Genomic DNA, 117446 nt, shown 5'->3' on the forward strand with positions numbered 1-117446 from the left:
ATAGGCGAAGCCATTGCTTTGGAGCAATTTTGTCATTTGGTCATTGACAAGACCAAAGCCTGGATATGGCGCGACAACCAGGTCACCCTGGAAGCCGAGATCCGACTGACAGAGGACTTTGAGGACTCCGTGATCTCCTCTCTGATCAGCCTACGGACCCCTCTCTCACCACCGAGCAGCAGGGGACTGGCTCCACCTCCACCATCACCCCTCATCACACTGTAATCCAGACCTCCCAGATCACCAACCGCAATGGGCAGCCCAACCTCCCTACCATGGAGGCGACGACTGGCCCCCAGGTAGGGTAGATTCAATGCCTTATCAGCAGCGGGACAGATATGTAACCCCAGTGCCTTCTGCCCCTCCTCCTACTACCCATGCATTAGTGGACTCAGGGTGTGGGCAGACCTTAATTCGGATAGCTCTCTTAGGCGGTGTGTCATGGCAGCCACAAGGCAAGGTGGCGATCTCCTGTATCCATGGAGACACAGCAGCATACCCACACTAAAAACATACATATCGGTAGAACCGATACAGCACCACCTCATAGTGGACCGGACCCCATAATTCTGGGCTGGGACTGGCCAAACTTCAAACAATTAATTAAAAAGGCAGTCCCAACTGCATATGTAACTGTGGCAGACACAGCAGGGGAAATGATTGGTGAGATTTTCCCCCTACAGGTCCGGTCTATTGAAGGTAAGGATGTTGGGGTGCTGGTATATCTGCACTTCATTATCAAGGTGTAATTACTGTATAGGGTGAACCCTGCCCTGGGCACAGGACAGCCTGTGACACAATTGATGGTTCCCCCGTCTTGTCGGCCCGAGGTCACGAGGCTGGCGCATGATATCCCTTTTGCGGGGCACCTTGGAGCTGATAAAACAAGGGAACGCATATTGGCTCGATTTTATTGGGTAGGGCTTCATAATGAAGTGTCAAAATATATAGCCACATGCCCAGACTGCCAGCGAGTAGTGCTGGGTCGAGTTTGCCATGCCCCTTTGGTCCTACTGCCAATCATTTCCACTACCTTTGAGAGCAAGGCAGTTCCATTGAGGTCCACTAGTGCCGCTGCAATATCCAAGGAACTATTGCAGATTATGTCGAGAGTAGGGATTCCCAAAGAGATGATCACAGAACTAACTTTTTGTCTCAAACTTTACAGCAGGTGTATAAAATATAAAAAATACATCCCATCCAGAAATCTGTTTATCATCCACAGAAGGACGGTTTGTTGGAACTTTTTAATCAGACATTAATGCAGATGCTGAGACGGTTTGTGAACCAAGAGCAGAAACATTGGGCAATGCTCCTCCCCTACCTCCTTTTTGCAGTGAGAGAGGTGCCACAGAGTTCGACAGGGTTCTCCCCCTTCAAGCTCTTGTACGGCCAACAGCCTCACGGCTTCCTCGATCTGTTGAGAGAGGGGTGGGAAGAGCACAAAGGCTCGTCCAAAAATGTAGTGCAGCATGTGCTCCTACTCTGTGATCGCCTAGATTTGGTCAGTCGTTCGGCCCAGGACAGTCTAAAATTGGCTCAGCAGTAGCAACAGCTGCATTACACCCAAAATGCATGTATTTGGACCTTTTGACCACAAGACAAGGTTTGAGCATTGCATCACCTCTACACCTGTGCACTGCAAACCACTTTGCCACAGTCATTCAAAGAAATATTCACTTTAAATGAAATTTTTAATGATTTGGGCCTACGCAGTTTCCAAGACTTAAAGGACACCTATTCTCTCCCTGGATCATCATATTTGATGTACTTATGGCTCCATTCAGCTATGTATGCTTGTAGAATACCCCTGGACACTGTCTTACCTTCACATTCAATGCAGACTGGTTTTCTTTGTCCAAAGGGTTAGTGTCTTCTCTTTATGATCTTTTCATCAATAATACTTTAAAACATTTGACAGTCTCAACTATTTGGGACAGAGAACTGGGGCATAGGGTGGGAAAATACTTTTATCTCCGCAAACAATTTAGCACACCAACTCATTCATTTTAAGCTTATACATAGAGCTTACACCACTCCACTCAAGTGTTTTCAAATGAAAATATCAACCGACCCTTTTTGTACCATTTGTCAAAAAGGTTAAAATTGGCACTACATTACATATGTTCTGGGAGTGCTCAGTTGTATGTAATTTTTGCCTCTGCTGTGAGAGACTTACTTTAATTTTGTCTCATTTTTTTCATTTTCCCAGCCAGCCTGTAAATAGTTTGCTGGTTTATTCGATTGGTAATATTATTCTTCTGTAAGAAGGCATGTGGGAGACTCTGAGACCAAGTGGAAGAAGATTCTATGGTCTGAAGAGACCAAAATAGAGCTTTTTGGCCTCAACGCTAAGCGCTATGTTTGGCGAAAGCATGATGCTGCCACCACCATGCTTCACGGTAGGAATGGTGTTCTCAGGATGATGTTAGGCTATATATATATATATATATATGGTGGATATAATAAACGAGAACCAAAATGGTGCGTTTTTTTTCCTCTTCACTTTACAACGCCATTTCCACGTTTGTTTTATTGGAAGTGTTTAAAATTCATTTTCAGTTTTCGTTTAGTTATTCAGCTAGAAAAAGGAACAAGTAAACCTTGTGTTATTACCTTGTGTCTATGGCCACTGTTTACTGTGATGAAATGGCAAGCAAAGAATGAAAAAAAGTAAAAAAATAAAATAAAATACGGTTTCAACTTTATGTGTTATTTATTTTGTGAATAAACAAAACAACATTTAATTTGAACTGCTATTTCACATCCTTTGTTTTGCAGTTAATCCACTGGGGTACAGTAAGGCCAGCACAATGTATTCTTTACTCCTGGGATATTTTTTTTTACTATATGTTACATATTGTAACGTCTTGCTGTATAATAAAGACACACACACACAGGGGCCACGATGATGCCTTTATTGAGGCTGTGTGGTCCAGTGGTTAAAGAAAAGGGCTTGTAACCAGGAGGTCCCTGGTTCAAATCCCACCTCAGCCACTGACTCCTTGTGTGACCCTGAGCAAGTCACTTCACCTCCTTGTGCTCCTTCTTTTGGGTGAGACGTAGTTGTAAGTGACTCTGCAGCTGATGCATAGTTCACACACCCTAGTCTCTGTAAGTCACCTTGAATAAAGGTGTATTTTTTTTTTTTTGAAAACAAATGAATAACTGAACGAATATTTCAATTATAAGTGAATATCCAAACATGAAAATCCTGTGTTCGTCCCAGCACTATGTTGAATATATAATTAGATATTCATGTTGAATCACGATTTGAAAGCTGGTTCTCTGATATATGCAAAAATAAAATATGACATGCAGATGGATGGATGTACAGACCGACAGACACCCCCATATATCCCCAGCATCTGATGCTAAATAATGTTAATGCCAAGTTTCATGGCAATTGGATAAGGTCTTCTCCATGAATAATACATATTTCTCAGTAGCTCAGTAGGGCCACAAAACTTATTATGTTATACAGTCTCACATTAAAGACCAAATACTGCACCCACCCACACACACACACACACACACTGCACCTTCAGACTTGTATTTGAGCAATAACAGGAAGTGAACTTCCCCGTATTGCTGCAGGTTTTTATCTAAAAGAGAAAGGATGTGGTCTGAGACTGAGAACAGTGCGAGCAAGCAAGCGAGAGAGAGAGAGAGAGAGAGAGAGAGAGAGAGAGAGAGAGAGAGAGAGAGAGAGAGAGAGAGAGAGAGAAATATTTGAAAAGTAGTTGAAAAGGAGTCCTCTCTTGTTTTTCTTTCTGTGTATTTTGAGAGAGATTTCAAGAATTTAAGTTGCTTTGGAAAGCCGGTTGCCGTAGCAACGTGGAGGATGTTTTGATATTAGAGAAACAGAAGGCGATGGAGGAAGAGGAGAGCGAGACTACTTCCTGGTAAGATATGGAAATGCGTGCTGAGCAACCGTTTATTTTCAGCCTATTCACACTAAAGTTCATTCAGACTGTTTGAAGCCAATAGGAACAGTCTAAACTGAATCTCTTTCAGAGTTTATTTTAATCAAATCTTGAGAGATTTGCAGTTCAAATTGATATCAGTTCAGTGCAAAGCAAAATCTGTTTTGAAAAACAAGTTCACTACCTGGTCATTCATCTTGCTAAATTCAAAAGTAAAACTAGAAGACGTCTCATAGCTTTAGTCATCCTGTTCAGTTGTGTAATAGGAGTGTGATGCTCATTCAAAAAAGAGTCCAAACAAACTGAACTGGATTCATTAAAAGCGTCACGGCGAAAAGGCCTTTCATTTTGCTGCAATAGGACTGAGTCATAATGTGACTTGAGTACATCTGACTCAGGAGTAACTGGACCTGAAGCTACGTTTCCATCTGTCATTGGTATTGACTTGAAAGCGATCTGAAACCAGGCTCGGTCATTTCCATTAGATCATATTGATTCCAAGCAGGGCTGGCAGAACTCCCCACACTGCTGGTGGAAGTGACCTTATTAGCCTCTAATGTGAAGGAAGGAAGGAAGGAAAAAGCTATGTAAGCCTTAACATGAAGGCTGTGAATTAACTGCCAGGAATAGACTGAAGGTAACTTAAATAGCAAATGAATACACAGGGGACTGTTTGTTTGTCTGGTTGCAGATGGAACTGATGAGGGTTAATGGTGGTATAATTTGACACAGACATCCTCAGATACAATGTACATGCAATTGAACAGAAGGGCCAGAAATGAGAGGCTAGTGTATTAGCTTGCTGTCCATCTGTGCCACCTAGACCCCCAAGATTGTAACCCAGACCTCCAGTGAAAGGTGAAGGGCAGGAAATAGCAGCTAGAGAATTAGCCCGCTGTCTGTCTGCATCACTTGGCTTTGAGCTTGTTGGAAAATTCGAAGTGCTGGGAGCGAACAATCTTATTCATTCCATTTACTATATAATGTCATTAATAGGCATATGGGCTTTTTGTCCTTTGAATTTATATATAAGCCCATGTGCCTCCAGGTCACAGTACAGAAGCCCCCATGGTTGAAGATGAGTCCAAATGCAAGGCATGGGGGAGGAGAGGTTTATAAGTAACACATTAAAACGCTTTCAAACAGTCCTGAAAGTTTTGTGAATTTTAAAAAAGTGTAACACACAACAAACTTTACAATGCATTAGTAAGACCTCATCTAGAATATTGTGTTCAGTTCTGGTCACCTCGTTACAAAAAGGATATTGCTGCTCTAGAAAGAGTGCAAAGAAGAGCGACCAGAATTACCCCAGGTTTAAAAGGCATGTCGTATGCAGACAGGCTAAAATAATTGAATTTATTCAGTCTTGAACAAAGAAGACTACGCTGCGATCTTATTCAAACATTCAAAATTCTAAAAAGTTATTGACAATGTCTACCCAGGGGACTTTTTGAGCTGAAAAAAGAAACAAGGACCAGGGGTCACAAATGGAGATTAGATAAAGGGGCATTCAGAACAGAAAATAGGAGGCACTTTTCTACACAGAGAATTGTGAGGGTCTGGAATCAACTCCCCAGTAATGCTGTTGAAGCTGACACCCTGGGAGCCTTCAAGAAGCTGCTTGATGAGATTCTAGGATCAATGAGCTACTAACAACCAAACAAGCAAGATGGGCCGAAAGGCCTCCTCTCGTTTGTAAACTTTCTTATGTTCTTATGTTCTTAACTGTAATACATTTCAACAGTCCATAGAGCTTTGTGAATTTAAAAAAGTGTAACACAATTGCACTGCCCTCTTTTTCTCTCTCAGGTCTCCAGTGCAGAGAGAGAGGCTCTTCACTTTTACAAGCATCTCCGATATCTCAGGGGTAAGTGACCCCTCTTATTGACTCATTTAAAAGCCTGCTGTGGTTTCGGGTGACAATGCAAGTGAACGTAACTAACAAAATGTTGTAGTAAATATGCATTTTTATTTTAAAACCTGATATTACTACACTACATTAAGGAAATCCTTGTTTGCAATCCACTCTTTCACAATGTTGCACTTGCTTGGTCACCTTGGTGATTAACCAACCATCTGTGTCTCCAATTGACTGCCATTCTTCAGCCAGTAACATGACCCATCACACTGCTGAGGTGAAATGACCTATGAGATGCAAGCGTAACAGATTTCCTGTGCGTAAAGTTTGGAAACTGATAACTTTATTTAAACTAGTGTAGTACTAGACATGTTTATAATGCAAATAAATGCTTGCTGTAACGTGTTTCTTTCAAAACTGCACAATTGAGACCGGTGTAGCAAATCGAAGCACAAAGAGGGTGAGAATTACAGAGCTATTCTGATAGATACAAAACTGCTTTCAGTTCACTTCAAGCAGTGCACTGTTTCTAAAAAGAAAACCTATTTCCAGGAGTTGACCTGGTTTCTTTTTCGAGATACAGTTTGGTCAAGTCTTTGGTCTTTGACTTGCATGACAATGTCAGCTTCTAATATTGCTATGCCGCATTTCTAAAGAATGTTTATGTCAGGAGAAAGTGTGTTTGAAAACAAACAGTGGTGGTAGGCTTTTGATGGCATGATTAGTACACTCATTTCTATTGTAATCTATTACTGTGTTTGTGGTGTGATTTACTACATAGTTAAGGATGCAACAATCTACTATTCCTTTCTATTTAAATACACCACTATAGCAGGTGTAGATAGATTGGGTTGTATTATTATTGCAAAGCCATTCAGTTTGCTAATCAGTCTGGAAGGATTGATCATTAATACCACTCCCTTTCATATCTTAGCCGCTGAATACAAACATGTTGCTTAAATACATTTATAATATACTACAAATGTATTTTGTAAATCAACATATTGACATTTATACATTTTATTTTTCTAAATTATATTCAAAATACATTGTAAAATATGTTATAAATAAATGTATTCACATTAATATATTTAAAAGTGTATGCAGTGTTTTCAAACAATATATTTATATATTGCATATAATGGGAGACTGCGACGGTCAGGCAGCACTAAATTTAAAACAAGAAGGCTTCATAAGTTTATCCATGTACAGCAGATAAAAACACAGACACCGTGATTTTAATTCGGTAAATAAGTTTATTCTTGACGGAACAAATATGGTCGTTAATCAATCTTTCTGTAGATACCGAAGTGTTACAGATACCTCATAAAAAATAACTGGGTTAAGCCTAGTATTTAGAAGAAAAAAAAGAGAGGTCAGTAACAATCAAGGACACAATAGGCTGTTCATATTTTAAGTCACCTTATATTTAAACTGTATGCCCACCAATATGAAAAAAGAATGATATTGTAAAAATGTATTTCCAGTTTAGTAGTGTTTTTTTTTTACTTTCATAGCTCTATTTTCAGCAACAATTCCATAGCTTTTTAATTGGAAGCAGCAGTTTTTTGTAACGTCTCATAGTTTCAGAAGAACAATGTTAGCAGGTCTACAGAGAAGCAGCCCAAACACCTGTTGTAATGCAAACAGCCTTGTAGCATATGTTGAAAGCTTTTCATTTTTGTGCTTGAGTGTTTTATATACACTGAATTTTTACAAAATGCTGATATATTCCGTTATGTTTAAAGATAGTAGTTATTTTTAAATGAAATTGCGGAATTCCATTCCTTTCTTATTTATTTGCTTCATATCTGTTTGGTGGAACACATGCAAAATACGGTGTGTGTCCAGGCACTTTACATTATGTAATATATTGTGAATACATTATATAATACATATTTAGTAGATATATTGAATAATACATTTCTAAAACATACATGGACAATATAATTGATATATTGTTACCTGAAATTATATTTTAAATATATTTACAATATGTTTAAGCAAATACATTGTAAATATATTTTCCATATGATGAAAACGGGCCAATTTTGTAATTATTATTATTTATTTCTTAGCAGACGCCCTTATCCAGGGCAACTTACAATCGTAAGCAAATACATTTCAAGTGTTACAGTACAAGTAATACAATAAGAGCAAGATAAATACAATGACAATGTTAAATATATTTTATATAACTTTACATACATAATACATATATTTTTCCATATATTTTATCATTCCCAAAGACTATGAGTTTTATATGAATAAAATGTTTACAAAAATATATTTAATATATATAGATTTTTAGTATGGGATGTTGGGACTTATTTAACACAAGGCCAGCACCTATTTAGAAGGCTCTCTCAGTCTTCTATAATAATAGGAGCGTGCTATAGACCACCAAATTCAGACGCTGAGCAAAATAATCTGTTATACAATGACATTTGAAATGCGTGTAGCAAAGGAGAAGCCATACTAATGGGGGATTTCAACTTCCACCGTATAAAATGGGAGAACCTGGTGTGGAGCATGACGGACGAAATTGAAATGGTGGAAATGACAAATGACTGCTTCCTAATGCAATTTGTCAAGGCACCGACTAGAGGGGAGGCATGCCTTGATTTAGTCTTTTCAAATAGCGAAGACAGAATAACTAAAAGAGGTCAGAGAGCCATTTGCAAACTCAGACCACAAAATGGTCTAATTTGAAGTATTTTTTAAAACCTCAAAAGTAATAACTAAAGCTAAGGTTTACAATTTTAGAAAAGCAAACTATGAAGGTATGAAACAGAGACTAACAGAAGAAGATTGGAGTAAAATAGAGAAAACATCCACAGAAAAAGGATGGCTGTTTTTTTTTTAAATGTAGTACTAGAGGCGCAAAACAATTACATTCCAAAAGTAGACAAATCTAAATCTAAAACAAAATGGCCAAATGGTTTAAAAAATATTCAGTGAAAAAAGGCACTTTTCAGAGCGTTTAAAAGGGACCAAAAACAAAGTACACAGAAAGAGTACTTGGACCTGCAAACGCAAGTCAAAAAGGAACTTAGAAAGGCCAAGAGAGAGATAGAAATCAATATTGCTAAGGGGGCTGAAACCAATTCCAAAATGTTTTTCCAATATTATAACAGCAAGAGAACATTTAAAGAGGAGGTTAAATGTCTAAGAGACACAGAAGACTACGTGGTGATCTGATTGAAGGATTCAAATCCTAAAAGGTATAGACAATGTCGACCCATTGGACTTTTTTTACTTGAAAAAAGAAACAAGGACCAGGGGTCACAAATGGAGATTAGATAAAGGGGCATTCAGAACAGAAAATAGGAAGCAATTTTTTACACAGAAAATTGTGAGGGTCTGGAACCAACTCCCCAGTAATGTTGTTGAAGCTGACATCCTGGGATCCTTCAAGAAGCTGCTTGATGAGATTCTGGGATCAATAAGCTACTAACAGCCAAACGAGCAAGATGGGCTGAATGGCCTCCTCTCGTTTGTAACCTTTCTTATGTTCTTATGTTCTTATGTTCTATATCCTGTCTACCCACAAGCTCAGCTGTAGTCTTTATATATCTTTCTATGGTTTGGGTTTTCCACACAGGAAGTGACCTGTTTCCTATCCAGGAGGGCAGTCACTCGTGCTCCTTTAGTCTAAAAGAGTCTGAACTGCTCTTGAAACTGGTTAAAACTGAAATGTGACTGTCATTGACAAGTTTGTACATACAGGGTACATATAAGTACATCGAGTGGAATTGTTCATACTGCTACCTATAGATAATGCATACAACAACAGATACATAGTGATTATTGCATTGCCTTGCAGAAAAGTGATCAGATATAGATGTTAAAAATAACAAAAAATAAAGAGTGCATACTTATGGCATTGCAAGTACTCAAATGCTATGTTTTATTGTATTCTTTTATTTAAGTCAGTGTTCGGGTGTTTTCACCTGATTTTAGGAGCTGCTCTTCAGTTCTATTTGCCAGTCATAGACGTCAGGCTCGATCATCCATATCTAGTACACAACAGCTGTGGCTCCGGTTTCCTTTTGTACAGCAATACAAAGCAGGTTTTCACTGTCTGGCCCTGCCTCTTACTAATAGAAACCCACTGTGGCTGATCAATGTTACCTGTGTCTCTGGCAGGAACTAGAACTAAACAGCATCTCTGGAACTAATACAGTCATATCTGAACACAAACTGAACAAAACACATGTAATCACAACAACAACCACTCAGAATGACTGCAAATGTAACGGGACCGGTTTGCAATCACTGTATGTGGTGCTTATTACAATACTGGAGTCACCTGTTTGCAATCACTGCATGTGGTGCTTATTACAATACTGGAGTCACCTGTTTGCAATCACTGCATGTGGTGCTTATTACAATACTGGAGTCACTGAATCTAGCCAATAGGGGATATTAAAATGAAAACTAAAAATGACATTTTTGTTTTTAAGATGACAGTTTTACTTGGTGTTTTAGTAGATCTTAATACAAGTTATCCGCTGTGCCTTCTGCTTCAGCAAAAAGTTAGCAAAACAGATTGTGATTTACACATGAAGAAATTGTACTGATTGAAAGATAAGTATAAAAAATACTTTTATTTTGCTAAGGCATTGTGTATTGTATTATGTTTCTGCCCTTTAAAAACAATGTATAACTAACCACTATTTTATATATATATAAATATTACAAAAAACTATGCATAAAACATTAAATACAGTGAAAAACAATGCATAATACATTAAATACAAGGCTTGGATGTGAAAATTCTAAAACATTGTGGATGCGTATGTCATATAGAATAATAAAAAGATACAGTGAAAAATACATAAAAATATGTGTATGTCATATATAATCATGAGAATAAGATACAGTGAAAAATCAGAAGTAGCAAAGACACAACAGCTGATAACAGATATCAGGCTTAAAGAGCATGGAAAGCAAGAGAGAACAAGTGGGTCTTGAGAGTTGAATTAAAGCGATCTACGGTGGGAGCATCACGCACCAAAGCTGGGACAGAGTTCCAGAGGATCGGGGCCCACGAAGCTAAACGAGCGTTCTCCAAGTATGGTGCACTTTTGCTTGGGGATAACAAGCAGGCCAGAGTCGGAGGACTTCAGCTTGCGGGCAGGGACATAGCGGGTTGAAGAGCTACTCAGGACCTGTGTGATGAAGGGCATTGTAGGTGAGCAGGAGAATTTTGAAAGTAATCCTGAACTTTACATCTGTTAAGGATCCTGATGACGGCATTCTGAACTAGCTGCAGTTGGTTGATGTTGCGTTATGGAAGACCACCATAGAGAGAGTTGCAGTACTCGAGTCGAGAGGAGACAAATGCATGACAGAGTATCTCTGCATCAGGGAGAGAAAAGTAGGGACGGACTTTGGAGAAGTTTCAAAGGTGGTAGAAGGAAGATTTGGGTTAGGGTTAGGGTTAGGGTTAGAGGAGATGTGTGCATCAAAGGAGAGGTGCTGTCCAGAAGTACACCAAGGCTTCGTACAGTGGGGGAAGACAGCAGCAGACAGTTTCCGAGGTTCAGGGTAGCTATATTGAGATTCTTAAGTTGAGTTTTATATCCTACTAGGAGTTAAGATTTGCTAGTGTTGAGATGAAGAAAATTGGCAGATATCCAGGACTCAATGTCTTGAATGCAAGCCGAGATCCGGGCCATGGCAGAGGGACATTCAGGGTCAAGTTTTAAGTAGAGCTGGGTTTCATCAGCATAAGAGTGAAACATGAGGCTATGTTGGCGGATGAGGTGACCCAAGGGAAGCATGTAGATGTTGAAGAGAAGAGGCCCGAGAACAGATCCTTGAGGGACACCACTTGCATCAGCACTGCTTCCATCATAGAAAACAGACTGCATACATCCAGATAGGTAAGAGGACAGCCAGAAGACACAGGTTCCAGAGATCCCAGCATACTTCTGAAGGTGGTCAAGAAGAATGCTATGATCTATGGTATCAAAAGCAGTAGTTAGGTCAAGGAGGACAAGGACATAGGGAGCAGCAGCATTAGCATTAAGCAGAAGATAATTTACAATCTGGTGCAGAGCAGTTTCGGTACTATGATGCAGCCAGAAGACAGGCTGCAGAGATTCAAGCAGATTTGTTAGATGTTTCATCAGCTGGCTGGCTACAGCCCTTTCAAGAGTTTTGGAGAGAAAAGTTAGATTGGATATAGGATGGAATTTAGATAAGACAGCCAGGTCAAGGGAGGGTTTTTTGAGCATTTGTGTTACTTGGGCATTCTTGAGGGCAGCAGGAACCAGGCCTGAAACCAGGGACAAGTTGAGAGTGTGCATAATGGAAGGAGCAAGGTCAGAGGTACAGAGATGGACGAGATTTGTTAGCCAGAGGTCCAAGGGGCAGATGGCAGTAGTTCATTTCAGCAATAGGCTGGAGACATCAGTAATGGAGAGAGAAGGATGAGAGAGCAGGAGGGACAATCGGAGGGGAGTCAAGGTGGTCAAGTACTATACTGGATTTGTGGCAGGACAGCGTAGAATAAATGGTGTTGATTTTGTTCTGAAAGAGGAGAAATCATGGCAGGTAAGAGAGGATGAATGGGAGGTGGATTTATCGGTCGCTGGATACAGGATTTGATCAATGGTCTTGAAGAGAATATTTGGTTTACCGTGTCCTATAGATATTATTTCTGAGAAGCACTTCACCCTGGCAGCAGCGAGCACACGCCTGTAGCTACTGAGGCCCATATCAAACAACCTCCATTTGCGCTCAGAATGTGGCAGGCAGACTTAAGCAGTCGAAGTTTGAGGGTATACCATGGACAGTTGCGATGTTTCTTCACTGTTCTGGTTGTAAGCAGGGCAACTGTGGCTCTGATCTGAGTAAGGGTGGCGTTGTAGAGGGACACCAGTCAGAGGGGAAGAATAAACACATTTTGAGAGTATTACAGGATTTAGCAGATTTTTGGCATGGAAGGAAATCACAGTATCAGTAGTAGCTGAAGGTGCAGGAAGATTAATATTGGCAGTGATTAAGAAATGGTCAGAGAGAGAGAGATCTCTGAGACTGAGAGATTGGAGATATCAAGACCCCTGGTGATGAGCAGATGCGGGGTGTGTCCATGGGTTTGAGTGGGGACATTGACAGATTGAGACAGCCCAAGACAGTCCAGGAGCATGACAAAGTCGGTCACTAGAGGGGAAGAAGGCAAATCGACATGGATGTTGAAATCACCTAGGAGTAGAATTTTGTCAGTTGAAGTGCAGATTAGGGAGAGGAATTGTGAGAACTCCGCAATAAAATGGCAGAGAACGGCAATTTAAGAATCAGAATTTACAGTTTGTAGCAGACAGTACAGGGGGAGTTAGTAACGGTATCTGAAGCAGGTACTTACCAATGTTCATTCTAGGAGGGGAGAAAGAGTGAGCACGCTTTGTCCAGGGGATCCAGACGTTTGGTGTCAGAATTTGAATGAGGCCTCTAGTAGCCATTGGGAAAGGTTAGGAAAAAGTCGCTCCTGGGGGAGCATTCCACTGAAAATTGTTTGGTCCTTAAAGGGTTAACCACATTGTATATAATTATAAGATATGCATACAGTCTGCACTTTCCCTCTTTATCTGTTTTCCTTTATTACGGATGTGCAATAGTTATTGGTGACTCAGTGAGTGCAATACATTGTGTTAGAAATGGATACATTAATTTGAAACACCAGTGCGGGGTCCAGCACTGGTATTTACATTTACTGGATCTGGGGATGACCCAAGCGCCAGTGCATTATTTGTCAGGAGGTTTTGTCAAACAAAACTCTTAATGCTGGAAAATTGAGACATGGATAGATTCATTTGCTGCACAAGGTAACGGTTGGGGGCACCAGCACTGGCATTCATAAGAAGAACATAAGAACATAAGAAAGTTTACAAACGAGAGGAGGCCATTCAGCCCATCTTGCTCGTTTAGTTGTTAGTAGCTTATTGATCCCAGAATCTCATCAAGCAGCTTCTTGAAGAATCCTAGGGTGTCAGCTTCAACAACATTACAACTTCAACTTCACATTTACTGGATCTGGGGATTACCCAAGCCCCAGTGCATTATTTGTCAGGAGGTTTTGTCAAACAAAACTCTTAAAGCTGGAAAAGTGAGACACCATTTATCTACAAAGCATTCAGAATGTGAAAAAAAATACCTTTTTAAACAAAAGAAACAGGAACTTTGCCATCAGCAACCTTCAAAAACATAAACGACCACATTCCTTGATGAACTGGCAGGGCCACCGAGAGCTGTCATGGGCCCCGGGGAAGGATTGATATGTCCCGCTGCCACTCCCGCAACTTTAGGGTTCTTTTAAAGTTTTTAAAGTCTTTAAAAAAATACACAAAATTGCTATGCATTTTTTTCAGCTTTTTGGTGTAATAAAATATTAAATGCGAAAGTTCAAATCATTGTCTGAAAGGAAGTGTTTGACAGCGCCTGGATATACAAACATTACACAACAAAAGGATAGTTGTTTTAAAATATTATATATATATATATATATAAGAAAAGTTCCCCCTTCATCAGGACCCCCCTTCGGGGCGTTGGGCCCCCTTCAAGGCGTTGGGCCCCGGGGAAATTTCCCCGTCCTGCCCGCCCTCTCGGTGGGCCTGTGAACTGGTAGCGAAGATGCAAGCCTAGGAATCTTATTCAGTTAGGTACGTTATATAAATACTTTACTTTCTACATGCACCTATACATATACACATACAAATTAGTTTCAAAATGCTGTTGTGAAAAAATGTGTGACAAGTGGTGCATGGGAAAAATCCAAACACCAAGGTGGTCCCTACATTGAAAAAGGTTGGGAACCACTGGTTCAGGGTAAGTTACCATAAGCTTTGCTTTTTCTTGTGAGTGTTATTGCTTTTCAGCGCCGCAGGGATAATTCTGCTTCATTTTTCTTTTTCATGCTCCTACACTTTGGGAATTAAAGAATAAGCAACGGTCCGCGCGAGGAGATGGGTTAATTTACGTATGGGTGTTGATTTTTAGACTGTACAATTAAATGCACTATGAAATTGAATAGTCCTATTCTATTACAAAACGAATCACACAATGTAAACGGTCTATGTAATCATGTGTATAAAAGCTATACCTTATTTCTTTTTTTATTTTTTATTTGTTAACCTTAACCACATTTACAATCTCCAGCATAACCCCCCTCTGTTTTTTCGTAATAGTCTTGTCTAGTCAGGTCACGCGGCTGTCAGTATGGGTAATGTAATTTTTTCCCCTAATAGTCATGTGTGTTTTGCACTAGTCGGCAGCATTAGGCAGCGGCAGAAAAGCAATGCTCTTCTCGATGCTCTGCGCTTTGGCTTTCCCTAGTATCCAGTGACACGTAACTGTCACCTTTGTTGTCTTGTCATGTTTTGAATTTGTGCACATTGTTAATAAAATATAAAAAAAAAAAAAAAACTGTCACCATGGTCAAAAACCCCCGTGCCGACTGACCCTGACGTGATGACAATGAGAGGATCATCTGGGAAATGCAAGACTACCGCTGCCTCAACGCTGTTACCAGACGAGACTCATACCCACTGCCCCGCATTGATGAGTCCTTGTACCTCATTGCTGGGTCCTCCTGGTTCTGGTCCCTTGACCTGCGCTGTGGATACTGGCAAGTACAGCTGACCCAAGCCGCTAAACCCAAGACTGCTCTCTCCACGGGGCACGGTCTCTGGCATTTCAATGTCATGCCGTTCGGGTTATGCAATGCCCCCGCCACACTTGAGCGACTAATGGAGAGAGTGCTGGACAGCATCCCAAGACAAACGTGTATTGCATACCTCGATGACCCATTGGCGCATGCCCCAACCTTCTCGGAGGCGCTGACCCGCGCTCCTGTCCTTGTTGTCCCTGTCACCACCACCCCCTTCGTCTTGGACAGTGCATCGGCGCTGTACTGGTTCAAGAGACCCGACTTCGGTGAGGGAATGGTGGCATATTACAGTCGGGCCCTCAGCAAAGACTATTGGCAGTAGTGGAAGCTATCAAGCACTTTCGCCCCTAACACTCCAGCCACCTGTTAGAGCTCTGCACCGACTATGCAGCGCTACAGTGGTTGCTACGGTTCTGGGAGCCAGAAGGACAAGTGGCGCGTTGGCTCGAAACGCTCGAGACTTTCGACTTGAACAGTCATCATCGATCTGGGGCAAAGCACAGCAACACAGTCTTGCACCGGGATCTCCGTGCCCCTTACCACTGGTCAGGGCTGAAAACCAGCCCCACCTCTCCAGCTGTCTCGTCACTGCTTTCGCCATCCGGACGGGATCCTCTGTTGCTTTTCACCCCTTCATCAGGTCCAGCCTCCCCGCCTGCGGGGGCCCCCTTCTCCCCCTACCATCAGGACCCTGCAGTCAACTCTCCCCCAGTGCTGTACAAAGTTAAAAACAAAACAAGTGTGTGGGTTATATCAGCACTCCCAGCGTGTACAGACCTCCGTTCACTGCGACTCATGTTGATTTTACCCACATAAACAGACGCTTGCCATCCTTTAACCCTATAAAATATATTTCATCCAAAACTACTGTAGTTTTGCGGCGTGTATGAGTTAAATAACAAACCAGGATTCAGTACGGGTAAATATTATTCTGTGATTTATTTTGTCTTTTATTTTCATGTTCTCAGACCAGGCTGTAACTGCCAGCTAAAAGCATAAGATGGTACATTCTAAACATACACGAGAAAAGAAAACACAAACAAATGAACTCATAAAAATAAATAAAATACAAAATAAAATACAGCTTGTATATTTCTGAACTTATTGCGAGTAAACACTATAGTAAACCACGCTCACTTTTTAATCACATTTTGTATTCATTTTTAAAACATTGTTGTCTTTTCCAGCTATCCTTCACTGGTTGGAGGTATACTCTGAAATAAAAGCAATTCCAATTATAATACAGTGGCGGAGAAACAGGTATGGGGCCCCCAAAGAATATTGCCGCTTAGGGCCCCGATTCTTGTTTCTCGGTTTCTATTTTTTATTACCGCATCCTTTAAGTTTTAATTTATTGCTATCAAGCTGACTCCGATTCTTATTTAAAAAGTTGATAAACCTGTCAATTGAGAAATTAGTTCAGCTAATACAGTAACAGGGTGATTGTCAAAGCTTTTTGCTCCAACGTAACTGCAGACGTTTAAAGGTGCAAATCTAGCAAAAGGAACATAGGTTTTTTTCACTTAAACAGTTTTGGAAAATTCGTTGGAGTTTATTTGCAATTAGAGAAAGTGAAGCAAATTTTGCACTCAAGCAAAAAGCTTTGTAAGTTGTCCTGTAAACGTTTCTCTACTTCATAACATCACTCTGGGTGTGTTCTTATACAGAGCAGAACAGCACAACGCTTGCTTTTTTAATTTCAATAATCTTTTATTAGAACGCTCGCTGTGCCCTCTGGAGAGTCTGATGCCCCATGTCAAAATATTTATATACAGAAATAACATCATATGTTTTTAATTTAAAAGTTCCACATTTGAAGTTTGGAGATAGGTTATATTACTGTACTGGAATTCCAACTTACAAGGTGGCTGGGCCCTTATAACAACGTTCAGAAACCTGACAACTGACTGACCCATTTTTTTTGGCCCTTGACGGGTAAGGTCTTTTCAACTGCATTGCCTGGCTGCACAGTTCCACTATACAAATCTTGCATACTGCGCATGTAGTACTGTCCTGTGAATACCCCACTGTCACACATCCTGCACACAAGCAGTACATTTGTTTACCAGTCAACCTTATTACCTCGTGTGAACTCATAATCACACCCTTTTTTCATAAATAAACTTGTACTTTGCGAGAGCTAAAAACAAGGGGTCAAATATTCAAAGGTCTTGCAAATTTTCTCATCTTTCTCGCAACTGCTTGCGTTGCAAATGTTTTCCAAGCTTCAGTATGAAAGATACACATTAATTTCAATAAACAACACGTTTTTAATGAAAACAAATATTTTAACCTAATTCACTAAAGTGAAAACTGGCTTCTGTTATTTTTAAATACCACTGCTTCCGATTATACTACTGCTTAATAACAGGAACAATATTTTATTTAGGGTTAGTGTTGAAACCCTACCCCCGCGCAGGAACACTGCCTTCTAAATTCCCCTGTTCAAAAAATATATAAATACAATAACAACAGTCTGGTTCCCTCTTTCCTATTTTCAATAAATATAATTTAATTAATAGAGAATAAAAATAAACCAAGCTAACAACTATCTAGCCCAGGGGGGTTTGGGGTACGCGTACCACTGGGGGTACTTCTAAGGGTCATAGGGGATACGCAGGACGACTCAGTCATGCACAATGAAAGTAAGGGAAAAGAATACTCTTGAATTGTGTTTTTTAAACGGTATTATATATCATCTAAACCACTGTATTTAATCTTGGTTTAGCATCTCAAAATGAACCGCAGATTAAAAAAAAAAAAAAAGAATCTACCGCGTCCACATTTTCCACCTGTACGCATGCGTGATTTCGATTGAGTGGCTTTACATATTTGTCCTGCATTTGCCTTGAATTTATTTTTCTGCACATACTCTGCGTTGCATGTATGATGCAGAATACATGATTATAAAATCTAACACTAGTACGTTCAATACCCTTGAAAGTAAACGTGTTATGATCTTGAATGTGCGCGTTGTAAGAACGGTGTTATTGTCATTGCTTACGTCCCGGCACCTCTTTCTTTACAAATTAAGCACTGGTAATTAGTATTGTTTAAAATAAACCACAAATAAAGTAAATGTTTGATTTGTAAATAAACCAAAATGTTATTATGTTTAATTAATGTATACACTGACTAAAGACTTCTTTAGTAGGCAAGTCAAGGAATGCTATACGTCGTTAGACCACTTTGTGCTTTAATTATGCATCTTAATCAACATATAAAAGGTATCGTGCATTTTAACCATTTGCGGCTATGTGTTCCTTTTCTCTTACTATTTTAAATGAACTGCATGTGTGGCCTATTGTTGAAAACATCAATTAAATCAGACAATCACTAATTTGCCTATTTTCTGTTACAGTGGTTTGATTTAATATGCACAACAAATCAAAACTGCAGAAGCAATGGGGTGTTCAGAAAATCTATTTGTCACACCTACACCTTTTATAATTCTTGTATCTGTTAAATGATTTTTGTATTCACAGAAAAAACGGAAGCAAGGGACAGTGACTGGCAATGCCTCTAGTGTCCAGCTCCCCGAAGACAAGGTTTGTAACTGTACTAAGTTCAACTCGAAGTTTGTTCATTCTCAGTTATTCTCAAGCTGTGTTTGTTTATTCTACACGCCAGTGAAGCTACACTTAGCATAAGACTTACGCATAGGTGAAAGTAACTTTAATTTCTTACTGGTACTGTATTATTGTTTAGTCGTCGTCCGTCTGGTTTTTTGGGTCCTTTTCAAATTTTTTTTCAGACTTGGTTCATTTATATGGTCTGTGAAAGTTGATTCAATTGAAAAACAGGGACAATTGAACAATTTTACTGTTTCTGACCTGGACAAAAAAAAAAATAAGGCTGTTTTTGCTCTACTTGTTGCATCAGAATATGAACTAAACTACACGCGAAATGTTAACTTCCGAGTGGTGTTACCTGGTATAGTTCGTTTTGATTGTGAAGCATCTTATGGTTGTGTTTGTATTGTGATATTTTAAAGCAATTACAATGAGCAGCGGATCACAGTCTGTCATTCTACCAAATAATAAAGTGGAACAGTTGTATACCTTTGTCTTGTGTAGGCATTCACTTGAATTCAGGCCGCTGAGATTTCAGATTACATAAACTCACTTATTTTGAAATCACAATGTTGACAGGTGTGTTGAACCCCCTTTCGCAGTCAGCGTTGCTCGCTGAAGAGTTTCCGCTGCAAAGAGAAGTTCTTTTAGTTTTTCAGGAATGCTTCTTGAATGTAGCTGTGACGGTTACCATGGCGACCACCCACTCTGTCATCCTAAATCACATGAAAGGGACCCGAGTAACTGCAAGTTCTTTTGCTTAAACATCAAACTGTGGCTTTAGCTGGTTCCATCTGTAGTCTGCAATCTAACAATCCAATCTGCAACCGGACATTACACAAATTTCAGTGATCACCTTTGTGGTTCCTGAATGGCTCCATTAGTAAATGCACAAATGTGTGATGTGCAGGGGGAGTCATGCAGTCAGGGGAGTTCAGGGGTCCCGAGTCTCCTCTGGTAAAGGCATGGCTGTGTGGTGTGCAGGGGGAGTCATGCAGTCAGGGGAGCACAGAGGTCCTGAGGGTCTCCTCACCGCGCTATTCCTACTGGCCAGGTGCCTGATGGTCTCAAGCAGACACCTGCAGGGCTGGCTTTCATCCTCCAGGGGCCAGAAGCTCTCCCATCTTTTGCAGCGGCTGGGGATCCAGGACGCCCATTGACTTTCTGTTGTGGGGAATAGCTGCCGTCAGTGTAATCAATCTAGGGTTAGGGGTTCCCAGCCTTTTTCACTGTAGGGACCACCTTGGTTTTTTGATTTTTCTAAAGGACCACTTGCCACACATTTTTTCACATCAGCATTTTGAAACTAATTTTTATGTGCAAAAGTACATGTAGAAAGTAAAGTATTTATATAAGGTACCTAAAAGGGTGCATAAGGACCTTTTTATTTTATTGTGTTACATGTTCCCGCGTGTTGTATTGTGTTCATTTTTTTTTTTTTTTACATTTTGACCACTTTTTTAAACTTTTAAATTGCATTCCCTGCCTCAAGATGGTTTCCCATGTACCCGCATGGACCTCTCAGAACTACACTTCCCATCATCCTCCTGCTCACATATGTAACTGAGACGGATTTACCAGTGAGCAGCAGGATGATGGGCAATGTAGTTCTGAAGGGTCTATGTGGGTACATGGTAAGCCATCTTGAGGCAGGAAATGCAAGTAAAAGTTTAAAAAAGTGGTCAAAATGTAAAAAAAAAACAATACACACACCTTACGTAAACAGTTGTAGCAACACATGGGAACATGTAACATGCAACACATCAGAACAGAAAATAGGAGGCACTTTTTTACACAGAGAATTGTGAGGGTCTGGAACCAACTCCCCAGTAATGTTGTTGAAGCTGACACCCTGGGATCCTTCAAGAAGCTGCTTGATGAGATTCTGGGATCAATAAGCTACAAACAACCAAACGAGCAAGATGGGCTGAATGGCCTCCTCTCGTTTGTAAACTTTCTTATCTTCTTATAAAAAGGTCCTTATGTACCCTTTAAGTGGTCAAAATGTAAAAAAAATATATAAAAAAAAATTAAAAAATCTTCACACACCTTACATAAACAGTTGTAGCAACACATGGGAACATGTAACACAATCAAATAAAAAGGTTCTTCTGGGCCCTTTAACGACATTTCTGGGCTTGCATCTTCACTACCAGGTCAGCGAGGAATGTTGTCATTTCTGGGCTTGCATCTTCACTACCAGGTCAGCGAGGAATGTTGTCATTTCTGGGCTTGCATCTTCACTACCAGGTCAGCGAGGAATGTTGTCATTTCTGGGCTTGCATCTTCACTACCAGGTCAGCGAGGAATGTTGTCATTTTGTGCGTTCAAAGTTGCTGATGGCAAAGTTCCTGGTTTTTTCTGAATGCTTTGTAGATAAGTGGCGTCTTGATTTTGCAGGTTTCAGAGTTTTGTTTGACAAAACCTCTTGACAAATAATTCACTGGGGCTTGGGTCATTCTCGGATCCAGTAAATGTAAATACCAGTGCTGATCCCCGCAACCGTTACCTCGTGTAGCAAATGAATCTATCCTTTTTTAAAGCAACTTCTTATTCGCCAGCTTCACTCAATGTACATGAAAAAAACACTGGCATATGAAGACGAGGTGGATGGGAAGCAATTTAAAAAATAAAAAATGATTGGAGAGTGTACAGGATGCTACTTACCACTTCTGGTGGGCTGTGTAAATTAAATGTGACTGGTGGCACACAGTCGATAGGATTTATAGCATTTTGGTTAAATATGACAGCGTCAAGAAACAGACTGTACACATTATTTACAGAGTAGTGTTAATAGAATTTAATTTTGGCATATAGTATGATATATTAAACCTGGCTGAATAAACCCGTTTAATAACATGGAGCTGAAATCGATCATTCAACTACGGTACAATTCATAAGTCAAGCTACAAATAAAGCCTTTTTTTGTTTCACATTAACTTCTATTACCATATGCAGCTAAACTCTCCAAAAACTTATGGAAATAATAGGGCTATTCCTATATCCCTGGCAACACTGTAGCACATATTTTATATTGTTGAAAAAGAAAAGTACTAAAACTGTGGTTATAGTGTTTTTTAAAGTTGTATTGTAGTCATTCCAACCGAGTTTGGAATATCCAATGCAGTGCGCTATTTTTATGCAGAGTGAAAAGGCTGGGAGAGCCAGATTACGTTTTTTTCCCCCTGAACAGTGACCACAAGCAGTGGAATGAGCACAGATTACAAAGACGTGCATTTACGTGAGGCTAGATGTAGATTTTTTTTTTTTTTTTTAATAATGCTGGCTAAAAAAAAAAGATGTCAATAATTTGGGAGAGACAAATGTGCTTCATAATGTGTAAGTTATTTAGTTAGTATTTGTTTCACATTAGAAAGCTGTTTCAGTTAATGGCAGTTTTGAAAGCTTTTTAAAGCTTTGTGTTGCGTTGCTCAGTAGTATCACAACGTGTGATTGTGTAGAAATCGGTTTAAGCAAGAACTACATAACCACATTTTGGGAGTTGTTTGAGGACACAGGTTGGGAACCACTGGTCTAGGTGTATAAATGAATAGATTTTAAAAAGAAGTATTGTAGATTCAGGGACAACTGTTTTATTTAAAAGTCTTTCAATGTTGAAATGAGTTTTAATTCACAGTTGTATATCACTGGGTGATGGATCTCTTAATGGTTCTGTTATGAAGAATGTGTGTGAGGTGACCAAAACCTAGATGTGGTCCAACTAGAGCTGTACATACATTGGGCTGACTTCCCTAATCCACACTTTTGGCAACATAACATTGTATTTGCCTTTTGAATTGCCTGGCGAGATTAGAAATGAGTCCACTATAAGTCCTCAGCAAAGTCTTCTATTTTCATCCATATTCTACAGACAGCTCTCTGGCTCTGTCAGTCTGTGCACCTATCTGTCTATCTGACTTGAGATAGAAACTGAAGCTTTTGTGAAAAGTCACCGGCTCTCGAAATTACTTTGAATCTATGAAACCGCAGAATGCAGCCACCCTATCATTTCCTGTCACAGTGCAGCCAAATATGGAAGCGAATGAAGCAGAGTGAGTATGAGTGGGGCTGACACAGGAAGCTGTCTGTACCTGCGAGGCTTCATGAGAGCCACTCTGTACAAGCAGCAAAACACATCCGAACAATGGCAATTCAAATATAACAAAACTGAAGGGGATTTCCAATGAAAAGGCCATAACCGAAGCTTTCAGACAAAGGATCATACACGTGAACTCAAGCATTTTTAAAAGCTAACAAAATAATTACCTGTTTTTCACTTCCATTCACTACACAGGTCTCAATTTTGCATTTTTGAAAGAAACACCGTTATGTATTAAAACATGATGTCTGGTGTACTTAAAATGAAGCTCTCCGTTTCTAAGCCTTATCCCTGTGTTATTTCTTTATTTATTTCTGGGTCACCTGGCAGTGTCTTCTGTCTGTTACAGGCTGATCACAGGCCAGTCAGTGTAAATTCTGGCCTGTGATTGGTTAAAACCTCCTCATCGGGCAATAGTCTCCATCTGTCATGTGATTGGTTCACATCACTGTCAGTCCCGCCCCTTTTCAAAGGAACGTCCTCCACCTCCATAATCTAAACATAAGAAAGTTTACAAACGAGAAGAGGCCATTCAGCCCATCTTGCTCGTTTGGTTGTTAGTAGCTTATTGATCCCAGAATCTCATCAAGCAGCTTCTTGAAGGATCCCAGGGTGTCAGCTTCAACAACATTACTGGGGAGTTGGTTCCAGACCCTAACAATTCTCTGTGTAAAAAAGTGCCTCCTATTTTCTGTTCTGAATGCCCCTTTATCTAATCTCCATTTGTTAACCCTGGTCCTTGTTTTTAAAAGTCTTTAAAAAAATACATAAAATTACACTGCCTTTTTTTCAGCTTTTTGGTGTAGTAAAATATGAGATGCGAAAGTTCAAATCATTGTGTGAAAGGAAGTGTTTGACAGCGCCTGGATACACAATCATTACACCACAGAAGCACATCAGCTCGGTGTGCAGTACGGCAGTTTTTCTTTTTAATGTGGTGGTGGGAACGCAAAGGGTCTTGTGCAGGGCTAGTTGTTTTGAAATATTTTATATATATTAAACAAAACAAAAAAAAATGTCCCCCTTCATCAGGGCCCCCCTTCGGGGCGTTGGGCCCCCTTCGAGGCGTTGGGCCCCGGGGAAATTTCCCTGTCCTCCCCGCTCTCTCGGTGGGCTTGCTTGTTCTTGTTTGCCCAGAGAAATACAAACATACAGAATTTATTTGGAAAGTTTGGCATTTAACCTGCTATTGGGGTGAGTGTTTTCGCTTTCATTCCATTCCAAAATATCCATGTATTGTAAACATCTGCAAGATATATATTTTTTAAATTTCCTATTTAAAATAATTGTAGTTATATTAAAAATTTCAGTACGTTATTTATTGCTTCCCTCACATTAAGTGGCGCTCCGCAGCCTGTGTGTACAGTATATATTTAAATATTCATTCACCTTACTGACTGACACGTTTGTTATTATTTTTTACTGACTAGTAAAATTGGATGCGCTGCTGCGTTTCCCAAAGTATTAACAACACTTTTCAAGCCATTTGGTGTGCATTCTGGGAGCTGTAGTTCAAACCGGAGAGCGTGTCTGCGTGATTGCATTGTTTACAGGCACCCCAGAACTACATATCCCAGAGTGGCCTAACGTGCAGGGGCAGGATTCCTTGCTAAAAGGATTTAACAAATGCTAGGCGGTTATCTGTTTATTATTAATAACTCAGGAACCGTTTCATATTTTTTGACCAAACCTTCGAAAGGCCCTGCCTCAGCACAGATCACGTGTGCCTTACTCGGCGGGTGCAGAAATTCAGTACCGTGTAGCCTGTACATGAGAGCGAAAAACACACACACACACACACACAAAAATAGATATAGGGGAAAAAGAGGGAACTTTTACTACAAAAAAGGGTATCCAGATCTCAGAAACCGCACAAGGTGGCGCCATGAAACTGTCCACGCTTTCACAACATTGCAGGTCAATGAAACATGCAAATCTGTGGGCAATTCTGACAAACCCTGCCAAAGTTATTAAAGTGCAAAGTTAGAGGTTTAACACTGAGCACCCAACTCAACCCTAAATATAGTGGTGCTAAATATATATGTCTTAGTGCTGTCACTCGATTCAAATGTTTGATTGGTTAATTTATGGGCATTAGTTGATTAACCGGATTCATCCGTGCACATTTTTAATAAAGGTAACGCCCTTATAGCGGCTGTCCTGCATGTAATACTAAAAAATCAATAGAATCTAAAAAAATAAAAATAAGCCCAATGGGAATTTGGTCTTTTTAAAAGCCGTTTTATTCTTTTTTTTATTTTAGTAAAAGATAAATTCTCAAATTGAACGCTGTAGGGATTCAAGGAAATGCATGCACATGGATTAGGGAGTGGTTAACATGTAGAAAACAGAAAGTACTGATTAGAGGAGAAACCTCAAAATGGAGCGAGGTAACCAGTGGTGTACCACAGGGATCAGTATTAGGTCCTCTGCTATTCCTAATCTACATTAATGACTTCGATTCTGGTATAGCAAGCAAACTTGTTAAATTTGCAGATGACACAAAAATAGGAGGAGTGGCAAACACTGTTGCAGCAGCAAAGGTCATTCAAAATGATCTAGACAGCATTCAGAACTGGGCAGACACATGGCAAATGACATTTAATAGAGAAAAGTGTAAGGTACTGCACGCATACAATAAAAATGTGCATTAAATATATCATATGGGAGATACTGAAACTGAAGAAGGGTACTATGAAAAAGACCTAGGAGTTTATATTGACTCAGAAATGTCTTCATCTAGACAATGTGGGGAAGCTATAAAAATGGCCAACAAGATGCTCGGATATATTGTGAGAAGTGTTGAACTTAAATCAAGGGAAGTAATGTTAAAACTTTACAATGCATTAGTAAGACCTCACCTAGAATATTGTGTTCAGTTCTGGTCACCTCACTACAAAAAGTATATTGCTGCTCTAGAAAGAGTGCAAAGAACAGTGACCAGAATTATTTCAGATTTAAAAGGCATGTCGTATGCAGACAGGCTTAAAGAATTGAATCTAGTAAGTCTTGAACAAAGAAGACTACGCGGCGATCTGATTCAAACATTCAGAATTCTAAAAGGTATTGTCGACCCAAGGGACTTTTTCAACCTGAAAAAAGAAACAAGGACCAGGGGTCACAAATGGAGATTAAAGGGCAGCAGTGTGGAGTAGTGGTAGGGCTCTGGACTCTTGACTGGAGGGTCGTGGGTTCAATCCCAGGTGGGGGACACTGCTGCTGTACCCTTGAGCAAGGTACTTTACCTAGATTGCTCCAGTAAAAACACACCTGTATACATGGGTAATTGTATGTAAAAATAATGTGATATCTTGTAACAATTTTAAGTCGCCCTGGATAAGGGCATCTGCTAAGAAATAAATAATATATATATACTGTATATATATATACTGTATATATATATATATATATATATATAATAACTAGGGCTGTTTTTATTCACAGTAACAAATGGCTTATTTCATGGCATTTCACTGTTTAAAAATAGCAAGATATTTCACAATTAAACATAATATTTATTGAAGCAGAAAAAAAACAGTGGTCACATTCAAACTTGAAAATCTTCCCATTCTTGTACTGGACAGAGTGATCTTTAGGAGAAACATTTCTGATCTTTGATGCAGCTGGTGTCTTTGAAGACATTTTCAAAAAATCATTCAGCTCTATGCAGTGTTCAATCATTTACCTGAAGCAAACTAAACAGTCTTCCAGGTTCTGAATGCAGTGCAACAGGCAGTGCGTCAATAAGGCAAACGTCTGCTGTGTGATAAAAAAAAGATGTATATTTACACTATTCTTTCAGAAATGGAAATTCACAGGGAACTACATATTACACGGCAATGAGTACATTTCTTGGAAATCGTGAAATGTGCTAACCGTAAAATAAGTAATAAGCTCTTGTTCCATGTAGTAATAAATCTTTGTTTCACGACATGAATCATTAGATTAATTTATTTGCTGTTAGATTAATTTTAGTGGTTTTAAACCACTGAAATTAATCCCTCCCTCCCTCTCTCCCTCTCTCCCTCTGTGTGTCTATACCCAAAGCATAAAACAAGAAGCAACACTGAGAGATGCAGAGATTGAGAGAGAGGGGGGAGCATCAATGCCAGTGTGATCAGGTGTAACTGTGGGGTATTAGAGAGAGAGAGGGGAGCATCAATGCCAGTGTGCAGATCAGGTGTAACTGTGGGGTATTAGAGAGGGGGGAGCATCAATGCCAGTGTGATCAGGTGTAACTGTGAGGTATTAGAGAGAGAGGGGAGCATCAATGCCAGTGTGATCAGGTGTAACTGTGGGGTATTAGAGAGAGAGGGGAGCATCAATGCCAGTGTGATCAGGTGTAACTGTGGGGTATTAGAGATAGAAAGGAGCATCAATGCCAGTGTGATCAGGTGTAACTGTGGGGTAGAGAGAGAAGGGAGCATCAATGCCAGTGTGATCAGGTGTAACTGTGGGGTATTAGAGAGAGAAGGGAGCATCAATGCCAGTGTGATCAGGTGTAACTGTGGGGTATTAGAGAGAGAGGGGAGCATTGATGCCAGTGTGATCAGGTGTAACTGTGGGGTATTAGAGAGAGGGGAGCATCAATGCCAGTGTGATCAGGTGTAACTGTGGGGTATTAGAGAGAGAGGGGAGCATCAATGCCAGTGTGATCAGGTGTAACTGTGGGGTATTAGAGAGAGGGGAGCATCTATGCCAGTGTGATCAGGTGTAACTGTGGGGTATTCGAGATAGAAAGGGGAGCATCAATGCCAGTGTGATCAGGTGTAACTGTGGGGTATTAGAGAGAGGGGAGCATCAATGCCAGTGTGATCAGGTGTAACTGTGGGGTATTAGAGAGAGAAGGGAGCATCAATGCCAGTGTGATCAGGTGTAACTGTGGGGTATTAGAGAGAGAGGGGAGAGCATCAATGCCAGTGTGATCAGGTGTAACTGTGGGTTATTCGAGATAGAAAGGGGAGCATCAATGCCAGTGTGATCAGGTGTAACTGTGGGGTATTAGAGAGAGAGGGGAGCATCAATGCCAGTGTGATCAGGTGTAACTGTGGGGTATTAGAGAGAGAGGGGAGAGCATCAATGCCAGTGTGATCAGGTGTAACTGTGGGTTATTCGAGATAGAAAGGGGAGCATCAATGCCAGTGTGATCAGGTGTAACTGTGGGGTATTAGAGAGAGAGGGGAGCATCAATGCCAATGTGATCAGGTGTAACTGTGTGGTATTAGAGATAGAAAGGGGAGCATCAATGCCAGTGTGATCAGGTGTAACTCTGGGGTATTAGAGAGAGAGAGGGGAGCATCAATGCCAGTGTGATCAGGTGTAACTGTGGGGTATTAGAGATAGAAAGGAGAGCATCAATGCCAGTGTGCAGATCAGGTGTAACTGTGGGGTATTAGAGAGAGAAGGGAGCATCTATGCCAGTGTGATCAGGTGTAATTGTGGGGTATTAGAGAGAAAGGGGAAAGCATCAATGCCAGTGTGATCAGGTGTAACTGTGGGGTATTAGAGAGAGGGGAGCATCAATGCCAGTGTGATCAGGTGTAACTGTGGGGTATTAGAGAGAGAGAGGGGAGCATCAATGCCAGTGTGATCAGGTGTAACTGTGGGGTATTAGAGAGAGGGGAGCATCTATGCCAGTGTGATCAGGTGTAACTGTGGGGTATTAGAGATAGAAAGGGGAGCATCAATGCCAGTGTGATCAGGTGTAACTGTGGGGTATTAGAGAGAAAGGGGAAAGCATCAATGCCAGTGTGATCAGGTGTAACTGTGGGGTATTAGAGAGAGGGGAGCATCAATGCCAGTGTGATCAGGTGTAACTGTGGGGTATTAGAGAGAAAGGGGAAAGCATCAATGCCAGTGTGATCAGGTGTAACTGTGGGGTATTAGAGAGAAAGGGGAAAGCATCAATGCCAGTGTGTAGAGATCAGGTTCTATTGAAGGCTCTTTTCATCTCAGCAGGTGGATGAAGCCATTGCCGATTCTGGAACAGGAAAAGATGCAGAGGTGAGTCTGTCTGTCTGTCCTACATGAGCCATTGGCCCATCTAAGCCTGTCCTGTTCCTAGCAGCTGATTGATTTCAAAACGTTGTCAAGTTGGGTCTTAAAGGATCCCAGTGATTCTGCCCCAACAAGATGACTAGATAACTAATTCCATACCTTCACCACTCTCTGTATAAAGAAGTGTCTCCTTCCTTTGCACAAGCACAATTCTTTGACAAAGAGAAAATTCAAGTTTTACAGAGCTTTATGAAGTTTGAACTGTACCCTCATCCCATAAGAGAAAGGGTGCTCCCTTCAGTCCAAGGCAAGCTTGAGGCATGGAGACTGAACTGAACTCTCTTAATTAATGCTTTCTGTTTTGTTTTGATGCAGGAACCCAGCAACAAGAGGGTTAAACCGGTTTCCAAGGGAACGGGCCTGGCTAGTCTCATGGGCCCTGTCAAATCGACCTCGCTGAAGCGGATTGGACAGTCTATTTCAGTAACCATTCACACTACTACCGACATCTTATAACATTCCAGAGCCCCTCTACATACTCCACCCTGTAACGTTCCAGAACCCCCTTTATTTTTGCTATATCCCATGTTGTCCGTATCGCAGCAATGTATTTTTCAACATAATCCCCATTGGTTTTATTCACATATCATAGTTAAATCAAATAGGGAATTCCTTTTTTCAGCATTTACTCTGGAACATCAGGAGAAAGATCATTTTTCTTCTAAACTTCACAGAGTATCTAGTTCATTCTCCCTCCTGTAAAATTACTTTTGCCCAGAATAAATTTCGATTTTTCTTTTCAATATTCAGAAATGTTTTTAAATAGAATTCAGACACATATTTTAAAATATGTGTAATATATATTTTAAATAAATGGAGATTGAAATATATTAAAATATGTTCCATAATATATTCCAAAACAGTATTTAAGTATACATTGCAATATATTTCAATGAAATTCCAAAATATATGTTACATACTGAAAATTAGGACATTTTCAAAGGATGCTGAAATATATGGGAATATATACAGAAATACATTGCACGAAATAACATTATTTTGAAAAAGGAATATGATACATTACATATATTTTTAGTGCTTTGAAATACTGCAGTATATATTTCATAGGAAAGGGAAAGATGACAAATACAGCCATTGTTAGCTGCTTGATTTCTCTCTTCTTTCTCTCTTAGAGGTCAATAAGTTTCAAGACAGAGGCTCGTCCGTTCCCTGCAGCCCCACTGCGTCCGAGAGTGAAGAACACGCCCTCAAAGCGCAGAAACAGCCTTCTGTGGAGCGACACGGTCGAAAGCATCAGCGAAGAGCTCTCCGCCAAGGAGATCAAACGACAGGAGGTACGAACAGCAAGGATTACAGCGTTCGAAGAAACACATGACCTGGGCTGCCCCACCTTGTCCGTATCACAGCATTATATTTTTAAACACGTTGCCGACTCTTTGAAATGTGTAATCACGAGTCATGGGTATAAATCAGCTAGGGAACTGTAAACATTTACTCAGGAGCGTTCGCCAGGAGAAGGCATGTCTCTTTTAAGGGTTGTGTTCAGTTCACTCTCTCCTGCAGCCATGCTGGTTCTCTGTTCACACAGCACGTATTTCAGTCAGGAGGGAGCATGATCTGGATACACTGCTAGAAAGAAAAATGTCTTTCTTCTGGTGAAAGTTCCTGAGTAAAAGTTGAAAAAAGTAATTTCCTAGTTGGTTTACCTGTGAGGAATAAAAATATCAAAACAATCAGGATTATGTTGAAAAACATTTTGCCATGCCCTTTATAAAAATACAATAAGATACAACAAAAATAATATATATTTACACTGCCCTACTATTGTGGGGCTGTCATAATAACTGCACATACAGCAATCTCAATCCCAGTGCACTGAAGCAGTGCTCCAGTACACAAGCTTCTTAGTATTTAAACACAGAGCAAAGCAGATTCATTCTTTCAAATTCATTCAGATCCAAAACAGCATTTGCTCCCGTGCAAAGTTTACACCACTTGAAATAAAACAAAGAATTATCATACTAATGCAAAATACAAGCAAACAAGCCATATTTTCCCCAAAAGGAATAAACTGCTAATGCTTAACGACAAGATCTTTTGACTCCCACTCCAGCCAACAGTTGCAAAACCTGCACTTTGTTATTTTGTCACCATCAGCTTACACGCCCTCATGCTCAAATTCGTTGCAGCGTTGTTTAATTGTTATGCGCGGTTTAGGCATTTTAGAAACAAACATCTCTTCCATCACAATTTTAATTCTCAAACGACTCCCTTCAAATTATACATCTGCGCAAGTGCTAGTCAGAGCTTCCGTTTCCCTTCAGACCGTGTCTATGGTAACGGCTATAGTAAAATCTTGACAACTACGATTGCATGAATTTATTTAAAGCATTTTTTGTATAAAATCCCCAATTAAAAAATGTCATTCTATGTTTGCTTTTTTTTTTTTATTTTTCATTTTATTTTGTTTAATATTTATTTTGTGCTGTTTCGTATTTGCGAAAAACAACTATAAGCTATAAGCAGAATCATGGGAAACAGCACCCCCAATAGGCCACATTAAAGCACATCAAGCAGGAGCCACAGCTGTCTATAGCAGTCTCGATATTCTGAACCAGCAGCCATTCGGCCCATCTAACTCATTCTAGTCCTAATAACAGATCGATCCAGGTGATTGTGCCTCAACTACATAACTAGGTAACCAATACCATACCTTTGCCACTCTCTGTGTAAAGAAGTGTCTCCTACACTGTCCTTTCTATCAACTTTTTCATACTGATGTCTCTAATTTTAAATGTAGCTCCGTGGCGAGTGATGCATGTTACTGGCATACTGGTTTAATACAGGAGTCCCCCCACTTTCACCTTTATTTGTGTCAAATAGGGTTTCATGGCTTTCTTTAAGGTAATTCTCTCTCCCTCTCCCTCATTCTTTCAGGTAATATTTGAACTCACTCAGGGGGAGCAGCAGCTGGTCGATGATCTCAGTTTAGCCAAGAAGGTTTGCTTGTTTTATTGATGTTAACTTGTGTAACCAACAAAATAATTCCATACACTTTCCATCCATTCACTTTAAAGGTCTCAGAAAAAAAATTCTATTAGTTTTATAACCTGGTACTAGACCAGCTTGTAAAGGCACAGCTGTGTGGTGTGCAGGGGGGAGTCACACAGTCAGGGGAGCGCAGGGCGAGTCACACAGTCAGGGGAGTGCAGGGGTCCCAGAGGTCTCCCTTGGTAAAGACATTCTCGGGCTTGAGAAATAAAAAAAAAAAAATACATACACACACATATATTCTGAAAATATGATAGTAAACGTACTTGGAGTGTGTGCATATCCTTAACAGAAATGCAAAGCTGTCCACAGTTTTTAGTATACTATGTTTTTTTTAGTTAAGTCCAATTTTGTTTCTCTCTCTATCAGGCCTATTATGAACCAATGCTGAAACTGGACATCATGACAGAGAATGAATTGATGCAGATATTTGGGACGCTGGACTCTCTGATCCCAATACACGAAGGTGGGGGTGTTTTGATGTACCAGCAACGAGATACCTTGACATGCCTTACATGAATCAAAATAAAACTGGTAGCTGGGGGGCTCCTGAGTAGCGCATCCGGTAACCCTATAGCCTGGAGGTCACCGGTTCGAGTCCAGGCTATTCCACTGCCGACCATGGACGAGAGTTCCCAAGTGGAGGGCATAGGTCATCCAGGGTGTCCTCGGCTCACCGCGCACCAGCAACCTCTGTAGTCTGGCCGGGCGCCTGCGGGCTTGCCTGTAAGCTGCCCTAGAGCTGCGTTGTCCTCCGACTCTGTAGCTCTGGGTTGGCTGCATGGCGGGCCTGCAGTGTGAAAAGAAGCGGTCGGCTGACGGCACACGCTTCGGAGGACAGCATGTGTTCATCTTCGCCGCTCCCAAGTCAGTGCAGGCGTGGTAGCGGTGAGCTGAGCCTAAAATACAATTGGATATTTTAAATTGAGAGAAAAATGGGGTAAAAATCAATTGCCGACTACTAAATTAAAAAAAAAAAAAAAAAAAAGAGGCTGAAATATGTGGTATATACAGTCGATGGAACAGCCCTGTGAATCTATTGTATACCACATTATTATTAAGAAAAATCCAGTTTTAATTGTTTTCTATTCATGACCAACCTTTATTTAGTCATTGTCAATGTCATTGAGGGAAAGGCTGATGAAGAGAATCCTGTTAAGTGGCTGAGGTAAGCAGCTGATTGGATTGTTCTGAGTTGCAGTTGAATTCTAAGAGGTGATGAAAAGTTAATAACACTGACATCAGTATAAGACACACACTTGTCTCTCGACTACAGAATCATGGCAAAACTGCAAACATGCTGTGCAAATTTACTGTAATAAACTTTTCTAAGGGTAATGATAACTAATATAAAAACACTTGTCTAAGCGTAATGTTAACTAATATAAAGAAACTTTTCTGAACCAGCCTTCAGTACATGTCTGTGGCAGGCAGCTAAAACTGACGAGCAGCTCCTGAACACTCATCTGGTTTTAATCTACAGAATATATATAGTAAATGTAATAAGAACCACAAGAATTAAGGCACAGTGAAAAGAAGTTAAGTTATTAGAAGCTTGTTCAAGCCGTGGTTTCCTCTTCTTGCAGACTTGTGGAACAGGCTACAGACCCTGCGGGGTTCCGAAGGCACAGTCCATGAAGTTGGGCCGACACTGATGGAATGGGTGAGCTTTGAATAAATCCCACTGTAACCCCAGTCTGTTCCTCTGAAGAATGCTGTACCAGAACCATTAGCAGAACCACAATACAACACACTTGAGTTCAAGCAAATATTGTGTCCTGATTTCTGTGCTAGGCTGGGGTTAGTCACTTTCTTTTAAGATTTCTTAAATCTCATCCTCCCTAATTGTTTTATATTCTTGGCTAAATAGATTCCCTCAGTCTTCATAGCTCATTCTTTTAAAGTAGCACACCTGATAAAAGTGGCATGTGACTTGATCGCAGGTCAAGTCATATGATCAGGCAGTCCCTGCTCCTCCAACGCAATATGGCTTGGTCAAACAGACCTGTTGTTCCGATCCATACAGTCATACATATATATATTGGGGCCCCTCAGAATCGGAGGACCTGGGCTGCAGCCCCTAAAGCCCTTGCGTTAAGCCAGCCCTGGGTGTTGTGGTAATAAGGATTGTGGCCGTTGTGACCCCACTGTGTGTAAATGCTTACCCCACGATGCTGGCTGTAACCCCCCCTCTCTGCACAGTTCCCCTGCCTGGACTCCTACATCACGTACTGCTGTAACCTGGTGGCAGCCAAGGCCCTGCTGGATCACAAGAAGCAGGAGCGCCGGGTTGACGAGTTCCTCCGGCTCTGCCAGGAGTCTTCCTTCAGCCGCAAGCTGGACCTGTGGAACTTTCTGGACTTGCCTCGCAGTCGGCTCGTCAAGTATCCCCTGCTGCTGAAAGAGATCCTCCGACACACCAGCAGTGAGCACCCGGACCTGCCCCATCTGGAGGAGGCTGTGAGTACTGCATCCTCGATACACTTGACTACACTGTACTACAGTGACACACTGACACCTAGAGGAGGCTGTGAGGACTGCACCACACTGACACCTGGAGGAGGCACTGTACCACACTGACACACTGACACCTAGAAGATGCTGTGAGTACTGCACCCTCAATAGGTTTAAAAGGCATGTCGTATGCAGACAGGCTAAAAGAACTGAATCTATTCAGTCTTGAACAAAGAAGACTACGCGGCGATCTGATTCAAACATTCAAAATCCTAAAAGGCATAGACAATGTCAACCCGGGGGACTTCTTTGACTTGAAAAAAGAAAAAAGGACCAGGGGTCATAAATGGAGATTAGATAAAGGGGCATTCAGAACAGAAAATAGGAGGCACTTTTTTACACAGAGAATTATGAGGGTCTGGAACCAACTCCCCAGTAATGTTGTTGAAGCTGACACCCTGGGATCCTTCAAGAAGCTGCTTGATGAGATTCTGGGATCAATAAGCTACTAACAACCAAACGAGCAAGATGGGCTGAATGGCCTCCTCTCGTTTGTAAACTTTCTTATGTTCTTAATACACTACACTGTACCAGTTCCTTGGAAACATGTAATTATTGAATTAATCTCCAGCTGTGTCACGCTGTGAGGTTGTGATATTCCTGGCTTGTTTATGTGTCTCAGATGGAGCTGATTCAGAGGATCGTTGGGCAGGTAAACAGTAAGACCGGGGAGGCTGAGAGCCAGTACTATCAGAGCAGTCTCTGCTTCCAGGACGACAATCAGAGGCTCCCTGAAATCCAGCGCTCCCGCCTGCTGCACTGCCACGGGGAGCTGAAAAACAGCAAGGGACAGGTAGGCTGTAAATCCTTCTGCTCTTTTGCTCTTCTGCTCTTCCTACCACCTCAGAGCAGAAATACACAACTTCAGTATTACCGGAAGTGCTGTTTGAAATGCTTTTACATTCCCTACTGCTGGGGTTTGCGTTCATTCTGAGTGGTTGAATATTGAGTTGCTATCATTGCTCTCTGACAGAGATCCAGAATAAATATTATCATCAACAAGCACTGTACCCTTTATACCAAGGGTCGCCAACCCTGGTCCTGGAGAGCCCCTATCCAGCAGGTTTTATAGGTGTCTTTACATCATCAGTGGCTAAAGATCTGGAACACTTGTTAATCTTGACTAATTAAGACAATAATTGGTTCAGTTAAGTAACTGATAGATTCACGGGGCGGAGCTATGCCACCTGATAGTGTTAATTGACAGAGTTAGTAAACATATACACATGGAGAGAGTGGCTCCACCTCTTCAAGGGCCAACATTTACTTGATCGATAGACACGATAAACAGGAGGGGGGCCACCGTCTTTGAGATGACCTGACATACGAGAGGGGCACTGTCTCTGAGGTTACCCGACATACGAAGAGGCTTGCGAACCAGAAAGAAAACATGAATTAGTATTGATAACACAAAAGAGGTTCCGGCTTTTCCTGACCCAACATATACAGTAGGGGGGTTCCGTCGCTGAGGAGACCCGACAAACAGGAGGGGGGCCATCATCTTTGAGGTGACCCGACATACCAAGAGGGGCACCATCTCTGAGGTTACCCGACATACAAAGAGGCTCGCGAACCGGAAAGAAAACATAAAGTTAGTATTTGTTAAAACATATAATGCGTGGTGTTCCACCTCTTCAAAGCCCAAACATAATAGAAGGGGGCTTCCGTCTGAGGAGACCCGACAAACAGGAGAGGGGCCACTTACTTTGAGGAGACCCGACAAACACGAGGGATGCCACAGCTTGGGGACCATCACATAGAAGCATCAGGCCTGAAAGAAGAATCCCAAAAGAAACATACATGCAGATGGAAGGGTTTGGCCAGGGGTCCCCTCTGACTCATGGAGAACCCTCCTCTATGAGGTAAATGAAGCGGAGCTTAACAAAGGGTTGGAGAAAGTGGAATCACTAACCCCCCAGAGGAGACCGATGCAAAGGCGGTTGAGATGCTAGAGGAGGAGGAGGGAGGAGGAGGAAACGAAAAAAAACAAGACAGCTAGGTAGAGGTGACTAATGTTTAAATAAGGTGGATTTAATTGATGACAGCAGATGATAGGTTGTTGGTGCCTAGCTCCGCCCCCTGAACCCCACATATAGGTTAACATTTAGTTGAAACGAAAACCAGAAGCCCCAGTAGCTCTCCAAGATCAGGGTTGGAGACCCCTGCTCTATACACTACACTGTACCACATTGACACCTAGAGGAGGCTGTGAGTACTGCACCCTCTATACACTACACTGTACCACATTGACACCTAGAGGAGCCTGTGAGTACTGCACACTCTATACAGTACACTGTACCACATTGACACCTAGAGGAGCCTGTGAGTACTGCACACTCTATACACTACACTGTACCACATTGACACCTAGAGGAGCCTGTGAGTACTGCACACTCTATACACTACACTGTACCACATTGACACCTAGAGGAGCCTGTGAGTACTGCACACTCTATACACTACACTGTACCACATTGACACCTAGAGGAGCCTGTGAGTACTGCACACTCTATACACTACACTGTACCACATTGACACCTAGAGGAGCCTGTGAGTACTGCACACTCTATACAGTACACTGTACCACATTGACACCTAGAGGAGCCTGTGAGTACTGCACACTCTATACAGTACACTGTACCACATTGACACCTAGAGGAGCCTGTGAGTACTGCACACTCTATACACTACACTGTACCACATTGACACCTAGAGGAGCCTGTGAGTACTGCACACTCTATACACTACACTGTACCACATTGACACCTAGAGGAGCCTGTGAGTACTGCACACTCTATACAGTACACTGTACCACATTGACACCTAGAGGAGCCTGTGAGTACTGCACACTCTATACAGTACACTACTACCAGTGATGCGCAAACTTTTTAAATGCCACCTCCCTGTTTTAGCATACATTCTGTTCCGCCCCGCCCCCCCGACACACATATTAAAACTTAACTTTATATTTTAACAGGGTTTTTTCCCCCCGATTTCATGTAAATCAAGTTTTTTCCTTAACCACAAAAAGTCCAGGTTTAGCTAAATACATAAGTGTATCACAAATTCAACATTTAAAATCAGTCTATAAACCTTTTTTTCTACTCTTAGCGAGTGAACATTTAGCCAACATTTCTAACAAATAAATCTGTGAAAAAATACATGTAACTTAAATCTTTTTTTTTTTTTAAACTTGTCGATTTCAACATTTACCTTAACAGATAAATCTGAAAAAAAACATTATCATTCAGCAATTAAAAAAACGACAACTGTAGCTAGTCATGAAAAGAAAAGACAAAAATAAATAAAACACAAAGAAATAGAGTCTGGGTGCACCACACACTAAACAAAGGAAACCGTTCTGGGAATATCACCAGCTTGTTAAAGAGTTCATGTGATTATTATTATTGGCCAACATTATTAAAACCGAGAAGATCACTTTACCGCTGGGATGGCTGCTTGCTGATAGAGCTTCTGTCACCACTATATTTCATTTATAATTGAACAACTTACATTTTTAATATTATTTTTTGATTATTTTTATATAAAAATGGTCTGCTTACCATTTTTATATGGTTACTTCACGCAAGGGATCCATTGCTTCCCCTCAATCCACACTGGAGGGAAAGCATATGAAGAAGTCACTGGGCCCCGAAGATTGGGACACTCGCTTGGGTGAGGTTGCACGCACTTTCCGTAGATCAGTTCAGGAAGCTGATCTTCGACAACAGAAAGACGAGATCAATCAATGCTATGCAGGATGAAATGGCAGTCCTTGAGGACAGAAATCATCGCTGTAACGCCAGACTGATGGGCTTCCTGAAGGGGCTGAACTTCTGAAGGCGATGACCCCATCCACTTTCTTCAGCAGAAAATTCTGCATTGGTATCCGACCCTGAAGTACTCTGATGACCACCCTTTTCTGGAATTAAATAGAGCGCATCATGTATACGCAGGTGGCCCTCGGGATTCCAATGAATCACACACCATGATATTTCAATGCCTTCATTACACTGATTGACAACGACTCTTCCAGGCTGCTTGAAGAGCCACTCCGGTCATCGTACAGGGACAAAAGCTCTCTTGGAGTTACTCTGCTGTCACTGTCACGAAAAGGAGGGCCTTTGGTGAAGTGAGAGCAAAGCTTCGCTCCCAGGGAGTGGACAACTTCTTGGTGTATCCAGCTGTTTTGAAGATTAATCATGGAGGGTAGCACCTTCACTACTCCTGAAGAGGTCGATTTGTTTCTTTACTCAATGTTTTCAGGATACAACAAGGGCTATTGATCCCTCTGCGCACAGGTCCCTGTGCTTCACATCCCTTAGCCCAGATGGAACGTCGGTATCGATGGACTAACTTTGCTTTGGATTACTATTTTTTGTACCTTCACGGTATGGAAGTGGAAACATTTTGTTCCTTTTATGATTGACAGTGACCTATCAGGTTTGTTCAGTTCCACTTGCTGTTCTTGATATTAATCTAGTCATTATGTATTTTATTAATTTCTGTGATGCTGATATTATAGTTGCTGTACTCTAATTAGTTACCTAAATATTGAATATAGGGGCTACTAGGTTATATGCATGCTGTGCATGGTTCAATTTGCGATTAATTTTTCCTGTTCACGAGGTGGTTTAGCTCACAGCAAGTCCCCTCAGGGTAATCTGGTTCATGTTGACAATTGTCTGATTGGTTGGGGGGGTGGGGTGGGGGGGGGGTGTAGGGATGTTGGGGAGGTGGAAGTATCTCTTCAAAGTTTAATTTACTATGTTTTTGACAGTTGTTGTATATGGGGGGCTAGGGAGGTGGAAATAGGGAAGGGGAGGCTGAGATTTTAGGACTTGGGTAGACAGGGAGAGGAATCTGCGAGCGAGAGGGAGTACAGATGTTATTTGTGGCTTGAGCTTTCTGATATGTAGTATGCTCTCTTCTTTATCACCATAAATGTTTGTAACCGTGCTCCCATCTCTGTTTATTTTGGTGCATTGGAGACGTTGTTGTAAGTGACTGCAGCTGATGCATAGCTCACACACCCTAGTCTCTGTAAGTCGCCTTGGATAAAGGTGTCTGCTAAATAAATAAATAATAATTATTGTGCTGCTGTCCTATAGGAAATTGCTGTATGACGAGTGCCGAGTCGGATCTTTCTCCATGTCATGTCTTCTTGCTTTCTCACTGCTACATCTTTTACTCGTTCATTCTCCCTGATCTTTATCTCTATTCATGACCATGGGTAGTGTTGTCAATAATTCCTGAAATTTGCGAGGGGCTAATCACCCTGTAAAGAGAGCACAGTGCTTAACACTATGTAACATAATTTTTGTTCCTGGGTAGTAAGTGTTATTTCCTAATTGTTTATGCCTCAAAAGTATAGAAAATGGCTATTATTCCCCACAAACTTTGCTTTTGTGACCAGGACAGTGATATTTTGAAATTTACCTATTTCCAATGAGAAAACAGGCAAATTTGTGTCTTTTCGTTCACATAAAGTCAGAAAAAAACAACATATGAATCCAAATTAACATGTATTTATACTAAAGTAATACAAAAATGACTACAAAAGATTTAGAAGTGAGTAGTTTTTCGAGATTTACGATTATACTGTAAATCACTTTCACGAATCAGCCCCCAAATGTAGTCTCCCATCATGTTCTCGTTATACTGTCCTTGGTAGCAGCGTTCAAAGTCCAGTATATCCTGGTGGAAGAGCTCACCTTGCTCCTCCGAGTACGCTCCCATGTTCTCCTTGAATTTATCAAGATGAGCCTCAAGGATATGGACTTTGAGGGACATCCTACAGCCCATTGTGCCGTAGTTCTTCACCAGAGTCTCAACCAGCTCCACATAGTTTTCGGCCTTGTGATTGCCCAGGAAGCCCCGAACCACTGCGACAAAGCTGTTCCAAGCTGCTTTCTCCTTACTAGTGAGCTTCTTGGGGAATTCATTGCACTCCAGGATCTTCTTTATCTGTGGTCCGACGAAGACACCAGCTTTGACCTTTGCCTCAGACAGCTTAGGGAAGAAGTCTTGCAGGTACTTGAAGGCTGCCGACTCCTTATCTAGAGCTCTGACAAATTGTTTCATAAGGCCCAATTTGATGTGCAGTGGTGGCATCAGCACCTTCCGGGGGTCCACCAGTGGCTCCCACTTGACGTTGTTCCTCCCCACAGAGAACTCAGTCTGATGTGGCCAGTCCCGCCTGTGGTATTGCTCCTTGGTGTCCCTGCTGTCCCAAAGGGAAAGATGGCAGGGAAACTTGGTAAAACCACCTTGGAGACCCATCAGGAATGCCACCATTTTGAAGTCTCCTATGACCTCCCAGCCGTACTCCTCATACTTCAAGGCGTCCAGCAAGGTCTTGATGCTGTTGTAATCCTCTTTGAGGTGCAGCGAGTGAGCCAGGGGAAGAGACGGGTACTTGTTACCATTATGGAGCAGCACGGCTTTGAGGCTCCTGGATGAGCTGTCAATGAAGAGGCGCCACTCATTCTGGTTACAGGCGATTCCGATTGCCTCGAACAGACTGGTCACATTAAAATTTAAATAACTGTTCAATTAAGGTATATTCTTTCTTTGATATTTTAGTTTTAATTGTCATGACATTATGTTGTATTTCTGTATTGTTGTGATATATTGTTTTATCTGCATTGTCTCCCCCAAAAGGAAAAATAATAAAAAATAATTGTTCACAAAAAAAACATTATTAAAATAAAGAAGCACCCTTTTACAGAAATACAAAACAAGTGTGTGGTGCTTCCCATCACTTTAACTAAAATTAAGATGAAATAAAGAGAGATAGACATACCATCAATTCCAGTTGTTCTGCTATTTCCTGCCATGTGGGGCCCTTCTTTTTTATTGTCTTTATAACCACTGGCATTATAAACGACATTATATTTTTCGACTTTATTAATTACGTTCTTATTGATGTCCATTTTTTCATTTCTGTGGTTATCTCTGCGTGAGTGAGACAGTGACAGTCACTATGACCTTATTTCTGATTGATCCATTGCGATGCAAACAGCGCATAGCGCGAATACAAATAAAACAAATGTATTTCTAGATTTGCTCGCTTTGCTTGCGGTGTGCATTACTTCATTTAAATCAATAGTTTTAATTATTTTTGTATTCACGTCCGGTGTGTGTATTCCTAACATGCGAGCCCATGCCCATTGACGCGTTTGATTTGACATTGTATGCTGCAGAGCTGTGCTTACACTCCGACTTTTATGAATGTGTTTGAATGTATTTAGCTAAATCTGGATATTTTTTGGTTATATCTTGAAAAAATTAGCGATTTAAGTTAAATTCGGGAAAAAAAACCACCTTTTTTTACACTTGTCGCCCCATACGTGGAAGCTGCCATTTCGGCTCTGTTCACTGCAGTTTCACTGACACTCGCCACTTCAAACTTAATTTCTCCGGTTCTACAAGTCCTAAAGTGATCGTCAACGGCTCATTTCAAAGGTAAGAACTTGGACTAATTAGCTGTCATTTATGTAGTTATTAAAAATGTTATATCCTTTAAAAAATGTTTTTTGTTTTACAGAACTGCCCCTTTAGTCATAGTCGTGCCCCCTCACTGACTCTCTTTGCCCCCCCCTCCCACTGCACTACACTGAACCACAGTGACACACTGCCTATAATAGACTGCACCACACTGACACCTATAGGAGGCTGTGAGTACTGCATCCTCGATACACAACACTGTACCACACTGACACCTAAAGGAGGCTGTGAGTACTGCATCCTCGATAGACTACACTGTACCACACTGGCACCTGAAGGAGTGTCTCTCAGTCTTGACCCTGTTCCCAGGCTCCTCTCTCTGTGCTTGCTCCTCAGAAACTGCATGTGTTCCTGTTTGAGCTGGTGCTGGTGCTCACCCGGCCAGTCAGCCACAGCGAGGTGCTGCAGTTCCAGGTCTACAGACAGCCCATTCCCATCGCAGACCTGCTGCTGGAGGAGCTGCCTGACGGGGAGGTGGGGATGGGGGGCTCCTTCAGGGGAGCTTTCACCTCCACCAATGACAGAGGTAGAGACTCACCCAATCCCACCCCGGGGTTCTATTATATTCCTGGCTGATTTTGCCTCAGCAGTGTCTCCTGTCAGTCAACAGGAGAATCATCTAGTTTAGTGCAAGCTAAGAAACAAAACTACATGTTTTTTCTGCTGTACTGTCTTTCATCACCATTGCAAATTGTTGGATTTTTTCTTGGACTTTTTTAATATTGCTAACAATTTCCCTATACCGTATTCCCATTGCTGAGGATAATACCACTGTCATGCTGTCATGTTTAAAAAATATTTCAATGTTTTCTTTCAATTTCTTACCATTTCAGTAGGTTAACTTTGTGCTTTTTTGTAGTGTAGGCATGATTGAGTGATTGCAGACCTCCATCTAACAGTGGGGTGTTGGGTTGATCGGTCAGGTCATTACATTAAGGTTCTGTTGTAGTTACATTCCCTTTAAATAACAGGTGCAAGGTTAGGAAAGCTCAGTTTCTCCTCACTGCGCTACAGCGGCCCCTGCTGGTCAGGTGTCCCTACTAGCCCAAGCTAGTCAGCCGGTGTCAGTATAGAACTCATCTAGTGAAATGCCCAGTTCTTAACAGTTATTGTTTTGTTTTCAAGCTAAGAACTTTTTCCGTGTGAGCTCCAGAGGGCGTTGGAAGGGCCAGGCTCACTCTCTACAGGCCAGCGACTCGTTCAACAAGCAGCAGTGGGTCTCCTGCATACGACAGGCGATCATTTCCTTCAAGGACCAGCTTAACTCCTCCCATCGATCCCTCCTAAACCAGTCAGCGGACAGCTCCCTGGACGACATCGCCGACCTCAGCATAGACAGTGATGAAAAAGTGGGCGTCGACGTGGAAATGAGCTGATTCTCATAGGATGAGACCGGTCATGTGTGTATATGATTTGCAGAAACAAGAAACAGTATTTCCTCAGGTACGATTGAGCTGACTTCCAGACCTCAACACATTTTTCACACCATGATTTAGACAGCGTGCATCTACTCTCTATCCCACCAGGACACCTGGGGAGAACTAAAATACTTTCATGTACAACAACGACAGCACCCAAAAAAATGTCCCTATCTAATCTCACGTTTTTATTTTGTATTTTTTTACTGATAAGATTAAATTCGAAAGGTGTACAGGTCTTTTTCAGGTAGCTGGTGATTCTGAGGGTTACATCAGTGTGTTTCTTCTTGGATTTTCATTTTCTAGCTCTGTTTAAAAATGTTTGTTTTAAATTCTTCAGTCACTGGTGTGAAGCTACCTTTTTTGAATTGTTCACATCTTTTTTTCAAATGTAACCTATTGTCCACTTTATAGTGCTTGTTTTATTTACTGATAAATATGGCATCTGTTGACCTAATGCGGCCCAGGCATACACTGCACACTGAAGACAGGGATGATGTGAGAAGTCAGTATTTAAAATATAAGGGAGGTACCTCACACTGCTGCCTGGGGAAGTTCTGTCTTCTCGGGCAAACCTCTCCCGAGGACTCGGCGGTGGCCGTCCACATTCTTTTTTCGCCACAGTACTTATTTTAAAGAAATAACATTCTAAATTCCTTTTTCTCCAGAGTACTTCTATTTTCACCAGAACAGCTGCTTTTCTCGTAAGATTTAAAAAGATAAAACAAACACATTTCCTACTCACAAAATGAAAAGACAATGTTACAGTCAATCTTATGGAGTCCCAATTATATAGACATGTCATGGTTTACAAAAGATAAAACTGAACTGAATACAAAATATCCGCCTCACAAACATTTTTTTTTTTCCTGACGAAAAAGATTAGACCCTCGCGAAAAAGGATTGGCCTCACGACAAAATATTCTTTCAAGATCAATGGGAATTATGGAATGTGCATATCTGAGAGAATCTTATCAATGTAACTGTGTCGCATGCCTGTTTAACAGCATTTAGTATGTGTTTAAAATGATGGGCTTATTAATCAAAAGCAAGCAGCAGAAAACATGTAAGCTCTTCTTCACAAAAGCACACTTCCACTGAATACCTGCCTTTGCTGTAATATAATACACAAATGTTTATTTAAATGGCTATATTAACTTTCAAATCTGTATCTTTATAATTGCGATGATCTTTGTCATAAAACTGCATATTTTTCTACGGCAAGAATTTTTTTTTTTTGGTCCTCTGTCATTTTGGATATGCTTCACCCTGCTGGACCACGTGCATCAAAGCTGTTCTGATTGGTCAATTCCCTAGTTGTCGCATGACAAATTGCAAGAAAAATATGATTCAATTGTGTTTATTTTGCGTCGCTCCAGTGCTGCCCTGGTGCTGCTCCTGCGTCACCTGTGGTGTGAAAGATACTTATCAAAAAGTATAGGTTCTATTCATTTTGTCTCTTAGTTGCAGTTTCGCTTGTCACCTGGTGTGTAGCTGCCTTAACAGGCTGTAGAATTCACAAGACAAGCATGCTGTTGACTGTGCTCTGTTGAGCTGTATGTACTGCAATATCATCTTCCACAGACCCCATAGAGCTTGCATACACCATTGACAGCACATAACTGGGTGTGGCGCATAATACTATACTTCAAATTGCTGTTTGTAAACTAGCAGGGAACGTGCCTCAGATCTAGGATCCAATCACTGAAAGATACTTGTACTGTGTAGTACTGACAGCATTTTACTAACTGCATCAGTCTGGAGTTGAGAGGCATACATGTGCTGTAGTTTTACTGTTTTGCTTCAAGGTGTCTGTGGGCAAATTGCCCATGTAATAAATGTACTATGGAGGCATAATTAGCATGCGATTTGCCCATTGGGGAAAATTTAGATCAATAAGTCATAATGAATTGGCATCTCAGCCCATTGAATTGAATGGAATGGCAAAGACGAACACTTTACCTTTTAGCTAAGCTTTGTAGTCAAGAGGCAAGTACAGGTCTTATACTGATGTCAGTGTTAACTCCTGAACTGCTAGGAGAGTCATTACAAAGTATTAGGAGTGCGTAGCTACAGTACTTCCCTTTTACATGTTTTACATTGTTAGGTATTATACAGTAGCATAAACCCTTTTACAAATGAGTTACATATAAACAAAGCAAAGCATTGCCTTGTTTTGGTACTGAACACTTGGGTAGACAAGGGCAATCAATAGCAATCGGAGTGTGATTTAATATAGACTCGTGATCAAACTGAAACCACTCCTTTGATTGTTAGTCTTACCTTTCTTGTGTCCTTCTGATATGAAATCATTTTGTTTCACTTCCTGATTTTCACTTTCCTCGATTCCCTATTAATGAGTCACCCAATATGCGCATCATTGCAGTGGATTGTAGTCCTGGGGAAGACTTAACCTCAGATTTTTTTTTTTTTTTTTTAAATTTAGTCGTCGCCAATTTTTTTACCCTGGTTTTCACCCCAATTTAGCATGCCCAATTAGTATCTGTATCCTCGGCTCACCGCTCGCAACCCCCCCGCCGACTCGGGAAACGGAGGCTGGAACACGCGTCCTCTGAAACGTGCTCCTGCCAAGCCGTCATTTTTCGCACTGCAGATCCACAGCAATGCCACCAGACCTATAGTGCCAGAGGACAACACAGAGCTGGTGGCTCCACTGCAGAACCACAGGCGCCCTATCGGCCACAGGGGTCGCTGATGCGTGGTGAGCCATGGATTCCCCTGCCGACCTAAACCCTCCCTACCCGGGCAGCGCTCAGCCAATTGTGCGCCGCCCCCTAGGAACTCACGGTCACGGTCGGCTGTGACATAGCCTGGATTCGAACCTGCGATCTCCAGGCTATAGGGCACATCCTGCACTCTGTGCGGAGCGCCTTTACAGCATGCGCCACTCGGGAGCCCTAACCTCAGATTTAAACTCGACAAACAACTACATCTCCCAGTATAGAACACCTGTAGATAATTCTGTCAGTGATTACAGTGCAGAAGTGAATTGCCATTGATTGGTACTCAATTGTATAGATGAAGGGAAGAAAGGCAGCTTTTCTGGTTGTGAAATGAACACATTTTTAAAAGGCTTGTTTGTTTGTTTTACCATCAAAAACATGTTAAAGGAAAATGCGTGTAAGCCTGAGTACCTGCACATCCCTGTTTTATATCTCGTGTATTACACACCAGTGCTGCGGCGACACTGAACGCTGAGCAGTTTGGTAGCCATGGTAACTACTCTTTGGTGGGGTGCTGTTTGGAGATGAGAGTATTTGAAATGTTTATTCTTTAGAAATGTTTTGTAAAGAGTCCTGTGTGTTCTATTTTTGCACATTTGGTATTAATAAAATGAAAAGTATTAGATTTTTAACATGTGTTGTTCATTTTGTATTCACACATTTTTCTTTGTTATGACATGATAATAAATATAGGAGGCTATGTGGTCCAGTGGTTAAAGAAAAGGGCTTGTAACCAGGAGGTCCCCGGTTCAAATCCCACCTCAGCCACTGACTCATTGTGTGATCCTGAGCGAGTCACTTCACCTCCTTGTGCTCTGTCTTTCGGGTGAGACGTAGTTGTAAGTGACTCTGCAGCTGATGCATAGTTCACACACCCTAGTCTCTGTAAGTCGCCTTGGATAAAGACGTCTGTTAAATAAACAAATAATAATAATAATAATAATAATAATAATAATAAATATTGAAACAAACGTAATTAATTAAAACGACCAAGGACTTGACATTAAAGACACTGAAAAAGACTTGTCAGTAACACACACCCCCTGCCACAACTGTCAGTTCAAATTAGAGCTCTCAGTATAATGAATATTGATGTGTATCAACAGTGTGTACAGAATAATATAGACTAGGAAATGGCAATTAATAGTTTATTGAAAATTGTACACGTGTATATTGATGTGGGTAAGGTATATTGAAGTGGGTAAGGTATATTGAAGTGGGTAAGGTATATTGAAATGGGTAAGGTATATTGAAGTGGGTAAGGTATATTGAAATGGGTACGGTATATTGATGTGGGTAAGGTATATTGAAATGGGTAAGGTATATTGATGTGGGTAAGGTATATTGAAATGGATAAGGTATGTTAGGTTGACACTGAAAACTTTATGATGTGAAACTTGGTGAGTTCTTTAAGCATTTTAGGCACTGACACCAATAAAGCAAATCCTTTTCGATATGCAGCACAGTTTCACTCCTGTAGAGTATCTTCCTGTGGTGTTGAAGGTTATCGGAACAGCAAAATCTGAAAACAATAGAAAAAGAAAACAGTGAGGCGACCAGATTATGATATGACGTGCCTACACTGTCCATGTTCCATGTTTAAATGTCCTTGTAATGTTTTATTTTGCAATCATTTTGAGTGGTTCTTATTATCGTAACTTAAAAACATGATGACACTCACATTGCCCTCCTGGTGTGAGCAGCAATTCTGAGTGGTTCTGGGTTCTGTTGCTCCAATATTAGCAATAATACCAGCAAGTCAATGCAATTGCTGAACCTGCTGTAGGTGTACTAATCCTGACCCGCTCCTATTCTCAGTGAATGCAAACCGTGTGAAGCAGGTGATGTTAGTCTGTATCAGTAAAGTTCAGTGTGTTAAACAGACTGACCCATGTTACATTAAAACAATTTTTTCATTGTCATAAACATATCAACCAAAAGTATTTTTTAGGTGTAAATCAGTATCACCTGTTGGAATGGGCCAATTTTTTTGTGAAATAACATTAAAAACTGAGAATAAAGTGTCTTCTGCATAACGTGTAGTAGCCACCATCATATATGCTTGAATCAGGGTTCTAGATGCTAGAGAGTGTTTAATCATGCCAGTATTCTCGGGGTTCTAGATGCTAGAGAGTGTGTAATCATGCCAGTATTCTCGAGGTTCTAGATGCTAGAGAGTGTGTAATCATGCCAGTATTCTCGGAGTTCTAGATGCTAGAGAGTGTGTAATCATGCCAGTATTCTCGAGGTTCTAGATGCTAGAGAGTGTGTAATCATGCCAGTATTCTCGGCGTTCTAGATGCTAGAGAGTGTGTAATCATGCCAGTATTCTCGAGGTTCTAGATGCTAGAGAGTGTGTAATCATGCCAGTATTCTCGAGGTTCTAGATGCTAGAGAGTGTGTAATCATGCCAGTATTCTCGAGGTTCTAGATGCTAGAGAGTGTGTAATCATGCCAGTATTCTCGAGGTTCTAGATGCTAGAGAGTGTGTAATCATGCCAGTATTCTCGGAGTTCTAGATGCTAGAGAGTGTGTAATCATGCCAGTATTCTCGGGGTTCTAGATGCTAGAGTGTGTAATCATGCCAGTATTCTCGGAGTTCTAGATGCTAGAGAGTGTTTAATCATATCAGTATTCTCGAGGTTCTAGATGCTAGAGAGTGTGCATTCATACCAGTATTCTCCGTCGTCATCGCAGTCTGGTACGTGGCGACACAGGTCCTTTTGGTCAATATTCTTGGTCACTTCATCCCCAGCCCCACACAACGGCAGCGGGGTTCCCCAGAAAGTCACCGGCTCATCTTTATTTAACCCCACTAACATGCTGAGAGAGAGAGAGCAGTAAAGAAACAAAATAATTCCACTAAGTCATATTCCATATGCATCAGCATCACTTCGTAGATCTCCCATTTTCCTAAAAGTAAGAGGCTCACATTATGTTGAACGTGTATTTGATTTTTAGTGCAATTTTCATAGCGTTAATAAACAATAAAGCTGGTGACCATCTCCTGCACGCTTTTCCATGCTGCTCTTCCTGTTGAAGGAACGCAGCCGACACACTGGAGTCTTTATAGGAAAACAGATTGTGCATGTTTCGCTTCTTTCTGAAATTCCTTTTTATATTTCTTTTAAAATATATGTTTCTCCAGAAAAGAAAAACCAAACATTCTAACACTTTAAATGCCATTTATTTTCATGAAGTAAGAACTCCCAGACACTATACACACAAAGTACCGATCACTGCTCTTCCAGTGACCGACGTGTTTTCAATGTTCCTTCATGTGACTTTACGAAGCAAGTGCAGCAGTGAAGTATCTGCAAGGAGCATTAGAAGAATATTCTTCTCCAACAGCTTCCAACAAATGCTCATTATAAACTTCACCTTTACCCTAATGTGTGTGTTTTTCATATAGGAAATGATGGCACTATATACAGTGCCTATAGAAAGTCTACACCCCCTTGAACTTTTTTCACATTTTGTTGTGCCTCAGAGTTTCATGCATTTAAATGAGGATTTTTTTCCACTTATCTACACACCATACTCCACACTGTTAAAGGGAAAAAAGCTATATATTAAAAATACAAAACTGAAAGATCATAATTGGATAAGTCTCCACCCCCCTGAGTTAATACTTGGTGGAAGCACCTTTGGCAGCAATTACAGCTGTGAGTCTGTTGAGATAGGTTTCTACCAACTTTGCACACCTAGATTTGGCAATATTTGACCATTCTTCTTTACAAAACTGTTCAAGCTCTGTCAAGTTCCTTGGGGAGCGTTGATGGACAGCAATTTTCAAGTAATGCCACAAATTTTCGATTGGATTTAGGTCAGGACTCTGACTGGGCCACTCAAGGACATTTACCTTTTTGTTCCTTAGCCGCTCCAGTGTAGATTTGGCTGTGTGCTTTGGGTCGTTGTCATGCTGAAAGGTGAATTTTCATCCCAGAGTCAGCTTTCTTGCGGAGGGCAGCAGGTTTTCCTCAAGGACTTCTCTGTACGTTGCTGCATTCATTTTCCCTTCTATCCTGACAAGTGCCCCAGTCCCTGCCGATGAGAAACATGCCCATAACATGATGCTGCCACCACCATGCTTCACAGTAGGGATGGTGTTCTTTGGGTGATGCGCTGTGCTGGGTTTGCGCCAAACATAACACTTTGAATTTAGGCCAAAAAGTTCCATTTTAGTTTCGTCAGACCACAAAACTTTTTGCCACATGGCTACAGAATCTCCTGGGTGTTATTTTGAATACTTCAATTGGGATTCAAGGTGGGCTTTCTTGAGCAATGGCTTCCTTCTTGCCACCCTACCATACAAGCCAGATTTGTGGAGTGCTTGGGATATTGTTGTCACATGCACACTTTGACCAGTGTTGGCCATAAAAGCCTGTAGCTCTTGCAAAGTTGCCATAGGCCTCTTGGTAGCCTCTCTGATCAGTCTCCTTCTTGCTCGGTCATCCAGTTTGGAGGGACAGCCTGATCTAGGCAGGGTCTTGGTGGTGCCATACACATTCTACTTCTTAATAATCGTCTTGACCATGCTCCAAGAGATATTCAAGGCCTTTAATATTTTTTTATACCCATCCCCTGATCTGTGCCTTTCAACAACTTTGTCCCGGAGTTCTTTTGAAAGCGCCTTGGTGCTCATGGTTGAGTCTTTGCTTTGAAATGCACTACACAGCAGAGGGAACCTGCAGGAACTGCTGAATTTATCCTGAAATCATGTGAATCACTACAATTTAACACAGGTGGAGGCCACTTAACTTGGTGTGTGATTTGAAGGCGATTGGTTACACCTGAGCTAATTTAGGATTGCTATTACAAGGGGGGTGGACACTTATCCAACCAAGCTATTTCAGTTTTTATTTTTAATTAATTTTCTGCAAATTACTAGAATATTTTTTTCACTTGGAAGTTGTGGGGTAGGATGTGTAGATAAATGAAAAAAAAAAACAATTTTAATGCATTTTAATTCCAGGCTATAAGGCAGTGATGGCCAATACACAAAGCACTGCGATCCATTTTGGTGGATCTCAACGGGCTCCGCGATCCACCAGTAAGCCATGACCAACAATTATTCATGGGATTTAATATAATAGTGTCCAATGCGTAATAGCAATAATAAAACAAAAAAAACACAAAAACTTAACAAACGCTCTACGCTAACTTTTTTAGGTGTAAGTTTTAAAAAAAAAGACACGCACTGAAAAACTTAGGGGCACACAATAATAATAATAATAATAATAATAATAATAATAATACGTTTGCTCAAATGTATTGTTGAATATCTACAGATCTTTTTTCCTTCCTTTCTTACATAACACTTGTGCAGTTCAATACTTTTGCATCAACAAAATTAAAATGGACAATCTGCCATCAGTTCCCCTGCATCCTGATAAAACGTGCAAAACATGGATTTTTTTGTATCATTGTCAAACTTAAGCCAGGGGAAATATTTTAGCTACTGTTGGTTGAACTTGTATTTTACAACTATGAACACGCTGTAACTAACTCCAAGTTCCCTGTTCGCTTTCATCTTCTGACACACCTGCACCGCTCATTTCTTGTAAAGACGCCGACATATGAATTTTTATTTTCCTCATCTTGGTTTGACAAACTGTAGCCACCGCACTGATAAATCAGTGAAATTGGCGGGGTATGGGATTTGTAGTTTTTAATGTGTGAGTAACAGTGGGCAGTGGACATCAATAAACTACATTCCCAGAGTACATTACATTACAATTGAGCTATGAGTTTAGATCCGACTGAGTTTTTTTTTTTTTTTTTTTGTTTTATACTTTTCAGCTGAAAAAATAAATCCTGTTTATTGTTTATAGTCAACCTTTAGGAATTTATAGTCGCATATGTGCGCCTAAATTAAAATGTACGTTCGCACAAGCATTTTAATCTCATATGCAGAAACAGTTGGGATATTTTCATCTGTGCTACTGGACGACACACAACGCTCTCCCCATCAACCGAAGGAAAAACTGTTGTATGCTTATATGCTAGTGCTTGTTCTGATTTGTCCCGAGATCCACCGAAAATGTTTTGCGATCCACGTATTGGCCACCGCTGCTATAAGGCAACAAAAGGTGAACATTTTGAAAGGGGATGTAGGCTTTCTATATGCCGTGTATATCAGGTAAGATTCACTGGAATGATGTTGTTCACACCAGGACTCTCATTGAAAGCTGTCTGGTTACTCACGGGTAGTCAGTGGGCAAGGGAGAATTGCACACTTTGGTCCTGGTTTTCTCAGCGTTTGATCCACAGGGTGGATGACAGAATCCCCAAGGACTCCATTCGGCCCAGTTTCCTTTTTCAACTGTCATGCAAACAAGACAACAGCTTGTCAAAACACACTATAGCATCCACACAAAACACACTATAGCATCCACACAAAACACACTATAGCATCCACACAGAACACACTATAGCATCCACACAGAACACACTATAGCATCCACACAAAACACACTATAGCATCCACACAGACACACACTATAGCATCCACACAGAACACACTATAGCATCCACACAGAACACACTATAGCATCCACTCAGACACACACTATAGCATCCACACAGACACACACTATAGCATCCACACAGAACACACTATAGCATCCACTCAGACACACACTATAGCATCCACACAGACACACACTATAGCATCCACACAGAACACACTATAGCATCCACTCAGACACACACTATAGCATCCACACAGACACACACTATAGCATCCACACAAAACACACTATAGCATCCACACAGAATACACTATAGCATCCACACAGACACACTATAGCATCCACACAGAACACACTATAGCATCCACACAGACACACACTATAGCATCCACACAAAACACACTATAGCATCCACACAGAGACACAAAGGTAAGGGTTCCAGGTTCAGCTGCCACTACACTATCTAAACTGAACATCATGAAGGGAGCCCACTTCTTCCTTAGGTGGAGTTTCCTTATTTCTGTAAAAGCCTCCATATGGCCCAGGGGAGAGAACGGGCTTTATGGTACAGAAAGAAGTTTAATTAGCTCTTTATAATCTTTTTTTGCAAAAAGGTAAAAGGTGTTTTTGGCTAGGGTTTCATCTATAAAAATCAGGGCTGAAGGAAATATTCAGATTTTATTGGCCTAAACTTTGGTGAAAGTTATTTGAACATTTCATAAGTTAAGGAAGTTGAACCAGAAAGTATATCATGGGTGTCCTGACAAAAAAGAGGGATCAGTTCATGCACACACGCTCTGTAGATGTGTTCAGTCTGTCTGCAGAGACTGCTGGACCAGCGGATGTCCACTGATCTTATTTTACCGTCTAGCATTGAATGACTTCCCTGCGTTCATTTAGATCCAATCACAGAATGACAGGGTGAATTGCACTGTTCAAAATGACACCGCATTGCAAAGCAGATGCAGAGTTTGATCAAATGAATTGAACTGTCTCATTAGATTCAAAACACAGTTTGTGTTATCTGTACAGTACTTGTTATATTATTATTTATTTCTTAGCAGACACCCTTATCCAGGGCGACTTACAATTGTTATAAGGTATCACATTATACATTATTTCACATTACATACAATTACCCATTTATACAGTTGGATGTTTACTGGAGCAATCTAGGTAAAGTACCTTGCTCAAGGGTACAGCAGCAGTGTCCCCCACTGGGGATTGAACCCACAACCCTCCGGTCAAGAGTCCAGAGCCCTAACCACTACTCCACACTGCTGCCCACAGAATACTCCTTGAACGTTCAATAAGTGCTGTGGTTTCACTCCTGTAAACAACCCTTTATATGGGAGCTTGTGGGTTATTCGACCATCATAAGAACACTTACTAATGACAGGAGCTCATCCAGTTCCTAGTCGCTGACTGACCTCAAAACTTTGTCAAGACTGATCTCCTCAGCCATGGAATAATTAGAGGACTATGAACACTCGTAGTTTATTCTTTCTATACACACTCACAGACCAAAGACAGACAGACAGATGGGTGCAAAAGGGAAACACATTAAAAGACAGAGCTTCATATTCTCATAACATTGAACACCTGATTTTTTTTTTTTGTTCTAAAAAGAAACCAGTGTTAAAAGATTCTAATGACTAACCCAGGAGGTTCTTTGGGGAGCTCCTACAAGCACCCTGATTGTGTGCAGCTCGTAACATTGGCTGTTTGATTTCTCAGTGGTGCAAACTGAGCACAGTGAACATGGCTGAGAGACACAGACAGACAGGTGGATACTTACGTCTGCACCTCCTCACATTATAACAAGCTTGGTTCTGCACAATATCTCCGTCGCAGAATTGGCCCTCATACTCTCTGCCCTCACATGTCCGAGTTCGTCTCTGCATGCCCGGCAATTTCTTACACTCAATCTTCCGGCCGTGGCGAACGCAGTCAGACCAAGCAGACCACTCGGACCACCTGCCATCAACTGGGGAGAAGGGAGGTGAGGGGGTGTGTTGAGAATGGGGGTGAGTCACCTCATTACCTCTCCTGCTCCTTTTCAACGTTCTCTCACCTTTTAGAGTAACACATTTATTTTTGACTCTATTGCAATATCATGACTCATGTTCAGCAGGTTGCAGGGTCTTTTCAATGCACTCAATTTCAATGTATTTGTTGCTTCTGACCTGCAGGAGATAACCAAAGCGAAGGAAAAGCGTAGCCAATAAGAGGTATCAATCACACCCGACGCTTCCCTCCTCTACACTTTGGAGATCCTGCCCCACTCGATCACAGCTCAACTGCAAGTGGTTTGAAATTGGAAATTGGCTCCCGAGTGGCGCATCCAGTAAAGGCGCTCCACGTGGAGTGCAGAATGCGCCCTATGATCTCTCTTCCTCACAAATCTTATCCCTTAGTAATACTATATAATACTGCAAGGAATACAATAGTCACATTTATGAAGAATCTGGCATTTATGTTCATGTATCGTGTGCAAACAATATGAGAGATTTTTTTAAATTCCCAACCTGAGTAAGCGACACAATTCCTTTCTAAAAAACAACTTTCGTCTGGCTATTTGTGGTTAATTTTCTTCACCCTATCCCAATTTAAAAACCACAACCTTAAACCTAGAACCTTTTTAAATAAACATAATTGTATGTGTAACAATAAATGTTAATGCTTAAGACATGCAGACTAAACTGTAGTAAAGTTACAGCTATACTAATATTAAAATGTAAAAATACGACCTTGTCATACTAATATTACGGATGCAGCATTTCATTAGATTATATTACTGAAACATTTTATTTTTCATTAAACATTTTGACGTGTAAAATCATTAAATATATAAATAAATCTCTGCGATCACACATAAACTACATCTGATTGACAACGATGTTATAGAAACATAAAAAGACAGGGGGGTTAAAAAATTTACCATATAAAGAGTCGTCGATCACACATTTTAAAGTTCATATGAAAAGACAGTGGCACGAACACACACCGACATACACAGTCTTGCAAATAAAACGGTCAGATAAAAATAAAAAACTATGCAGTGAACCTCCCCTTTAATCAAACTGTTGCCCCACTCGCGCGGTCAACTTATTTCCTACGACACCGGGATAAAAAATAATAATTGGGCATATTCCAAATTGGGGAGAAAACCGGGGTAAAAACCACTGGCGACGACTAAATTAAAAAAAAAAAAAGAAAGAAAATAAAAGAAATTCTGTTTTGCTATAACATGTGTTTCTTATGAAGTGTATAAAAGAAGTGCTTTACAGTACTCACTAGGGCAGTGCTGGTGGGTGTTGCAGACCTGGTGTTGTGTCTCTTCTCCTGGACAGGGCATTCCCCCGTGTTTGGGTGCAGGGTTGTTGCACTCTCTCGTTTGCTGTCTTAACCCCAGTCCACAAGTCACAGAACACCCACCCGAGGAACGCCAGGATCCCCAGGAACCATCCACTGAGAGGAACAGAGAGGGGAACAGTTTAAACCTTTATTTAAATGGAGTGACTGTTTGACATTCCTATCTATTTTGTTTCAATTATTATGGCTGATTAGCACATCTTGAAATGGGGGACCAGTGATGTTGCTAATTACAAATGATGTGCACTGTAAACTAATCCAAAGACATGAATAATGGCAGTAGCCAACGTCATCTGAATTGTGTTTTTACATTGCTTGCATCATTCTGAGCTGCTCCAATACTAAGTTCTCATTATGTTTCTCTAAATCTGCCTTTAGTTGCTTTGAGCTTGTCTGAAGAATATTTTGCTAGCACCAGGTACTTTAGGACATGGTTTCCTGTTGATGTCTGGGGTGTTGGCAGATGTTCACTCACCAGGACAGAAGGGCAGCTCGGGACATTCCACAGTCTCCACCCCAGGCCCTGGACAGTGCTTTCCAGGGGGGTCGGAGGAGGGAGGGGGGTTGGAGCAGATCTGTGAGCGGTGCTTAACTGGGAGTTTCTGGGACCCCTCCATCTTACAGGAGCTGGAACAGGAACTCCACGACCCCCAGGACGACCAGCTTCCATGCGCTGAGAGGGAGAGTGAAGAACATAAGAACACAAGAAAAGTCTGGGAACAAGAAAAGTCCAGTCGGCACATCAAGGCTCGTCACTTGTTAGCAGACCAGTCTCCCCTCCTGGGGGAACTCATTTAAAAGCACAGAATCTAGTCTTTTTTTAACATGTTCCCAGTGTTTAAATCCTATTACTTTACCTGATAGGCTATTCCATGCATTTCTAACTCTCTGTGTAAAAGGAACTTCTGATCTAAACTTACTTTTTCTCAGCTTCCATTTATGCTCTCTTATTCTTTTTTCTGTGCTAATTTTAAAGTAATGTCTGGGGTTAACTTTATGAGAGAGAGAGAGAGAGAGAGAGAGAGAGAGAGAGAGAGAGAGAGAGAGAGAGAGAGAGAGAGAGAGAGAGAGAGAGAGAGAGAGAGAGAGAGAGAGAGAGAGAGAGAGAGAGAGAGAGAGAGAGAGAGAGAGAGAGAGAGAGAGAGAGAGAGAGAGAGAGAGAGAGAGAGAGAGATCAGGTATCTTACTTGGGCAGACCATGTTGGTGTAGCAGGCATAGGTTTCCGTGCTCCTGCCTTCACAACCCCCCCCACAGATAGGAGGCGGGTTAGAGCAGCTCCTCTGTCTCACCTTCACCCCACTCTCACAGGTCACAGAGCAAGGCTGCCATGGTGACCACTCCGACCAGCCACCCTCCACTGCGAAGACACAAGGATGCTGGGATTCAGGAGGACTTCACTAATTATTATTATTAGTATGTGGAAAATGTAATCGGCATACCATTCAGTAATGTTCAGGAAGTTACTTTTAAAGTAATGCGTTACACAAAATTGTAACTAGTTACAGTAACTTACAGTAAATAACTTCCAACCTGGACCACTACAGGACCGGACCCGAACACGCAAACCGCTTAACACCGTCTTCTAACCGGCGACCCGACCCGACCCGCTTTAATAAGTTTGTCCTTTACCTACTGACTGCGTCAACTGGCTCTCATGCTCTCACACAGATATCTCTACCATTCTCCACAGATTAATATTTATTAACTAGCTCTATTTACTTCACTATAAAATACCTGTCTATTCCTTTCGTGCCACCAGTGCTTTCACAGAGATGATGCACCAGTTTTTTTGGCTGTCATTCACAAAAACATGATGACAGGTTTAGGGCTGCAACGAAGGGTATATTTTGACCCTCGAAGGTTCGGAACACATTACCGAAGGAAGGTTCAAACCTTCAATGGTATTAATTTGCATAATTTAGTGCTGAGGTCACCATAGCTATTTGTTTATATTTGATTGACTTTTTACAGGTAAGCCATATAAATTGATTAAAACATGCACAAGTAGTTTAAAAATACATTATATAGAACAATAATCATGTTTTTATAATTAAATAAAAAATACTCTTTTATTTACACGTAATTGATGCTTGCATTGCAGCAGCACTAACTGCAGCAAACTTAGGCAAAGACTAATTTAACAGTCATTGTTCCAAGCAGGTTATCAGTCACAGTCACTTTTTACTACTACTACAATTATTATTATTATTATTATTATTATTATTATTATTATTATTATTATTAACCACGAGAAACCGCGCTTCTGTACCTTCTTTTTAAACTGCAAGGCAGTAAAAAAAAAAACAATAGGTTACGGATGTACCCTCGTTTCCCTGAAAGAGAAGAGGACCACCAACTCTGCGAGGTCGCATCACTCACATTCGCGAGTTCAAAATGCAAAATAGACTAAGATCTCCATGCAGTGACTATGTATTGCTTCGGGAGGCGGGACCGAGGACTTCACTCCACGGAAGCTTTGATATAAAATGCTCAGCAAATATCTGACAAGCAGGCATATCCCAAAAGTATGGTTTGGCGGTCACCTTCGAATTGAAAGGGAACTTTAAATACACACAACAATAGCCCAACCATAAATCTAAGGTTCATGGGGTATTGGCAGTAGATCACCAATTAATTCTCACAGGGTAATCACTGTGTTCAGTGCAGGGGTCGGCAACTTTTCCATGGCTGTGTGAGCTACCCTGTGCGAGATACGCTGTGAGCTCCCTGCGAAAAACGTTCACATTCCGCCCCGAACCCGACCCACTTTACCCACGGGTCGCCAACTCGATGCGGGACACTATACTATGGCCTCTACAACTTGATCCCTTATATGTATATTGTAGCTCTGTATCTTCAATGGTTTGAGCTGTTTGCACACCTACCCATTGTGGGAGTGTGATTACAGGGAATGGGGTGGGATGCGATGCTCAAAGTAAAGTACATGGCAGTTAATAGTTGTGCAGTGATGTCGAACTTATCAAAAACAAACGTAATCTCAATGTATTTTGAAGCTGGTACTAAATACTGGACAGTGAACTGTCGTTACCTTTCCATCCTATTACCTATTATAACAGATGTAGGGTCCTGATAACTCACACAAGCCCCAAGGGCCAGAGCAGCACAGTTATATGCATACTGTTTAACCTCACTGGGGTAACCCTTAACAGCAAAATTATTAGCTACGCACAAACACAGAAACAAAAAGCACTTCGAGGTTTATAACTACTTCATAAAACACTGCGAGGTTTATAACTACTTCAAAAAACACTGCGAGGTGTATAACTACTTCATAAAACACTGCGAGGTTTATAACTACTTCATAAAACACTGCGAGGTTTATAACTACTTCATAAAACACTGCGAGGTTTATAACTACTTCAAAAAACACTGCGAGGTTTATAACTACTTCAAAAAACACTGCGAGGTTTATAACTACTTCATAAAACACTGCGAGGTTTATAACTACTTCAAAAAACACTGCGAGGTTTATAACTACTTCGACAGTTTACTATTGTTGGTCAGAATAAATGCGCCACGCTGTCTTTTGCCACAGCATTCACTACACTGGATACAATAAGCTTTGCAGACACGTTTGCCAATCATTTAATGAAATCATCGTAGCTAAACATTCCAGTTTAAATACACACTACCAGCAATCCTTGCACAAAACAAGACAACAATTATGATTTATACATAATTTTGACACTTTTTATACGAGCTTAAAAACCTCAGCGTCCTACAACAACCAGGTCTCCAGCACAGAGCGTGGGCTTACTATCAGTACTTTAGTTCCTATTTCTCTCTCTACCCAGAATGCACTTTCTTAAAGGCACAGTCTGGTAAAACTGTGCATATATGTGACTATCCGTGGCTTGTGTAACTGATTGTGAGGATGGGGTACTGAAATGTGTGATAAAAAAATAAACCAAGGCCTCTTCTAGAAACCACATGTCTGGACTCCTTATTCAGCGAGATATTATTCTTCAGAACGTTACTTCTGCAGAAACCTTAAAACAGCTACCCTCACCTAAAACTAGAGTGATCAGACGTCCCAGTTTTCCCATCAACGGTCCTGGTGTCCCGCAGAGTTGGGTTCAATTCTACTAATTCAACTCCAATTGACTTCCCTCTCCACATTGATTGCTTCAATTCAATTCACTCTCCAGATCAATTCCTTCAATTCAGATTCAATTTCAATTCCAATTCCTTTAGTTCCAATTCCATTTTTTAAAAATCAATCTAGTCAATTCCAATTCCATTCATGTATATATTCAGTTCCCTTTCAATTTTGTCATTCCAAATACAATTCTACCTCTAGGCCATGAAATGTTATCATTTTGTATTAAAAGATAAGGGACAATCACACCACACAACATAAATTTTTATTGCCACTTTTAATAGCAATAATAGTTTACATTTATTACAGTGCAATACAAAAGAAAATAAGCCAAACAGTGTTGTACTGTAGTATTTATTGCCCCAAAAAGATAGTATCAAGTTATGCATACAGCCATAAAGATTATCATTGCTTATCAATGCTGTTACACCTCAACATCATAAGCTCTTAAAATTTTGCTTCACTTCGGTTGTACCGCTCAGGCCTGGAAACTTTGCCTGCCACACTGAAGAGTCTTTCTACAGGTGCAGGTGAAGCAGGTATGGCTAGATGCTTGCAGGCTATTTGGGCTAAATGGGGGAACTCCTGTTTTCCTTTCCAATCAGCCAGAGGATCAGAATCTTTTGGCAGGTTGGCTCAGGTAGTCTGATATTTCAGAAAAGGCGTCTGTGGTAGCGATACTGCTACAGATTTCAGTGGAGTGGTTGGTCATCTATGAAAAGAGTTTGATGCGTGTCTTTGGTGGAGGGGATGTAGCCATGTCAGCAACTCTGGTAAAAGGGAGATGACCTTGTTAGTCAGCAGTTCCTTTATGCTGTGCATGTCTTCATCCTTGCACCAGTCCAATTTGAAATGAGGATCCAGATTTGCAGCCATCTGGAAACACTCCATCGTCTCAAAGTTTGCAAAGTGTGTCTCCAATGATAACTGGATGGTTACCACCATCTTATAGGTTTCAGTGATGTGTGCTATCGATTTAATAGTTTTAGTGAACCTCTATTAGTTTATCAGTTACATAACCACAAATCTTTTACACAGATTTGCACAAAATATTTTCTACCTGCATCAAAATAATTCACTAATTAAGTATAAACACACCAAACATTAAAATGATAAATGTATCTTGAAGAAATGTAGACATGCAAGATATGGATTGTCACATAATATACTTACTTTGAGGTGCCTTATGAAATTGGAAGTAGCTTTTGTTGAACCAGAGATAGATGTTCCGCAATGTTTACATACAGCACAGAGGTTTCGCACTTTGCTACCATTACTTGGCTCATCAAAGTGACCAAAGACTAAGGTCTTCCTTGACATTGTAGCACTTAAAGACAACAATTTTTAAATCGTCAGGCAAAGTTCGTGGTCAAAAAGCAAGCAAAATGGTCTTCATTCCATTCCTCTGTTCCTCATCCAGTCCAGGGTCAACCACATGATCAGGGTTCTCTGTTCCAGTCCAGATCCAAAATCCAAGCAATCCTTCAACTACTCTCCAAATCCTAACACTCCCTGACGCCCTCCTTATCTTTCCAAAAATGTACTCAACAAAGACTGGGTGTAAGGCTAGGTCTTAACTAGAGCTGTATGGCAGGTTAGCTTGTTTCAATTAATTGAGAACAGGAGTTAACATTCACATCACAATTGTCATACTAATAGACTCACTTGTAAAGATGACAACGAGCAATGTATCGAAAGAAGTGGCTACTAGTGATCAGCAGATCTCAGGCTCCTCTTCCTTATGGAAACTTAAGCTGTAATTCGCTCATCAGTCATGACACCTGTTGTTGTGATTGTGCGAATTCCATACAGGTGTGTTGACTATTGAGCCAGGCTAACCTGGGAATACTATTCCTTAAGTTTTTTAAAGAAATTCAGTGCATAGTTATGTGCAAAAATGGATGTTGTTCAGTGGAATTGAAATGGAATTGACAATTCCGTTCACTAAAAAATGCAATTCCAATTCAATTCCAATTCCAAAGCTTTGAGATTGTTCTCAGTTCATTACCAGTTCCACATTTGATCACACTTGAATTGGAATTGACCTCTGAATTTCAATTCAATTCGGAATTGACCCCGACTCTGGTGTCCTGACATTTTTCTAAAAATCTTTTTAAACAGCTGCTTCCTATATAACTCAGTTTATGGCACCTGCAGTGAAAACATAAAAAAGATACTAGGGTAATCAAGAACATTATTGTTATAAAGAGAATTAACACAGACAGACACACATGCCTCAGTGTGTCATACATTTTCATTTAGTTTATATTCAATATGAATCTACAATTATGTGCAATATGGTAATTTCATAGCTGTTGAGTTCTGGCGGGATGTAGCACATTAACTAGGCAGAGCAGCGAGAGGCTGCAAGCATCCAAATCCACCAAGTTAAACCACATCAACAACGTCAAGAAATAAAGTCATCCTGATGCAGAGTATAAAAAAAGAAAGAAAAATGCCAACATGTCAATGTATTTTTAACGATGATCTACATAATTTATTATTATTATTATTATTATTATTATTGTTGATAATAATAATAATAATAATAATAATAATAATAATAATAATAATAATAATAATAATAATAATAATAATAAACTCAATACAACAGTAACAATACATATATAACACAATATGGCAAGTTAAATGAGCTAGCTGCTTAAAAAAAAAGGATAATACTAAGGGCTGGACCAAATCAAAGTTAGCACTAAGTGAACGAGGATGCAAAAGCATTCGCATTAATAACACACAAGAAAAGTCCCAAGCGAAATCTCACGGAACCAAAACAAGCCCTTTTCACCCTTCAAAAAGCAGCTATCGCTTGTTGACTACAAGTGGGTTGAGAAGGGGGAGTGGTTTGCTATCGCCCGACCAGATCTACTCAATTCCAGCTATAAATCACATTGCATGACTTTGTCTAAAGCTATCGCGTATTAAGCAAATAGTAATATAAATAAATAAATAAATAATGCAAAACATCCTGATATTTGCAAAAAAAAACCCCAAAAAACAGTACATGCCTCAAGACACTCCACTGACCTCATAAATCGAACACTTGCACACAACACTGAACAATTTAAAATGAATAATTTACAGTATTGAATATTTTTATATGTATTATTCCTATTACATAATAAATGCACCCTTAAACAAAACACGCACAAGAACGTTTTCTTCTTTAGCCTATTACTTTTTTTTTTGCCACAGTTCGAGGTAAATGTTTAATAAAGCAATAAGTATTATTTCTTTAATACATACAAACAATAAACTATTTTCTACTCACAGAGAGGTTTGCTTGAAACAGTGTCTCTTTCAGTTGTGGTAAAGCTTTTTAGATATATTTTCATTTATTTCTTATCTTTGTAGTAAGCTACGACTACGGTACACTTATTTTTAAGTCCATGGACATACTCGCACGTCATCTGTGACGTCACCTACTTCTGTTCAAAGTATTCATTTCTTAAAGGCACAGTGCTCCATTACATTGAACATTGATCAAACTCAAGGCTAGCAAATGTTAACAAACTAGAATACTAATTGTGGGATATGTAGTTCTTTAAGAGTTGAAAGAGCTAATAAATGACATTAGTTTCATATTTGGAATAAACAGCGCCAATTGTTCTAAAAGGTGATTGGTTGGTCGGGACACTAGATAAGGTGACACCGCGCTAGAAGCGGGCAGAGTGGATTTGGGAGCGGAGCGAGTGATGTTATGCTGCTCCTTTTGCACCGGGTCCAAGGAGAGACTGGTGCTTTTCTCGGACGAGAACCCTGCAGCCAGCCTAGGAGAGCCATCGTCGGCCTCGGGATCCGAGGCCTCCCCTCCCTACCCTCCAAGCCCCGCTCAAAGTATTCCTTCTGCACAGGCTTCACAGTGCCATCGCAATCACTCTAGATCTCCCTTGAGGGGCAGAAAGAGAGCTAGAAACGCAGACCAGGCGAGGGATATTGCCGAGTTAAAGGGCCAAATGGCCCAGATACTCGAGCACTTAAGCAGGCAGCAGGTCCCCCCTGCACCTGCCCCAGCTCCACCAGCGCCTGCCCCAGAGCATACCCCAGCTTCGCCAGTGGTTGATACAGAGGTTGAGCAACAGAAAGTGGTGATGAGCGAGGAGGAACAGGATGCACTCTCCCGAGAGGCTTCCTGGGATGAGGAGTCCTTCTAGCGCATGGAGGCTCAGGACCCAGACCTGACTCAGATAACGGCCCCCAGCTCCGTGCTTGCCTCGGGGCATGAGATTCCAGCGTCCTCGAGCTCGGTTCAGACACTGATGGAAAGGGCCCCCAGGTACCCTGGAAGGCAAGTTCCGAGCAGCGCAGGTCTGTTTTCAGACCAGCGCAGACTTCGTTCCCCTAGCCTTTTGCAGTGTTCCCAGACTTCCTGGAGGAGGTCAAATCCTCTTGGCAACACCCGGCCTCAGCACCCAGCATGTCCAAGAGCGCAGCCGCACTTGCCTCCATTGGTCTAGCCAAGGATCCTGTATGCCCTAACGGCCAATGCAGGATCACAGAAGCCCACCTGAAAAAGGCTTACGCAGCCGAAGCGCAGGTGACACGCCTTGAAAACACAGGAGGCCTCTTGACGGCCTGCCTGGAAAGCATGCTGCGCTCTGTTACCCTTCCTGAGCCACTAGCTTCAGAGCTGCACACAGTCTCAGGCACGTTATTGCAAATATCGGGGTTCCAAGGGCAAGCCCTGGGCAGAAGCCTGGCAGGTTTAGTGGTGGCACGCAGACAGACAGCTGTGGCTGTCTAAGGCGAGGGTCCAGGATGTGGATAAGTCCGCCTTATTGGACACGCCTTTTTCCCCTGGCCATACTTTTAGACCAGCGGTAGAGGAGATCCTGCAAAGCTCTTACAGAAAGCGAGAGGCATCCTGTGAGGTGGAAGGGATGCTCCCCTCCCGTGGCAGCAAGGAACCAGCAACAAGGATGGGGGAACGCTGGACATGGGGCCCCAGCGCACCAGCGGAACCGCTCCAGGCAGCCTCCAAGGCAGCCTCCACCCCAGCAGGGGCCCTGAAGGCTTGCGGCATCAGACCCACCCGTACACACAACACCATCTGCACTACTGGAGTAATTGCACCTCAAACTTACACACTGGCTACGCACTGCAATTCCACTCGGGACCTCCTCCCTTTCAAGGGATCACGGTCACATCTGTAAACGACCATCTTCAGGTCTTGGCCCTCAAACAAGAGGTAGAAACACTACTTCAAAAACAAGCCATCCGTCTCATACACCTCTCCAAAGAGAAGGGTTCTACTCGAGGGCCACCAAAAAAGGATGGTGGCCTTCGCCTCATCCTAGACCTGAGACACCTCAATGGGTTCTTGAGGGAGAGGAGGTTCCAGAAGGTCACACATCGCCACATCCTCCAGTCTGTCCGGCTGGGTGACTGGTTTACAACAGTGGACCTGAAGAACGTGTATTTCCACGTTCCTATCCGTCCAGCGCACAAGAAATATCTGTGCTTTGCCTTTCAGGGGAGCGTCTTTGAATCCTCTGTGCTGCCATTCGGCCTCTCCTTAGCCCCCCCGCACGTTTTCAAAGTGCATTGATGCCATCCTAGCTCCCTTGCGGCTGCAAGGGATAAGGGTGATGAATTACCTGGACGACTGGCTGATTTGTTCCCAGTCCCAGGACGGAGCATTGGCCAAACAGCAATTGTGACGGAGCATCTGTCGAGGCTGGGTCTCACCCTCAATGATGCAAAAAGCCAATTAACACTGGTGTGGAGTATGGTTTATTTGGGTCTCCTGCTGGATTCCTTACAATGTGAGCCTACCTGTCGGATGACATGGTAGCTGCTATTCGCAACTGCCTGGTCCTGTTTTATCCAGGGACAATGTGCAATTGGTGCCAGAACTACTGGGTCTGATGGCCACAGTGTCCTCAGCTATTCAACTGGGGTTACTTCACATGCGCCCACTTCAAGAGTGGCTCAATGTCTTTTGGCTACACCCCAAGCACGACAGATACCATTGGCTGACAGCGTCTAGTCTGTGCTGGAATACACTACGCTGGTGGAGGCAAGCCCCTCACCTGAGCAAAGGCGTAAGGATTGGAGTTATTAACAATGCATCCAACTCCGGTTGGGGGGTGGTCTGGGAAGGCAGAGGAGCCCATGGATCCTGGTCGGGCCGCTGGATGTCTCTGCACATAAATGCGCTAGAGCTGAGAGCAGTCCATGTCGCGCTACAACATTTTCTCCCTGTGCTCCACAACAAACATGTCCTTGTCCGCACAGACAACATGTCAGTAATTGCGTACATGAACCACCAGGGAGGACTTTGGTCCCTGGGGTTACACCGCACAGCCTTTCGGCTACTGATCTGGGCCTCCGGGCTGTACATCTCCTGGGAGTGGTGAACTGGGCGACGGACTGCCTCTCCAGGGAGGGTCCATACCCGTCGTAATAGCGACTGCACCCTCAGGTGGTGCAGGCATCTGGAAACGCTTCGGGATGCCCAGGTTGACCTCTTTGCCACGGCAGAGACGATCCATTGCCCCCTGTGGTTCTCCCTCCGCAGCTACAGAGAACCACTAGGAGTTGACACTCTAGCGCACAAATGGCTCAAAGAGCCTTTATATGCTTTCCTGCCTATACCGCTGCTCCCTGCCTTTCTCAAGAAGGTCAGGAGAGAGGAAGTGACAGTTCTCCTGGTGGCTCCCAGATGGCCCTGGAGAACCTGGTTTTCGAACCTCTGCCAGCTGCTACAAGGCCAGTCCTTGGAGATCCCGCTACGCATGGATCTCCTCAGCCAGGCGAAAGGCACCTTCTGGCACCCAGAACCGGGCAGACTCCAGCTGTGGGTCTGGCCCCTGAACAGGATCGTCTGTCTGTCCTAGGGCTCTCAGACGCAGTAGTTAGTACACTGCAGAATACTAGGGCTTTTTCCACAAGAGCATTGTACGCCTATAAGTGGAAATATTTTCAAAACTGGTGCATGGCTGGAGACCATGATCCCATGTATTGCCCTATAGCAGTTATTTTACAGTTTCTGCAAGATCTACTAGAGGTGGGTGAATCTACCTCTACGTTGAAAGTGTACCTAGCAGCCATATCTATATAAAATCTACACGTTGTCCAGGCTTGCTCTAAACAAGATTATCAGTTTGTAGTGTATGAAACATTTTTGTTCTATTATTGTTCTAACTGTTATTGTACAATAAACGTTGCTTATTTTGTCTACATCAAGGTCTTTTTTCACGTATCTTTTACAGTACATTCACAAATATATGTCCTACTGCTGATTAGCTTAGATTAGTTATCGTACAATGGAAATGATTATGCTATGTACAGAGTACTGGGGTGAGAATTGGCCCTGTAGTTTTTTGTTTTGTTTTGTTTGTTTTTTTTTTTGATCAGCATTATAATTTTATAATACTCGCATGGAGTTTGTTAACCAGCATTTTTTTTTAAATCTTCATTGTTGTGCAGTTATAGTGTACTAAGTACTATACAGCCTTGTGCACAGCAGGGCTCTGTGCAGCACCGTGCCAATCGGGTATGAGGATGCTGACATTGCATGGTGTTGACACAAGCCAGGTCACGGTATGGATTTTTACAGAAATAATGAAAGCAATGTGGCGCGCTTTCATAACAGTGACAGAGCAATGCAGCAAGATGCTGCAGACATCGTGGAAGCAAGGTTATTGCCAAGTGTGTGTGTGTGTGTGTGTGTGTGTGTGTGTGTGTGTGTCATTGTTGTGCAGTTATAGTGTACTAAGTACTATACAGCCTTGTGCACAGCAGGGCTCTGTGCAGCACCGTGCCAATCGGGTATGAGGATGCTGACATTGCATGGTGTTGACACAAGCCAGGTCACGGTATGGATTTTTACAGAAATCATGAAAGCAATGTGGCGCGCTTTCATAACAGTGACAGAGCAATGCAGCAAGATGCTGCAGACATCGTGGAAGCAAGGTTATTGCCAAGTGTGTGTGTGTGTGTGTGTGTGTGTGTGTGTGTGTGTGTGTGTGTGTGTGTGTGTGTGTGTGTGTGGTTGGGGGGGGGGGGGGGGTTCTTTCAAACTCGCGTCCGTATTTTGCAATATTTTAAAAATAAAAGCATATTATTATTATTATTATTATTATTATTATTATTATTATTATTATTATTATTATTATTATTATTAATACTGTTAGTAGTTGTATGTAATAACTGATATCACTATGTAACACAATTTTTGTTCCTGGGTAGTAAGTGTTATTTCCTAATTGCTTATGCCTCAAAAGTATAGAAAATGGCTATTATTCCCCAAAAACTTTGCTTTTGTGACCAGGAGAGTGATATTTTGAAATTTACCTATTTCCAATGAGAAAACGGGCGAATTTGTGTCTTTTCGTTCACATAAAGTCAGAAAAAAACAACATATGAATCCAAATTAACATGTATTTATACTAAAGTAATACAAAAATGACTACAAAAGATTTAGAAGTGAGTAGTTTTTCGAGATTTACGATTATACTGTAAATCACTTTCACGAATCAGCCCCCAAATGTAGTCTCCCATCATGTTCTCGTTATACTGTCCTTGGTAGCGGCGTTCAAAGTCCAGTATATCCTGGTGGAAGCGCTCGCCTTGCTCCTCCGAGTACGCTCCCATGTTCTCCTTGAATTTATCAAGATGAGCATCAAGGATATGGACTTTGAGGGATATCCTACAGCCCATTGTGCCGTAGTTCTTCACCAGAGTCTCAACCAGCTCCACATAGTTTTCGGCCTTGTGATTGCCCAGGAAGCCCCGAACCACTGCGACAAAGCTGTTCCAAGCCGCTTTCTCCTTACTAGTGAGCTTCTTGGGGAATTCATTGCACTCCAGGATCTTCTTTATCTGTGGTCCGACGAAGACACCGGCTTTGACCTTTGCCTCAGACAGCTTAGGGAAGAAGTCTTGAAGGTACTTGAAGGCTGCCGACTCCTTATCTAGAGCTCTGACAAATTGTTTCATAAGGCCCAATTTTATGTGCAGTGGTGGCATCAGCACCTTCCGGGGGTCCCAGCCGTACTCATCATACTTCAAGGCGTCCAGCAAGGTCTTGATGCTGTTGTAATCCTCTTTGAGGTGCACCGAGTGAGCCAGGGGAAGAGACGGGTACTTGTTACCATTATGGAGCAGCAGGGCTTTGAGGCTCCTGGATGAGCTGTCAGTGAAGGACAGTATAACGAGAACATAAGAACATAAGAACATAAGAAAGTTTACAAACGAGAGGAGGCCATTCAGCCCCTCTTGCTCGTTTGGCTGTTAGTAGCTTATTGATCCCAGAATCTCATCAAGCAGCTTCTTGAAGGATCCCAGGGTGTCAGCTTCAACAACATTACTGGGGAGTTGGTTCCAGACCCTCACAATTCTCTGTGTAAAAAAGTGCCTCCTATTTTCTGTTCTGAATTCGCTTTCTCCTTACTAGTGAGCTTCTTGGGGAATTCATTGCACTCCAGGATCTTCTTTATCTGTGGTCCGACGAAGACACCGGCTTTGACCTTTGCCTCAGACAGCTTAGGGAAGAAGTCTTGAAGGTACTTGAAGGCTGTCGACTCCTTATCTAGAGCTCTGACAAATTGTTTCATAAGGCCCAATTTTATGTGCAGTGGTGGCATCAGCACCTTCCGGGGGTCCACCAGTGGCTCCCACTTGACGTTGTTCCTCCCCACAGAGAACTCGGTCCTCTGTGGCCAGTCCCGCCTGTGCTAGTGCGCCTTGGTGTCCCTGCTGTCCCAAAGGCAAAGATAGCAGGGAAACTTGGTTAAACCGCCTTGGAGACCCATCATGAATGCCACCATTTTGAAGTCTCCTATGACCTTGATGCCATCTCAGAAAAATGCAGATATGTATCCACTTAGGCAGCTGGAACTAAACTGAACTGGTGGGCTTAAGGCCCCTGTATTTATACTACTATTTATATTACTGGAAAGTTCTAGAAAGTTCTAGAAGTTACTCCAAGTTTACTCAGCACTGAATCTATCTGGAATGTTCTGGAAAATAGGTAAATTTCAAAATATCACTGTCCTGGTCACAAAAGCAAAGTTTATGGGGAATAATAGCCATTTTCTATACTTTTGAGGCATAAGCAATTAGGAAATAACACTTACTACCCAGGAACAAAAAAAAAAAAAAAGTTGTTACACGGTGTATTCAAACGAAACAGTAGTACAACATTGATTTTTTTTTCTGCCCTGGCTGTCTTCGCCTGCCTTTTCGCATGTTACCGTCTTGTTTCTGCCCATTCAAAATGTCACAAATACCGGCTGGTGATTGGTCAACAGCTGTTTTCATGTTGCTTTCGGCAGGTCCCTCCTGCTCCTGCAAAACTTCTCTCCTCCCCTATCGCGGATTGGAAATGGCTAGTTTTGTTTTCGGGATTGAAAAAATGTGATACGGAAACTAGCGATATTATTGCATAAACACTCTTTCACAAGCGCGATCAGGGTTTGATTTGGTCCGGCCCTAAGAGTGAGATGATGGCTATTTAAATAAAAATATAAATAGTCTATATTTAAATGCTTTGATTAGTCTTATCGATCATTGAACAATGTGCTTTGAGCTTTGAAAATCTGGTCACCCTACCTAAAACGACCCCAGTTCAATCTTGCTGATAACACAAGCATTGGGAAATGCTTTGAACAGCTTCTTTATCACAGGGGTCACTGCAGCTATGAAGGGGTCATTCTAAAACCACGTGCTTTACTGAAACTGCTCTCAATTTCTGTTTATTTAGTGTGTTATCTTGAGCATTCAGACTGACACTGCCAAAGCCTGTGAGTGGGTGGTCTGTGTACAAGACTGGGGGATATTTCTATTACGGGAACTCACACAATATTGGCCAATGGTTATTCCAGTTAAACATTTTAAGGTCATGGCAGTTCATCATTTGGTTTCAGGTTTTGATTTTGAACACTTTTATAAATGTGAGATATACAATGAATGCTAAAGCTGCATTTGTGATCTACAAGGCAAAGTCTCATATTTTGTAAAACGATTTTACAGATCTATGTAAAAATGTAAGTGTGACGTACAGACGGATGTATGAACAGACAGACACCTCCATATATCTGATACTCTCATAACTTAAGCTGAATAATGTTAATATGATAACTGGATAAGTGGTTCTCTATACAGTAGTGTGCAAATGTATTCGAACACCCCATTGCTTCCGTGTTTTTTAATTTGTTGTGCGTATGAAATCAAATTACTGGAAGGGAAAATCAAAATAGACAAATTAGTGATAGTCTCATTTAATTGATGACTTAAATTGATGACTTAATTGATAGGGCACACATGTAAATAATGTAAAATAGTAAGAGAAAGGGCAACAAATGGTAACATGCATGAAACTTTTTAGAAGTTGTTTAAGCCAAATTAAAGCATAAAGTTGTCTAACATTTTCACACAGGAGTGCCTATTGTTTCTATATCACCGATTACTGACTGAAAATTGAAATTCTCACACCGTGAGGTTTTCATGCAGGCGGCTATATAAAGGAGATTAGTGGCAAATCTTGAGGTGTTCTAATAAATGTGCACACTGCTGTAAATATGGAAAGGCATGTCTGTTTGTGCAGGTGCTGATTGGAGATTGAAATGGACCAATAGAAAGTGAGTAAGCAGTCTCCTGACCAGGGCAGCACTCCAATTCGATGCATGGCGCGGTCTGCAGTCTCTCCTTTCCGTCACATTCTCCGATGCCGTAACAAGTCCTCCGTCGCTGCCTCACTCCCTCCAGACAGGACACGGTGCAGGAGCTCCACGAGGACCAGGCACTCCACTGCGCACTCCTGCCACACAAAGCACCTTTGCATTACACTGCCACACAAAGAAGCCTGTCCTGCACTTTCATTTGTTATAGAGGTCTCAAATGTGCAGTTTTAAAAGAAACACATACATCTGTATTTATTATTATTATTATTATTATTATTATTATTATAAAACATGTGCTACTTCTTTCTGTTTACAAGTCATAATTTGCACTTCCTTGGTCACCCGGAGGGCAAACTAATCCCCCAAACCTGCCATTCTGTCCTGTCATTAACCAGCCAGCTGCTTCCCCTGTTGACTGACATGCTTTCTGATTGTAACATGACCCAGAAGACACTGCTGAGGTTAAACGACCCGGGATTTCCTGAGTAAGTAAGATATATGAAATCCAGCCACCACATTACAGATACTATTGTATGAAATCCAGTCACCACATTATATGGCATGGTGTTTGCTATTATTCTGGGTTCTATGGCTACTTTAATTCTATTGAACACATTATTTGTTTGATTACTTTGTCTGAACATGTGAAAGAGTGTATTGATGTACCCGCAGGACTGGCATTTCCCAGCCTCGTTGATGAATCCATAGGCAGGGTTGAGGCAGCAGTCTGATTGTTCCACCTCGGCACTCAGGAACCGAGAGCACTGCCCAGTCTGATAATCAAACTCCATGTAACAGGACACCAGCTGAGACGCTGCAAAGAGAGAACAAGAAAGACTTAAGAGCCCAAGATGTGCGATCGAGAGGAGGCTGTTCAGCCCATCAGCGCTCGTCCGGTATCTATTAGCTGGTTGATCTCAAAACTTTGTCAAGTCGGGTCTCAAAGTGACTTTAGCTAACAAAATAGTTTGATAAATGTTACCCACTATGCACATCCATTCACTATAAAGGTCTCTAATGTCCAGTTTTAGAATAAACATTTTGCTTTTTAAAACATGATATCTGGTATTAGGTTAAAGACATCTCTGTTTGCAAGCCATGCTTTCAGATGATCTTGCACTTCCTGAGTCACCTGGAGTTTGAAATTGTCCCAACCCCCTTCAACGCCCTGGCATGAAACAACCAGCTGCTTCCCTTAATGACTGGCATGCTTTGCAGCCAGTAAGATGGGGTGGGATAGCCTAGGAAGTAAAGCAGTAATGGACTTCCTGGAAGGCAAAGCAAGCAAACTGAGAACTTCTCTTAGCCTGGTGTAGTACAGATACCATGTCTTAAAATGAGAATTCATGTTGTAAAAGAATACACATATGAGTCTGATGCAATTGGGAATAAAATTGAGAAACCAAACAAGATGAAGGATAGGTGGGTAGGAGACACTTTCCATTGGGCCTGTACAGACCCTTATAAAAGCTTGCCGCAGTACATTTGCACAGTAATGGTGCAGTTTTCCCCCATACTGTTCCCATGGTTATACTACGGCTATTGCCAAACGTTTAGCATCACCTACAATTTTAGGATTGAAACATAATTAAATATATATATATATATATATATATATATATATATATATATATATATATATATATATATATATATATATATAATTTGGATATTTTGTTTAACATCAAGTAATAAAAGAAACTACAAAATGATATCATAAAAGTCTACTGGAAGCCATAATTGTAATACAGTATTTCATGATAGATTTCAAAATTTAACATTTTTCAATTTTTGCCAGTTTTTTGTTAAGTATATGGAAAACTACAAAGTGGTGTGTAATACAATATGCTAACATAACATTAGTTCATTCTATAGGGTGATGCAAAACTAATTGTATGCTTTCAGTTTACCAAGGTTTGCCATGTTTGTAAACATGCTTTACCGTACCTCTCTGTGCTTTACAATGCTTCCCTATGCTTTACCGTACCTCTCTGTGCTTTACAATGCTTCCCTATGCTTTACCAGACCTCTCTGTGCTTTACAATGCTTCCCTATGCTTTACCAGACCTCTCTGTGCTTTACAATGCTTCCCTATGCTTTACCAGACCTATCTGTGCTTTACAATGCTTCCCTATGCTTTACCATACCTCTCTGTGCTTTACAATGCTTCCATATGCTTAACCATACCTCTCTGTGCTTTACAATGCTTTCCTATGCTTTACTAGACCTCTCTGTGCTTTACAATGCTTCCCTATGCTTTACCACACCTATCTGTGCTTTACAATGCTTCCCTGTGCTTTACCACACCTCTCTGTGCTTTACAATGCTTCCCTATGCTTTACCAGACCTATCTGTGCTTTACAATGCTTCACTATGCTTTACTAGACCTCTCTGTGCTTTACAATGCTTCCCTGTGCTTTACGACACCTCTCTGTGCTTTACAATGCTTCTCTATGCTTCACCATGCCTCTCTGTGCTTTACAATGCTTGCCTAAGTTTTACCATTCTTTCACTGTGCTTTATTACACTTTGCTGTGCTTTTCCTGTGGTGATCTTGTATAAGGGTTATACTACAGTACAGTATACTTTCAACTGGAACCCTCTCAGAATTATAGACGCCTGCAGAAAGTTTTCATTTTCATACAGTCTCACTTACCTGACTGCTGGCTGCAGAGCAGAACACCAGTGATTACAAACAGCAACATGGTTTCAATCTCTCTCTCTCTCTCTCTCTCTCTCTCTCTCTCTCTCTCTCTCTCTCTCTCTCTCTCTCTCTCTTCACTCTTCACTGGACGGTTCACTTCAAGCAAGCTGTGTCACTCCTAGCATGGCGCACACCTCTGCTCTCTGAATCACAGACTCAGCTCTGAACCCCTGTTCTGCTCCCACTGTTTTATATTTGCTTTTCTGCAGCGGCCGGTTGAGGTCAGAGGGAGTGGGAGGAACTGTGGACAGAACCTATTACAAGGACAGTGACATTCACAACAACAGGAAACAGTTTGGTTTGGTACAGCACAACATTTTAATAGGGAGATCTGCAAAACTCTGAAGCAGTTAAAATAATTATATATAATACATCAATCATGATTTAAAAGGTAAACATCTGGTGTATTTATTGCAGGTCATAACAATTAATTGTTTTCTTTCTATTGTAATCTGAACAAAACATGTGAAATGTACAAAGTCAGGTTAGAAAAATTAGATCAGCAATTACCATTGGGACAAACTTAAATTTGAAAAGGCTAATTTGTACTTAAAAAAAACAAAATACAATAGCAAAACCTGGACGATTTAACAGTTTTTCTGTTTCTGACCGAGACAAAAAAATGAAGACTAAAAAGTGAGACAATCCCAGTTCTTCCGGGACGTCCAGTAAGCCTCATTTTAAAGGGACCATTGCCATAAAAATGCAATAAATCAAATGCAATAAATCAAATGCAATATATCTTGTTATAGAGGTCTCAAACGTCCAGACTTTTGAAAGAAACACATGTGATTGTAAATACGCACTAACTTTAAAACATGATATATTTATTTAATAATAATAATAAAAAAAACTCATACTTAGAAAGAAATGTCAATTGCAATGAGAAGAAGTCTGAATAATAATAACACGACTCTACCTGCCTTGTAGGAAATCTGACGACTTATGTCATTCCACGTCAGCATTGATTCAGGGTAAGGCATTGTACAGGCTGCAAAGCATGTCACTCAATAAGGAAAGCAGATGGTTGGGTAACGACAGAAAATAAGCCATTAAGGGCAGGGACAATCACTCTCCAGCGCCCAGGGAAGATGTATTGCATTGATTACAATAGTGTCAAGTCCCTTTCATATTCTTGTACTGTTTTTGATGTTTGTAGTCATTTCAGGTTATTCATATTCCTGAATAGTTCTGTTCAATGTTATCGTTGAGCGGGTTGTGTTTGTCAATGGCATAATAAACAATTGTATTTTCAGTTTCTGTTGATTATAACACCCTGTGACAGAGACAGCATGAATCTTGGTGATAAATCTCCCTCCCGACCTGTGAGGGTGCTGTGTAAAGGGAACAGAGTACCCTGGACTGGATAGCCAGACAATGAATTCCCAGGTTTAGCAGGAAGTCGGTCATCTAGAAAGGTGGCGGAGATACGATACACTAAAACATCGACACGGAAAGGAAATGACATGGCAGCCGCGGATTGGAGGAGAGGTTGTACTAGTTAACCAAGGGGTCATGACTGACGGTACAAAAGGGGGCATAGAGAAGTGATCTGTTCCTTTGTATGGTTATGCTGAACCGGAAGGAGAACCTGTGTTGTTATTCTGAGTGTTTTGTTTGTTTTTGTCATGTCTAAATACTGTTTGTTGTTATTAGACGGCTGAAACACGATCCAGATCTGTCGCCAAAGCCCAGCACTTACCCAGACATCACTGCACATTGTTCATGAATAACTGTATTTACACCACGAGCACTATAGCACTCATTGTGGACTTGTGTTTGTGTTTTGTGTTACATGTGGCTGTTTAGGAACGGGACTATTATTATTATGTGACCAACCCGGGGATTAACAACAGAGCAATACATGCCACTGTGTTGCCTGTTAGCATTGTTATTGCTTACTGTCATGTTGTCATCAGACTTTGGATTTACAAATAAAATATCATTGCACCTGGATTATCGTTGTCTGTCTGTTCACTGATCACTGCTGCATTCCTGCACCTGCACACTTTTAACCACTCTGCCACACATCCCCTTACGCAATAATGTATATACATGTTCACATAGAGATTACTGGCAATTGAATCTGTATTCCTGACATAAAATATAGGAAGATTACCACAAATGACATCATTCTTGAAAAGGGCCCTGAGGCAAAGTGGCTTGCAGTGTACAGGTGCAGGAGTAATGCTGTGATTAATGAAAAGGCAAACCACAAGAATCCAAGTGCAACAGTGTTTTAATTATAATCCCGGTCTGGCGACTGCAAATAATAAATCCCAGGCAATACCCAGCAATGGGTATTGCACTGTTAACAAAAACGGGTTTACAATCCCAAATAATAACCACAGTCAATTAGAAAACAAAGACAATACAAAACACGGTCACCAGTCCTGGGTGCGTGTTATAGTGCTTGTGGTGCAGGTGCAATTCAAACATGATTTATGGTGCAGTGCTGTTCCGGGTTAGTGCAGGCCCTTAGTGACAGCTCCAGAATGTGTTAGCTGTCTATTAATAATAACAAGTAGCAATTAGAGACAAAATAAAACACTCACGATACTTTTCACAAACTCACAGGTCCTTCCAGGTTGTTCTCTGACCAAAACGATGGAACAGAGTACATCACTTCGTCCCCGATTTGCTCCTCCAATCCGCGGCTGCCACATCATTTCCCTTCCGGGTCGATGAGTTAGTGCACCGAAGCTCCGCCCCCTTTCTAGATGACCGACTTCCTTTTAACCCTGGGAATGAAGTGTCAGGCAAAACAGTCCAGGGTACTCTGTTCCTGTTACTTAGCGCCCTCACAGGTCGAGAGGGAGATTTACCACCAAAGATCATTCAATTTCTGTTACAGGCCCATATTCACCGATTACACTGTGTAACAATTTTTTTTTTTTTTTTCGTTCCTGGGTAGTAAGTGTTATTTTCTAATTGCTTATGCCTCAGAAGTATAGAAAATGGCTATTATTCCCCACAAACTTTGCTTTTGTGACCAGGACAGTGATATTTTGAAATTTACCTATTTCCAATGAGAAAACGGGCGAATTTGTGTCTTTTTGTTCACATAAAGTCAGAAAAAAACAACATATGAATCCAAATTAACATGTATTTATACTAAAGTAATACAAAAATGACTACAAAAGATTTAGAAGTGAGTAGTTTTTCGAGATTTACGATTATACTGTAAATCACTTTCACGAATCAGCCCCCAAATGTAGTCTCCTTCAGGCGGTCCAGAAGCATTTAAACTAGAAAGGAAGGGGGGAGAAAACAAAAGAACAGAAGGGAGACTACATCAAAACAAGGGCAACAACTCAGGTAAGACCACTATTAAATGTATTTATCTTAATGCTAGAAGTCTCAGAAACAAAATGTTAGAACTTGAAGCTACTGCACTAACAAGTAACTACGATGTGATAGGTGTTACAGAAACTTGGTTGTCTGAGAGTGATGGAGACGAATATAATATTAGTGGGTACACACTGTATAGGAAAGACAGGCAGGACAGAAGAGGCGGAGGGGTAGCGCTATACAGAAGAAATAGCCTTGAAGCCCAGGTGTTAAATCAGGACAAAGAAAACAATGCAGAATCAATATGGGTCAAAATAATGGACACAAATTCAAAGGGCATAATAATAGGAGCATGCTATAGACCGCCAAATTCGACGCTGAGCAAAATAATCTGTTGTACAATGACATTAGAAATGCGTGTAGAAAAGGAGAAGCCATACTAAAGGGGGATTTCAACTTCCCCCATATAAAATGGGAAAACCCAATGGGGGGCACGGCGGAAATTGAAATGGTGGAAATGACAAATGACTGCTTCCTAACGCAATTTGTCAAGGCACCGACTAGAGGGGAGGCATGCCTTGATTTAGTCTTTTCAAATAATGAAGACAGAATAACTAAAACAGAGGTCAGAGAGCCATTGGCAAACTCAGACCACAACATGGTCTCATTTGAAATATTTTTTAAAACCCCAAAAATAATGACTAAAGCTAAGGTTTACAATTTTAGAAAAGCAAACTATGAAGGTATGAAACAGAGACTAATAGAAGTAGATTGGAGTAAAATAGAGAAAACATCCACAGAAAAAGGGTGGCTGTCTTTTAAAAATGTAGTACAAGAGGCACAAAACAATTACATCCCAAAAGTAGACAAATCTAAATCTAAAACAAAATGGCCAAAATGGTTTAATAGATCAATTAAATATTCAGCGAAAAAAGGCACATTACAGAGCGTTTAAAAGGGACCAAAAACAAAGCACACAGAAAGAGTACTTGGAACTGCAAACACAAGTCAAAAAGGAAGTTAGAAAGGCCAAGAGAGAGATAGAAATCAATATTGCTAAGGGGGCTAAAAACAATTCCAAAATGTTTTTCCAATATTATAACAGCAAGAGAACATTCAAAGAGGAGGTTAAATGTCTAAGAGACACAAATTGCAAAATCATAGATGAAGAAAAAAAAATAGCAAATATATTAAATGATTACTTTTCACAGGTTTTTACAAAGGAGGACACGGACAACATGCCCCACATGTTCACCTGTTCCTATCCAGTTTTAAATAACTTTAGCATAACAGAGGCAGAAGTGTTAAAGGGACTAGGAGCTCTTAAAATAAACAAATCCCCTTTTCCGGATGAGATCCTCCCAATAGTACTCAAAGAAATGAAAGAAGTTATTTACAAGCTGCTAACCAAGATCATGCAACAGTCTCTTGACACAGGGGTTGTACCGACAGACTGGAAAATAGCAAACGTAATACCGATCCACAAAAAGGGAGACAAAACTGAACCAGGTAACTACAGACCAATAAGCCTGACTTCTATTCTATGTAAACTTATGGAAACTATAATAAGATCCAAAATGGAAAATTACCTATATGGTAACAATATCCTGGGTGACAGCCAGCATGGTTTTAGGAAAGGGAGATCATGTCTAACTAACCTACTTGACTTTTTTGAGGATGCAACATTGAAAATGGACAACTGCAAAGCATACGACATGGTTTATTTAGATTTCCAGAAAGCTTTTGACAAAGTCCCGCATGAAAGATTAATTCTCAAAATGAACGCAGTAGGGATTCAAGGAAATGCATGCACATGGATTAGGGAGTGGTTAACAGGTAGAAAACAGAGAGTACTGATTAGAGGAGAAACCTCAAAATGGAGTGAGGTAACCAGTGGTGTACCACAGGGATCAGTATTAGGTCCTCTGCTATTCCTAATCTACATTAATGATTTAGACTCTGATATAGTAAGCAAACTCGTTAAATTTGCAGACGACACAAAAATAGGTGGAATGGCAGACACTGTTGAAGCAGCAAAGGTCATTCAAAATGATCTAGACCGCATTCAAAATTGGGCAGACACATGGCAAATGAAATTTAATAGAGAAAAGTGTAAAGTATTGCATGTGGGCAATAAAAATGTGCATTATAAATATCATATGGGAGATAGTGAAATTGAAGAAGGGAACTATGAAAAAGACCTAGGAGTTTATGTTGACTCAGAAATGTCTTCATTTAGACAATGTGGGGAAGCTATAAAAAAGGCCAACGAGATGCTTGGATATATTGTGAGAAGTGTTGAATTTAAATCAAGGGAAGTAATGTTAAAACTCTACAATGCATTAGTAAGACCTCACCTAGAATATTGTGTTCAGTTCTGGTCACCTCGTTACAAAAAGGATATTTCTGCTCTAGAAAGAGTGCAAAGAAGAGCAACCAGAATTATCCTGGGTTTAAAAGGCATGTCGTATGCAGACAGGCTAAAAAAATTGAATCTATTCAGTCTTGAACAAAGAAGACTACGCGGCGATCTGATTCAAACATTCAAAATCCTAAAAGGTATAGACAATGTCAACCTGGGGGACTTCTTTGACTTGAAAAAAGAAAAAAGTACCAGGGGTCATAAATGGAGATTAGATAAAGGGGCATTCAGAACAGAAAATAGGAGGCACTTTTTTACACAGAGAATTGTGAGGGTCTGGAACCAACTCCCCAGTAATGTTGTTGAAGCTGACACCCTGGGATCCTTCAAGAAGCTGCTTGATGAGATTCTGGGATCAATAAGCTACTAACAGCCAAACGAGCAAGAGGGGCTGAATGGCCTCCTCTCGTTTGTAAACTTTCTTATGTTCTTATGTTCTTATGTTCTCGTTATACTGTCCTTCACTGACAGCTCATCCAGGAGCCTCAAAGCCCTGCTGCTTCATAATGGTAACAAGTACCCGTCTCTTCCCCTGGCTCACTCGGTGCACCTCAAAGAGGATTACAACAGCATCAAGACCTTGCTGGACGCCTTGAAGTATGATGAGTACGGCTGGGACCCCCGGAAGGTGCTGATGCCACCACTGCACATCAAATTGGGCCTTATGAAACAATTTGTCAGAGCTCTAGATAAGGAGTCGGCAGCCTTCAAGTACCCTCAAGACTTCTTCCCTAAGATGTCCGAGGCAAAGGTCAAAGCCGGTGTCTTCGTCGGACCACAGATAAAGAAGATCCTGGAGTGCAGTGAATTCCCCAAGAAGCTCACTAGTAAGGAGAAAGCGGCTTGGAATAGCTTTGTCGCAGTGGTTCGGGGCTTCCTGGGCAATCACAAGGCTGAAAACTATGTGGAGCTGGTTGAGACTCTGGTGAAGAACTACGGCACAATGGGCTGTAGGATGTCCCTCAAAGTCCATATCCTTGATGCTCATCTTGATAAATTCAAGGAGAACATGGGAGCGTACTCGGAGGAGCAAGGTGAGCTCTTCCACCAGGATATACTGGACTTTGAACGCTGCTACCAAGGACAGTATAACGAGAACATCATGGGAGACTACATTTGGGGGCTGATTTGTGAAAGTGATTAACAGTATAATCGTAAATCTCGAAAAACTACTCACTTCTAAATCTTTTGTAGTCATTTTTGTATTACTTTAGTATAAATACATGTTAATTTGGATTCATATGTTGTTTTTTTCTGACTTTTTCTGACTTTTTCTGACTATGTGAACGAAAAGACACAAATTCGCCCGTTTTCTCATTGGAAATAGGTAAATTTCAAAATATCACTGTCCTGGTCACAAAAGCAAAGTTTGTGGGGAATAATAGCCATTTTCTATACTTCTGAGGCATAAGCAATTAGGAAATAACACTTACTACCCAGGAACAAAAATTGTGTTACATAGTGTTATTATTGTGTGGGACTTGTTTGTTTACTCTTTTTATTTTTAACCCGGTTCTACCATAGTTGGTACTACCGGGGGGTTTTGTGTTTATTTTTGTAATATCTGCTACCCTGCCTGGGTGCTGACTGTGGCTTTGGCCCCATAGGTTTTTTTGTTGTTGTATATTTTTAATTAATAAATCACCACTCAGTAGCCAGGTGGCACTGTGGTTTGCCTACAAGCTACCTGTGTGTGACGTCATTGCTGGTCCTCCCAAAGTCTACACCTACTACCCTCTAACAAACACCTATCCTGGTGTAATTATCCCAATAATAAGTCACCGAAAACACTCTGACACCAGGTAGTATTGCAGTTCAAAAAGACGCTGCGCGCCGTTTATTTAAATACAAGAAAAATAAATACAATATTTAAACAGAAAACACTTGCTTACAGAGTGAAATAAAAAGGTTAAACAAAATTAATCACGATCACAAAATAATACAGGTCAGGCTGGGCAATTGCTGTCACTGTTCCTGTATACTTTTAAATAAATTACTCACTCGCTCGCTTGCTCTCGTTCCTCCTCTAAACACCCACCCCGAACTTGGAGAGCTGCAGGATTTTATGCAGGTGACCATCTCCCGATTTAGCAACAAATTAATCACTTAATATTAATTCGGGAGATGGCCACCTTCTGCACAAGGTTTTCAATTTGGATGGGGCTACCCATCCACGCTACGAAACAAAACAATAATAAAACAAACAATCGGCTACTCAATACTTTTTCAGATAAATACAAAATAAACAATAACAAGGCTTTCACGGTCATCTATACATAAATACAATAATAAATAAATCATAATACAAAACAATAAATTGCACAGGGGTGGAGTAGGAGACCCCGTTCTAAAAATAAAACAAACAAATCAATGTACAGGGCACCTCGCCCTGTTAGTGTCCCTTTTAACATCAAAGGACCTTCTCCTTATTTGGTTGGCTTCATTACATGCATAGATGTGGTTTAACAATTAACTAAAATATATTGGATAGGGGCTGGTAGAAGGCTCATAGCAAACTTCTTAAGCAGGCAGCTATATATGCAAGCATTCTCACTTAAATCTAGTCTATCAGGAACATAATCAAAATATAACAGTCTCATTTTAGCCAATCAGTGCTTTAAACTAAAAGTGACCTCTCTCTGTTTTTTTTTTTGTTTTTTTTACAAAAATCCTGTTCAGGCAAGTTCTGAACCATCTGCTTCTCTAGCAAGGTCATCCATCATTGATAGAAGACTCTTTTGTAAGCATCTTCTCAGATGTATGGCATACCGTGGTCCTATGCTATGGCCCCCTCATTTGCTCCAAGAAATATTTCGTATATGTAATCGATCACTCATTAGGAGGCTGTGTGGTCCAGTAGTTAAAGAAAAGGGCTTGTAACTAGAAGGTCCCTGGTTCAAATCCCACCTCAGCCACTGACTCATTTTGTGACTCTGAGCAAGTCACTTAACCTCCTTGTGCTCCGTCTTTCGGGTGAGACGTAATTGTAAGTGACTCTGCAGCTGATGCATAGTTCACACACCCTAGTCTCTGTAAGTCGCCTTGGATAAAGGCGTCTGCTAAATAAACAAATAATAATAATTATATAAACCTTGGATTCCAAACCCCCAAACTTCACCCTCCGCCTGGTACTGTAAACAAGTAAGGGTTACCAAGGTTAATTACCTTGTCTTTTGCAAGCTTGCAGTATGCCTGACACAGACTGGTACCATTCTGCTTTGACTGAAGTTTTTACTTTAAGAGAATATAGTGCAGAATCAAGTTATTTTCAGACTCTTACAGTTCTTCTGTTATAATAAGACATTTAGACTTATATTCGGTTTGAATTATTCTAGAATACCTGTGTTTAGCTTAAAGACTACTTTCAGATCTAGCTTACTTCTCTAAATAAGAAACTTGATGCTCACGTCAGCCTTTCTGCTCAAGGTTATAATAGACTAAACAGGAATGTAGAATGATCTAGCATAACTATAGGTTAATGCAGAGCATATTGTAACTTTTTGCATGAACAGTGTGTATTTCAGCTGGCTTTATATTCTTTAAAACACAGTACAGTTATTACAACATTTTAACACACATACAGGTTCACAAATGTTCAATTTGTTTCCCAAAGATCAGCCTGCTTCCAGGAGCTGTCTCAGTTTTGGATCAGTTTCTGCCCTCAGTGAGTCTGTTAAAGTCACCACAGGTGTGTCTTTAAAAGCCTGATACCTGCAAAAACTTAAATCCTGTTATCAGGGCTTCCTTCTCTACATTCCCATTCCCATTATCAGTGGGCAAAAACATTTTAACTGAATCTGGGTCCATCATAGAACCGCACACCCTTGCAACCGAGGCCTTAATGGATTTAATGACTTATAGCACAAAAGGGACGTGCCAGAACCATCTGTGACAGATCGTTCAAACCGGGGAATCAACTCGACAGAATCCGGTATATAGCTATTAAACACAATAGTGCTACATTTCAAATAATAAACTCAAATGTTTCAACTAGTTCTAGTCTTTCTCAATGTATTCAAATGAAAATGCTACTTCGATTTTGGTCCACAGCTTGCTTGAAAAATAAGAACCACTAAGAATGATTGCAAGCACAATAAAGTAGTAAGGGATATATAATAAAAACAATTTAAAAGGAATCTACAAGCGACTCTCCCTGGTAAAGGCACGGCCGCATGGTGTGCAGGAGGAGTCATAGTCACGGGGAGCACAGGGAGTCATGGGAGCACAGGGGTCCCCTAGAGTCTCCCTGGTAAAGGCATGGCTGCGTGGTGTGCAGGGGGAGTTGTACAGTCAGGGGAAGGCAAGTTCCTGGCTCTGCAAAATCGTAGGTCTTCATTGTGGATTCCACAGGAAGCATTGGCTCTGATGCTCCTGCAGGTTACGGAGACAAAACCAATTGTTCCTCTTCATTGCACTACAGCAGACCTTACTGACCAGGAGAGCTCAAAGTAGACACCTGCAGGGCTGGCCTTTGTCCTCCAGAGTCCAGGTAGCTGACATCTGGGTATAAAGATTGGGGAGAAAATCAGAGGTAAAAAGTGCACTAAATTAAAAAGAAGCTACTCTTAAGTGTAAGGAATGTGTTCTGTGTTCTTCTGACAGAATCCAGCAGATGTCAGTGCTGGCACTTCAGTGTAGGGGGTATGGAGGTGGGTCTAGTGCCCCTGCAGTCCTGGAGCAGTTGCGCAGGTTTCCGGAGGTGTTCATTTTCAAGGAGGAGAAGAGGCTCTAGCTGAATTCCCGGCCTCAACCTCCTACCATGAGAGATAGACAGAGTGCTGCGGAGACTGAGGGAGGAAAGATTCACCTGCCTCTCTGTGTGCTCAGGTAGTGTGTGTGTGTCTCTCTCTCTCTGTGTTCAGGTTGCAAGGGGAATCGGATCCCAGAAAGGAATCAGGTGTGTGTCAGTAATGTCCCCCTTTCTCTCTCTCTCTGTGTTCAGGTTTGTCAGATTTGTCAGATTTGCACGTACTTCTTTTATTGCTCTGAGCACACTCTTTAAACTCAGGGGAGACGTTTAAGGAGGACAGAGATGTTTTAAACTCCTGTAAGTGGATTGTTCGTACACTAGGCTTACAATATGTCCAGATAACTTTTAAATAATCAAGAAAATCACACAGACTCATTTAATTTGAAGTTTCAACGCATCAGAGCAGTAATAGTGCTCATTCACTTTATTAAATGCTTAAAAGTGGATTGGGTGGTTGCAGGCCACAGGAAATCCCAAGCAATAGGCAGTCTGGGTGTTTCCAGTTCCTTTAAAGGTTTAACAGCATTAATACTTCAATATAGTAATACAGCTATTATTATCATATGCTTAGCCCTTAGGTTAGCCATGCAAAAATCTAAAGCGCCCACCGCTAAATCCTAAAACATTCAATATATCACTCTCCAAAGTGAAAATATAATTCCAAAACCTTATAGTAATGCATCAATATAATGAGAGAAATGGTTCTTACCTTCCAATATATGTAAGTGTAGTTGTAGAATATAACGTAAAAACAAGAGCAGTCTTCAAAAGGCAGAGACTTTTGAAGACAATCAAACAGCAATCAGCTTTTCAGAGCTCTTTAGAGCATAGATCACGTCAGCTTATAGTACCAAGCTGAGTGATACAAGTCTAGGATTTTACCTCGGTTTTTATAGAGATTAAATCTATAATTATTTGGTTTGTTTTACAACCCTTATCTTTTAAGTGAATAATATATTTAAAAAGTACCGGTGACTCCTTTTCAAAATTAATTGAATGTGAGCTCATGGTTCACTATCTTCCACCCCTCCTTTTCCTAAAAATTAGGTGAACTGGAGTTCACGGGGTCCTTGCTACCAAGTACAATACAGATATATGAGAGAGATGTTTATTTAAGACATAACACCAGCTTGTACAAGTAAATATATATATATATATATATATATATATTATATACACACACACACACACACACACACACACTGAGTGTACAAAACATTAGAAACACCTGCTCTTTCCATGAAATACATCCAGGTGAAAGCTATGATCCCTTATTGATGTAATCTGTTAAATCCACTTCAATCAGTGTAGATGAAGGGGAGATAGGTTATAGAAGGATTTTTAAGCCTTGACACAATTGAGACATGGATTGTGTACTGTATGTGTGCCATTCAGAGGGGAAATGGGCAAGACAAAAGATTTAAGTGCCTTTGAACGGGGTATGGTAGTAGGTGCCAGGCGCGCCGGTTTGAGTGTGTCAAGAACTGCAACGCTGCTGGGTTTTTCACGCTCAACAGTTTCCCGTGTGTATCAAGGATGGTCCACCACCCAAAGGACATCCAGCCAATGGCAGGCCAGTGGTCGAAAACGGCTCATTGATGAAAGAAGCCAAAGGAGGCTGACAGGAATTGTGCAGAGCAACAGACGGGCTACAGTTAGTCAACTGACAGTCCAGTACAACATTGGTGCCAAAAGACCCATAAAAGAATGACCAACTCGTCGTACCTTGACACGAATGGGGTATGGCAGCCGATGACCTAACAGAGTTCCACTTCTTTCAGCAAAACACAAGAAACTGCGGTTGCAGTGGGCGAAGGAACGAAAACACTGGACACTAGAGGATTGGAAAAACATTGGCTGGTCTGATGAATCCCAGTTCCTGCTGTTTCACGCTGATGGGAGGACTAGGGTATGGAGAAAGCCACATGAGTACATGCATCCATCATGCTGCGTGTCAACATTGCAGGCTGGTGGTGGTGGTGTGATGGTGTGGGGTGTGTTTTCATGGCACACATTGGGCCCCTTGATAAAAGAGGAGCAACGTTTGAATGCTACAGGATATCTGAATATCATTGCCAATCAGGTGCAGCAGTGTATCCATCTGCTAATGGATTTTTTCAGCAGGATAATTCCCCATGGCACAAGGCTAGGATTGTCCAGGAATGGTTCTACGAACATGACAGTGAATTCAGCTTACTGCAGTGGCCTGCCCAGTCACTAGATCTCAATCCAATTGAGCATCTGTGGGATGAGATGGAACGAGCTATTCGGAGTAGAGATCCACAACTGTGGAAAGCATTGGAGTCAACATGGGCCAGCATCCCTGTGGAATGCTTTCGACACCTTGTAGAGTCCATGCCCCAACGAATTGAGGCTGTTCTGAGGGCAAAAGGGGGTGCAACTCAATATTAGGAAGGTGTTCCTAATGTTTTGTACACTCAGTGTATATATATATATATATATATATATATATATATATATATATATATATATTAAAATATAGAACACCCACTCTGTTTAATCAATCCAACCCAGGTTTAAAATATGTTTCCTCAATAGGTTGGATTTGCTTCATGTATAGATGTGTCAACAAAATAATATTGGATAAAGACTGTTAAAAGGTTCACGGCAAACCTCTGAGTCCGCAATTGTTGATCTAATTATTTGCATTTAAAATCAGGCTATAATGAACATGTTAAATATAATAGTCTCATCTTAACATAGGAGGCTGTGTGGTCCAGTGGTTAAAGAAAAGGGCTTGTAACCAGGAGGTCCCCAGTTCAAATCTCACCTCAGCCACTAACTCATTGTGTGACCCTGAGCAAGTCACTTCACCTCCTTGTGCTCCGTCTTTCGAGTGAGACGTAATTGTAAGTGACTCTGCAGATGATGCATAGTTCACACACCCTAGTCTCTGTAAGTCGCCTTGGAAAAAGGCGTCTGCTAAATAAACAAATAATAATAAATAACTGTACCATGCTTGGACTAAGCCTGATCTCTCTCTGTTTCTTAAAAATGCCATGAGCAAGCAGGTTTCACACACCCTGTTTACCTGCAAGGCTTGTTTTTTAATTAATATGAAACTCCACCGTAAGCGTTTTTCCAAATTCACCGCACTGTCATGTTTGGCTCACAAACATCAAGTTTCCTGTGTACTAAAGTTATTAAATACAGTTTACACTTTATTGGGCAGCAGTGTGGAGTAGTTGTTAGGGCTCTGAACTCTATATAAACTACCCATTTATATTCTTTAGTTTAATTGATATTGTAATGTCTAAAAGACTTTTTGTTTAGTTGAAGACAGAAACTGAACTAATTCTTAAATTGATTCAATTAAATGCTGGCTCCTGCTTTTACAGTCAATTTGTATTACAATAGAGCCTTAACAAGCAAAAACACTTGTCAGTTTAGATATTATGTTTCTTATTTGATCAAAATACTTAAAACATATTATTTCTCTTCAGAGTTTTGTCTATTATTAGATCAGAACACTTTAAAACCTCTATGCTTAACAACACAAATCAAATCAAATAGGTCTTTTTAGTTTCAAGTTTCATTCTGTCTAAAAAGGGTTACTTTTTTGTTTTTGCTAATTTGCACTACCTAGTCTCTGTGTTTAGTTCTTTACAAATTATGGCTCCATTTTCAAGCTAATTAAATGAGATGCCTGCTTCTGCCAAGGTTACAGGCTTCTGCAGCAGCAGCTCTTAAATAAGGGAAAGCTCAGCTCATTTCACAGGTGTTTCTTAGTCAGCGTGACCTCAAGCCAGTGCTCTCTTCACACAGATTTAGACTCTATAATACTTATACTGGACTTTTCAAAAGAATATATATTATATATATAGTAAATGGACCGTCACTCACTGTCGCTCGTTGCACCTTTAAGACCACTGACCCAGGACACAGATTATGGATTTTTAAGCACAGTTGCGTTAAATTTTAATAAACAAATACCAAAACAAACAAAAACCAAACAAACACCTAACTCCTTTGAAGTACTAACTAAACTGTATGCAGGTCCCTGACTATCCCGCAAGACAGCTAAGCCCTTTACCTGTCATAAACAGACTATACACGAACAACTTCGTACTTACAAGGGTGACTGCCTGGAAACACAGGCAGCACACTGCTTTCTGCTTCCTTCTCCACAGCAGTCCTGAGCAGACTGACTGCCTCTCTTAAATACCCTGCACCGGGTTCTAATTTACAATTACCACCAGGTTCAGGGGATAATTAACAATCAACATTAACTGAAAATTAAACAATTAATTAATAAATATTTAAACTAACCAAATGTGCCTACGCACATGTTTTCTGCAGGGAGGATTTAACCCCGTCCCTGCTGTCTTACAATATATATCAAGATCAGGTCTTCTGTTATAATAAACTTTTAATATGTTCTTTCAACAATTATTTTACTTGTATAACAGTTTAACTTTAAATTATTTTATAACATGTATTTCTAATTGAGATACTTCAATATAGCACTCTCTTATAAATTGTAATTTTATTTTACTTCATTGATGTACACAGAAGGCAAGAGATTCATTTTAATCAGGCACCTGCTTGGCAGCAAATGCAACCTTGAATATTGAAACTTAGGACTGCTCATACATTTACTTAATGTTATTGTATTAGGTTTCTTATTTATTTAAATACTTTTATGTTTTCTTCGATTGCTTCTAACATATTAAATCTGTTCCATATAGTTTGCCATTCTGCTCTCGCTGGATCAGAATGTTTTAAGGCTCTGAGTCCTGATGCTTTTGCCTGATAAGGGAGGCTTGGAACTTTCAGCAGGTCAGCCTGACCTTTTGATACCAGGAGCTCTCTTTTTCAGACCTTACACAGACTTATTCAAAAGGATACAAAATACAGGATCCTACAACATTACTATTAGCAATGTATTTCATTCTATAGCATCCAATCCATATCTAATAATTCAGCTTGTTCACAGCCAGATTCGAATTCTCCTCCTGGCTCAGCTTGAAGTGGCTCTGTGAGCACCACAGCAGTCCTGTGCATCCAGCGTTTTACATCACAGGTGTGGGCAACCAGGGCCTTTACTTGATACCTGCAAAAAATTCTTGTTAGCTGGGCTCCCATCTCTACATTCTCATTCCCATCGTCAGTGGGCAAACACATTTTAACTGAATCTGGGTCCATCAAAGAACCGCACACCCTTGCAACCGAGGCCTTCCATGCAAAAGGATCTAATGACTTTCAGCACAAAAGGGACATTCCAGAACCGTCTGTGACACCACTTCTAAATAAAGTTGGTTTGAACAGTCTGGTGATATGGTTTTCAATATAAAGCTTGTCATCTTTGTTGTCTCCGAGGTTGTCATGGTTACGATTTTAAAAATTCCTGCGGCTCCTCCTAGTGTTGTCTCCCTGTCAATTCTGACAGACAAGCTGACAAGACAGCCATGACAGACAGAAGACAACTAATTCAAGAACATGTTGCACTGGGAAACGCAGGTATGTCGTTATATTCATACATATATATATGGTATAAAATATTGAAATTTAAAACAAAGTTTTAGGAAAGTTTATAAATTACTAATCAATAACGTTAATGTTCTGTCTCCGAGACATTTTCCATAATAAAACCCTAAATTGTCTCAAATACTGTGCACCTTAACCACTTCAAAAACCTATTCCCAGGTACCAGATTTTGAAAATAATGTTTTCAAACCTGTAATTGCTATAAAATGTTAACATATGATGAATAAAACACATATAAATGGCCTAACCTGTGTTTTTCATTAACTCTTTATGCTCCTGTGTACTACATACTCATATTCAATATAGAGATTTTTTTTTGAACAATGAAAAAAAAAACGCTGCTAATAACAATAATAATCAGTTAACAGTAATTATCAAATAAAAATCAAACAACATAAAAACGTGTGGCTTTATCGACTTGCTCTGTGCCTTTATTGAAATGTTCAACACAACAGAACCCGGGATTGCCTTCACAACCACGGCACATTTTTCTTGTGTCTTTTCTTTTGTTTTCATTTTTGTAGCAGACCCTGTACCTTTTTTGCGGTCTCTGCTTCCCTTGTGTTGGAGGGATAGTCACAAATGCGTGTACACAGCTACTTTGCACAGGCATTGTGATGGATCTGGCTGCCGCATTGCCTGTACCCGTGCTGTGTTTTGATAGTATTTCGTCACAGCACTGCCATTTCAAATCAAACAGCTTCCCGTTTGCAGCTGGCTTATCTGTAAAATAGCTGCATGCTCTTCAGTTTGTACAGTTTTGTACTGTTCTTGGCTCCACATCCTCTTCATCATCATCGCTGATTGATAAGTCAGCATCACTGTTGCTGGTATCAATCCTCCAAACCAACTTCACTCCCGTTACTCATTATAGAAAGACCACATACGTTGCCATGTTTAGCTTTTGCTACAACTAAACTACAACTAAACAAGAAAAACTAATAATAAAACAAAAAATAATAATTTAAAACAAATAGCTGAATGGTTTCCCGCTTAATTTCTCAGTCTTTGAAACGCCCACAGCTAGACTGGAATCGCTACATGACACGCAATTGGATACAAATGTCACCTGACCCTCCCCCGACTTTCACTGCACATTCCACAGGAGTAGCACTGCCTTAGAGAATGAAACCTATAAAGCTAGACTGAGAAACCGATCACAGAATAGAATGGGAAACTTGACGTACGCAGGTACGTCATGGTGTTGAAGTGTTTAAGGATAATAAATATCAATATTTAATTATATATTAAAATATAACCCTGGTGAAAAAATCCTTCAGAAATTGAAATAAGTCATATAGGATTATATAAGAACTTTAAAATTATTCCTATAAGATTTTTTTTCATACCATTAAATCCAATAAGAAACTTTACAATCTAATAGGATTTAAAAGGATGTCCTGTAATTATCAAGAAGATGCAGGAGGTGTCGCAGGATTCACTGATGACGAAAACTATGAGCAAAATCATCTTCAAATAGAAGCTCATGCAGCAACAGTTGTCGTGTCCTCTTGTATTTTGATTCTACAAACAGCTTACGCCTCCCTAAAGGTATGCGTACGTTTTAACCAACAAGTCTTACATTATAACTACCATAGCTGGTGCAACCCATGAAAAGTTAGTAATGTATACAATCAATGTTAGTAAAGACTTACACTTTAACTAAGTTAAGTAAGAACTTACACAAAGCTGGTGCAACCCAGCCCAGACCCCTAGAGACAAAAAAGTCAAAGCTGGGACCCCCTCCTTGCAACAGTGGGCAAAGTGTGCGGTGTGTGTGGAGATGGAGTGCCTTAACTATGCAATAAATACTGTGTACTGGTTATTATTAAATACAACCATACAGCCCATTTTAAAGCAAAATGAAGAGGCTGAATGAAAAGTGATGTGAATTACCCAAACTAGCTATTTATTGCAAAATAACAATATTATCTCTTAATAATGCAAAAACGATTTCAAAATAATGCAGTATCTTGTAAAAACACAATTATTGTGAAATAATGCAATAATGTAATAACACGCTAAATATGTTATCTGTAGTGTGAATGAGCTCTTGTATTACTCCCTGTTCAGCACTGATCACTCAGAAGACAGAGAGATCCACACAAGGGGCTGACTGTGCAACTCCTGTTTCCTTGTCAAACAACCACAGTCAAATGTCACTGCAATTTAAAATATTCAAATAGAACAATAAACTACTGACCTGTCAAATATTATTTCTTATCAGAGTCAGAGCAACTACTTGCCACATGTACCTGTAATGCAACACAAAACTATTACAATGGCAATTTGAATGCAAGGGTGTGTTTGTGTAAGGGGAAGAACATCTCTTATCACATGCTGTGTAAACATGTAGGACGTCTCAATGTCAGGGGACCTGGATTATCAGCATGGCTGCCATGTAGAAAACAGAAAGTACTGATTAGAGGAGAAACCTCAAAATGGAACGAGGTAACCAGTGGTGTACCACAGGGATCAGTATTAGGTCCTCTGCTATTCCTAATCTGCATTACTGATTTAGATTCTGGTATAGTAAGCAAACTTGTTAAATTTGCAGACGACACAAAAATAGGAGGCGTGGCAAACACAGTTGCAGCAAAGGTCATTCAAAATCATCTAGACAGCATTCAAAACTGGGCAGACACATGGCAAATGACATTTAATAGAGAAAAGTGTAAAGTACTGCACGCAGGCAATAAAAATGTGCATTATAAATATCATATGGGAGATACTGAAATTGAAGACGGGAACTATGAAGAAGACCTAGGAGTTTATGTTGACTCAGAAATGTCATCATCTAGACAATGTGGGGAAGCTATAAAAAGGCCAACAAGATGCTTGGATATATTGTGAGAAGTGTTGAAATTAAATCAAGGGTAGTAATGTTAAAACTTTATAATGCATTAGTAAGACCTCACCTAGAATATTGTGTTCAGTTCTGGTCACCTCATTACAAAAAGGATATTGCTGCTCTAGAAAGAGTGCAAAGAAGAGCAACCAGAATTATCCTGGGTTTAAAAGGCATGTCGTATGCAGACAGGCTAAAATAATTGAATATATTCAGTCTTGAATAAAGAAGACTATGTAGTGATCTGATTCAAGCATTCAAAATCTTAAAAGATATAGACATTGTCGACCCAGGGGACTCCCACACTCTGAAGCAGCAAAGAAAGAGTTGTGTACAGAGTTTGACGCTAATGGTATGAATTTTTACATCATTATCATCTGGAAAAGTTCACATGACCCACAGGTCACAGCTGCAAGTGAAGAGTGACTTCAGATTTTGCCTGCAGTTTCCAGAACACTGAAGATATGAAGTAATATGAAGTTGGCTGCCGAGATGGTTTATAAAATACTGACAGTATTCCGTTTGCAAAGTCATTCAAGCTCCCTTCACAGAGATGCTTAATAACAGCTGATTTCTTACACACTATGCATTGCAGAACCTGCTAAGTCTTAACACAGACCAATTCTCATGCATTTCCATATATATAACCAGTAAACACACACAGAGGGTCCTCATAACCACATAATAATGATTTCCATTACACGAGAGTAGATGTTAAAACTTCATGCTGATTTGAACTCGGCTCTCACCAAGATAAGCACCAACTAAGACGTAGCTTTACAGTAAACTAATGTGATCCATATGTGTCTCCCTCCATTTACGTTTCCTTCCATATGATGATGTAGATATCCTTCTGTCTGGTGTTAATGGCTGAAGTGTAATGCTGGCTCCAGGGATCAGCTTATTTTGCCTCCCTGGCGCATCAGCACACACAACGGCTGCGATGCTGGCTCCGGGGATCAACCAAAGTGCGGCCTCCCCAGCGCATCAGCATGACAACCGTCTGGATTGAGCTAAGTAGGGTACATCTCTGGGGTTTTCAAGTGGGCACCTTCCATCCTCAGTGTTTCGTCGACTAGCCCACGACACCTCAAGAGGGCTCGACGGTGATTCTGGCGTCCCAGCATCACCCCCCTCCGTCCCCCACTCAACTCAGCCCAGCTTACTTACCTGTCCCCAGCCAGAATCTTTCCGTCTCAACCACAGCCAGTTGCTGCTCCTCTCTGCTGCTTCAGATAAGTTCTTCACTGTGCGACGCAACTCTTGGCCACTGAATCCGACGTCTCTGAGAAACCGGGTTGTAGAGTGTGCCACAAATCCTCGACAACCCACTTCCACTGGGTAAACCCGAACTCTCCATCCTCGCTGTTCCGCTTCAGTGGCTAGTTGAGCATACCGCAGTTTCTTCCTCTCATACGCCTCATCTACAGCATCCTCCCATGGCACTGTTAACTCTACCAGGTGAACAAGGCATGCTGATCCAGACCACAAGACAATATCTGGTCGAAGGTTAGTGGTGGCAATCTCAGGTGGAAAAATAAGCCGTTGACCAACATCTGCCAGCATATTCCAGTCTCTAGCAGCTTCCAGTTGTCCTGGGCGAGGATTGGTTTTAACACCTTTTCTTGGTGGTTGCTCTCCTGGGCGGAGGAATGTTGTCTTTTGTGTGTAATGTTTTGATGGAACAGGTGGCAACTTATTGGTCATGTTACGCTTGTCTTCCAATGCTAAGGCCAAACATCGCAGCACCTGGTCATGGCGCCAAGTAAACCGTCCTTGGCTAAGAGCCACCTTACATCCTGTCAAAATGTGCCTTAATGTTGCAGGTGATGAACACAAAGGACATGAGGGATCCTCTCCTACCCAGAGGTTTAGGTTCTGTGGTGATGGGAGAACATCATATGTTGACCTGATGAGGAAACTGATCAGTTTCAATCCTGTACAGAAGTGTTAAAAACAGTCCATCTTGGAGGGGTGTCCCATCCTGATCCTCGTTCCTCAGTCCAAATCAGCAGACCCCTCTTCATCCTGCCCTGCAGCATCCGAGCACTGAGATAGAGGGGAGAGGGGCAGTCAGACTAGTCTCTCACACACCCAGACTGTCAACTGCAACACCGTCACTGAGATAGAGGGGAGAGGGGCAGTCAGACTAGCCTCTCACACACCCAGACTGTCAACTGCAACACCGTCACTGAGATAGAGGGGAGAGGGGCAGTCAGACTAGCCTCTCACACACCCAGACTGTCACCCACAACCCCGTCACTGAGATAGAGGGGAGAGGGGCAGTCAGACTAGCCTCTCACACACCCAGACTGTCAACTGCAACACCGTCACTGAGATAGAGGGGAGAGGGGCAGTCAGACTAGCCTCTCACACACCCAGACTGTCACCCACAACCCCGTCACTGAGATAGAGGGGAGAGGGGCAGTCAGACTAGTCTCTCACACACCCAGACTGTCAACTGCAACACCGTCACTGAGATAGAGGGGAGAGGGGCAGTCAGACTAGTCTCTCACACACCCAGACTGTCAACTGCAACACCGTCACTGAGATAGAGGGGAGAGGGGCAGTCAGACTAGCCTCTCACACACCCAGACTGTCACCCACAACCCCGTCACTGAGATAGAGGGGAGAGGGGCAGTCAGACTAGTCTCTCACACACCCAGACTGTCAACTGCAACACCGTCACTGAGATAGAGGGGAGAGGGGCAGTCAGACTAGTCTCTCACACACCCAGACTGTCAACTGCAACACCGTCACTGAGATAGAGAGGAGAGGGGCAGTCAGACTAGACATTATTGTTTACTTTTTGTTTATGTTTATTGATTAAATCCCGTGCGCCTGTGTCGGCGTATCAACGTCAATCTCTATCTCAGTCTCGTCTGTGTTCTCCTCGGCTACCTGAGGCAAGTTTGCCAGGACTTTATCACAATTTGGTGTCAGAAAGGGATTGCTGTATCCTGCGCAATGGAAAATCGACCCGCGACAGAGAGACATTGAGGAGCAAACCCCTGAATTTTTTTGGGGGGGAGCAGGAGCAAGCCAACGACCACCAGCTTCAACCCGAGCGTCAGAGAGGGTGGAGCTTCGTGTCCGAAGGACTGTGAGGGAGGAGTGTCCAGCCCGAATGCCCGAGCGGCAGGAGCCCGGTCCAATGAGGGAGGTGCGTCCTACCGAGCGTCGGAAGAGAGAGGAGGAGCTCCGGCCCCCAGAGCCTGAGGAGGCGGGCCAACCACTTGAGGAGTTTCTGCCTTCAGTCCAGCCGTTGCTGCTGAAGCCGTCACTCACGTTCTCTGACGTCATGGGACTAACATGCACGCAGGAGTGTTGCTGCCTTTGGTCCAGCCGTAGCTGCCGGAGCCATCACTCCCGTGCTGTGATTTCACGAACAAGCAGAGTTTGAAAGACTTGACCGCCGCAGGGGCTGCCCTCTGCAGAGGAGCCCCGAGAAGGGACACGGGGTTTAGGGGGTCACCATGGGGTTAGACGGGCACCCCGGGATTAAAAGCCCAGAGAGAGAAAATAATGGTGACGGTGGGGGTAAATGTGTAATCATTTTGATAATTAATAGTTGTGATTTAATGATAATGTTTAGAAATATAATTATAGTGACGCTGATGGATTTGATGCTTGCGTGGAAGCTAACATTGGAGCCTGGCGTGTGTTGATTGTTGTTGCTGGCTCCAGTGTTCCCTCCCACCCACCCTTGTGATTTGTTTGTGTGTTTTTAAAAAAAAAAATATATATAAAAATTGTCGAATGGACCCCTACGGGTTCCATTCTGAGTGGGAGGATATGTGGCAGGGCGGAAGCCCTACACATGGGGAAATATGTAGTGTTATTGTATATTTTTGCATTATTTGTTGTAAATTGATTTAATTAACTGTTTAATTGATGTTGCGCTCCGCCGTGGACGATTACCTGTCTGTGTGGAGCAGCAGCTGAAAGCAATGAGCTGTTCCAGCAGGCAGGTGGGCGTGTCTCGGCAGAGCGTTAGTATAAAAACATAGCGATCGCTGTGATCGGGGCTGCTGCAAGGCCTGCCGTTTTCACGGCACCTTTGATTTATAGTTTGTTGTATTGTATTTTTATTTTTGAGTGTTTGTACAGTCGTGTATCGTCCTCTGTGCGCTACCATCGCTGGTAGCGTCACATGACATTATTGTTTACTTTTTGTTTATGTTTATTGATTAAATCCCGTGCGCCTGTGTCGGCGTATCAACGTCAATCTCTATCTCAGTCTCGTCTGTGTTCTCCTCGGCTACCTGAGGCAAGTTTGCCAGGACTTTATCACAAGCACTTTTTTCTTTTTTATTATACACACATGCCATTTACATACAAACGTTTCACACGTCTGTGGTTTTACAGACAAGGCTGAAGTTGGCTTCTTATTCGCCAGCTTCTTATTCACCAGCTTCTCATTCGCTCAGCTTCTTAATAAGCTGCTTATTCGTTGACTTTTACTGCATAGATGTATTTGTCTACATTGAAGAAGTAGCCTTGAATTTAATTGGATAAATCACTTTGGGCCACCAATTTCTCTGCCGGTACCTGACAAGGGGCAACCCCTCTGCAAGCCCCACTTGTATTTAGCCCAGCCCAACATGGTTTACTGGGGAAGAACAGCAGGTAAATATGCCACATTTGCCAATCGCTCAGCATCTTATTTGCTCTTTATGTATCTACGTTGAATAAGTAGCCTTGCAATTAACGGGTTAAATCATGTTGGATCGCTGATTTCTCTGCAGATACCAGGCAAGGGGCACCCCCACTGCAAACTACACCTGTATTTAGCCCAGCCCAATGTGGTTTACTGGGGCAGAACAGCGGGCAAACATGCCACAAATGCCAATTGCACAGCTTCTTCGATGGAAAAAGCCTAGCATTTAAAGGGTTAAATCACTTTGTGCTGCTGATTTCTGTACTTATTCAACATAGATACATAAAGAGCTTCTCTTATACAATTATTTCAATAGTGATTAATACCCTTTGCGGTCCATTTCAATAAATTAAAAGTAAATCAGCTCATTTTTGCTGTTTAATCTACTATTTGTTAATAATACAAGTAAAACTTCAATGAAAAGTTTGAAGTATCTGGTATTGCCAGGCAGTCTCCCATCCAAGTACCAACCAAACACGCATATTATTATTTATTTTTTTTAGCAGACACACTTATCCAGGCCAACTTACAACTGTGACATACAATTACCTAGATAAAGCAGCAATGTGTCCCCCACATGTGATTGAACTCACAAACGTCCAGTCAAGAACAAAGTGCTCTAACCGCTATTCCACAGATGCTGCAAGCGATGGATCACTAGTGTCTCGTTGTATAAGGCCACGGAAAATTGTCGATTTCGCGATTTCACGTATTTGACTGCCAACCGTGAAAATGTAAATATTGGTGATTTCTGGCTGAGGTATGAAATCAGATTCCGAAACATGGCAAAAACTGCTCGCTGTTTTTTTTTCCCCCAATTCCACCAAACTCTGTGGATGCAGCATGAGCAGTTTCTGCATATGGACAGGTTTTTACACAAAGACAAACCACGAGTGTTGAAACTGCAACACGATGCACGATTATTATTATTATTTATTTTAGTACAGCAGCAATGTTCCCCGTCTGGGATTGAACCCACGACCTTCCGGTTAAAAGTCCAGAGCCCTAAACACTACTCCACACTGCTGCCTATGCTGGCCTTCAACAAATAACTCGTTTTCTGCTCACGGGCCAGATAATTTGTGTGTGTGCGCCCACGTGTGTGTGTGTGTGTGTGTGTGTGTATGTGTGTTTGTTCACGCGCTCCTCTGCCTGTGCATGTGTGTGAGTGTGTGAGTGTGTGCGCGCGCGTGTGTGTGAGAGCATGCTTGCGTGCGCGTCATATATAATTTGTTTAAAGAAAAATGGTTTTGTCACTTGCACTAAACCCTGTTTTTAACATTTTGTTTTTCAAAGTCAGCATAACGCTATACAACACAGTCCATTTAATTCCTGTATGAACATAGTTTTAAATGTTTACAAACCTCGACAATGTTGCCGAATTTCTCATTCAAACTTGTTTAGTTTTAATCAGTTTTGTCTGCCTGTTACTTTTTTTCAGCCAACACATTTAAATGACCATTGTTTGTTACATTTTAAAAGATTGTTTTAAACGTTACAATGTAAATGTTGACTCAGTAGCTACCATTAAATGTTTCAACCTCAGTGACTTTCTTTGATGTGCTATTAATTTTAGGCAACTTGCAATATATATATATATATATATATATATATTACATGAAACTTGTACTTTGAATATAGGTATATAAATGTCAATTGCTGTGGATAAACGCATCAGCCAAATCAATTAATATGACATGTAGTTTTCTAGCTTGCTATTTATTAATTTATTTATACATTTATAATATAAACATGAATTCATTTCTACATGTATTTATTTAAAAACATTTATTTTTAAATGTATTTATTCCTCTATGCATTTGTTTAAGTCATTTATTTATTTCTACCAAATAAATTATTCCTTTATTTATTTTTAATTAAACGAGGAACTACAATTTATCAGAGATCAGAGATTTAGACAGGGATGATACATGCCACTCTTGTGTGCAATTCCATTCTATGGTATCTACCAAACAAACAGGAAACTAAAATTTTCAAACAGGAAATTTCTAGAATCGAGCAGCACCTTCAGGTTTTCAGCGAAAGCTGGTCAGGCTTGGATGTAAGCTTAAAAAATAAAAGTATTTCAACAACTGCTCATTGGCGCAGCGGGCTAAGGTCGTGTGCTCTTCAAGTACGTCATGTTGCAAGTTCAAACCACTGTTTTTTTATTATTATTTTTTCCTGCGATATGTGCTGTTTTAAAACATAAATAATTTGTTTAATATAAATGGTGTGGATCTCAAACTGCTTGCAAACCCTGGTTTGTTTTGACGTTGATCACTTTGAAGCATTCTTATGTGTTTTTTATTTCTCACAGATGCCTTGTTACCGGCGACTCCTTCACCACCACAGCTATAGGATGAGTATCTCAACTATGCGTGGAATATATGTAATAATGCTACACCCAGGCATTTAACGAAAACCTGTAGTCAAAAACAGTGTTTATTTTAACATACCAATAGTGCTTACTTTCTAGATTTCCTCATATTTCCCCTTCATTTCTGTTTGGATTCTTTATCAAGGTATTTCTTGTGCTGCTTATCATTAAGAACATTGGGTTATAATCAGAACCCTGGTGCCCTGAAATAGGAATATTAACCATTACAAATGGGTGTTTCCCCTTTAAGACACCCAAACCTGAAACTTTATACCAAAGACTTCTCGTCAGAGCAGTGTGACGTGGCTGCTGCTCTGCCCCTGAGAGCATAAAGGTGCTGCGTGCACTGACCATGATGTTATTTACCTTAGAGGATTGTGACCATGAATGCTGCGGCCACAAAGTTAATGGTTTATATTCCTATTTCAGGGAACCAGGGTTATGGCAATAACCTAACATTCTCCTTTCAAGTGGGGAATAGTAACCATTACAAATGGGTGAAGTATACCCAAGCTGTCACAAGGGCATGGTAGTACCTCACTGAGCTACAAAGCTGAGCCAAAAACACCTTGTGCTAGTAATCAGCATCCAGCAATATTAGAGACATAAGATGAAAACTCAGCTAATGTTCTGTTGTGAGGCTGGACTGGGAAGCCGCTCTCAGCACTCTAGTGCCGAAACCAGGGTTATGTGGATCTACGACATTCCGTCGGTAGAACCACTCTGCCTGGTCAGATGCACACTGAAACAAAGCCCATGAAGTCACCAATAGATAGCGCATCACCCCTTAGATCACATGCCCTTGTCTGCACAGAGGCAGATGGGACGAGTGAGAAAGAGATGCTGCTGAAGGCTCTTGCAGCAGTTCAGTAAAAATAACCTGCTGGTGTGACTGGACCTCCCAGATCTTATCTATCTGCCGAACGTGAATGGCGAGCTTTCTTCCTCCATTTTGGAAGAGGAGAAGCCGGGGAAGAAGATGAGGAGGAAAGTGACTGTGACGCACATCCTCCCTTGACACAGAGCTACGGGAGGAGGGTCCAGCCTCACTGACCGAGCGTGGCGATGCTGAGTGACCCAGACAGACAATGCACTTAACGTGTCCATCCTCTACAGGCAACTTGGCTTTGCAAGAAACACATGCATGAAACCTATGCACGGCAGGACAGACCCTGTACTATGTAGTAGTGCACATAACAGTAACAATAAGCACTGTCAGTACGACAGTAGTGCACACGTTTACTGAATACCTGCCGATAGAGTACGAGTAACGAGTTTCTACACACCCCTAATTATAATACATGTGTTCAACATGTGTATATGGAATAGACTATGAATAACTCTTGAATATTAAACAAATAACCTTAACCTCTATAACTACTACTGTATAAACACTACAGCCAGCCTCTGTATTTCACTTGCATCTTATAGATAATGTTAAGACAATTCTAAACTTGTACTGTTTGGACAGGGTTTAATGTTTAAACTGTGAATGATTTCCACACATCCCAGCAGCCTACCTCCATGTCTCTCCACTCCCTCCAGGTCAGGCAGACCAGAGCGACGCTGCTCCAGGTTTTGCTGAACCAGGAACAAAAATAAAAACATGAAACTGTCTGTTAATACAAAACAAGAGCCATTGGTACCATATAAAAAGAAAGCACAGCGATGAAGGATCCTGTGGGTAGGGACCTAAATGGTGCCAGAGAATGTTATCACCAAGTTTTCATCACAGCTGGACAAGAAGTTCTGCAGAGAATGTCCTGAATGTCTTATCACAACTGGACAAGCATGACGTCCCTTAATGGTGTATACTAGGATTCCATTAGGCGCGACCGAATCTTCAAGTCACGCTCCAGTCAACTACTGCCACCTGCTGATTTAGTGTTGAAATTCACCCTTTTTAGAATCTACAGCGAGAGCAACTGCCAATTTTCTGAAAGGAATGTTATAAACCGACAAGGAACAATAATTCTTAAAACCAAGTTGCAAGTATTGTACTGTTTAGATGCTTTTATTCCTTGCAGAAAATGAACCTTACTTGCTGTCAAGTCATTTTGGTAAAAAAAATAAAAATAAAAAAAAGTTTGCAGTATTATATGTTTATCTTATTTTTTGCTTGTTATTATTGCAAATTAAATGTCGGCATATAAGATTGATTGATTGAGACCCCGGAAATAAAGCTCTAAAACAGCATTAAATAAAATCCCCAAACCAACCGATTTGAACATATTACACCTGTTCTTGTCCGCTTGCATTGGCTTCCGGTGAACTACATTATTTTAAAAATTTTATTAAGGACATCCATCATCAGCAGCAGTGTGTGCTGCTGTCGTGCTTTATAAGTCTCTTAAGGCTGTCTCTGGAAATGGCCCTGCTTACATTAGTGATATGCTTTTACCTTATGTCCCTGGACGCCAGTTGAGATATGCTGATGCTGGGCTTCTGGTGACTACAATGATAAAACGCAGCTCTTGTGGTGAAAGAGCCTTTAGTCATTATGCACCTGTATTATGGAACAATCTTCCAATTGAAATCCGTAAAGCTGACTCAATAAATGTATTTAAATCAAAGCTTAAAACACATCTTTACGCAGAGGCCTTTTTGAAGATTGGGATGGCCCATTTTAGAATTTTGTTAACATGTATTTTATTTAATTTTTTAATTAATTTATTTATTTCCCCATTTGTTTTTGGATGTTTTTTGATAGTTTACTGTATATTATATTATTTTATAGTATATTTATTTGTCATGTGAAGCGCTTTGGGATGCCTTGGCATGAAAGGCGCTATACAAAATACATTTGATTGATTGATTGATTGATTGATTGATAAAGAAGATTTTGATGTGTGATGGGGGGGATTTTAAAAACAGTAACTTTTCATTTTATGTATTAAAGACCAGAACCATGCTTTGATTTTGCACCACAGTATAAGCACGACAGCAGCACACCCTGCCGCTAATGATGGAGGTCTCTTGTGTCATCTGGAAAGAGCTGCACGTTCTATGTCTTACCTGATGGTGGCAGTCTGCAGTTGCTTGTGTTGTCTGGTTCCTTTGGCTGCTTGTGTGGGGCTGGGAATGGCGAGTTAGGGTTAAAAACCCTAACGTCACATTTCCTTGCTATTGTGGTGATGAGTTCAACCGTAACTGCTGCATTACCGTTGTTTTTTGCAATGCATTTCCTTTCTTTTTGAGGAGGTTTTTATTTTCATTATAAACTACACCACTTGTGTGGAGGTGTTCCATACATGACTGCTGCATTTCACCACATTGCATTAGACATGTTAATGAAAAGAGTGCAAACTCAATAATTCCAGCAAAATAGCAAAACAATTAAGTGCCTCAAGAGGGGTTCACACAACGTAAGGGACTTAACATATGTCATAATGTAGTAGCCCCAAATGTCAGCTTAAACAGGTTTTAATGGATATGACATAAGGTTCATTTCACAAGGTCTCAAAATGCATCATGTTTTGTCCATAAAAACCTCTTTAATTATCATCTATTAATGAAACATTTATACAATTGAGAGCAAGGATTTAATATATTGCTCATTCTTCACTAAAGTTAAAGTGATTCTATTAAATGTAATGTTAAACTATAGTTACAGTGTGATTGTACTGCAGTTCAATGTGACAGTTACTGTTCCTGCATTTTATTGTTAAACTGCAGGAACAATTGGACTGCCCTTACAATGATTATTACAGTCTGGTGTTACACTGCACTTACAATGATAATTACACTCTGGTGAGGCAACAGCGTGGGAGAAGTACTAGTGGACAAGTACAACGCAGTTAGAAGCAGTAAGGAGAAATTACATTTTTAAATTACATCTTGAATTGCTTTAATCATAAAACGCTGCAGCTTAAATTCTAACAGCTGCGTGTCTTTTTCTGATAACGAGCTGAAACTCGGAGCAGCTGATTCAAATTTACAGCCGTTCTGAGACACGGGGGAGGGGCGGAGCCCACAGTACAGAAAACAAACAAAAGGCAGCCAGTGTTCACTGCGTCCGCGTGTGAGGCGACATCGTGGGAGAAGTATGAGTGGACAAGTACAACACAGTTAGAAGCAGTTTGAAAGCAGGTTGACAGCTGCAGAAGCTAAACTAAACTTCCAAAATAAATAAATAAATAAATAAATAACATGGTCTTCAAGCCAGTAATCTGTGACAACTGCATGTTGTGGGAAATCCGAGAAAACCCAACAGAGCTCAACCATGTGTGTGTAAAGTGCTGCAAAATCCAGGACTTGCTCAAACTAGTAAGTGTGCTAGAAATGGAGCTGGAGGAAATGAGACAGCAACATGAGCAGTTTGGACCCTCTTACTATAACAGTGTGCTGCCTTCCAGGAGCCTCTGTCAAGCACACCATTGAGAACGTGGACAGGCTCCTAGAACGAACAGGAGACGACCCAGTAGTAGTCGTCCACATCGGTACAAACAACATTGGAAGAGACAGGCCAAGATTCCTGCAAAACAAATTCAGAGAGCTAGGAAGGAAATTAAAAGACAAGACCAAAACTGTGGTATTTTCTGGGATACTGCAGGCATCTTGCAAAGGACCATATGGACAGCTGGAAATACAAAATCAAAATGCATGGCTGAAATCGTGGTGCACACAGGAAGGCTTCATCCTTCTTGAACATTGGAGCACATTCTACAACAAGCACTATCTATACAGGTGGGACGGACTGCAATTAAACAAAAAGGGAACCAATCTACTCGGAGAAAGAATCCTTGAGGAGGTCCAGAAGCATTTCAACTAGAAAGGAAGGGGGGACAAAACAAAAAAACAGAAGGCCATATTTTGACCACATCAAAACAAAGGCAACAACTCAGGTAAGACCACTATTAAATGTATTTATCTTAATGCTAGAAGTCTCAGAAACAAAATGTTAGAACTTAAAGCTACATAATAATAGGAGCATGCTATAGACTGCCAAATTCAGACGCTGAGCAAAATAATCTGTTATACAATGACATTCGAAATGCGTGTAGCAAAGGAGAAGCCATAATAATGGGGGATTTCAACTTCCACCATATAAAATGGGAGAACCCGATGGGGAGCATGATGGACGAAATTGAAATGGTGGAAATGACAAATGACTGCTTCCTAACGCAATTTGTCAAGGCACCAACTAGAGGGGAGGCATGTCTTGATTTAGTCTTTTCAAATAACGAAGACAGAATAACTGAAACAGAGGTCAGAGAGCCATTGCCAAACTCAGACCACAACATGGTCTCATTTGATGTGTTTTTCAAAACCCCAAAAGTAATGACTAATGCTGAGGTTTACAATTTTAGAAAAGCAAACTATGAAGGTATGAAACAGAGACAGAAGTAGATTGGAGTAAAATAGAGAAAACACCCACAGAAAAAGGATGGTTGGTTTTTAAAAATGTAGTACTAGAGGCGCAAAACAATTACATCCCAAAAGTAGACAAATCTAAATCTAAAACAAAATGGCCAAAATGGTTTAATAGATCAATTTTTTAAAAAATATTCAGCGAAAAAAGACACTTTTCAGAGCATTTAAAGGGGACCAAAAACAAAGTACACAGAAAGAATACTTGGAACTGCAAACACAAGTCAAAAAGGAAGTTAGAAAGGCCAAGAGAGAGATAGAAATCAATATTGCTAAGGGGGCTAAAACCAATTCCAAAATGTTTTTCCAATATTATAACAGCAAGAGAACATTCAAAGAGGAGGTTAAATGTCTAAGAGACACAAATGGCAAAATCATAGATGAAGAAAAAGTAGCAAATATATTAAATGATTACTTTTCACAGGTTTTTACAAAGGAGGACACGGACAACATGCCCCACATGTCGACCTGTTCCTATCCAGTTTTAAATAACTTTAGCATAACAGAGGCAGATGTGTTAAAGGGACTAGGAGCTCTTAAAATAAACAAATCCACTGGGCCCGGATGATATACTCCCAATAGTACTCAAAGAAATGAAAGAAGTTATTTACAAACCGCTAACCAAGATCATGCAACAGTCTCTTGACACAGGGGTTGTACCGACAGACTGGTAAATTGCAAACATAATACCGATCCACAAAAAGGGAGACAAAACCGAACCAGGTAATTACAGACCAATAAGCCTGACTTCTATTATATGTAAACTTATGGAAACTATAATAAGATCTAAAATGGAAAATTACCTATATGGTAACAATATCCTGGGAGACAGTCAGCATGGTTTTAGGAAAGGGAGATCGTGTCTAACTAACCTGCTTGACTTTGTTGAGGATGCAACATCGACAATGGATAATTGCAAAGCATACGACATGGTTTATTTAGATTTCCAGAAAGCTTTTGACAAAGTCCTGCATAAAAGATTAATTCTCAAACTGAACGCAGTAGGGATTCAAGGAAATGCATGCACATGGATTAGGGAGTGGTTAACATGTAGAAAACAGAAAATACTGATTAGAGGAGAAACCTCAAAAATGGAGCGAGGTAACCAGTGGTGTACCATAGGGATCAGTATTAGGTCCTCTGCTATTTCTAATCTACATTAATGATTTAGATTCTGGTATAGTAAGCAAGCTTGTTAAATTTGCAGACGACACAAAAATAGGAGGAGTGGCAAACACTGTTGCAGCAGCAAAGGTCATTCATTGTACGGGTAAGTAAGCTGGGCTGAATTGAGTGGGGGACGGAGGGGGGTGATGCTGGGACACCAGAATCACCATCGAGCCCTCTCGAGGTGTCGTGGGCTAGTCAAAGAAACACTGAGGATGGAAGGTGCCCACTTGAAGACCCCAGAGATGTACCCTACTTCGCTCAATCCAGACGGTTGTCATGCTGATGCGCTGGGGAGACCGCACTGTGGTTGATCCCCGGAGCCAGCATCGCAGCCATTGTATGTGCTGATGCACCGGGGAGGCAAATATGCTGATCCCTGGAACCAGCATTACACTTCAGCCATCAACACCTGACAGAAGGATATCTACATCATCATATGGAAGGAAACGCAAATGGACAGAAACACAGATGGATCACATTAGTTTACTGTAAAGCTACATCTTAGTTGGTGCTTATGTTGGCGAGAGCAGAGTTCAAATCAGCATGAAGTTATAACATCTACTCTCGTGTAATGGAAATTATGAAAAAGACCTAGGAGTTTATGTTGACTCAGAAATGTCTTCATCTAGACAATGTGTGGAAGCTATAAAAAAGACCAACAAGATGCTTGAATATATTGTGAGAAGTGTTGAATTTAAATCAAGGGAAGTAATGTTAAAACTTTACAATGCGTTAGTAAGACCTCACCTAGAATATTGTGTTCAGTTCTGGTCACCTCGTTACAAAAAGGATATTGCTGCTCTAGAAAGAGTGCAAAGAAGAGCAACCAGAATTATCCCGGGTTTAAAATGCATCTCATATGCAGACAGGCTAAAAAAATTGAATCTATTCAGTCTTGAACAAAGAAGACTACGCGGTGATCTGATTCAAACATTCAAAATCCTAAAAGGTATAGACAATGTCGACCCAGGGGACTTTTTTTACCTGAAAAAACAAACAAGGACCAGTGGTCACAAATGGAGATTAGATGAAGGGGCATTCAGAACAGAAAATAGGAGGCACTTTTTTACACAGAGAATTGTGAGGGTCTGGAACCAACTCCCCAGTAATTCAAGCTGACACCCTGGGATCCTTCAAGAAGCTGCTTGATGAGATTCTGGGATCAATAAGCTACTAACAACCAAACGAGCAAGATGAGTCAAATGGCCTCCTCTCGTTTGTAAACATTCTTATGTTCTTCTCATTCTTATTGAGTGTTGCTGAAAAAGGGTACAGTACGGCACACAGTACACCCTGATGCATCGTGGAGAGGTGTGTTAGAGTGTGGAAATGCAGGCTTTCGATGAACTGCAACTTTGCCCAGAAAGAGCAGCAAATGTCATCACAGCTACCATCATTCTGGTCAACATGGCCAGAGAGAGGAATGTTCTCACTACAGAGGAAATGGATGGAGCTGTTCAAGCAGCTAATGAGGGGTCCACTTTAATTATGAGGGCCCTGTTTAATCATGGGATTGCAGCAAGAAGAATCCTACCTCAAACCCATGTTGTGTGAATTGTTAATATTGTAGCATTTACTTCCGTTTTTTTATTGAGATTTGCTTGTCTGAATGTTTAAATGAATTCTATTGTATATGCTGTTTTATCCTGTCACTATTTATATTTAATGTGTCTTAATTGATTGTTGTATTGTTGGTGTTGCTGTTACTGTTCTTGGCTAGGTCTCACTTGTAAACGAGGGTTTCCTCTCATTGTGAGGTATTGCCTAGTAAAATAAATATAGTAAAACAGACCCCCAGTGTCTTCAGGTTTTCGTTACAACTAAACCCTGAAATGAACTAACAACTTGCTTAACTAAAACAAACTTGAAAATCTGAGTACATTTTATTCATTGTTTAAGTAAAAAATAAAAATAATTGAAAAAAAAAATTAAAAAATGACCATGTTTACAATTCATTCTGGAATTCCATGCCCGTCTGCCTTAACTCGAACTGTAGTTTTACATTTGCGAGCAGATCATTTTTTTGTCTTGTCTGTTAATTTAGTGATTTCTGCTTGAAGTTTTTTTTCCCTAAATCTAGCACTTCTTGTTGTAGTTCACTTGAAATGTCTCTCCCTCGTTTCCGTGCAGATGGACCCTCTGTACTGAAAGCTGGCGATGTTGGTTGGATACAGGGTCTGGATGTTGAACTCTGGTCCTCAACCAGAGTAACACTGAAAAAGCAAATAGAATCCTTGTATACCAAAGTTTACATTTGACCTATACTTAGGATGAGGTCATTATAGGTTGACTACGAATAGGTTCACTGTGGGTTAAATAAGTACCTAAAACGAATTGGGAAACATATTGATGACACATGTAGAGAATGTGGGGTGTGTGGCAAGAATGATTTGGAAAGGAAAACTATGATTACTCGCCTGAACAAAACAGCAATCTCAAATATAACACTGGAGGAAATATTGGGAACTCAGAAGAATTATTGGGAGATTTATTAGTATTGTTTATCAGATCAATTAACATCGGGGATAAACTATAGATTCGAAGCAGTCATTCAGATGCAGCAATTCTTACTCCAGTCATGTAGGTGACAGTAACAAACCAAATGGGTTTACAAACAGCCATGAATATAAATAAGAAGTCCCACCTGCTACAGGGTGGCGTTTCCACTGAGAGACAGCAGTAACTGGCAGTTGAGAGAGGGAAACAGCAGTTCGACAGAGAAACTTGGACGTTGCTATGTGGTAATCATCTATACAGTAATGTTATTCGACAGGGTTGACGGAAATAAAAGTAGACTAATATATTTCCATTGCTGAATTGTTTAATTGATCTCACCTGACAGATTCTGGAAACAATGAACTGTCCCGCCCTTGCGAAATTCCTCCAGATGTTGGCTCGTTTACGCCAAACAGGTCAATAATAAGCCGACATAAATAACCAATCTCAATCGTGTTTTTCCACTTCTTTTTTATTTCGTCAACCATCCTGTTTAACTCTGGATTAACATAGAATGATGTTTAAAATGAAAGTCAATCAAATAGTAAACAGTACCGAATAGTAGCCTATTTTGAAATCAGAAAGAAAATAACTGAAAAATGCGTGTATAATGATTCTGTTACTTATTGCTGTTTCTACTGGGGGAAAAAAAATCCAGAAATGTTTAATTGTGTTTGTAGTCATCACTTTAAATTTCCTGTTAAAGTCCATCTTAAGTCCAGGTTCAAGTCCGGCTAGGTTAAGTCTTTGATATTGCAACCGTTTCTCAAGCCAGACTTACCCTAGCCCGACTTGACACAAAAGTCAGACTTATAAATCCTGCTTGAAGTCAGACTTCAAAACCCACTTTATTGCAACCGGCTCCTGGTGATCAGAGCTTCAAGATATCTGACATGAAAACCACTTAATGATAATAGAATGGGACTCGCACATCACGATGACACATGCAATAATGTGGAAATGTTGTTATGGAAATCTGATGAGAACAACAAATCACATTTCTGTGCCTTATTGGTGGTCTACAATGAGCAGCAATGTGCTTCTATCACGATACATTGTAGAGTGCAACACAGCTTTGTGATTTATTAATGCACAATCTGCACACGTAAAAGCATTTAAATAATCCACATTTTCTGAATACAAGTATGCTGCATGTGCACGTGGTGCCAGCAGTATGCAGAATCCCTTTTGCAGTAAGCAGCACAGGGCTCGAAATTATTTCACATTGTATTTGGTCAGATTTTTTTGTGGGTTGTAGTAGTATAATGATTTCCATTACACGAGAGTAGATGTTAAAACTTCATGCTGATTTGAACTCAGCTCTTGCCAAGATAAGCACCTTGAACAAAAGTTATTGTATTTCTTGCTCTTATTGTATTACTTGTATTGTAACGCTTGAAATGTTTTTGATTACGATTGTAAGTCGCCCTGGATAAGGGCATCTGCTAAGAAATAAATAATAATAATAATAACTAAGACGTAGCTTTACAGTAAACTAATGTGATCCATCTGTGTCTCCATCCAATTGCACTTCCTTTCATATGATGATGTAGATATCCTTCTGTCTGGTGTTGATGGCTGAAGTGTAATGCTGGCTCCAGGGATCAGCTTATTTGCCTCCTTGGTGCATCAGCACACACAACGGCTGCGATGCTGGCTCCGGGGATCAACCACAGTGCGGTCTCCCCAGCGCATCAGCATGACAACCGTCTGGATTGAGCTAAGTGGGGTAAATCTCTGGAGTCTTCAAGTGGGCACCTTCCATCCTCTGTGTTTCGTCGACTAGCCCACGACACCTCAAGAGGGCTCGATGGTGATTCTGATGTCCCAGCATCACCCCCCTCCGTCCCCCATTCAACTCAGCCCAGCTTACTTACCCGTACATCTATTGTGCTTGAGATCCCCAGCCAGAATCTTTCCGTCTCAACCGCAGCCAGTTGCTGCTCCTCTCTGCTGCTTCAGATAAGTTCTTCACTGTGCGACACAACTCTTGGCCACTGAATCCGACATCTCTGAGAAACCTGGGTTGTAGAGTGTGCCACAAATCCTCGACAACCCACCTCCACTGGGTAAACCCGGACTCTCCATCCTCGCTGTTCCGCTTCAGTGGCTAGTTGAGCATACCGCAGTTTCTTCCTCTTATACGCCTCATCTACAGCATCCTCCCATGGCACTGTTAACTCTACCAGGTAAACAAGGCGTGCTGATCCAGACCACAAGACAATATCTGGTCAAAGGTTAGGTATCTCAAGTGGAAAAATGAGCTGTTGACCAACATCTGCCAGCATTTTCCAGTCTCTAGCAGCTTCCAGTTGTCCTGGGCAAGGATTGATTTTAACACCTTTTCATGGTGGTTGCTCTCCTGGGTGGAGGAATGTTGTCTTTTGTGTGTAATGTTTTGATGGAACAGGTGGCAACTTATTGGTCATGTTACGCTTGTCTTCCAATGCTAAGGCCAAACATCGCAGCACCTGGTCATGGCGCCAAGTAAACCGTCCTTGGCTTAGAGCCACCTTACATCCTGTCAAAATGTACCTTAATGTTGCAGGTGATGAACACAAAGGACATGAGGGATCCTCTTCTACCCAGAGGTTTAGATTCTGTGGTGATGGGAGAACATCATATGTTGACCTAATGAGGAAACTGATCCTGCTCTGTTCAATTGACCATAGGTCTTGCCAGCCAATCTTACGTTGTTCCACACTCTCCCATCTCATCCATTCTCCCTGCTTGGCCTGGGAAATGTCCTTTATGCACCTCATCTTCTCCTCCTGCTTTTGCACCTCATTGACTACCAGCTTCCTCCGTTGAGCTGGGGCTGCCTTGTGCCATGTAGGAGGAGCTGAACTGAGACCAAGACCCATGCTGAACTTGCTCCATGATATTACCAATTTCAAAGGGCAGACTTTGCATCCTCCACAGCTTTCTTTGCCACCCACTTTCTTTCAGTTTTCAACACAGGTGCTGCCTCCCTTATGCATTTGTCGCGTGACTCTACTAATGTCATTTCCAGTCTGACCTTGGCGCACTTAAACTCCTTGGTTAGAGCTGAGACTGGTAGCTGCAGTATTCCTTTACCATAAAGTCACACTCTGCTGAGGCAGCGTGGAACTCCCAACCATTTCCTGATGTATGAACTGATTAAAGCTTCCAGCTTCTCTACTGTTGTCAAAGAAACCTCGTACACAGTCAGTGGCCACAGCAACCTCGGCAGTAGTCCAAACTGAAAGCACCAGAGTTTTAGTTTGCCTGGTAAAGCGCTGCTGTCTATGCTCTTCAACCCTTCCACTGCTTGTTGTCTAACTTCTCCCACACGAACTGTGTCGTTTAGATCCCCGTCGTACCATCTCCAAAGACTCCTCATTGGCTTCTCAGACACTGTTGGTATTGCCTCACCATAATGAAGAACGTTTTATCTACTACTTTACCTTTAATTATAGAGATACTACCCATTTTGATGCCCTAATGATTACTTCCATTGCCATGGTAAAAGCCAGTGGAGAAATGGTGAATCCTGCCATTATTTCAACTTCTAGGCATTGCCATGTAGTGCTGAATTCTGAAGTTGAAAAATTAAATATATATAGAGGGAGTCTGAGAGAAAAAATGACACCAAAGTTTGGTGCTTCTTTCATTTGTTTGGTGTGCAAGGTAATCAAACATGCAATCTTCAGGTGTGAAAAAGTTATTGCCCCCCCTAGTTAACTCAACCCAATTAAAGGGATAATTAGGGTCAGCTGTTTGAGTATTTTGGTTAACAACCAGGCCTGATTTGGGCCAGCCATGCCCAATATAAATCTGACTAACTTTGGCCCTTACCATCAGAGTGAAGTTGTCAGCACACAGGTTCTAGAGGCACATCATGCCACGAACAAAAGAAATTCCTGAAGACCTCTGGAAAAATGTTGTTGATGCCTGTCAGTCTGGAAAGGGTTACAAAGCCATTTCTAAGGCTCTGGGGCTCCACCGAACCACAGTCAGAGCCATATTGTCCAAATGGAGAAAGTTTGGGACAGTAATGAATCTTCCCAGGAGTGGCCGTCCTGCCAAAATCTCTCCAAGAGCAAGGCGTAAAATTGTCCAGGAAGTCACAAAGAACCCTAGAACAACATCCAGGGATCTGCAGACCTCTCTCACCTTGGCCAAGGTCAGTGTTCATGACTCCACCATCAGAAAGACACTGGGCAAAAATGGGATTCACAGCAGAGTAGCAAGGCGGAAACCATTGCTCACTAAGAAGAACATGAATGCTCGTCTCAAGTTTGCCAAAAAGCACCTGGATGATCCTCAAGAGTTCTGGAACAATGTTCTATGGGCAGATGAGTCAAAAGTTATGACTGGCGAAAACCAAACACTGCATTCCACAGTAAGAACCTCATACCAACGGTCAAACATGGTGGTGCTAGTATCATGGTTTGGGGATGCTTTGCTGCATCAGGACCTGGACGCCTTGCCATCAGTGAAGGAACCATGAATTCTGCTCTGTATCAGAGAATTCTACAGGAGAATGTCAGGCCATCCGTCCGTGAGCTGAAGCTGAAGCGCAGCTGGGTCATGCAGCAAGACAATGATCCGAAACACACAAGCAAGTCTACATCAGAATGGTTGAAGAATAAGAAATTTAAAGTTTTGGAATGGCCTAGTCAAAGTCCAGACCTAAACCGCATTGAAATGTTGTGGCAGGACCTGAAACGAGCAGTTCATGTTCGAAAACCCACAAATGTCACTGAGTTGAAGCAATTCTGCATGTAGGAGTGGGTCAAAATTCCTCCACGGCGCTGTGAGAGACTAATCAATAACTACAGGAAGTGTTTTGTTGCATTTATTGCTGCTAAAGGTGGCGTAACCAGTTATTGATTCTAAGGGGGCGATTACTTTTTCACACGGGGCATTGGGTGTTGCGTAACTTTCTTTAATAAATAAATGAAATATGTATCAAATTTTTGTGTTATTTGTTCACTCATGGTCCCTTTTATCTAATATTAGGTTTTGGTTGAAGATCTGATAACATTCAGTGTCAAAAATATGCAAAAATGCAGAAAATCAGACAGGGGGCAAATACTTTTTCACAGCACTATATGTGTACTCAGACTGGCATGTTCACTTTAATTCAGGCACAACCAAATACAAATACAAATCTTCTAAAACTTCACTGGGATTCAATCTTTTCAAATCTGCCGTGAAAGAGGGGGAATTGAATGTGAATTCTGCAACATAGCAAACCTTTTGAAAATTGTTCCCTTTAATTATGGAATAGTTCTGGCAGAAACTGGCAATACTGTTTGATTGTTACAACAAACACTGGAGCATAAAAGTATTTATTCATGTTGCTGCTTAAGTCAGGCTTCACATATAGAGTTACTGCAAACCTCCCTATTTTTATCTAGACTATAATTTTGTTGTAGACAGTTTATTTTGTTACAGTTGTGTGTGTGTGTGGAAATGGAATGCATGACAAAAACAAAGTTTAAATCCACATTATTAATCACACTGCAAAAGCATCAATGGAGCCAGCATTCATTGCCAATGTTTTGACAATGTTCCAGTGTACAGCTGTCTCGAGTTTAATTAGCATTCATGTAAATGCAGAATGACGTAGAGACTGTACTTGTGGGAGGAAGGGGGTTGGCTGAATCTCTGATATTATATAAACTGTATTGTGGACAGTGAAGATGGTTGGAAATTAACCGTACCCCTATTGACTTCTATTATTTTAAGAGCACAATGATTCACACTGGCAGTGTTTCCTGTTGTAACCGTTATCAACAATTTCAGCCACTCCTCAGCTGCTGTTTTCCTCTCTTATTGGCTTCAATCCTCACCTGGAAGAGAACGTTGAATGGTATTGGATAGCGTGTGCATCAATCATTAACAACCGGGCACTTTAACCCGCCTTGAGGAACTCGTTTGTGATTAGCTAGATTGTTCTTTCTTGCCTGAGTGATTGATGTAGCTGCTGATCAGAAGAAACGCTGTATTGTATATATTTTAAATCAAATTTGCAAAACGACCTCAGCGAAAATAATGTTATACACATATCCAGAGAACCGCTTATCACGAAATGTTCTAAGGATACGAACTTGAACACAATTTACAGTGTCTTACAAAACCAAACGAACTTTTTTTTTTGCCTATAGTAAAATCATAGCGATTAAGAAATGCAAAAATAAAGAAAAGAATATAATTAACTTCAATTGATTTTTAACTGTATTTTATATTATTATCTCTAAACCACTGTGCGTACATATTTGAGTGTTGTTTAGCTGCCTGACTATAGATTCAAAATGACCATATATAAGAAAGAACATAAACGAGAGGAGGCCATTCAGCCCAGCTTGCTCGTCATATGAATATTACATATTAAGAACATAAGAACATAAGAAAGTTTACAAACGAGAGGAGGCCATTCAGCCCAGCTTGCTCGTTTGGTTGTTAGTAGCTTATTGATCCCAGAATCTCATCAAGCAGCTTCTTGAATGATAGCGTCTTGTTGTAATGACAGAGATAGCGGCTCGTTGAATTTATTTTTGGTGTTTGATACAGTACATCCAGATAAAAAATGGATAGATTTCTTTCTTGCAAAACAACGAAGGAAGAAAACACAGAAGTCTATAGAAAGTGCAAAGTGACAGAAAGTTATACCAAGTCCCTTTGGATAATGTTCTGTTGCCTTTAATAAAATGTTTTATAGTTATAAAATTAATTGTTAGTTATTTTAGTTTTATCTTAAGGTTAATGATGTTGATGAAAAAAATGTGTATTGGCACATTGTATTATGCTGAGATGGGAAGTAAATGGTAATGTGATAAACATTTACAGTGCAGATCATTTTGGATTATTAGATTAACAAATAGTGGAGTTTAATTCTGTGCATCTGTAAAGGAATGGATCTGTGTACATGACGTTTTGAAAATAATAGAGCAGTTCTGTTGATTGAGTCTGACTAACAGCATTCATTCTGAAATTGATTTGCATGGTCTACTAGCCAATGGGACGTGAAAGGACTGCAGCAGCACTGTTGCTGAATTTTATTTGTAAAAAAATCTAATAAATAAAAAGCCATAAAGTTATATATTTAATACATGGGGGAAATATTTATTAATTTCTGCCTTTTAGTTTTATTGCAACTGTGTTATCATGCAGTCGAGCGAAAATTTTAAATGGGTGCTGAGCTGAGACCTCCATACCGAAGGGGTACGGTTGAAAACCCCTGCCCTAAAACAGTTATCAATCTCATTTTACTTGTTAAGCCTGGAATAGAATGGCCCTCCCAGTAAGGTTACCACATCTTAATGTCTGTTTCCCTTTTTTTTGGCAACAGTAGGGCCCGAAAGTGGTATGCGTACCAAAATGTGACCCTTGTAATGTCAGAAAATGGTACGTTGTCAAAAAGTGGTACATTTGTATTTCAAGTCTTTAATGCATGTGCCACTTTATGTACCAGTTCTGTTTTCTTTCATTTTTCAATATATACACTTACAGCAGTACAGACTACAGTACAATGTGAAGCAAGAAAGTATCGAATAGGCTACTGATGTATGCTTGCTTTAAATATATATTTAAAGGAATACTACACAATGTTAAAATTGCTTTAAAAATACTTTTAATAGCTGACATTTGATCGATTGAAAATGGTAATTTAATGTGCATCTTATTTCGGAAGCAAAAACATAACTATCAGAGCTTTGAAGATTTGTGTGTATAGATTCTCAACCCTGGTCCTGGGGACCACTGTGTCCTTAATTCAACTATTAATTAGCTTAATTATCCTTTTTTAATTGTTTTTAGCATTTAAACAGTTGGAGATTTAAAGTTAACTATACCATTTTATAAGTAACTTGAAATAGGCAA

At 41.0% G+C, this 117446-nt stretch overlaps 2 protein-coding genes across 3 annotated transcripts; one reads left to right on the top strand and one right to left on the bottom strand.

Moving 5' to 3' along the window:
- Positions 1-3707: 3707 nt before the first annotated feature.
- On the top strand, positions 3708-47017 carry LOC117401675 (rho guanine nucleotide exchange factor 3-like). Of its 2 annotated transcripts, XM_059017170.1 has the most exons (13): positions 3708-3905; positions 5736-5793; positions 18946-19008; positions 29087-29134; positions 29504-29611; positions 30322-30483; positions 32087-32149; positions 32570-32666; positions 33787-33863; positions 34403-34660; positions 35337-35507; positions 42560-42749; positions 43349-47017. In XM_059017170.1, the coding sequence occupies exons 1-13, from the start codon at positions 3874-3876 to the stop codon at positions 43597-43599; spliced, it is 1578 nt and encodes a 525-aa protein (XP_058873153.1). In that variant the 5' UTR covers positions 3708-3873; the 3' UTR covers positions 43600-47017. The 2 variants fall into 2 exon arrangements, with proteins under 2 accessions (XP_058873153.1, XP_058873154.1); XM_059017171.1 differs by lacking the exon at positions 18946-19008.
- A 502-nt stretch (positions 47018-47519) lies between these two features.
- LOC117401681 (properdin-like) lies at positions 47520-74876 on the bottom strand. The gene is made up of 10 exons (XM_034002474.3): positions 74653-74876; positions 72663-72810; positions 71976-72133; positions 57421-57591; positions 56709-56906; positions 56156-56329; positions 54657-54845; positions 52593-52710; positions 49059-49208; positions 47520-47907 (listed from the first exon to the last, which is right to left on the bottom strand). Coding segments are annotated over exons 1-10 (1356 nt in total). The 5' UTR covers positions 74702-74876; the 3' UTR covers positions 47520-47906.
- Between the last annotated feature and the right edge of the window lie 42570 nt (positions 74877-117446).

Source organism: Acipenser ruthenus, chromosome 55, assembly GCF_902713425.1.
Source record: "Acipenser ruthenus chromosome 55, fAciRut3.2 maternal haplotype, whole genome shotgun sequence".
NCBI lineage: Eukaryota > Metazoa > Chordata > Actinopteri > Acipenseriformes > Acipenseridae > Acipenser > Acipenser ruthenus.

Coding starts and splice junctions, on each gene's coding strand:
- LOC117401681 (XM_034002474.3), bottom strand. CDS start 74,701: ATGTTGCTGTTTGTAATCACTGGTGTTCTGCTCTGCAGCCAGCAGTCA. Junction 56,907..57,420: donor CACCAACATGGTCTGCCCAA/GTAAGATACCTG, acceptor TCTCCCTCTCAG/CGCATGGAAGCTGGTCGTCC. Junction 56,330..56,708: donor CGAGCTGCCCTTCTGTCCTG/GTGAGTGAACAT, acceptor TGTTCCTCTCAG/TGGATGGTTCCTGGGGATCC.
- LOC117401675 (XM_059017170.1), top strand. CDS start 3,874: ATGGAGGAAGAGGAGAGCGAGACTACTTCCTG. Junction 29,135..29,503: donor GAACAGGAAAAGATGCAGAG/GTGAGTCTGTCT, acceptor GTTTTGATGCAG/GAACCCAGCAACAAGAGGGT. Junction 34,661..35,336: donor TGCCCCATCTGGAGGAGGCT/GTGAGTACTGCA, acceptor TATGTGTCTCAG/ATGGAGCTGATTCAGAGGAT.